Here is a 107,442-nt window from a genome sequence, read left to right on the forward strand (position 1 = left end):
GCATCCTCCATGGAAGCTCAGCAGCCTTCCACCTCCTAAGCTGCAGCCACTGGAGAAACACTTCATGGGAGCATGAGGATAGGAAAATGAGCACTCAAGGGCTTGAATAAGGGTGATGTGATTTTTTTTTGCTGACATGCTACGAGAATATTTGTTTGATAAATTTGGTTCTTGTTCTGGATTTGGCATTTTTTTCTATTCGTTCATGGGTTGTGGGCGTCAATGGCGAGGCCAGCATTTATTGCCCATCCGTAATTGCCCTCGAGAAGGTGGTGGTGAGCCGCCTTCTTGAACCGCTGCAGTCCGTGTGGTGAAGGTTCTCCCATAATGCTGTTAGGTAGGGAGTACCAGGATTTTGACCCAGCGACGATGAAGGAACGGCGATATATTTCCAAGTCGGGATGGTGTGTGACTTGGACGGGAACATGCAGGTGGCGGTGTTCCTATGTGCCTGCTGCTCTTGTCCTTCTAGGTGGTAGAGGTTGCATATTTGGGAGGTGTAGTCAAAGAAGCCTTGGCGAGTTGCTGCAGTGCATCCTGTGAATGGTACACACTGCAGCCACGGTGTGCCGGTGGTGAAGGGAGTGAATGTATAGGGTGGTGGATGGCGTGCCAATCAAGGGGGTTGCTTTGTCCTGTATGGTGTCGAACATCTTGAGTATTGTTGGAGCTGCACTCATCCAGGCAAGTGGAGAGTATTCCATCACACTCCTGACTTGTAGACAGTGGAAAGGCTTTGGGGAGTCAGGAGGTGAGTCATTCGCTGCAGAATACCCAGCCTCTGACCTGCTCTTGTAGCCACAGTATTTATATGGCTGGTCCAGTTAAGTTTCTGTTCAATGGTGATCCCCAGGATGTTGATGGTGGGGGATTCAGCGATGCTAATGCCATTGAATGTCAAGGGGAGGTGGTTAGACTCTCTCTTGTTGGAGATGGTCATTGCCTTGCACTTGTCTGGTGCGAATATTACTTGCCACTTATCAGCCTAAGCCTGGATGTTGTCCAGGTCTTGCTGCATGCGGGCATGTACTGCTTCATTATCTGAGGGGTTGCAAATGGAACTGAACACTGTGCAATCATCAGCGAACATCCCCATTTCTGACTTTATGATGGAGGGAAGGTCATTGATGAAGCAGCTGAAGATGGTTGGGCCGAGGGCACTGCCCTGAAGAATTCCTGCAGCAATGTCCTGGGGCTGAGATGATTGGCCTCCAAAAACCACTACCATCTTCCTTTGTGCTAATGCTGCCTTGATGTCAAGGGCAGTCACTCTCACCTCACCCATGGAATTCAGCTCTTTTGTCCATGTTTGGACCAAGGCTGGAGCCGAGTGGTCCTGGCGGAACCCAAACTGAGCATCGGTGAGCAGGTTATTGGTGAGTAGGTGCCGCTTGATTGCATTGTCGACGACACCTTCCATCACTTTACTCATGATTGAGAGTAGACTGATGGGGCGGTAATTGGCCGGATTGGATTTGTCCTGCTTTTTGTGGACAGGACATACCTGGGCAATTTTCCATGTTGTTGGGTAGATGCCAGTGTTGTAGCTGTACTGGAGCAGTTTGGCCAGAGGCGCGTCTCGTTCTGGATCACAAGTCTTCAGCACTACAGCCAGAATGTTGCCAGGGCCCGTGGCCTTTGTTGTATCCATTGCACTTATCCGTTTCTTGATAGCACGTGGTGTGAATTAAATAGCTGAAGACTGGCTTCTGTGATGGTGGGGATATTGGGAGGAGGCAGAGATGAATCATCCACTTGGCACTTCTGGCTGAAGATGGTTGCAAACACTTCAGCCTTGTCTTTTGCACTCATGTGTTGGACTCCGCCATCAATGAGGATGGGGATGTTTGCAGAGCCTCCTCCTCCTGTTAGTTGTTTAATTGTCCACCACTATTCACGACTGGATGTGGCAGGACTGAAGAGCTTTGATCTGATCTGTTGGTTGTGGAATCGCTTAGCTCTGCCTATAGCATGTTGCTTCCGCTATTTAGCATGCATGTAGTCCTGTGTTGTAGCTTCACCAGGTCAGCACCTCATTTTTAGGTACGCCTGGTGCTGCTCCTGGCATGCTCTTCTACACTCCTCATTGAACCAGGGTTGATCCCCATGGCTTGTAGGTAATGGTAGAGTGAGGAATATGCCGGGCCATGAGGTTACAGATTGTGCTGGAATACAATTCTGCTGCTGTTGATGGCCCACAGCGCCTCATGGATGCCCAGTTTTGAGCTGCTAGATCTGGCCTGAATCTATCCCATTTTGCACGGTGATAGTGCCAAGCAACACAATGGTGTCTTCAGTGTGAAGATTGGACTTCATCTCCACGAGGACTGTGCGGTGGTCATTCCTACCAATACTGTCACGGACAGATGCATCTGCGACAGGTAGATTGGTGAGAACGAGATCAAATAGTTTTTTCCTTTGTGTTGGTTCGCTCACCACTTGCTGCAGGCCCAGTCTGGCAGCTATGTCCTTCAGGACTCGGCCAGCTCGGTCAGTTGTAGTGCTACCGAGCCAATCTTGGTGACCGACATTGAAGTCCCCCACCCAGAGTACATTCTGTGCCCTTGCTACCCTCAGTGCTTCCTTCAAGTGGTGCTCAACATGGAGGAGGACTGATTCATCAGCTGAGGGAGGGCGGGCGGTAGGTGGTAATCAGCAGGAGGTTTCCTTGCCCATGTTTGACCTGATGCCACGAGATTTCATGGGATCCGGAGTCAATGTTGAGGACTCCCAGGGCCACTCCCTCCTGACAGTATATTACTGTACCGCCACCTCTGGTGGGTCTGTCCTGCCGGTGGGACAGGACATACCCAGGGATGATGATGGAATATTCTAGGACGTTGGCTGAAAGGTATGATTCTGCGAGTATGGTTGTGTCAGGCTGTTGTTTGACTAGTCTGTGGGACAGCTCTCCCAATTTTGGCACAAGTCCCCAGATGTTAGTGAGGAGGACTTTGCAGGGTCGACTGGGCGTGGTTTGCCTTTGTCATGTCCGGTGCCTAGTGGTCCAATGCCAGGTGGTCCGTCCGGTTTTATTCTTATGGCTTTTTGAAGCGAGATTGTACAACTGAGTGGCTTGCTGGGCCATTTCAGAGGGCAATTAAGAATCAACCACATTGCTGTGGGTCTGAAGTCACATAGGCCAGACTGGGTAAGGTCAGCAGGTTTCCTTCCCTAAAGGACATTAGTGAACCAGATGGGTTTTTACTACAATCCGGTAGTTTCATGGCCACCATTACTGATACTGTTTTTTTTTATTACTATTTATTTATTTGAATTTATATTCGCCAGCTGCCGTGGCAGGATTTGAACTCATGACTCCGGATTATTAGTCCAGTAACATAACACTATGCTACCGTACTCAGGTTATGATTTCATTAAATGGAACTGACACTATTTTTGACTAAATTATATTTCCTTTGCTTTCCAATTACATTTTATTTTAAGCCAAAAGATTTGGTCAGCAAAGACTCATTCAAGGTGAAGTCGGTTCCCTTCCTCAATGAATAAAAGCCAGGGGTCCTTTCTCGCATTGCATTACAATTGCAATTGTATAATCTCTCAAGGAATGTTTGTGATTTCAAAACTTCTTTTTATGAAAGAAACATTGCAGAGTGGAAAGTATTTTGTATCTTTGACATTAAATATATTTCATTTGTATTTACACCTTTCTTTCCTGTCCCTTCAAAAAATAATTACAAGACTACATTTACATTTAAGATAGAAAGGGGGGAGATCATTGATAAACTAATCAAACAGAGAAGATAAAACCCTTGGTCCAGATTCATTGCAAACATAGATATTAAAAGAAGTTAGGGAAGAGATAGCAGAGACACTATTACATATACATAAAAATTCATTAAAAAAGGGAATAGTGCCAATGGACTGGTGGACAGCTAATGTGATTCTTATATTTAAAAAGGGAGATAGAACAAGTCCAAGCAACTATAGACCAAATAGCTTAACTTATTTGGATTTTCAAAAGGCCTTCGATAAAGATATCGCATAATAGACTCATGACTAAGGTCAGAGCACGTGGAGGCAAAGGACATTTAGCAGAATGGACAGCAAGCAGGCTTCAAAACAGAAAACAAAAAGTAGGGGTTAAAGGTAGTTACTCAGGCTGGTAAAAGGTGGAAAGTGGTGTTCCACAAGGATCCGTGCTGGGACCACTGTTGTTCACCATTTACAAACTATTTAGACTTGAGAAGTGGACCATCAAAATTTACGAACATCATCAAATTGGGGTGCAGTATTAATACTGAGGAGGACTGTGACAAAATATGGGAAGATGTTAATAAACTTGCAGAATGGGCATGTAATTGGCAAATGAATGTAAATATAGACCTGAGGTGGTACATTTTGGTAGGAACAATAAGGAAGCCACATACTCCTTGGAAAATAAGAGTCTAAATGGGGTAGAGAAGCAGAGGGATCTGGGGGTACAGATACACAAATCACTAAAAGTAGCAAAGCAGGTTAGTGAGGCCATATAAAAGCAAAGCACTGGGGTTCATCTTAAGGGATAGAATTGAAAAGCTGGGAAATTATGTTAAACTTGTATAGAACCTTGGTTAGACGACACTTGGAGTACTGTGCACATTTCTGGTCTCCATATTATAAAAAAGGATATAGAGGTACTGGAGAAGGTGAAAATAAGATTTACAAGGATGATAGCAGAACTGAGAGGTTATACCTATCAGGAAAGGTTAAACAGGCTGGGGGTGTTTTCTCTAGAAAAAAGACTGAGGGGTGACCTGATAGAGGTCTTTAAGATTATGAAAGGGTTTGATAGAGTAGACGTGGGGAAGATGTTTCCACTTGTGTGGGAGACCAGAACTAGGGGCCATAAATATAGGATAGTCACTATTAGATCCAATTGGGAATTCAGGAGAAACTTCTTTACCCAGAGTGGTTAGAATGTGGAACTCACTACAAGAAGGAATAGTTGAGGCGACTAGCATAGATTCATTTAAGGGGAAGCTAGCTAAACATATGAGGGAGAAAGGTATAGAAGGATATGTTGATGGGTTTAGATGAAGTAGGGAGGAAGGAGGCTAGTGTGGAGTATAAACACCAGCATGGACCTGTTGGGCTGAATATTCTATGCAATTCTACTAATAAAACCAAGCCTATTCACTACTAAAAAGAATTGTACATAAAAATAATCTTCAGTAAGATTAGTCATAGTGGATCCCAGAAATCCATTGCTGGTTGCAGTCAGATCAACCAGCCCTTTAAGGTTTTCACTGAAATGGTATCTAATGTGGTTGCAAAGCATCCCAAAGGCTTGTTAAATCTATTTGAAGCTCTCCACATGCTGATCTACTGATCTCAGCCATGCTGGGGTGGAAGACACTAGGTGCAGGCTAGGCTAGAAGTTTTTCCCAAGGATGGAGAGAAAATCAAATTAACCAAGTTCCCACTCACACATGGTCTTGCATTTGATTACTGTTAGCAGAGGGCTAGGCACCAGCCATCTGCTTAGTCAGAAATGATGCACAATAAAGGGAGACTCAAGAAAATGGAAGCGAGGAAAAGGCCTTAACCCTTTTCAGTCAAGAAATGCTTTAAGACAACCAAGCAATATGAAAAACTTTCAACATAGTTAAATAGTTCAAGTTTTATTTACTGCTTTTTATTTACATACTGAATTACTTGTACATTTGTAAAACTGGATTACACAGCCTTTACGTATAATGTTCCTCATTCTTACCATAGGTGAGTCAGGCAATCACACAAGCAAAGCACAGGAGAGAGCCTGATCCTTTAAAAGAACTTTTCCTGGCAACACACAACCTCCACACATAAAAGTGGTCTGTCTTTGGTTGTGTTTATGAGTAGATTTAGTAAAATTATGAATGGAAATTTAAAGATGTAGCTTACTTGCAACTAGGAGATCAGATCTCTGTGGTAGAGGCAAATAACCAGGAAGGAGAATATCACAGCAATCCTTGCTTAGTTGATATAAAACGATTACAGTAAGCCCGACTCCCTGTTCTTTGAGGACCATTTGGATCAGAGAAAAAGGAGGAACTGTACAACCGATGCTTTCCTGAAAGGCATTCAGGTGTTGTTATCATGAACGCTATCATATTAAGTGCCTCCCAGCACACCACTAATCCACATTCTTCCTAACTGATGTAGATTTTGAAGAGTGTGGCAAAAATTAAAAATGCAAGGAAATGCAAAGTTAAATATACCAAAAATAATTCAAGTTCAGAGGCCAAAAATAAATGAAGTACTATCAGAAAGGAGAACATTTTTCACTTGTAGAAACACTACAAATGTAAGGGATGGTATTGATGAAAAAAAAAGATAGACTACGTAATGGGAACCATGCACAGAGTTTGGGAAGCACAAGTCATGGGATGCAAGGGCAAAAGTCTCTTAATAAGGACGGCTCTCCCTCAGTTTCTTCTGTGAAATTATTGGACAGACCCACAGTAGATAAAGGGCTACAAAGAAATAATCAAACATCAGTATTGTGTTTGGCACATGTTGTTAAACTATTAGGATGAGTATCATCCTCCAAGTAATCCAACTAAACTCTAAAATACTGAAGAAAGTAAAGGAATCATGCACAAGACAAATCATTCCCTCAAGTAGGATATAATGCAAAAAAAAGTGTCTCCCTAACCCCTGGTGGTTTGCAGAAAGAGATAATCAGAAACAGGACTTAGACAGGCATCCTGGTTTTGCTTAAATATCTTTTGTCTCTTGAATTCAGTTGTACACAAGGAGGTCCAGATTCAGTTCTACTTGTGCACGCTTTCAGTAACAATAAATTTTGCACATCGGAAATAAAATCTCTTCTGCAAGACATTGATAAAAATGTCCAGCCATGCACAGGGACATTCAAATACAGTCCTACCTGATGATGCCTTTAATTTGGACTCTAAACTATCCTCTGCATTCACTTGTGAACAATTTACAGTATTTCTAAAACTCAGACTGCTGGAACCCACAAGGGTTTGCAGAATACTTCAATTTATTTAAGCATCACATTGTTGACCATTTGAATAAAAACAATCTATATTTTCATAGTTCTTGAAAACATTTTAATTTTGGAAGCTGCAAATATTTAGCAGTGTCATTTTTAAAAAAAATCAATAAATCTGTTTAAAAATTGTTGGTCTCTTATGTGCTGTCTTCCAAGTTCCACAAAAAAAATTCCTTTCAAAGTTGCATCTTACAGGATTAGTGGTTGTTAAATGTGTAGAATTAACAGCTTTGATTGTCAATACATACATGTGTATTCTCTACACTGTCCAGAAAGTATCTATTGTTTGTCAGAAATAAGCCACAATTTCCCCTTTTTTGATGAACTCAATACATTTGCATTTAGTTGCCAATTTCCTTAGCAGCCAAAAGTACAGCTGGTTTCATACAATCCACTGGAATCTTATACAATAAAGTTGCAGGCAGAATCTTCTGCTAATACTTGCTCAAAAATTTCAATGTCAATTTCCATGGTTACCACAGCAATTTCTTGAATCAGAGATTTCAAGACTGATTAATTTTTTTCTTGATATTTTAAAGGGCAAATAAAAGGCTTGGAATTGTGGGACAAATATTTCTACATTTCTGACTCCAAAGATTTAAAAACCATGCTATATTTCCATATGTTAAAATGGAGAGCAATTTTAAAAGATTTTTTTTAAAGTTGGAGTACACAATCTTCCAAAATATAACCAGACACTTTGTGTATTAACTTGCATAAACAGCATTCAAACAATGAAGGACATCAACAAATGAACCTTTCTGAAGTAAAGAAGTGTCTGAATACATTTTGGAAGATGGTGAAGTTTCCTAATGTTTGTGCCTTAATCTATTTGCATTGCTCCTCCCCCAATTTAACCATCTACTGAACAGAAATATGCCATGGTTAAAATATTTTTCAGTCAGAAATAAAGTAAAAGTAGGAATATATGCAGTTTTTCAGCATCATCGGTTGAAACTGGCATTTCAGCAGAATTCAGACGTCATTAGCATGGTGCTGTATTTTTTTTTCCAGTCTCCTTCGGTGTCGCAAGCATTGTATACATGTCAACTGAAAAAAAAAGATATGCATTCAACAGAGTTAAGATCAGTGACACACAGTAGCACTTTTCAATCCAATTGGACGGGAAATTATGGCATCAATGTAAATCAATGTTACTGTCACATCTAAAAAAAATGACTTTGTAAATGGTACCACATTTGTTTAAAGCTCATTTGGCACTGTTCCGGCTGCAGTCCACGGTTTCAGTAAGCTACCAGATGGTGCAGCAGTGCAGGATAGATATGGGCTGTACCAAATGGCACCACAGTGGCAACACAAAAAGAAATTGTATTTTTTTTTAAAAAGTGGAACTACGCAATCTTCCCAAATGTAACCATACATTTCCTGTACTAACTTTCATAAACAGTATTCAAACATTGCAAATGAACCGCACTGATGTAAGGAACTGTGTGGAACGTTTTGGAAGGTTGTGTAGCTCCTTAATCCTTGTGTAGTACATCGGTTTTATAAAAGAAAATACACAGACATTTTTGGTAGACCTAATTTGGTCAACAAAAGAGATAGTCTTCCTATTTTGAAAATAGGAAGACAAACAGTATAACCTAGAAAACAAGTGGAACAAAACTATATTACACTACTTTGTAAGGATTACAGCAGAAGAACAAAAGCCTTAAAAGTACAAGACAATATTTTTTTCTATATGAACCTACTTTAATTTTTCATCTAACAAGATTTGTTAAATCATATTGGCACTTTCATAATTCTGGAGGACTAAATATTTTTTTAAATCACTTCATTATATATTTAAAAATATATTTAGAGGAATGAACCATACCTTTATTCAAGATATTTGGCATGTGTGCATTGGAGACAAACATTTAAAAATCACTGCTCATCCATTTTTACCCTACAATGTACAATTTTTAGAATATCTCCCAGACTATTTTTCTCAGTTTTATCACAGGATGACTGATTTTCTATTATCTAAGTACCTACTGATCTTTTAGCAACTGAAATAGAATGCTTGCATATCTTATAATTATTTATAGTTGCATGCTGGAATTTTGAGTGTCACTGCATTTTCACCAATCATACAAGGAAAACAGCTTTTATTCCTGTTTACTGACTCACTTCAGACAACTACAGCCTACAGTAATAAAGCAACAGTTTTTTTCCTTCAGGTAATGTTTGACTTTTACCTTAAATTCCAGCATAGAGATTGTTTGCATCCAAGGAACTTTCAAACAGATTCAATGTGTTGAAGTACAGATAAGTAACTATAACCAAAATGGCATACTAATATAAATATGGATCATAATTTTCCAACTTAAAGCACTGGCGTACTATCCCTAAAATTAAAAACATTTAGCATTAAAACATACTGCATTAACTTCTGTAGTCTTGATGGTACTGTAATATTTTCAATTATTGCCCTCATAAGCAGTCAATTATTTTACGTGCAACAGTTTTTTTTAAAAAAAGAGCTATCAATATGCCATTTAATGTACATACATGTTTACCATATATGCCCATAGCAAGGTACAACAATGCACATTAAATGTCTGGTCCTCATCTGCAGACTTTCACAATACAAATTTTATGTTTTCACACTCAGTTACATTTTATTAGAAACTGAATGGTTCAGGAATAAGCAATTTCTTAATCCCACCTTTACAACTGATCATTTTGGTGTCATTATTTCTTTTTCTTGGCATGGGGCAATCAGAAAGCTAAAGACACAGTCAACTGCTGCTATTTTTGTATAACATAATACATAGATTTGGATTTCAATTTTTAGGTAATATGGTGAGCTTTGTTAAAAGAAACTAGGAAAACTTCTAAATACACCCAACTTTAAACAAAGTAGCATAAAAATGCAAATATTAGGTGTTCACTGATTCTGTTTGACTCATATTCTTGATCAAGGCCAGATAAGGCAAATTCTATGTTCCTCAAACAATTTTTTCAGCATTATCTTCAACAATGTCACCAATTTACTTCAGAATGTAATATAATATTAGTAAAGACGTTAGCTTTTTCATTCAAAAATATTTGCAATTTAGTTATGCAACAAATTTCACGTCATAATAACCATAGAATTGAACAGAACTGCCCAAGATCTAGCTGCAACTTTGAATGACCTTGGCTGGTAGTCCGGCATAAATAAAAATCATCTGAATTTATTTTAAGTCAGTCATTGGCAAGCTTGTCTGGCTCAGTAATTGCATACATTACTGCTAGTGCATTTTGCCCAGCTGAATCTTCTTCCAGGCTTCAGATGCTGTAAAAATGCAAGAATCTATGATCCCAGCAACTGTAAATGTTCCTCCAATGATTGCACAGATCTGCGGGTTAAAAATGATATAATTAATCAAATGATTTTTTTTTTATTCGTTCATGGGATGTGGGCGTCGCTGGCAAGGCCAGCATTTATTGCCCATCCCCAATTACCCTAGAGAAGGTGGTGGTGAGCCACCTTCTTGAACTGCTGCAGTCCATGAGGTGAAGGTTCTCCCACTGTGCTATTAGGAAGGGAGTTCCACGATTTTGACCCAGCAACGATGAAGGAACAGCGATATATTTCCAAGTCGGCATGGTGTGTGACTGGGAGAGGAATGTGCAGGTGGTGTTGTTCCCATGTGCCTGCTGCCCTTGTCCTTCTAGGTGGTAGAGGTCGCAGGTTTGGGAGGTGCTGTCAAAGAAGCCTTGGCGAGTTGCTGCAGTGCATCCTGTGGATGGTACACTGCAGCCACGGTATGCCAGTGGTGAAGGGAATGAATGTTTAGGGTGGTGGATGGAGTGCCAATCAAGCAGGCTGCTTTGTCCTGGATGTTGTTGAGCGTTGTTGGAGCTGCACTCATCCAGGCAAGTGGAGAGTATTCCATCACACTCCTGGACTTGTGCCTTGTAGATGGTGGAAAGGCTTTGGGGAGTCAGGAGGTGAGTCACTCCCCGCAGAATACCCAGCCTCTGACCTGCTCTTGTAGCCACAGTATTTATGTGGCTGGTAGAGTTATGTTTCTGGTCAATGGTGACCCCCAGGATGTTGATGGTGGGGGATTCGGCGATGGTAATGCCGTTGAATGTCAAGGGGAGGTGGTTAGACTCTCTCTTTTGGAGATGGTCATTGCCTGGCATGAATGTTACTTCCCACTTATGAGCCCAAGCGGGAATGTTGTCCAGGTCTTGCTGCAGGCAGGCATGGACTGCTTCATTATCTGAGGGGTTGCGAATGGAACTGAACACTGTGCAATCACCAGCGAACATCCACATTTCTGAACTTATGATGGAGGGAAGGTCATTGACGAAGCAGCTGAAGATGGTGCGGCCTAGGACAATGCCCTGAGGAGCTCCTGCAGCAATGTCCTGGGGCTGAGATGATTGGCCTCCAACAACCACTACCATCTTCCTTTGTGCTAGGTATGACTCCAGCCACTGGAGAGCTTTCCCCCTGATTCCAATTGACTTCAATTTTACTAGGGCTCCTTGGTGCCACACTCGGTCAAATGCTGCCTTGATGTCAAGTGCAGTTACTCTCATCTCACCTCCAGAATTCAGCTCTTTTGTCCATGTTTGGACCAAAGCTGTATTGAGGTCTGGAGCCGAGTGGTCCTGGTGGAACCCAAACTGAGCATCGGTGAGCAGGTCATTGGTGAGTAATTGCCGCTTGATAACACTGTCGCCGACACCTTTCATCACTTTGCTGATGATTGAGAGTAGACTGATGGGACGGTAATTGGCCGGATTGGATTTGTCCTGCTTTTCGTGGACAGGACATACCTGTCAATTACCACCATTACTATGCACAACTTTTGCATATGTGATTAAAACATTTTTAAAAATCACCTGAAGCATTTGTTCCAGAACAAGACTTGCGAAATAACATTTCTTTCCCATATCAAAACTAGTTTTCTAAGATGAAGTGAATTTATACAACATTTATAATCAAACACAACTTTACAAAATCAATCACATAACCTAATTCAAAACTGTCACATGCATTAATTTGAACAATTAAATGTACTTTCTACAAACTTAGTCAATTACTAATTATCAGATAAAAATCTTCATGCTAAGTTTTAATCTTATCACTTAGCATGGAATAAGAAATCTCGGTTTCATCCATACCTTCGAAAAAATTAAAAGGTGTAAGTAATGTACATAAATACTTTTGCTACATATTTCAGGTGACCGCTAGCTATTCTCTAGGGTTCAGTATCATCAGTCTCTTCTGTAAGCCACTCTCGCATCCTATGTGAACAGGGGGTCACCTTTACTGCCCAATACCTTGACCTACAATAGCATAGAATCATAGAATGGTTATAGCACGGAAGGAGGCCATTTGGCCCATCAAGTCCATGCCGGCACTCTGCAAGAGCAATCCAACTAGTCCCACTCCCCCACCCTTTCCCTGTTGCCCAGCAAATTTTTTTGCCTTCAAGTACTTATCCAATTCCCTTTTGAAAGCAACAATTGAAGCTGCCCCCACCAGCCCCTAGGCAGTTGACAGATAAGTATACTGCACTAGCCAAGTAGAACTTTTACCTGCAAACAGATCCTTTTCCTCTTCTATCCATTGTAGACCATGACCAGCCTGGTGCCAATAGGCTGTTTTATTAGCAGGTTCCCTCCCGCTCAACCCTTTATACGCCTACTAATGACAGTGGTTTTCAAACTGTAGGGCAGGCGCGTCCCACCAAAGCAACACAGCGAGGACCCCAAATTACCATCACCTGACTCTCTGGTCAGCTCAAGTTTCAATTTAATTTTCACTACTACTCCAGCTTGGCTCAAAATGAAGCTAATCTTCTAAATATAATCTGGTAAAATAGATCTCATCTGTAGCGAACACACACTGCACTCATCAACTGTTCTTTTATCGTTTTACAATTGCCCAAAAGTTTCCTACATAATCATTTATAATGAAATATCTCTTACATTGACACTGAGGTGACCTGGGGTCGCAATAATGAAAACCCAATTATGGCAACTGGATACTATAATTCCAGATGTGCCACCGTGTGCATAGCACCTATTTTCTAAAAGGCAGACTGAAAACACTTCAGCAAGACAAGACCAATTATGAACAAACAGGCGGATTTATTTTGCAAAGAACACATGGAACAAGAGACCATGTTTACAGTGAATTTTGACCCATTCCGTAACTCTAACATAGAAAATAGCAAAGTATGCCACACTGTCCCTGCAGAAAAGATTTACTAGGATGCTACCGGGACTTGATGGTTTGACTTATAGGGAGAGGTTAGATAGACTGGGACTTTTTTTCCCTGGAGAGTAGGAGGTTAAGGGGTGATCTTATAGAAGTCTATAAAATAATGAGGGGCATAGATAAGATAGATAGTCAAAATCTTTTCCCAAAGGTAGGGGAGTCTATAACGAGGGGGCATAGATTTAAGGTGAGAGGGGAGAGATACAAAAGGGTCCAGAGGGGCAATTTTTTCATTCAAAGGGTGGTGAGTGTCTGGAACGAGCTGCCAGAGGCAGTAGTAGAGGCGGGTACAATTTTGTCTTTTAAAAAGCATTTGGACAGTTACATGGGTAAGATGGGTATAGAGGGATATGGGCCAAGTGCAGGCAATTGGGACTAGCTTAGTGGTATAAACTGGGCGACATGGACATGTTGGGCCGAAGGGCCTGTTTCCATGTTGTAAACTTCTATGATTCAATGGGCTAAATAAACTTCTGATCTATAATTTTTCAAACTAGTATGCACAAAGCTTAAGAGAATCCTCACTTCACCTGCTTGATTTCCTTATCAGATAATTCAACCTTTACATCACCAGCAATTCCAGATTCCCTGGGCTAATCAGTCTTTTTTTTTATTTGGAAGGGAAATAAAATCTCACGGCAGATTTTTATGATTCATAGGAACATGGGAAAGTACAGCACCAGAATAGACTGTAGTTTTTAGGACTGGTCACATAGATTAATGCCCTTCAATCACCAAATCCCCCAAATATTTATCCAATTCTCCCTTCAATTTGTTCACAATAACTGCCTACCCGGGCACTCTCTTCCATACATTCACCATCTAGGGGGTAAAAGTACAGATGACAGCTACACATTGTAATACCAGAATGTTGGTATGGATCCCAAAATTAATCTGCAGAGGAGCTGTTTGGACCAATGTAGAGGAGGCTGAGATTTTTTTTTTAAAATCGTGCACACATTTAAGTATATGAGAGCAATTTCCACTTTCGGTGGAGATGGAAAGTGTGCGGTAGCAGATCGGCCATCTTTTATACACCCCATCTGATTTTCCTTCCCATTGAAGTCAATGCAGGATATGTAACGGATGGGTGATCCCCTACCGCCAGTTTTCAGCCCCTCCGAAAATGAAAATTACCTCCGATGACTCTTAAGTTATAACCTTCGCTCTTGACTTAATTTTTTTTCATATAAAAATTATATTTTAAATTAAAATTCAGACACCAAGCCCCCTAAGTGCTACATTGACAAAAGTGGACAGGTTATTTATTATATATCATGATATAAATGGTTTGAATATAATACTATCAAAGGGGATCTGGTAGCTTTTGATACCACTATTTATCTTTACTGCATTTTAACAAAAGTTGAAGTAAGGTCACAAGTTTCAGACGAATGTGCATTATTTTTCCAATATCACAAATATGTGGACAGTTAACATAAGAACATAAGAACATAAGAAATTGGAGCAGGAGTAGGCCAATCTGCCCCTCGAGCCTGCTCCGCCATTCAATAAGATCATGGCTGATCTGATCCCAACCACAAATCTAAAGAACACAAGAAGTCGGAGCAGGACCCGGCCACATAGCCCCTGGGCCCTCTCCGCCACCCACAGGGCATTGACCGATCCGAACTCAGCTTCATGTCCAATTTCCTGCCCGCTCCCCATAACCCCTAATTACAAGTTCACATCGTGATGTTTTATGAAATCAGAATTGTGACCTATACTATTTGATGAATATGTATTTGCTGCGTATGTGTGAAAGCTGCTGCTTCATCCCAAATGCTTTCTCCATAAACAATGCACCATCTGCGATCCAGCAGATAATCACCCTAGAAACAGCCGTGGGTAGCTTTCAGTGAACCAAGATGATTCACATACTGCCATAGCAACAATGATGCAAATCCTCAGGATTAACTCTATTGGTCTCTAAATTTGGCCTATAAGAATGATGTCCTTCGATTACAGTCTCAGAGTCAGAAGTACAACACTATAAAGGAGTCTTAATCTTCAGTCAATATGGTCTTCTCATTCCATTGCTCCATTCTTAAATTTAGATCGAAAGCAGGACCAAAATCACAATTATACATTTCCTAAAACTTCACAAAATATCAGAAATATATCAGAAATATTGGTCATTCCCTTGCACATCATTCTTATAAGGATTTAACCTCAGTTTTTAGAAATCTCTTGCATGTGGTCAGTTTCAATATACACGAATGCTAATCTCTGTTCCTCTTAAATTCCAGCTTGGTAATTGGCAGAAACCCAGGGTGGAGAAGTGAAGTGAGCAGCATAAGCACATGACCCATACATTCCTCAAGTTGACCAGCTGTAAGAACTTGAATCACCACGAGGCAAGTGAGAGTCATTATGCAGGCTTTATCTGAAGTTGCTTTGGTAAATGTTTACTTTAAAAGGATCTCCAGGTTGATAATCGACTGGTACTGGAATAACAGAGCTAATTAAAATGTAGTTTTTCAAAGAGCACTTCAGCTCCAAGTGGTGCTCCACTGAATAGCTGTTTAAAACGTGGCCGCGATATGCAGACTGCATCTCCATGCTTCTGAGCATCAGCAGCATGACCCCATTTCTGCAATATTAGCAATTCCATCGTGTCTCTCAGGTACACTGTACAACAATGCAATAATGTACCTATTGCACCTCAAACTAAACTGAACCAAGAAACAGAGTGGTGAAGTGCAAGAGATTGGATTTGGAAATTGCTCATCCTAATTTTTTCAAAATAATTTAAATATTTTAAAAATAATAGTTTCACAGGGTCCAAGGCACATAAACTTTGAGTTAAACACACAGCTCTTTTAACTAGAGGTTTCTATTGTCAGGCTTCTATTGAAGTATTTCCTAATCCTCCAGAATCTGCTTAAGTATACATTACGTAAGTAATAAGAACATAAGAAATAGGAGCAGCAGTAGGCCATAAGGCCCCTCGAACCTGCTCTGCCATTCAGTAAGATCGTGGCTGATCTTCGACCTCAACTCCACTTTCCCACTGATCCCCATATCCCTTGATTCCCTTAGTGTCCAAAAATCTAGCGATCCCAGTCTTGAATATACTCAACGACTCAGCATCCACAGCCTCTGGGGTATAGAATTCCAAAGATTCACAACCCTCTGAGTGAAGAAATTTCTCCTCTTCTCAGTCTGAAATGGCTGATCCCTTATCCTAAAACTATGCCCCCTAGTTCTAGACTCTCCAAGCCAGGGGAAACAGCCTTTCAGCATCTACCCTGTAAAGCCCTCTTAGAATCTTATATGTTTCAATGAGATCACCTCATTCTTCTAAACTCCAGAGAATATCATAGAAAATTTACGGCACAGGAGGCAGCCATTCGGCCCATCGTGTCCACGCCGGCTGAGAAACGAGCCACCCAGCCTAATCCACTTTCCCACATTTGGTCCGTAGCCCGGCAGGTCACGGCTTTTCAGGTGCACATCCAGGTATTGTTTTAAATGAGTTGAGGGTTTCTGCCTCTACCACCCTCTCAAGCAGTGAGGTCCAGACCCCTACCACCCTCTGGGTGAAAATTTTTTTCCTCATTTCCGCTCTAATCCTTCTACCAATCACTTTAAATCTATGGCCCCTGGTTATTGACCCCTCCACTAAGGGAAATAGGCCCTTCCGATCCACCCTATCTAGGCCCCTCGTAATTTTGTACACCTCAATCAAATCACTTCTCAGCCTCCTCAGTTCCAAGGAAATCAACTCCAGCCTATCCAATCTGTTATCATAGCTAAAATTCTCCAAGTCCTGGCAACATCCTCGTAAATCTCCTCTGCACCCTCTCTAGTGCAATTACATCCTTCCTGTAATGTGGTGACCACAACTGTGCGCAGTACTCAAGCTGTGGCCTAACTAGTGTTTTATACAATTCCAGCATAACATCCCTGCTTTTATATTCTATGCCTTGGCTAATAAAGGAAAGCATTCCATATGCCTTCTTAACCACCTTATCTACCTGTCCTGCTATATTCAGGGATCTGTGGACATGCACTCCAAGGTCCCTCACTTCCTCGACACCTCTCAGTATTTTTTTTATTCGTTCATGGGATGTGGGCGTCGCTGGCGAGGTCAGCATTTATTGCCCATCCCTAATTTCCCTTGAGAAGGTGGTGGTGAGCCGCCTTCTTGAACCGCTGCAGTCCGTGTGGTGATGGTTCTCCCACAGTGCTGTTAGGAAGGGAGTTCCAGGATTTTGACCCAGCGACGATGGAGGAACGGCGATATATTTCCAAGTCGGAGTGGTGTGTGACTTGGAGGGGAACGTGCAGGTGGTGTTGTACCCATGTACCTGCTGCTCTTGTCCTTCTAGGTGGTAGAGGTCGCGGGTTTGGGAGGTGCTGTCGAAGAAGCCTTGGCGAGTTGCTGCAGTGCATCCTGTGGATGGTACACACTGCAGCCACTGTGCGCCGGTGGTGAAGGGAGTGAATGTTCAAGGTGCTGGATGGGTGCCAATCAAGCGGACTGCTTTGTCCTGGATGGTGTCAAGCTTCGCGTGTTGTTGGAGCTGCACTTATCCAGGCAAGTGGAGAGTATTCAATCACACTCCTGACTTGTGTCTTGTAGATGGTGGAAAGGCTTTGGGGAGTCAGGAGGTGAGTCACTCGCTGCAGAATACCCAGCCTCTGACCTGCTCTTGTAGCCACAGTAATTATATGGCTGGTCCAGTTAAGTTTCTGGTCAATGGTGACCCCCAGGATGTTGATGGTGGGGGGTTCAGCAATGGTAATGCCGTTGAATGTCAAGGGGAGGTGGTTAGACTCTCTTGGTCATTGCCTAGCACTTGTCTGGCGCGAATGTTACTTGCCACTTATCAACCCAAGCCTGGATGTTATCCAGGTCTTGCTGCATGCGGGCTCGGACTGCTTCATTATCTGATGTGTGCGAACGGAACTGAACACTGTGCAATCATCAGCGAACATCCCCATTTCTGACCTTATGATGGAGGGAAGGTCATTGATGAAGCAGCTGAAGATGGTTCGGCCTAGGACACTGCCCTGAGGAACTCCTGCAGCAATGTCATGGGGCTGAGATGATTGGCCTCCAACAACCACTACCATCTTCCTTTGTGCTAGGTATGACTCCAGCCACTGGAGAGTTTTCCCCCGGATTCCCATTGACTTCAATTTTACTCGGGCTCCTTGGTGCCACACTCAGTCAAATGCTGCTTTGATGCAGTCACTCTCACCTCACCTCTGGAATTCAGCTCTTTTGTCCATGTTTGGACCAAGGTTATAACGAGGTCTGGAGCAGAGTGGTCCTGGCGGAACCCAAACTGAGCATCGGTGAGCAGGTTATTGGTGAGTAAGTGCCGCTTGATAGCACTGTCGACGACATCTTCCATCACTTTGCTGATGATTGAGAGTAGACTGATGGGGCAGTAATTGGCCGGATTGGATTTGTCCTGCTTTTTGTGGACAGGACATACCTGGGCAATTTTCCACATTGTCGGGTATCCTCCCATTTATTGTGTATTCCCTTGCCTTGTTTGCCCTCCCCAAATGCATTACCTCACACTTCTCTGGATTGAACTCCATTTGTCACTTTTCTGCCCATCTGACCAGTCCTTGCCTTTCCAAGTGACAGTTTATCCTGTCCCTCAGAATTGATTCCAATAATTTGCCCTTCACCGAGGTTAGGCTGACTGGCCTGTAATTACTCGGTCTATCCTTTGCTCCCTATTTAAACAACGGTACAACGCTAGCAGTCCTCGAATCCTCTGGCACTATGCCTGTATCCAGTGAAGTTTGGAAAATGATTGTTAAAGCCTCCGCTATTTTCTCCCTGGCTTCTTTTAACAGCCTGGGATACATTTCATCCAGCCCTCGTGATTTATCCACTTTCAAAGATGCTAATCCCCTTAATACTTCCTCTCTCACTATGTTTATTCCATCCAATATTTCTCACTCCTCCTCAACTTCAATCCTTGCATCATCCCTCTCGTTTGTGAAGTCGGATGCAAAGTATTCATTTCGAACCATACCCATATCTTCCGCCTCCACACATAGTTTACCTTTTTGGTCTCTAATCGGTCCTACTCTTTCCTTAGTTATCCTCTTGCTCTTAATGTATTTATAAAACATCTCTGGGTTTTCCTTGATTTTTACCTGCTAATATTTTATTTCATGCCCTCCCTTTGCTTTCCTAATTTCCTTTTTAACTTCACCCCTGCAATTTATACTCCTCTAAACTTTCCTCAAGTAGTATTGAGGTCCTGGTGTCGATCTTAGGCTTTCTTTTTCTGCCTTATCTAACCCTGAATGCTTCTCGACATCCAGGGGGCTCTAGATTTGGCAGCCCCTCCCTTTTTCTTTGTGGGAACATGTTTACCCGTAACCACTTGAATCACCCCCTTGAATGTCTGCCACTACTCTGACACTGATTTACTTTCAAGTAGCTGTTTCCAGTTTACTTCTGCTAAATCACTTCTCAGTTTAATAAAATTGGCCTTTCCCCAATTGAAAACTTTAACTTGTGCTCTTTGTCCTTTTCCATAACTATGCTAAAACTAATTGTATTATGATCACTACCACCAAAATGCTCTCCCACTGCTACTTCTTCCACCTGCCCCTCTTCATTTCCTAGAACTAAATCCAGAACTGCTCCCCCTTTCATTGGGCTCGCTATATACTGGCTAAAAAAATTCTCCTGTATGCAATTTAAGAATTCTGGGCCCTCTATACTAGTCACACTTTTTGTATCCCAGTTAATATTAGGGTAGTTGAAATCCCCTACTATTACTGCCCTATTATTTTTGCACCAGAAATTTGCCTACATATTTGCTCCTCTATCTCCCTCTGACTGTTTGGGGGTCTATAGTACACTCCCAGTAGTGTGACTGCCCTTTTTTTGTTCTTTAGCTCAACCCATAAGGACTCATTTGATGCTCCTTCTAAAATATCATCCCTCCTCACAACTGTAATTGTTTCCTTAACCAAAATTGCCACCCCCCACTTTTTATCTCCCTCGCTATCGCGTCTGAAAACCCTGTAACCAGGGATGTGGAGCTGCTATTCCTGCCCCTCTTTAAACCATGTTTCAGTAATAGTTAGGATATCATACTGCCACGTGTCTCTCTGTGCCCTCATCTGCCTTTTTCACTATACTCCTTGCATTGAGTTAAATACATTTAAGGACTGCCAAACTCCTATGTTGTTTATTTTCTGATCTTCGTTCCCTCTGCCTTCCAGATTCACTCACTAATTTTCTGCCTTCCATTTCCAGTTCTGACTTTATCCCATCTGAATCCACACTCAGGTTCCCATTATATACCCATTCTACTCAATCTCCCCTCATAGGAAAACCCTCTCATCCCAGGAATCAACCTAGTGAATCTTTGGTGCACCACCTTCCTCAGGTAAGGAGACCAAAACTGTGCAATGTACTCCAGGTGTGGTCTCACCAAAACCCTGTACAATTGCAGCAAGACTTCCTTACTCTTATACTCCAACCCCCTTGCAATAAAGGCCAATATACCATTTGCCTTCCTAATTGTTTACTATACCTGCATGTTAACTTTCTGTGTTTCACGTACAAGGACACCCAAATCTCTCTGAATAACAACATTTAATAGTTTCGGCTAATCCCATGGGTCAGATGTGCTAATTAACTGCACTGAAGAATATGGTATAACATGGTACGCTGTCTGTGTAATATACACATGGAGTATCTAAGGTTTTAAAAAGTCTACTTTGTACAATCTAAATTCAAATTAACTCCAACAATATTTTCTCTCATGTGAGAAAGACAGTGCACAAGGAAACGCAAGGGAAGCGCATGGCCAAGTAGGTGGTCAAGGGCATGAATCTGCATTCCAGCACTGCTTGGTGTTGAGCATCTATGCTCTAATGCCACCACCGCTTTGTCATCATCAACAACTTGAATTTATATAGTAACTTTAACACAGCAAAACATCCCAAGGCATTAAACAAAGCCGTAATGAAAAAACAAACACCAAGCCAAAGGAGATATTAGGTGGTTCTGCTTAGAGTTCTGCTCTTCTCTCCGACAAAATTTCCGTCAGTCTCTTTTACCTTGTTCACCTTCATTGCTTTCTGTTTCCCTTCTCGTGTTTGATCAGGTATCTACTAAAACTCACTTTCACAGCTACTGCCCTGGTCTCTGACTTATTCCACGTGGATTCCAACTTAAATTCCACCTTTCATGTTTCAGATCCACCCATGATTACACATATCTCCATGATGTTCAGCGTTCCTCGAACCACTGCTCTCGCTTCCTCCCGAGATCCACGCTCGATGCCACGTGCCACCACATGCACGCTCTCAACCTCTCTCTTCAGCAGCACCGACTCTCTCTATTTCAGAGTTGTCCTGGACGGCAGTCCCATTTTATCCTTCGCCTCATCCGCCGCTTTAACAAAAGCCCTTTTTTCTTCATCCTACTATACCAGTCTGACGTGCTTTAACTTCTCACACCAGCCATCCTGTGGTCTCAGCCAATTTACTGCCAAACTAGGGTACAAATCTATGTTATGGCCCCATACCCAATAGCAACTGAATTGCCCAAACTCATTTCACATAGGACCTTTGTAGCCAATGGATAAAGACTTTTTTTCATCATTCTAGACTGGATTTAAACTCAAGACTCAGGGATGAAAGGCTAATGTAGATCCCACTGCACCGAGTTCCCTATAAAGGGACTTCAATTTTTAAAAATCAAGACATTAATTTAATTAAGATCTCTCGACCTAGCCTAACACTTGTATCCCCAGTACACTATATTCAATGTAAAATCTCAAAAATCAGGGCAGTTTTGTATACATAGATTATCAATGCAATTTATTTTCTTTAAGGGACTTTCTAAGGCAATCCATTCTTAAGTCAAGAGACAAACCTATATTAAGAACCTTTGAGTCATAGGAAATCCCATCTTAAAGTCCCTAAATGCAGCACTGGAAAACCATAAAGTTTTCTAAGGTTAACATAAGGTTAACCAACCCACAGAATAAACATCAGAACACTGATAACTTTGAAAAATTATTTCACAAATATGGTTCATCAAGTGAAAAGTGCAATTGGTTTGATTTTCCCAATCAAGAAAGATCTACACCAAGGATACTGGAACAAAACACACCATCAGAATATTGGATTTTAAATCAGCCACCTATTAATTGCTATTATATATATGGTGCTATATACTATGACCCATACTGTATAGTGCACCGTAGAGCACAGGCTCTTAACATTTGGAATGGATTCATAGCACCATGATTAATAAGTGTATACTCACTGTTGTAATAAACCTGTATAATGGTTGCCGCCGTTCAACATATTTTACAGTGATTGGGCTGAGGTCATATCGGAACCAGATGGCGGGGATAATGCGGCCCGTGTGGCTGTATGCCACATATTCCTGAAATATGCAAAAGCTAAACATTAACCAAATTTTGACAAAGGTTTTCGAAATTCAGTTCAACAGTGTTTTCATTTTACAGGATCTCTCATTTATTGCAAATCACTGATATGCAGAAGGGGCAAGGTCTAAGTAGCAGTTTATCACTTCTCTCTGAAGATCTCAATGGTGCTTCACATACAATAAATTACTTTGAAATAAAATTGACAGTTTGCAGGCAAATGCAGCATTCATTTTCCACACAGCAAGATCCCATAATCATTATTGAGATGAATAGGCAAGGAATCTGGTTTTGGTGATGTTGGTTGAGGGAGGTATGTTGGCCAAGAAAATTCCCTGCTTCTCTTCAAATAGTTCCATGGGATCTTTAATGTCAACCTAAACCTTTGAGACAGGAAGATATAACCTAGGTTTAATGTCTCATTCAAAGGATGGCACCTCTGACAATGCAGCACTCTCTCAGTACTGTATACTGGAGTGTAAGCCTAAATAATGACCTGGAAGTCCCAGGGTGGACTGATTCAGGCACTAAGTAAATAGACATCACTTTGTATTAAAAACAGACTGGTTATGTGAAATATGAATTTTAAAGACAAAAGAAAGTAGAACATGAAGGATAGAACAAAATAAGGGTGAAATGGTTTGTTTTGACTCCCCTCTTATTATGAGCAGTATTTATTCTGCATCAATTTTAATTAAATTTGTATGGGAGCACAATCCTGCATCCTCAAAGTCACATAATAAAAACTCATACTCTCCTTACCTTCTGTGCTACTGTATACTGATAGGAAAAGCGTTGCTTTTCTTTTAAATCTTCATACACAGTGGGGACTATCTTCAGTACATAGTCATGTGATGCAAGAGCTGTGTGAGAGCAAAGAGGGTCAAATGGTTACATTGCAATAATCTATATAGTAAGGACTTTTTCAATTGGAATCTGACTGGTATTACAATGTGTTATGTATATGTGACTATTTTAACATGTAATTCATGGAGCAAAACGATCAACAACTACTTAAACCTCTATTTGATTCTCTACATGAACCAAATTGTGGTCCTTAATTTTGGTTATACATCTATATTTTACAAGGCTATTTAAGAGTTTCAATTTTTTAAAAATACAATGGTGTGTCCAAAAGACAAGGAAGAGCAATCGCCAAGTAAATTACCATCATTAATATGCTGACAGCTCCAAAAAAGACCTTAGCAATGTGAGAAAACATTATAAATAACATTTTGTCAAAATGTATAGCTGTAGGTACAGGCAGCAGTAAATTTTCTTGTAATTATATTTCCCTGTGGCTGCCCCACCCAAAAAGTCAACAGCATTTCAGGTAAATGGTTTGCGTGATTACCTGATCATCGGTCATATTGCTATTAGGGTAACCAAACAATGGAATTTATCTTCATTTCATTTTTAAATAAAAGTGATTAGGAAGACTGAATCACCACTGATGCAATTAGGACACAGTTCAACAACCTGGTAATTTTGTGAAAATATAATTTTAAACATCAGTTCCTAGCAGCCAGGTAGCACAGTACTGTTCAACAGCAGTACAAGTGGTATTACACTAACTCCAGGCAATGCATGCCTGCCAGCCACATTTGGTGAGTTTTAATCTTCTCAAACAGACTATATACCCTGTAACATGTTAACCAGGCAGTGGGAAGCTTTACTATGGATCTGAAATATGTACACAGATGGCTCCATTTCTAGTCCTATTTGACTGGACAGTTTGAAAGTAAACGATTGAGTCAGATAACCTGATTTGTACAAACCTACTGCCAGGTTAAATTGGTGCAGGGTATGGGTGGGATGTGCTACCTTCAGGAAGCTGAACAGCCCACACCAGGGAAAATCTGGTATTCTGTTTCTTCCTGCGAAAAGCATCCCTCCTGTCGTCGCATGCTTCTTTTGCTGTCCTAGGCACAGAGGAGCCTGTGGCTCGTGCATGAATCTTTCATGCAGAAAGAGGGTACATGCAGGTCTAGAGGTCTTGGGGGTGGGGGCGGAGGAAAGAAAGGAGAAAAAGAATTGAAAAAGGAAAAAAAAGAGAAAAATAACCTGAGAAAATTTATAGTAATGACTATATTCAATTAACAGTGCTTATTGGAACAGAAATAGGTGAAGCCATCTGAAAGTATTTATAAATATAGACAACCTTAATTAAGTTTGGCCATTTAGGAAAGGCAGCATGAGAGCAAAATATATGGTTATTGTGTTCTAATTATACAACACAAATTGCAGGTTGTGTTGTTATACAATATATTTAAGAGTCACAAGAAATACATTAAGGAACCATGACACATTAGCTTGCCACCATTCCAGCTCGTAAAGCTACTTTCTCTCAAATAAATTTGAAATATAAAATGAACAAAAGGCTAACAAAGATTAAAATAAAAATATATATATTTAAATGCTCATTTAACCTCTGTGCTCTCAAAGTATAGTTTGCATTCAGGTGACAGTTAAATAGATTTTTTGTTAAATTAATTTTTATGGTTTTGTAATATTACTGCATTTCTAAAATCTTCTTATAACCTTAATAAATCAGCCCCCTCCTAATCCATACCCAACTAGCTTATATGTTAATTACAATTGCAACTTTCCTCCTCCCCCAAAACATTTCCAATCAAGGCTTACCACTCCCTGATAGAGATGCTACAATTATTGTAAGGAACCCATTTTTGTGATGCTGGTGAGACTCATAGAAAGTTTGTTCAAACCTAGCCTTAAAAATCAGGTTTTGTTCTTGTTAAATACTACATCTATAACTATTTTAAATAAAAATCACAACACATCTGACTAGACAGTTTCAAACATTGCACATTCTGCTATCTCTAGTTTGTTAATGGCTTTGTTTTATACCTGATGGAATGAAAAACCTTCCTGTATCTGCAGAATTTGCTCTGATATTCTCTCCCACCTGGGTAGTTGAACATATTTAGTTATCTTTTCAGAATAAAACTAGGTACCCTACTGCAAGTCCATTTTTCAGACATACACAAGTTGGCCCAGGAGTAAACAATAGTTTGTCGGACATTTTAAGTCTGATTTCCAACCAAACCCCTCCTTGCTACACTAATTATAGCAGCACGGAACTTTAACTGAATTTTCTTCACGATTCACAAATTACGAAAATTCACCAAACTGCACAATAGATGTTTCAAGTTACCTTGTCACAACCCAATTATTTCCTTTAATGTCATTTCCTTGCCACATTTTTCATGCAATTTAAAAGAGTAAATTAAAAGGTAATACTCAAACATCTAAACAGAATCTGCGAAAGTTAATTAATGTGGATACTTACGATTTGAACTAAGTTTATCTGCTCCGCCTAGGGCATTAAAAGCACCGTGAACATTTTTGACCTAAAGAAATAAAACAAGAGTAACTTTTATACAAAAACGTATTGACTTTGTAATTGATTTTCCCATGTTTAATATAACATTACATTTACTGTTAAGCAGCTGACAGCTCCCAGGGTATCTTTTCTCCTTTATTATGCCATTTCAACACACACTGAAAAACTTCCCTGTTGCAGTAATAACATGTCTGGCACAGCGTATGTTAAAATGCATAGTACAAAATATCTTTGTGAAGTTTTAAGAGCTAACTACAGATGAGCACAGCCATTTAGCTTATTCCTCCATAGAAACTGATGATCCCCACATCACAGTATCTTGCTGTCTCTTCAATGACTAGTTTTTTGTCTCCACTATCCCAGGTATTAATTACTCTTTGCATGAAAAATGAAGAAGTACATCTTGACATTACTCCTGAACACATCTCATCAGTTTATATCTTTTCCTGCAGGCGTGGTTTAACTTTAAATCGTGCTCTGGATTAACCTTTTCAGTTCCACTTGGTATCTTAAACCTTTCCTCATAACTCAGTCCTGGAAGGGATCAGTCTCTTCTCTGCAACGCTTCCAGGGCTTAAATGTTCCTCTTCTTTCCTCAATCAGAGTAGCACGCTGCATTCAAGGTGTTGCCTGACTAAACCTTTAGACAGCTTCAGCATAATGGCTTCAGACTTGTATTTTACTGATTTGGCAATACAGCTGAGCATTGTGTTTGTATTGTTGATAGTAAATTGAACACTGTTCATGTACAACCTCTGGCAGATCTCTTTCAGCTTCTCTCCGAGCTGGTTTAACACCATTGAGTATGTTCTTCATGTTTTCTTCCAACATGCAAGACCATGCACTTATCTGTATTGAATTTCATTTGCCACAATTCTGCCCACTTGCAAATACTGTCCTGGGCCTCAAGTAACTCTGGCTGCTTAATCATAGTCTTATTTGTTCTCAGCTTGTCCTTTCCCACATTCTATTTCCTCTATACTTCTTTTTCAAATTCGTTCATGGGACGTGGGCATCGCTGGCGAGGCCAGCATTTATTGCCCATCCCTAATTGCCCTCGAGAAGGTGGTGGTGAGCCGCCTTCTTGAACCGCTGCAGTCTGTGTGGTGAAGGTTCTTCCGCAGTGCTGTTAGGAAGGGAGTTCCAGGATTTTGACCCAACGACGATTAAGGAACGGCAATATATTTCCAAGTCGGGATGGTGTGTGACTTGGAGGGGAACGTGCAGGTGGTGTTGTTCCCATATGCCTACTGCTCTTGTCCTTCTAGGTGGTAGAGGTCGCGGGTTTGGGAGGTGCTGTCGAAGAAGGCTTGGCGAGTTGCTGCAGTGCATCCTGTGGATGGTACACACTGCAGCCACTGTGCACCGGTGGTGAAGGGAGTGAACGTTTAGGGTGGTGGATGGGGTGCCAATCAAGCGGGCTGCTTTGTCCTGGATGGTGTCGAGCTTCATGAGTGTTGTTGGAGCTGCACTTATCCAGGCAAATGGAGAGTATTCCATCACACTCCTGACTTGTGCCTTGTAGATGGTGGAAAGGCTTTGGGGAGTCAGGAGGTGAGTCACTCGCCGCAGAATACCCAGCCTCTGACCTGCTCTTGTAGCCACAGTATTTATATGGCTGGTCCACTTAAGTTTCTGGTCAATGGTGACCCCCAGGATGTTGATGAGGGGGGATTCGGCGATGGTAATGCCGTTGAATGTCATGGGGAGGTGGCTAGACTCTCTCTTGTTAGAGATGGTCATTGCCCGGCAAGAATGATACTTGCCACTTATGAGCCCAAGCCTGGAGGTTGTCTAGGCCTTGCTGCATGCGGGCTCGGACTGCTTCATTATTTGAGGGGTTGTGAATGGAACTGAACACTGTGCAATCATCAGCAAACATCCGCATTTCTGACCTTATGATGGAGGGAAGGTCATTGATGAAGCAGCTGAAGATGGTTGGGCCTAGGACACTGCCCTGAGGAACTCCTACAGAAATGTCCTGGGGTTGAGATGATTTGCCTCCAACAACCACTACCATCTTCCTTTGTGCTAGGTATGACTCCAGCCACTGCAGATTTATCCCCGATTCCCATTGACTTCAATTTTACTGGAGCTCCTTGGTGCCACACTCGGTCAAATGCTGCCTTGATGTCAAGGGCAGTCACTCTCTCACCTCATCTCTGGAATTCAGCTCTTTTGTCCATGTTTGGACCAAGCTGTAATGGTCTGGAGCCGAGTAGTCCTGGCGGAACCCAAACTGAGCATCGGTGAGCAGGTTATTGGTGAGTAAGTGCCGCTTGATAGCACTGTCGACGACACCTTCCATCACTTTGCTGATGATTGAGAGTAGACTGATGGGGCGGTAATTGGCCGGATTGGATTTGTCCTGCTTTTTGTGGACAGGACATACCTGGGCAATTTTCCACATTGTCGGGTAGATGCCAGTGTTGTAGCTGTACTGGAACAGCTTGACTAGAGGCGCAGCTAGTTCTGGAGCACAAATCTTCAGCACTACAGCCAGGATGTTGTCGGGGCCCATAGCCTTTGCTGTATCCAGTGCACTCAGCCATTTCTTGATATCATGTGGAGTGAAGAGAATTGGCTGAAGACTGGCTTCTGTGATGGTGGGGATATCGGGAGGAGGCCGAGATGGATCATCCACTCAGCACTTCTGGCTGAAGATGGTTGCAAACGCTTCAGCCTTGTCTTTTGCACTCACGTGCTGGACTCCGCCATCATTGAGGATGGGGATGTTTACAGAGCCTCCCCCTCCCGTTAGCTGTTTAATTGTCCACCACCATTCACGACTGGATGTGGCAGGACTGCAGAGCTTTGATCTGATCCGTTGGTTGTGGAATCGCTTAGCTCTGTCTATAGCCTGTTGCTTCCGTTGTTTAGAATGCATGTCGTCCTGAGTTGTAGCTTCACCAGGTTGGCACCTCATTTTTAGGTACACCTGGTGCTGCTCCTGGCATGCTCTTCTACACTCCTCATTGAACCAATGAACTTACTGTCATCACTTATATTATCAAAGTATTCAAAACAGTTAAATTTTTAAAAATTAATATCTATATCTATTTCTCCGTTATCCTTCTGTTCAAAGATCAACCTGGAAGCCAGTAACAGATTAGCTGAATCCGGTTCCAAATGTTTTTTTGATGCAAGTCTGAATAATGAAGTGGGAACTGCTCACGTCACTGGAGTAACCTGGAAAATACATGATGCAATTTTCAGGCAAGCATTCAACAGCCCAAACTGGCTTTAGTGCTCAACAGATCATCAGAATTCTGATGAATGGTCCTGCCCATATTTATTTCTACGTCACTTTTCTCTTTCAGTGGCTCGCTAACATGCTGTGAGCAGCAACACTTTCTTTTACTACACATGAAAATTTGGCCAACTTAACACTGGACAAACTCCACTGCTCTGCAATAATTCTAGGATAAATATTAATGAAGCAATTTTTACAGAGAAAATAACATGCGAGACCTTCCCCAGGGCATTTCTGATGCACTGGTGATGCAATGGCATTTAATTTCATGCAAAAGAGCAACATTTAATTTGCTAGATGCATAGTACATTAACAGACAAGATGGTGTTTACAGTCATTTCACTGTGGATCTAGTTCCTTTTCCCCCTGGACTCCAATATCATTCTATTTCAGTATCATCGGATTTAAGTTAAAGACAGAACTCACATTTATACAACACTTTATCCTATCTCTCAGAAATATCCCAAATCGCACCAATAAAATGAATTATTTTTAGAAGCATATTCATTGAAGTGTGCACAGCAGCATCCCACAAACAGCAACTGGATTAATGGCCGGCTAGTCAATTTTTGAAGGATGAATATTGACTAGGACACCAGGAGAACTACCTGCTCTTCCTTAAGTAATACAGTGCGATCTTTGACATCCAGCTAAACGACCAAATCAGCCAACAGCACCCAAAGAACAGTACCTCTGAGGGTGTGACACTCCCTCAGAACTGCACTGAAAAGTCTGTCTGGTTTCAAGATCTTTTGACCATTTTGCCACAGAAAGGATTTGGAAAAAAGAGTTGCTTTGACTGTGTTATGAAGCATGGTGTATTTATATATTTAAAAAGTGTGTGAGATGATAGGTAGTTATGCTGTTAATGAGCTAGCATTGATGTTATTTCTTCATAGGCTAAATTATAAGCAATTAATTAGCTTGGCTCTGTAATCGATAAACACATCACACCCATTGTTTCGTAAAGTCTTGGATCTGTTTTTGTGGCTGTGAACGGCGAGAGATCTAAGATAGAGGTAGGGACACAAGCAGGAAGGCTTTCGAATCAGGATGCTGCTCAGGCAGTATAATTTTTTTTTGAAACAGAAAGCTGTGAAGCAGCGAGGCCCAAAAAAAAAGCCGAGAGAAAGATATAATACGGGGACCTAGAAATTAGTTTTCAGTCCTGAAAGGTTCAATTTTTTAAAGTTATGCAAAAACAAGTTGTACAGATTGAACTATATGAATCTGATCATGATTGTTGCGCAGTGTATGTTCACTTGCCGTGACAAAAAACACTTTAATGATTCATATCAAGTCGCATCTCACCAAGTGTTTGCTTGATCCACCTTCAGAGTTTGAGACAGTGCACATGCAAAAGTAATGCATATGTGGTTCAGATCAATAGGATGTATTATTGTTACACCCTGGGTTACGCTATTGTACAAACAGATATAGACACTGAGAGTCAACTCCCACAAAAGATGCTCAGTGCACTTATAGGAACAACTACCAGCACAGATCCCAAGAAGCTATCTAAAGCAGACTCGAATTTGTAACAGTCAGCCTAGATTATGTCCTAAAGTAGAGCTTGAAACTACATGTTTCTGACTCAAAGGCAGGAGTGTTATTAACAGAGTCAAGATCCTGCTGTTACTACTATTCTATTGCTCCTTGCACTTATGTAGTCTAACAAACATAGAAAACATCCCAAGGCATTACACAAGAGGCACAAGGAAAAAATTAACACTGAGCCAAAGAAGATATTTTGGAATGGGTGAGAAAGAATAAGAAGGAGATAACAAGAGGATATAAAAGGATGGCAGGATGAGCACCAGTCATGTTTAAATGTATGCGTTTTAGATGGCTAGTAAGTTTTGAGCTTAATATTGGTCAGAAATAGTTCTAGGGTTTGCATAGCTTCATCACTAACAGTTCCATCTCCCCTCACCCCACCAGCATCAAAGTGTGAGAGTTAAAAACTTACAAAACTGATCTGCCCAGAGAAACAAGAGAGTTTAATTTATTTTTTAAAAAAAACAGCAGACTAAGGGTTTCTGTATCTTATTCATACTGGCCATAAATATGGCAAAGGCATAACTTTCACTTGCCACTTTGGGCAAGGTTTTAATCGGTCACTGAAAATTGCATTAATTTTAATGGAGAGGAATGCACTTACCTCTATTATTTCACCAAATGACAGTTTGTTAATTGTATGAGTCATATCTGGATTATCTGGTTGCGCAGTAGCACTGTGTGTGGATACATGGAAATTGCCTGGAACCTAATCAAAACATATTTATTTGTTTACACCATACAAACTAACCCCAGAATTCCACCAATACAAGCTAACCCCAGAATGATGTACAAATGCAAAATAAATTATTGAAGAGAAATACAGAATGCTTAACATAAGGGTGGGAGGAGATGTTGTATCTAAATCCAAATAAAGTTGTTATACTTCATATACAGTTTGATTAAAAATTATATAATTTTAAATAATGGACTCAGAGTATGTTTCAATCTTCATAGTTATGTTTCATTATTGAAAATGCTTCTTAAATATTGCTATATTAAGTCAGAAGAGGAAAGCATAGATCAAAAATAAATATGTTGCTAAAACAAAATACTGATTTTTAATCAATACAACTTATACTGCATTCAGTTTGATAACATGCAACTACTCAATGATGGTAGAAATTTCAAGCATTGCCTGACAAACTATTGACTCTATTCAGATTGGTTGCAAGCAAGCAATATACAGAAGTCAATTAACACGTCAGGCTTCAGATGTAAGGATTGGAACATATACACTCATCAGGACATCTATAGAATGAGACATCAAGATGTTGTTCTTTGTTTCAGCATAATGAGAGAATTATCAGTCTGATTCAATTGTGCCTGTGTTTGCAATAAAGTCGAGATTTTAATTTTTCCCCTCCTCTCCTGAAGGTACTGCTCCATAGGCATCAGCTGACATCTGGTGAAGTAACGATGGGTTAGACCATTGTCTTTTGGATAAACAGTAGACTGATATCAATGTAGGTACTGCAAGTTCCAATCCCAGATCTATATTTACTGGCTAATATTGCCTATACAAGCCCATTGTAAAAAAAACAATTCAGTGTTTAGTCAGAAGTTCCCACTCCCAAACAATAAGCAATTTTGTAATTCACACAATGTTATCTGAAGATTAAATAGTTTTTACCTTAGACTGTGCTGACTTGTTCAAGGCAACTAAAGGGATTACTACCCTTATGACTCAATATCCTTTACAAAAGTAATGCAAGTCACTACAAGGCAGTTACAGAAGAAATAAATTATATTCTGGAGGACCAGTATCTGGAACACTTGAAGGTGTCGAGGTATGACAAAGCAAAAGAATCCTGATTCACAGCATTATTGATGAGTCAAGATTGGTAAGCATATTGAGTAAAACTCCTTTACCTCACCCTAAGAGTATATATCGCAAATCATTCTGCCGACGGAAATGGTACAAATGATAGAGACCCTTTGCTGCAGTATAAAATCCTGTTTTTTTTTGGTTACAAAACTATTACTTTTTTGGTCTTGTTAAGTAAACAAAAGTAGACGTACCATTTCCAAATCAGCACACTTAACCTATTTAGATAAATATTCCAATAAACTTAGGTGACGGGTAAACCATACAAGTTTACAGCACAGAAGAAGCCCTTTCGACCCATTCATGCTTTTATGTGTAGATAACTTTTATATTTATGTGCCGCTTTTGTGTCTTGTAATCTTTACAGACTACATGAGCTAGCTAGTCCACCTTATCTTTTCCTGTGACAATTCCAATCAATTTGACTATTTTCTACAAACGCAGCATAATGAAAAGATCCAACCACTTAGAAACCCTTTCATTGGTTTCTGTGGCTTGTTGGATTTTCATAACTGACATTCTGATTCAAAAATAATTGGCCGTCATGCTGAACAAATCACATATCTGTGTTTGTACTTTGGTTCCTTCCTTAATGCCTACAGTTCAAAAATCAGATTGAACCATCCTCGCAACATTTGTATAGGATTGTGTGCTTTTTTAAAATTGGCTTCAATTGTAATCAGCTTCAAACGCCTCATGCATTGTGACTGTATTTAAAGGGACAGCCATTAAGCCAAACCTAGATACATAAAAATACGTTTGTCACAAGTTTATCTTCTTTTTCCTTTGCTGTATCATTCAGGAAAACGTTTGGACACAATCATAAAAATTCTTCACACTTGAACATCTTTCAGATGAGAATGGGCTTTTGTAAAATAGCTTGAAGACCCTGGGCTCCTTCCGAACTTACCTTGTTAATGCTGAACTGTCCCTCAAACCTACAGCCATGACCATTATTTAGAGGAAATTTCATGGAGTTATCAATATGGCCAACTTCATGTCTTCCCATTTCATCTTGGATGTCTAGCCCAACAACTGAAAAAGTTTTTAAAATTAATAATAAACTGCTAGTGTTTCAAAAACAAAACATTTTCAAAATAACTTTAACCATGTTCTCTACTTAAAATTTTGAAGTCAGTTTTTGATCTGACTGAAACAACTATTCAATGTGTAATTCCATTCATGATACATGGCTTCCATACAATCTAGCATTAAATTGTATTTATTAAGGATAAGCATAAAGTAATTACTATCAATCCTCAGGCATAAAGTATTAATGCTATAACCCTCATTGTACAAATAAACTTGTAGGAATTCTAGCTGTAAATTATTGACACAATAAAACACTGGCAAGATCATGCATGAAAGATTGCACGTACCTGAGGAAAATATTCAAAGAAAGGCAAAATTAAGTATATCAGGTCTTAAATCAATAATCTATTAACAGTCATATGTGCTAACCACAAAAGCTGATGAGCAGCCTCTAAAACACTGACGACGCAAAAACAGCACTGAATATAGGACTGTGATGATGGTCACTGGCTTAGGGTAACTGGATAAGTTAACAAGTGTTTTCAGGAAATTTTGCAATTTAGCCCATTTTCCTGTGAAAACGAAAACCCAAAGATCTTGCCAATAACTTCAAAAACAATCAGTTACACTGAAAGTGCATGAGCTTATCACAACTTAAACTTTAGGAATGTCCAATACTCCCTTCAGTGTAGTGCAGGGAAGTACACAAAAGGCCAATTTTTTGGTGGTGGATTTAGAAATTTCTTACAGGGACATGAACACTGAAGTTAGATTTATTTCCTAAGATAGTCTGAAGGCACATAGCCCACCCCCTACTGTAGTAAATGCATATTTGGTTGAAACATACCGGGGAAAAAAAACAAGCAGACTCCTGTTCCAACAAATAGCAGTGATACTTTTGAGGGAGGGTTTAAACTAATTTGGCAGGGGGGGTGGGCACCAAGGTGTAGCATTGGAAAGGAGAAACAAGGTGCACAAAGGACTGGAAGAGACAGATAGCACTAGAGTAAGAAATAGCACAGTATTAGGTGGGATCAGACTAAGAGAGAATACGAGAAGGTCTAAGATAGGTTTAAAGTGCATGTGTGTAAACGCACAAAGCGTGGCAAATAAGGTTGGTGAGCTGCAGGTGCAAATAGCCACATGGAAATATGATGTAGTGGTGATAATGGAGACTTGGCTCAAAAAAGGGCAGGATTGGGTACTAAATATTCCTGGATACAAGATGTTCAAGAAAGATAGGGAAGGAAAAAAAAAGGAGGTAGCAATATTGATTAAGGAGAATATTGCAGTGCTGTCAAGAGAGGATGCCCTTGAGGGGTCAAGGACAGAATCTATTTGGTCAGAGCCAAGAAACATTACAATACTGGGTGTATTCTACAGGCCACCAACTGGTGGGATATAGAGGAGCAAATTTGCAGGGAAATTACAGAGAGGTGCAGGGACTATAGAGTAGAGAGAAGGGGAGGGGACTTCAAACTATCCTAATATAGACTGGGATAGTAATAGTGTAAAGGCCAAAGAGGGGGGAAGAATTTCTGAAGTGTGTTCAGGAGAACTTTCTTAAATCGGTATGTTTCTGGCCCAACAATGAAAGAGGGATTGCTGGATCTAGTTCTGGAAAATTAAGTGGGTCAAGTGGAGCAAGTGTCAGCGGGGGAACATTTAGGGATCAGTGATCATAGTATCATAATGTTTAGATTAGTTATGAAAAAGGGCAAGGACCAATCTAGAGTAAAAATGCTTAATTGGAGGGGGGCCAATTTCAGTTGTTTGAGAACGGATGTGGCCAGGACAAATTGGAATCAAAGATTGGCAGGCAAAACTGAAATCGAACAATAGGTAGCCTTTAAAGAGGAGATGGTTCGGGTACAGTCTAGGTATGTTCCCACGTTGGGGAAAGGTAGGGCAACCTAAGCCAGAGCTCGCTGGATGATGAAAGCGATAAAGAGTAAGATGAAGCAGAAATAGATGTCAGGTTGATAATACAAGTGAGAACCTTGCTGAATATAGAAAGTACAGAGGAGAGGTGAAAAAGGAAATAAGAGGGGCAAAGAGAGAGTATGAGAATAGACTGGCGGCTAACATAAAAGGGAATGCAAAAGTCTTCTATAGGCATATAAATAGTAAACGAGTAGTAAGAGAAGGGTGGGGCCAATTAGGGACCAAAAAGGAGATCTATGCATGGAGGCAGAGGGCTTGGCTGAGGTACTAAATGAGTACTTTGCATTTGTCTTTACCAAGGAAGAAGGTGCTGCCAAAGTCACAGTAAAAGAGGAAGTAGTTGAGATACTGGATTGGCTAAAAATTTATAGAGGAGGTACTAGAAAGGCTGGCTGTACTTAAAGTAGATAAGTCACCCAATCAGGATAGGATGCATCCTAGGTTGCTGAGGGAAGTAAGGGTGGAAATTGCAGAGGTGCTGGCCATAATCTTCCAATACTCCTTAGATACGGGGGTGTGCCAGAGGACTGGAGAATTGACAATGTTACACCCTTGTTCAAAAAAGGGTGTAAGGATAAACCCCACAACTACAGCCCAGTCAGTTTAACCTCAGTGGTGAGGAAGTGGGGATCATTAATGGAAAGCTGGCACGGATGTTAAAGGCAAATCATGTTTAACTAACCTGATTGAGTTTTTTGATGAGGTAACAGAGAGGGTAGATGTTGTCTATGTGGACTTTCAAAAGGCGTTTGATAAAGTGCCACATAATAGGCTTGGTAGGCAAAATTGAAGCCCATGGAATAAAAGGGGCATTGGCAGCATGGATACAAAATTGGCTAAGTGACAGGAAACAGAGAGTAGTGGTGAACAGTTGTTTCTCGGACTGGAGGAAGGTATACAGTGGTGTTCCCCAGGGGTCGGTACTAGGACCACTGCTTTCTTTGATATATATTAATGACATGGACTTGGGTGTACAGGGCACAATTTCAAATTTGCAGAGGACACAAAGCTTGGACATGTAGTAAACAGTGAGGAGGATAGCGATAGACTTCAAGAGGACAGACTGGTGGAATGGGCGGACACATGGCAGATGAAATTTAACTTCAGAAACCAGTTCTGAAGGAAAACTGCAGTTTGGTCTTGGGGGCTTTACGTTTACAGACATAAATGAAAAGCTGAGCTAGACAGGTTAAATTACTTTCTCAATCTTTCCTGCTGTTTATCACTAATGATTACATATACTCACCATCGCATGAAAGGTTTGGTAAACTGATGTTTAGACTCACTTCAATTTTTCCTCCACTCTCTTTGTCAGGATCATCCACGTACAATTCATTCACTCTGTAATAAAATGGCAGCCGCTCATTCTGAGAAAATTTGGTGACGAGAAAAAGTTTTAAATGTTCTTGTAGTCATCGCCGAAGATAGAAAGAAATGTAGCATTTGCCTAACTAATCCTAGTGCAACCCAGGCAAGTTTACTCATCCGAGAGTGCCATCTCTCTGTGGAACTGCAGATTAATATATTTCTTTACAGCTCCCACTTTCAACTTGGTTGCATGAAATTCCATAATTCCGCTTCTGTTTGATCTGGTTGTTTGTGTGACATGACTGGGTCAAACTACCCTTCAGCTGCGCATTTTGTGCTGACTCTGCTTTGCTCTCAGTAAACAATGGGACACGAGAGATGTACACAAGGTGGTAGAGAAGCTACTGAAAACTCAGGATCAACAATTGAAATTACAGATTCTGTAAAAAGAACGCAGCAGTGCCCTGGAATCCAATGATGAGAAGACAGAAAAAAAGACGATATTTCAAGTAAAGGAAAAAAAAGTGATCAGTGAGCAAATGGATATCCATATGCAAGGCGTTGTGTGTGGTGTGCAGTGCACAGCATGCCTGAATTCAGAGCAGGTTACATTTTCATCAGCCTTCATTATTTACTCACCAGAAGCAAACTGAGGATTTCAGAAAAAATTGTCATGAAAAAAAATGTAATCTAAAGTTACAGGAACAAAACATAATTTTTTTTTTAAAAAGTGATTTTTTTTTCCTTCTTAAAAAAAGTGTTTGCATCACATTCCCATCAGCCTTTGCCCTGCTTCACACTGAAATTTACATGACAACTGCCATTATTTCAGTCATCACTCAGGTATTTTTTAACCTCTTCCCCTCCCTCTCTATATCCATCTATCCTGTTAGCCGGTCGTTGATTTTAAATCAACAGCAAGAGCCGGAACTGAAGTCTGAAGTCAGGAGAAAAAGCTATCATTTATATATCACAGGAATCTGTTCTGCTCCTCCAACTCTGTCAGCTGCTCTAATCCTCAAGAGATTACACTGATTGGTACTTTGAGACATTGAATGATCCAAGGATAAAGAGTGTGAAAAATTATGCAAAACTGGAAAGCATACTTTGTGGGGATGAAAAAAAAGAGACTGCAAGAAAGTTGCAGCACTAAATCCCTAAGATGTGAAGTGGCACAATAGCATGACATTTACACACTTACTATGATGCTTAACCAGACAACCCCAGCTGCTAAGGTTGACTGCAGGACTGGTGCTTCAACTACACACATAACATTATAACAGATGCATGAGAGGGGTGCATTTTGCAGCTTTATGTAAAAGATTTTCCACAAGAAAAAAAATCTGTAGCCTTGTATACTTTACATAGCAGAAATAGAATTAGCACAAAACATATCTATCCTTTGCAAAAATACATATGATGTAGGGACTTGTTCTGAGACGTGTTGCTATAGATGGTTCAACAGAAAAAAAAGGGGTAAATCTTATTTATTAACAATAAACAACCCAGGGAGAATAAAATACTGTAAGTCTGCTGACAGCTCAAGGGCCACCAATAATGAGCAATGGTCATTTTAATTGAGCCTTCAGCATTAAGCTTTCCTCTTCAAATGAATGTTCTAATCACGGCTACAGCAACATCATTGGTTAAGAGACACAGTGTTGTACTTACATTTCAGTGGCAATGAAGCCAGTCAGTTCTGACAAGAAAAGGAACAGCATGAACAAGCAGCAGCAGATGGAAACTGTAAAAATAACAAATGCATTTAGAAACAAACTCCGGTACTCATTTCATCCAAAGTGCAGGATATATAGTCACAATAAAGAGTGAGAAATTGCTACTGAATTATATCGGTACAGATCCTAATACAATGTTATCATCCCATCATTTATATACAGTGGTAAAGTTCTCACAGTGCTTTGATGTATTAATGCAGCTTGTGTGAAGATAGTGTTAGGTACAGAAACAAATAAAACATTAAAAAAATGTATTTATATCAGAATATTATGCAGACACATTTCTAAACTCTGTAAAGACAAAAACATTGACAAGAGTTTAATGATGCTGGATCCATTATGTGCTATAAATAATTCATCATCATAATGTTCTGTGAAGATGGGAGAATTAAACACACACAAAAACAAGAGACAGCACCACAGTTTTGATTTGGAGAAGCAACGTTCCATGTCATTCCACTTTGCGGATGTGAAATTGATTTTTTCATTCAGGTAGTGAACTATTACATAAAACAAATGCCAAAGGAATGTGCCACAGCATACTGTAGATGAGCTGCTAAAGCTCAGATACAAGAAGAAATCAGCAAAACAATAAAATCTTGCAGTATCAGACAAATAGATGTTACTTGGCACATGGTGGGCTGCTTGCTTTACAGATTGTCAGAGCTGGTAAGCAATCATCCTTTGGTCCCCTTCCCTATATTTCAACAGTGACTACAATTCAAAAAGTAGTTCATTAGCTGTAAAGTGCTTTGAGACGTTCTGAGATCGTGAAAGGCGTTATATAAATGCAAGTCTTTCTTTTATTTCTTTTAACCAACTTTTTTTTTTATTAGTTCATGGCCGGCACTTATTGCCCATTCCTAATTGCCCTTGAGAAGGTGATGGTGAGCCACTTTCTTGAACCGGGCAGTCCGTGTAGTGAAGGTTCTCCCACAGTGCTGTTAGGTAGGGAGTTCCAGGATTTTGACCCAGCGACGATGAAAGAACGGCGATATATTTCCAAGTCGGGATGGTGTGTGACTTAGAAGGGAACGTGCAGGTGGTGTGGTTCCCATGTGCCTGCTGCCCTTGTCCTTCTTGGTGGTAGAGGTCGCGGGTTTGGGAGGTGCTGTCGAAGAAGCCTTGGCGAGTTGCTGCAGTGCGTCCTGTGGATGGTACACACTGCAGCCACGGTGCACTAGTGGTGAAGGGAGTGAATGTTTAGGGTTGTGGATGGGGTGCCAATCAAGCAAGCTGCTTTGACCTGGATGGTGTTGAGCTTCGAGTGTTGTTGGAGCTGCACTCATCCAGGCAAGTGGAGAGTATTCCATCACACTCCTGACTTGTGCCTTGTAGATGGTGGAAAGGCTCTGGGGAGTCGGGAGTTGAGTCACTCGCCACAGAATACCCAGCCTCTGACCTGCTCTTGTAGCCACAGTATTTATATGGCTGGTCCAGTTGAGTTTCTGGTCAATGGTGACCCCCAGGATGTTGATGGTGGGGGATTCGGGAATGTTGAACTATACCGATGTCCTGTTTTGTACAGACTATTCATTGGTGATATTCAGCAAAACCAGAACATCTCTAAGTGCAACCTCCCACAAAATAAAAATCCAATGGCCTGTCTAAATAAATCGATAGTCAGTGTTTTCAAACAACTACACATTTAATACATTCAATTTTCTATAATGTTAATCAGTCATGGAAAGTTTTGAATGAACCAGTGGACACTTATTCACCAGGGCACATTCTAGAGTGCTAGACCTGGGCAAGCAGTCAGGGAGTCACAGTCCAGTGACCCATCTTATACGGACTTGTTTATGGCTGTATTTCATAAAGCCCAAAAACAGGCCCAGCACGAAATGTTTCTACCTGCTTGTCTTGTATACCAGGTACCCAAAAACGAAGCAAGGTTGGTCAGAAGTGTGGCTAAAAGTTAAGGAGCAGTCCTTTCAAATGGTGCAACAGTGGCTATCATCTTTGGTACTGCAAATGTGCATGGTGAATAGATTTTGCATTCTGGCTGCAAAATGTGCAGGTGCCAGTAATCTCCATGAAGAACTGCAATACTCATTGCATGCCACCACACCATGCAACACTCCAGCCCAGGGTCCCTTGGTGCCAGGAAGGGTCCCCAAATATAGAAGCTTCATGCACAACAGACTTCCCTTGGCAAACAATGTGAAGGGTTCACAGGCTGATTAACAGCCTAACAGGCCGCGATGTGAACGCTCCTTCCACGGCTGTAACTGTCTTTGTACCAGCCAATAGGGTGGATAGCCCCATACAGTGGGAGGGTTTAAATGGACTCCCACAACCCATACGATGAAGGACCGCTCACCAAACACAAGAATCCTGCTGGGTGTCAACCCAGAATTCAGAGCCGATGCTCCAGTCTCCACTCACTGAGACAGTCTGGAGCAAGGTTCCAATCCTGCACCTTCCAATTCTGAGGCGGGAATGCTACCACTAAGCCAAAAGCTCGCTCCAATAATTATGGTGTAGATTTAGGTGTCTGACATAAGGGGCCACAGCCAAGTATCTACTATTGCATTACAATTTACTGTTCCCTAAAAGCGGTACCAATAGAAGTAAATATCATGGTTACAGAAGTGTTCCATAGACTAAGGGGGGAAATTTAAAAGGAGGGTTAAATTGGTAAAAATGTGAAACCCGACCACAACCCGCCTACATCCGGTTTAACCGCAGGAGGTTTGGGGCATCCGAGTAACCCGGTCTGGAGAGGCGGGTCGGTGATTTTGGGAGCCATTTGAATTTAACAGCTGTGGGCCGGGTTTCCCATTGCTCAGGATACCAAGCAGCTGAAGGGAGGCGGGAGCTGCCAGATCCAGATCAGTGCTTTTTCACCACTGCTTGTGGGCCAAAAAGAGCAAGAGTGCTTCCCCCAGCCCCTCAAGCAAACCTGCCGCGATCACTCCCTCCCCATGATCGGCCGACCTCCACCCACCCACCCCCCCCCCCACCACCCTCCAGAGCCCCCCACGATATCGTCCCCCTCACCCCCCAATCTCTCCATCCCTCCCTCCTTGCTGCCACGCTTCGAGCATCCCCGCCTCCCAATCCCCTCCTATTGCTAGGGACCGTTCCCAGCAGTCCCCGACTGCGGCCTCCTACCGCAGGCTTCCCCACCTAGCAACCAGCCAGCCTCTCACTCTGGCCTGCTGCTGGGCATTCCAGCCACAGTGTCACTACTATGGCGTGAAAATCACCGAATACAAAGCAAACTGCAATTTAGATATTCTAAGCAACCAAATGACAATGAAGAAAAAACTTTCAGGCTGTGGACAGCAAGACCTGTATTATAGAATGATACAGCATTATCATTCGGCCCATCGTGCCTGTGCCAGCTCTTTTGAAAGAGCTATCCAATTAGTCCCACTCCCCTGCCCTTCAAATTTTTCCCCTTCAAGTATTCATGTAATTCCTTTTGAAAGTTATTATTGAATCTGCATCCACCGTCCTTTCAGGTAGTGCATTCCAGATCATAACAACTCGCTGCCTCCTACCGCAGGCTTCCCCACCTAGCAACCAGCCAGCCTCTCACTCTGGCCTGCTGCTGGGCAGGAAATAGAGTAAAAAAAATTGCTAACGAGGTCTTGCCTTTAAATTCGTTAGGACCCCTGCTTTCCCGGCCGCAGACATGCGTCCCCGCTCCCTCCCCGCCTCAGTGACGTGTTTTGTTCATTCCAGCCAGTGTCACCTCTTGCCTCTTTTTTTTTGCCAATTACTTTAAATCTGTGCCCGCCCTTCTGCCACTGGAAACAGTTTCTCCTTACTTACTCTATCACAACCCTTCATGATTTTGAACACCTCTATTAAATCTCCCCTTAACCTTCTCTGCTCCAAGGAGAACAACCCCAGCTTCTTCAGTCTCCCCACGTAGCAGTATGTAACTGTTCAGGAATCAGGTTACAGCTAGACATATTACTGCCTGCAAAGTCTGAAGTATTTTGTAAAAACCTTAAAAATGCGTTAGATATATGTGGATTTATTTTATATGTATGAAAACTTCAGAACTTGCGCAACAACTTAATAAATTTGAAAGAAACTGTATTCCACTCAATTGTCAAGTAATCCCAAGTGATATTGAAAGAAATACCTAGACACTTGGCAGAATCTCTGTCACCCCCTTATTATTTGTGCTTTATGCCTTGCAGCTGCTGATTCAGCACAGCCTGGGAACCAATACTTACTGTGGAACTCCCCCTGGTGTGGCTTCCTGAAATTCCCCTTCAGTGACATGAACCAGAACGGTGAGCTGTTGGGAAGCACTCCCTAGTCGTGAGATCACTGCAGTGGAATTTCAGAGCACAGCAGGAAGAATGTCTGCACAGAAAATGTCAGTTCCCACCCTTCCACGAATCCTCAGTTTTTAAAATGGTGAAAACCATGTCAAGAAATTGTGTGTCTGTTGGTGTAAGTATGTGTATGTGTAAGTGTATATCTGTGTTTCATAATCTGATGTGACGATCAAATACAAATTCCTATCAAGAAAAAGTACATAACGATAGAGATCAAATTAGTTACAAACATATAAAATATCTACATACAATTTCATAGAAATTACAACACAAACAGTCCGTTCAGCCCATCCTGTCCATACTGGTATTTATCCTCCATGTGAGGAGCAGTCCTAATCCCATCTGCCCACCCTGTTGCCATATCCCTTTATCCCTCTTTCCTTCAACCACCTATCTAACATATTCTTAAATGACATGGCCTCTGCTTCAATCACTAACTCCACAGCCTCACAACCCTCTGTGTGAAATAGTTTCTCCTGTTCACTGTCCAAAATCTTATTTAATTTTATATCAATTTCTCTTCATTCAACCACTGGAAACAGTGGCCCCGATATTTAATCAGGAGCTGGGAAGAGTTTGGCGGGAGGCGGGGGGGGGGGGGGGGGGGGATTGTCAGATGAGAAACCCAGAAGTAAGGGATTCAGGTACGTCGTGCCAATTTTGACGGTAGGATGTCTTTAAAAAATTTTCAACAGGTTTTGAACCCGACGCATTTGGTGGTGGGGGTGGGGTCTTCTGTGTTTGAATGGGGGGCCCATCATGAGGTTGTGGGTAGAGTCGGACATCATTGGGGGGGGGGGGGGGGGCCGTCGGCTGATACTGGGGCGTTTAAAAGTAAGCTTGGTGGACCGGCCAGGCGGGTTCGGGGGGGAGGGGGGCGGGGGGCAGGGAGCGGGAACACTCCTGCTCCTCCTGGCCCACAAGCAATGCAATACAGGCACTTAGCTCATGGATCTGGCCCTTCTCGCCTCCGTTTACCTGCCGGGATTCCCATGGCCCAGGAAACCCATACTTGAGGCATTAAATTCTAATGCCTGTTGAATTCAATTTAAAATTGCCTCATTAATATCTGCTAATGATCTCAATTGCTTTGATAATCACCGACCCGCCTAAACTAATTATCCACCCCTCTCCGGCATATAGGTTACTTCCACGCATCCAAATGCACCTCTGTTAAACCTGGAAGTGGGCACCTTGGAGCCGGTTTGTGGTCACACTTCAAATTTAGAACTTAAGAACATTAGAAATAGAAGCAGGAGTAGGCCACGTGTCTATGGCACTGGCGAAGTTGGAAGCACCAAAGCGAATGTTTCCAGTTACACCTCAGGTAGCAGGGCCACCTCAGCCCGCAGCGTTAACAGAAGTACACAGCCTTCACTGTTCCAGCTCGTATGTGAAGAATGGTCATTTGGATGAGGTACCGGAGGACAGCTAACACACTCAGCTGTGTCTCAATGTAAGTCACTAACTGAAGAAGAGTAAAGGGAGAAAGGGGAAAAAGTGGTAAATTCCACAAGCAGGGGAACAGTGCGCGTCTGCATGCTTAAGTAGTAAAGGTTTAGGTTTTTGCAATGGTGGTAGCAGTGGGTGTTTGCTTCCATCACTGTTAGGGGACATAATCACTGCTGAAACAATGGCATTTAAACGTATTGAAAAACATCAGTAACTTCTGTATTGTGGTCTCAATAGGCAGATTCTGAGGTCATTTGGAGGCTAATTATTGGGGGAAGTTTCTGTACATTAACAGAAAATCTCAGGCTCCTGCCCTTGGGAAGAGGCAAGGTAATGAAGGTCAGAAAAAGCAGGAGGAAATGACTTGCTTTTTTCTTATACTTTTGACATAGCAAATGTGATGTCCGAAGTGTGATATCTCAAGTGTGATGGACTCATGCTAATAGTCGTTTTAGCGGACAATTTCACCTTGTGCCTGAACAACCCCTGGCTCGATAAAGCCCTGATGTACTTGCACATTATTGCCTCATTATTTTTCAGAAGTTTTATTTGCCAGTTCTGCCCCATTTAGACTGAGCTGAACCATCAAACCATATAGCTGCTCCACATGACGCTAACGGAGACACAGCCTTGATTTACACTGTAAAAACATCTGAACCAGAGACAGTCACCGTCTTCTTCTCCATCATCTGGCCTGTCATCTACAGACTCTGGGTCTCAATCAGGATGCCCCCATTCCTCTGGTGGCAGTGTTCACTTCTGAAATTTCTATAATCAGTTTTGTTTAATTAAAAATCCTTGACAGCTCGCCTTGTTACAATTATCTATTATTTTGTACATTTGTTCTGTTTGTTACATACCCTAAAGATGTGCTATTCAAAGTTGTGATTTTTTTTTAAAACAGTGGCGCAAACAGCCTTTATAAATCAGTGCACAAACCCAAATTCATTCAGCAAAAAATTAGAGGGATTACTAGTGCAGTAACATAACCACTACGCTATTGTATTCAGCATAAGGGATTAAATGGACTGGGTTTCAATAAAGCAGCCATTTCAGCCTCAGTTTCCTTTCACCAGTAGTTTTTATTTACAGATTTTAAAACTTTTAACACTAGTTTCTCTGGTTCAAAAGTAAAGTACAGTGTACAAAAGACTATAAGCTTTTAATCTTTTTGATCAACAGCCTGACTCAAGAGGGTAGGGATAGAGATACTGCAAATGAAGAGGGGAAGGTCTCGCACTACACTGAACTTCATTACTCCACCAAGAGCTGACTGCGTTCCAAAGTTAAAGAATTAAAGAAGGAGAGAAAGAGAAAAAGAAAATCAAATGAAAAAGCCTCTCAATGAACCAGAGGCTATAGCATATCATACATTCACGGTAAACTACACTGTTTTTACTTCCTCTTATTTACGAGAAGTTCCTGAATGTATGACTCCTCTTCTCAGAATACTGTTGGTTTGTCATCACATTGATATTGTAGCATCAAATAGCTCAAGCAGTTATTCTTTTAAACAGAAGGTCCTGATTGTCACCTCCCATTATCAGAGCCACTTTTTTTTTTTTTTAAAAGTGGGTAAAATGTTAAATTATTTTTTGATTACATGGGATTATGTTTTGTGGAACCATATTCTGCAATTTTATCCATTTTCTGAGAAAATTGCAGATCAGGTGCCTTTTTAACCATTACTTTTGTCATTCTATCCTCTTTTTCAACGACGCGCTCTCTTATTTGAGCCTCAGATCTATGAAGAATATTTCTGCTCTCTACCTTAAATAGGAGAATGAATTATTTGTGTGGATAAGCACTGTACACTTTAGAAACCATATGCAATTTTGTTTGGTATTATTGATCTCAGGATTATTTTTTCTCAAAACTTTTAAAAAGTCGACATTTTTAGCAATACTGGCACTAATTGCAATTGTGCTCTTATACAGTTCATTTCCACTTTACATTCTTGTTTTGTGTTGTAAATCTACCCCATTTTCCTAATTAACTAAAATTTACATTTTAGAACTGTATACTTCACAGCACATAACCCTTTAAGGGTACCACTGCTTGCGTTTGAAAGTAAAGTAGTCACTGCATTGCAAGAATGATGTGGGTTATGACGTGCATCAAAAGGGAGGAAACGTGTTACAGCACTGGGAGATGTGCGATTTACAGTCACTAAATTCTGACTCATGAATACTAAACTGTCAAAAATGAGTAATCCCAATGTATCACCATTGTCCAGTTACAGATCATGTGATTTTTCTGAAATAAAGATCAGGAAAGCATAGTTACGTCATCCAACTGCAATAACCAAATATTGCATTTGTGCAACTGCACCACGAGTAGACGGAGGCACAAATATTTAGGGCAAACAAAGCAACATGTTTCTACTTCAAAACCACTCAAAAAATTAAGACTGTTCGTACAAAAAAAAACGTTATCTATTCTATTTTAGGTTATATAAATGGGGGTATAAAGTAAAGAGGTAATGATAAAATTGTACAAGGTAATGATTAGGCTATAGTTAGAGTACTGTGTGCAAGTTTCAGGCACCTCGTTATAGGAAGGACATTAAAGCCATAGAAAGAATGCACAACGCAGATTCAATAGCACGATGTCAGGGATGGGAAGCTATAGTTACCAAGAGAGACTCGTAATGCTTGACTATTTCCACAGGAGCAAAAAAAGCTAAAAGGAGGTTTTTAAAATTATGAATGGTTGTGTCAGGGACGAGTGTTTCCTCTGGTTCGGAAATCAGGGATGAGGGGGTGATCAATTTAGAACGGTCAACAGGAGAGTGAAGAAAGGAGTCAGGAGAAATGTCTTTATTCAGAGAGTTGTTGGAGCATGGAATGCTTTGCCACTGGGAAGTGTTTAAGGCAGAGACCATTGCATCTATTGAGGCAAACAGGATAAATATTTGAAGCAGAGGAATATACAGAGCTATAGGAAAGAACAAGGCAGGGAGATTTGTTTAGTTTAGATACAAGTCTATTTCCAGGGTAGCCCAGTAGGAACAGGTTAACTGGAAATGATTAGTTTTAACAAAAAGCTGGTACATCCCTGATGGGCAGAATGACCTCCTCTCCCATTCTGTAAAATTCTATGGTTCCACAATTGTCTCATCACTAGGCCACTCAATATGATCTTGGATCATTACTGTAGGCATTTGGATTTGGAATTAGCATTTGGTCCGAAACATGAAAAAGGGCATAGCGATAACAACAACTTGCATTTATATAGCGTCTTTAACATAGTAAAACGTCCCAGAGCTCTGTCGTACATTAAACAATATTAAAACATTTTAAGACAGTTGGACCAATGTGATTTAAAGGCTGACTTTGGGTAGCTGTATTCTTAAGAGTTTTTTTTAAACTTTGTGATTGCAGATTTGTAAATATAAACATCAGCTGTGGAGAAACATGATCTGCAAAAAGCAAAGCAAGATGATACTCCAATGAAGTCAAATATCTTGCTCTGGACAGGCAGCAATGGAAGAAATGGATTGCCTCGTGCCACAAGACACAGGAGACTAACAAACTAATTAAAACAAAAAGGAAAATACTGTGGATACTGGAAATCTGAAATAAAAATATAAAATGCTGGCAAACACTCAGGTCAGGCAGCATCTGTGGAGGGAGAAACAGAGTTAATGTTCCAGGTTGATGACATTTCATCATAACTAGAGATTAACAGGTTTTGAGCAAGTGCAGAGCCACGAAAAGAGGTCAGAAAATGAACAAAGGGGAAGGTCTGTGATAAGATGGAGGGCAAGATTTAATGATCAAAGAGATGATGGTGCAAAGCAAAAGTGGGTGATATCCAGCACAGGCACAAGGGGGTGAATGGCCTTCTTCTGTGCTCTATCATTCTATGATTCTAATGGGACAAGTAAAGAAACAAAAGATGGGTTCAGAGGACGTGTAATTAACTATCTAACTAAACCAAGCTATCACACTAATATGTTGAACTTATTATTTTGGGGAAAATTTTAGAAGTATTGTGTAAATATTGTATTGATTATTTACTGTCTTTTGTGCTTCTGTATTACTATAATTCCTATAAATAAATTGAATTGATAATTTTAGCCTCAATGATACAGCCAGGCAATGTGGGAATTTCCACCTATCAGAATGGATGGGAGTGCATGGTAGGCAGCCTGCACAACCTCTGGTATGAAAGGCCACAATAAAAGGATCACGGCTTGTCCTGTGGATCATGATTCACTTCATACATAAAATTGCAAGCTTCAGATTATTGGAGATTAAGGACTGCTTATGGAAGCTGTTGTTTTGCTGTGAACAGAGAGTTGGGAGAAAGCCCGAACTGTAGCAGTGAATTGACTATGCAGGCCAGCATCCCATCATACTATTCTCAAAATGGCAGGTGCGATTTGGTTTTAAATTTTGTTGTCAACATAGAGTTGCCAAATTATGGACACTGCTGAACACTACATTCTACAACCACTTGCACTTTTTTTTTTAAAACATAGAACCTTTAACATGCCAAACACCCCTAGTGCTTCACAGCTGGGGTCAGACAGGAGTAGGAGATTATTTACTTTATTAGCAGAATAGCAGTTGTAGTGTCTCGAAGACCCACACTGTTAATGAAGGGACTCTCTTTTGAACTGTTGTTATTTTTGTATGAATACTTGACAACACTTTTTTAAACTGACATGAGATTAAGTTGTAAAAGCAAGCAGAATGTTATACCACAATACTTACTGAAAGCTCCCGTGTACGTGGGCTGTGTAAGGTCTTTTGGTACTTTCCTGTAGATATCAAGTCTAGGAGAAAACATGAAAATATTTAAATCAATATTTTTCATCAACCATATGAGTGATGGATAGAATGTAGTGTTTGAAATTCAGCTCTGGATTGAACAGAATTCAATGGTTTTGCAAGGCCTGATTCAGCTTAAGAGAGGTGGAATCAGCAAGAGACTTTAGTTTATGCTGGGGGCCAAAAATGATGGTTTTGGCCTTCCAGATATTCAGATAGAAAAAAATTTCCACTCATCCACAACTTAATGTCAGACAGGCAGTCTGGCAGTACAGAGAGGTGAAGGGAAATGGTGGTGAGGTAGAGCAGGGGCAGGAACAGAAACCATTACTGGAAATGCACTGGTTGCTTTGGGACAGTTAGGAATAGAACCACGTAAGGTTCACTCCAACAAAGGTAGACAATAGAGGAGGAAGTTGTGATCAACTGCATCAAAGGCTATAGAGAAATTCAACAGGACAAGGAGGGATAAATGCATAGGCACAGAGGATGTCGTGTGTGACTTTGGTCAGGGTAGTCTCAATGCTGTGAGTAGGAAAGTTGCCAGGATTGAAGGAATTCGAACAGAGTTTTGGGTGAGATGGACATAAAGCTCAGAGGCATTGACATTTTCAAAGGACCTTAGAGAAGAAAGGGATATTAGAGATGGAGGGTAGTTGAACAGGTTCTTATGTTCTTCTTTTGAGGGTTGGCTTTTGAGGAGGGAAGTGATAATGATGATTTTAAAAGGGGGGAAAATCCAAAAGAAAAGGGAGCCTTTAACAATGTCTGCATACATGAGACCAGGAAGGTTAATTGAGTGGACTGGAACTGAGTTAAGATAGGGATTGTGGGAGCAGGAGATGGATCTCATGGAAGAGATAAGCATAGAGAGGACCAAGAATGGAGGAAGAGAAGGGAGACAAATTGCAGAACAACAGGAGTTTGAAGATAGGGAGGAAGGGAGGTAAACACAGATGCAGTTACATAAATGGTATCAGGGCCCATGAACTTTATGTGCTTTTTGCACTTAGTGTTGGAGGCAAGGGTGTAGAGGGCAGGGAAAAGAGGTTTGAGCAAGCAGTTCATAATAGAGAAAAGAAACCTTGAATTATCCTTATGGATAATCATGTAGTAGGAGGAGGATTGGCTGGGGACAGGGGCATAGTACTGCTTAACATGATCAAGCCAGATCTGACAAAGAATGACAAGACCAATCATGCACCAGTTGAGTGCGAGTTTGCAGCCCGCAGACTTGAGAGCAAAAAATGGAGGACTGTACCAGAGTGAACAGCAGGAGTGAGAGGCTACGAGTGATTTAGTGGGACGTCAAATCAAAATAACTTTAGGTAAAATGAAACATCTGATAACATTAGACTGGGAAAGGAAGAAAGACATCCTGAACTGTATTCATTAAATCCAACCATCAACATTCCAGTGGTACAGGGTATCACACATCACGGAAATGTGATTTAAATAACTGTAAGCAATCAAAGTCCTTTCAGCTGTTGTGTGTTCAGAAACAAAATGTTGATACTGTAGCATGCTCAAGGGACATTCACAGGAAGCAGCAGCAAGCTGATTACAGTTTACAAACACAAATGCATTACCAAAGAAGGAAATAAGATTCCTCCATTTCAGCAGTATAACATAAGAAAAAAGACACTCTAAAATACTATATAGCGGAAACCCAGAAGCAAGAGTCAAGGAACCAAACAAACTTTACTACTAGTTTAAGATAGCATCTGAAGCCTTCAATGAGATTTTGACAAAGTTGGGAGCAAATCTCAACAGATTTATAACCATTATCTGAATCCAAAACATTTTTTGAGATATAAGGATGAACTGTAAAACTTGAGGGAAGTTTTATTCTACTTGTCTTTTTTGGTCTCTTTTTTACCAGCAACAGTTGACCATCAACATGACTGCATGTATTACAAGAACATAAGAATTAGGAGCAGTAATAGGCCATATGGCCCCTTGAGCCTGCTCCGCCATTCAATAGAATCATGGATGATCTTCTACCTCAACTCCACTTTCCCGCCTGATCCCCATATCCCTTGATTCGCCTATAGTGACTATAGTGACTCACCTCCTGACTCCCCAAAGCCTTTCCACCATCTACAAGGCACAAGTCAGGAGTGTGATGGAATACTCTCCACTTGCCTGGATGAGTGCAGCTCCAACAACACTCAAGAAGCTCGACACCATCCAAGATAAAGCAGCCCGCTTGATTGGCACCCCATCCACCACCCTAAACATTCACTCCCTTCACCACCGGCGCACTGTGGCTGCAGTGTGCACCATCCACAGGATGCACTGCAGCAACTCGCCAAGGCTGCTTCGACAGCACCTCCCAAACCCGCGACGTCTACCACCTAGAAGGACAAGGGCAGCAGGCGCATGGGAACAACACCACCTGCATGTTCCCCTCCAAGTCACACACCATCCCGACTTGGAAATATATCGCCGTTCCTTCATTGTCGCTGGGTCAAAATCCTGGAACTCCCTTCCTAACAGCACTGTGGGAGAACCGTCACCACACGGACTGCAGCGGTTCAAGAAGGCGGCTCACCACCACCTTCTCGAGGGCAATTAGAGATGGGCAATAAATGCCGGCCTTGCCAGCGACGCCCACATCCCGTGAACGAATTTTTAAAAAGTCCAAAAATCTATCTATCTCAGCCTTGAATATATTCAAAGACTCAGCAACCACAGCCTTTTGGGGTAGAGAATTCCAAAGATTCACAACCCTCTTGAGTGAAGAAATTCCTCCTCATTTCAGTCTTAAATGGCTGACCCCTTATCCTGAGACTACACTCTCCAGACAAAGGAAACAACCTCTCAGCATCTACCCTGTCAAGCCCCCTCAGAACCTTACATGTTTCAATGAGATCACCTCTCATTCTTCTAAACTCCAGAGAGTATAGGCCCATTCTACTCAATCTTTCCTCATAGGACAACCCTCTCATCCCAGGAATTAATCTAGTGAACCTTCATTGCACCACCTCTAAGGCAAGTATATCCTTCCTTAGATAAGGAGACCAAAACTGTACGCAGTACTCCAGGTGTGGTCTCACCAAAGCCCTGTACAATTGTAGCAGGACTTCCTTACTCTTGTACTCCAACCCCCTTGCAATAAAGGCCAACATTCCATTTGCCTTCCTAATTGCTTGCTGTACCTGCACGCTAACTTGGTTTCTTGTACGAGGACACCCAGACCTCTTTGACCACCACCATTTAATAGTTTCTCACCATTTAAAAAAATATTCTACTTTTCTATTCTTCCTACCAAAGTGAATAATCTCACATTTCCCCACATTATACTCCAACTGTTACCTTCTTGTCCACTCACTTAACCTGTCGATATCCCTTTGCAGACTCGGCGCCCTCCTCACATCTTACTTTCCCACCTACGTTTGTATCGTCAGCAAACTTAGATACGATACATTACATGACTGTAATGTATCCAAGTCATTAATATAGATTGTAAATAGCTGAGGCCCAAGCACCGATCCTTGCGGCACCCCACTAGTTACAGCCTGCCAACCTGAAATGATCCTTTTACCCCTACTCTCTTTTATGTCCGTTAACCAATCCTCTATCCATGCGAATATATTACCCCCAACCCCATGAGCCCTATCTTGCGTAACAATCTTTTATGTGGCACCTTATCGAATGCCTTTTGCAGATACAAAATATTTGTTTAACATCTGTCATTTCCTTATTCCCCATTATAATTTCTCCTGTCTCAGCCTCTAAGGGACAAACGTTTACTTTTTTTTCTTTCCTTTTTACATAGTGTAGAAGCTCTTACAATCTGTTTTTATATTTCTTGTTAGTTTACTCTCATTCTATTTTGTCCCTTTTTATCAATTTTTTGGTCATCCTTTGCTGATTTCTAAAACTCTCCCAATCCTCAGGTTTACTATTCTTCACAATATTATAAACCTCTTCTTTTAATCTAATACTATGCTTAACTTCTTTAGTTAGCCACGGATGGATCGCCTTTCCTGGGGAGTTCATATTTCTCAATGGAATGTATATTCATTGAGAATTCTGAAATATTTCTTTAAATGTTTGCCATTGCTTATCTATTGTCATACCTTTTAATCTGATTTCCCAATCTATCTTAGCCAACACGTCCCTCATACCTATGTAATTGGCTTCATCTAAGTTTAAGACTCTAGTTTCGGACTTAAGTATGTCACTCTCAAATTCAATGTGAAATTCATATTATGATAACTCTTCCCCAGAGGATCCTTTACTATGAGATTACTAATTAACCCTGTCTCTACACAAGACCTAAAATAGCCTGTTCCCTGGTTGGTTCCACGACATATTGTACTATAAACATTAGCCAGTTACTCCGTGACATTTGATTGCCAAGGAATAAAGTTGGTATGCCACACCATTGATACAAATGGTGTAAATTCTGACAAGCCATTTTCTTTATTCCCCTCCCCACCCACCTAGTAGCCCCCCATTGTCAGATTGAAGTGTCAAGCCTGGACATTAACCTCCACCCCCTCCCCTCCCCAAAGACTGCAAGCCATTTCTTGGTTGACTGGTCAAGTGGTACAAAAAGGGTCACTTCCTTGACACAATTTCTACCCATAATCTAAAGAAGATTGATAAAATGTCACTGCGAGGAGAAGTCTGGTTGCAAATGTGAGCTGAAGCTGGAATATGAAGCCGTGTGCCCTAAACTGCAATGCAAAATAAAGGACATGTTTCGCTGATAATGGATTTAAATGTGTTCCATTTCCTTGGTAGAAATTAGAAAATGACCAAGCAACCAGAGTTCTACAATACTGGAAACACCAACTATTTCATCAACAATGCACACACTGGACAGGCTTAATGAATAAACAGCCTTTTGAGTTCAAGTGAAAACAATGCATCATGTGCACTAAGGATTATACATTGATATGGAGGAACTTAAAGGATAACAGGGTGAAAAGTAGAAATACATACCCTGAGAGAAGGCTAATCTGAAGATTAACAGAGAGCAACACTGACCAAATCCAAAAACGTTGATGGACAAAAATAACATTAGTCAGCAAGTTTAAATTAGAAAGGCAAAACAAGCACAAAACATTTAAAAAGTGGCATCCTGTATAATCCTGCTAAAAATCAAATATGCACCGTAGAACATCGACACACATGTCGCAATAGGTAAAAAAACTAAGATTATTTAAAATCAAAAATTATACTGATTTCATCAGTATTACTACTAGTGCAGCCATAATCCAAAACAGCAAACTCAAAAGGTGGTTGTTTCAAGTGGCTGCTAGCACAGCGAATTGGTTTCTAATTAAAGGGGGTGTGCTTGCCTCATTGGGGACTTCTCTGGCAGGATCAGTTCCTAAAAAATTAAAAAATAGAAGCAGACACAATGACATCATTGTGAACAAGGCAACGTGCTTCCAACCCATTTATCTCTTCATACATTTTTTTTTATTCATTCATGGGATGTGGGCGTCGCTGGCAAGGCCAGCATTTATTGCCCATCCCTAATTGCCCTTGAGAAGGTGGTGGTGAGCCACCTTTTTGAACCGCTACAGTGCTGTTAGGAAGGGAGGTCCAGGATTTTGACCCAGCAACGATGAAGGAATGGCAATATATTTCCAAGGCAGGATGGTGTGTGACTTGGAGAGGAACGTGCAGGTGGTGTTGTTCCCACGTGCCTGCTGTTCATGTCCCTCTAGATGGTAGAGATCGCGGGTTTGGGAGGTGCTGTCGAAGAAGCCTTGGCGAGTTGCTGCAGTGCATCCTGTGAACAGTACACACTGCAGTCACAGTGCGCCAGTGGTGAAGGAAGCGAATGATTAGGGTGGTGGATGGGGTGCCAATCAAGCGGGCTGCTTTGTCTTGGATGGTGTCGAGCTTCTTGAGTGTTGTTGGAGCTGCGCTCATCCAGGCAAGTGGAGAGTATTCCATCACACTCCTGACTTGTGCCTGTAGATGGTGGAAAGGCTTTGGGGAGTCAGGAGGTGAGTCACTCGCCGCAGAATACCCAGCCTCTGGCCTGCTCTTGTAGCCACAGTAATTATATGGCTGGTCCACTTAAGTTTCTGGTCAATGGTGACCCCCAGGATGTTGATGGTGGGGGATTCGGCGATGGTAATGCTGTTGAATGTCAAGGGGAGGTGGTTAGACACTCTCTGGTTGGAGATGGTCATTGCCTGGCAAGAATGTTACGTGCCACTTATCAGCCCAAGCCTGGACGTTGTCCCGGTCTTGCTGCATGTGGGCACGGACTGCTTCATTATCTGAGGGGTTGCGAATGGAACTGAACACTGTGCAATCATCAGCGAACATCCACATTTCTGACCTTATGATGGAGGGAAGGTCATTGATGAAGCAGCTGAAAATGGTTGGGCCTAGGACACTGCCCTGAGGAACGCCTGCAGCAATGTCCTGGAGCTGACATGATCGGCCTCAAACAACCACTACCATCTTCCTTTGTGCTCGGTATGACTCCAGCCACTGGAGAGTTTTCCCCGATTCCCATCGACTTCAATTTTACTCGGGCTCCTTGGTGCCACACTCGGTCAAATGCTGCCTTGATGTCAAGGGCAGTCATTCTCACCTCACCTCTGGAATTCAGCTCTTTTGTCCTGTAATGAGGTCTGGAGCCGAGTGGTTCTGGCAGAACCCAAACTGAGCATCAGTGAGCAGGTTATTGGTGAGTAAGTGCCGCTTGATAGCACTGTCAACGACACCTTCCATCACTTTGCTGATGATTGAGAGTAGACTGATGGGGCAGTAATTGGCCGGATTGGATTTGTCCTGCTTTTTGTGGACAGGACATACCTGGGCAATTTTCCACATTGTCGGGTAGATGCCAGTGTTGTATGTACTGGAACAGCTTGACTGGAGGCGCAGCTAGTTCTGGAGTACAAGTCTTCAGCACTACAGCCGGGATGTTGTCGGGGCCCATAGCCTTTGCTGTATCCAGTGCACTCAGCCGTTTCTTGATATCATGTGGAGTGAAGAGAATTGGCTGAAGACTGGCTTCTGTGATGGTGGGGACATCGGGAGGAGGCCGAGATGGATCATTCACTCGGCACTTCTGGCTGAAGATGGTTGCAAATGCTTCAGCCTTGTCTTTTGCACTCACGTGCTGGACTCTGCCATCATTGAGGATGGGGATGTTTACAGAGCCTCCTCCTCCCGTTAGTTGTTCAATTGTCCACCACCATTCACGACTGGATATGGCAGAACTGCAGAGCTTTGATCTGATCTGTTGGTTGTGGAATCGCTTAGCTCTGTCTATGGCACATTGCTTCCGCTGATAGCATGCATGTAGTCCTGAGTTGTAGCTTCACCAGGTTGGCACCTCATTTTTAGGTATGCCAGGTGCTGCTCCTGGCATGCTCTTCTACACTCCTCATTGAACCAGGGTTGATCCCCTGGCTTGTTGGTAATGGTAGAGTGAGGAATATGCCGGGCCATGAGGTTACAGATTGTGATGGAATACAATTCTGCTGCTGCTGATGGCCCACAGCGCCTCATGGATGCCCAGTTTTGAGCTGCTGGATCTGCTCTGAATCTATCCCATTTAGCACGGTGGTAGTGCCACACAACATGTTGGATGGTGTCCTCAGTGCGAAGACGGGACTGTGGGGTGGTCACTCCTACCAATACTGTCATGGACAAATGCATCTGCGACAGGTAGATTGGTGAGGACGAGGTCAAGTAAGTTTTTCCCTCGTGTTGTTTTGCTCACCACCTGCCACAGGCCCAGTCTGGCAGCTATGTCCTTCAGGACTCGGCCAGCTCGGTCAGTAGTGGTGCTACCGAGTCACTCTTGGTGGACATTGAAGTCCCCCACCCAGAGTACATTCTGTGCCCTTGCTACCCTCAGTGCTTCCTCCAAGTGGTGCTCGACATGGGGGAGGACTGATTCATCAGCTGAGGGAGGACAGTAGATGGTAATCAGCAGGAGGTTTCCTTACCCATGTTTGACCTGATGCCATTAGATTTCATGGGGTCCGGAGTCAATGTTAAGGACTCCCAGGGCCACTCCCTCCTGACTGTATATCACTGTACCGCCACCTCTGGTGGGTCTGTCCTGCCGGTGGGACAGGGCATAGGCAGGGATGGTGATGGAAGAGTCTGGGACGTTGGCTGAAAGGTATGATTCTGTGAGTATGGCTATGTCAGGCTGTTGCTTGACTAGTCTGTGGGACAGCTCTCCCAATTTTGGCACAAGTCCCCAGATGTTAGTGAGGAGGACTTTACAAGGGCGACTGGGCTTGGTTTGCCTTCGTCGTGTCCAGTGCCTAGTGGTCCGATGCTGGGTGGTCCGTCCGGTTTGATTCTTATGACTTTTTTTTTTTAAGCGAGATTGTACAACTGAGTGGCTTGCTAGGCCATTTCAGAGGGCAATTAAGAATCAACCACATTGCTGTGGGTCTGGAGTCACATAGGCCAGACCAGGTGAGGACGGCAGGTTTCCTTCCCTAAAGGCCATTAGTGAACCAGATGGGTTTTTACTACAATCCGGTAGTTTCATGGCCACCATTACTGATACTATTATTTTAATTCCAGATTTTATTTAATTAATTGAATTTAAATTCCCCAACTGCTGTGGTGGGCTTTGAACTCATGACTCCGGATTATTAGTCCAGGCCTCTAGATTACTAGTCCAGTAACATAACTATTATGCTACCGTACCCCTATCCTACATAATTGAACTGTAATTGTTTACACATCAAAAGGAGATAAATAAAACCAGTAGGGTTTTTTTTGAGGGGGAAAAAAACACTGGCCAATAATAAAATCATTTGAGATTTGTTTAAGTACTACATTGTAATTGAGTTAGTATCATTGTTTGTAGATACAAGGAGAGCAACATATATATTCCACCGGTCCCAATCTTTTCGATAGGTTTCATTTGTGTACAGTCATCATGTAACACTAAATTAATCAAAATAGATTTCCAATTGTATTTCATGGAATGTATAAGCCAACAATCTATAGGACACATTTTCATTAAAATTAATAGCTGTATGTTACTGACAAAGTAAATTGTTTTCTGTCGATGTGCACAATTAGCTCGAAACACAAGTTTATCGGTGAAAATCGAATAAAATTACCCAAAGGAACCATCTACAATATTTTCTAAAAAATATGCATTTATAAAAAGGACTTGATTGCATCTGTCAAACCACTTCATATACAATAAATTACTTTGAAATGCAGCGATTATGAAGGCAGACACAGTAGTCATTTTATGAACAGCATGATCCCACAAATAGCAGTGAAATGATTGACCAGTTAATTTGTTGTCCTTGTTGTTAGTTGAGAGAGACAAGTTAGCCAGATTCCCTGTTCTTCAAATAATGCCATGGAAATCCACCCTATGTTTTGTAAGTGGCAGATAGAGCCTTGCTTTATTGTCCGGGACATCTGACATTATAGCATTCTCCTCGGCGCTGTATTCGATTGTCAGCCTAGATTACGTACTTAAATCCCGGAATGGTGATTGAATCTCTGACTCAGGCGGGTATGCTGAGCAAGGTGACAAGATTGAACATGTAATGTTTCCCTTACCTCCCTTTTTCAAAGTACTCTGAAATAATTGTATCCATTAAGGCCATTTCCACTCAAAGTGTGCTTGTAAAAATTCTGATACAGTTTGCATCATTAACACAGACTTAGACCTACAATTTCCAGTACCAGTTTCAAAAGGAACAGTGGCTGGGAGGGGAATGTAATTGATGACAAGGGTGCCAAGTTTGTGGTGGACTTAAAGAAAATAACTTCAGTCTTACTCATTTTCAACTAGTGGAAATTGCAGCTTATCTAGGACTGGATGTCAGACAAGCAGGCTGACAACACAAAGGCAATGGAGGGGTCAACATAGGTGGTGGAGAAGGAGAGCTGTGTGTTGTCAGCATACATGTGAAGGCTGAATATAACACAACCATTGGAACATGAATGCAACAAAAGAAGCTGATGTTAGTATGGAATATTGTGGTCATTAAATGGTCTTTATGTCTTAGAACAAGATGTAACTAAGCACATTGTGTCTGAGCTTGGCTCCTTGGTAGCACTCTTGCCTCTGAGTCAGAAGGTTGTGAGTTTAAGCCCCACTCACAGATTTAAGCACTTAATCTAGGGTGAGCATTTCAGTGTACTGCATTGTTAGAGGTGCCATTAAACCAGGGCTCTGCCTGCTTAAGTGGATGTGAAAGATATCATGGCACTATTCAAAGAAGATCAGAATGTTTTCAGTCTTCTTGGGAACATTCATTGTACATCCAAGACCACCAAAACAAATCATCTTACCAGTAAATTATTGCAATGTGTTTAACTGACAACATTCAGCAGGTCGGTCAGTCTGTGGAGGGAACATCCAATTTACCATTTCAAGTGTAGTAGACCCTTCAATGTTACAGATGAACAGCACTCAAAAAAGGAGCAGAAAAGGGGGAAAGAGGAACACACACACACTTAAGTGGAAACAGGAGTTGGTTAAATGGCTTAAGTAACATTAACATCAAACAAGAGGAAGCATAATGAGAAATTAGCTGAGACATTTGGAAATAAGGGAGATAGAAATAGAAACATGAAAAGCTGGCAAAGCAGAGCAGGCTCCAGGAGCCTAGGAGAAGAAAAAAAGCAGTGCGACAACCTTGGTCAGCCTAGAATGGAACAGGGCAGATTTTACAAAGATGCGGAATTAGATAGCTAAGGTGAAATGGAAAGAGACATCGATACATATTGGACTATAGATCAATAGTGGGGTATTTAAAAAAGGAGATTGCAAACGTGCAGAATAAATATATACCATTAAAAAGAGACTATTTTAACTTACAGAATGCACTGGATAAATAAAGAGGTTAGAAACAAACTAAAATTGAAGAAAGGGATATATGGAGCCAGTAGGTATGATAAAAATTAGAGAATATAAAATAAAGAGATTAAGAGAAAGATAAGGAAAGAAGTGTTCAAAGCAATCTCAAAAAATATCAAACAGTACAGTATTCTACAAATATATCAGTAAAAATAGAATGGTTAAGTATGAGGTAGGATCCCAAGAGAAAATAGTGTGTTAATAAAGGATAAATGGAATTTGGCAGGGACACTCAAGTTCTTTGCATTAGTATTTATAAAAAAAGATTATTGGGGAAGAGGTTAATCTTGAATTGATTAAAAGCAAGTTGAGAAATATTGCAATAAACAAAAGGAAAGTATTAGAGAAGTTAGCTAAGTTAAAGGAGGACAATGTGCCAGGACCGGAAGGGATACATCCAAGAAGCCTGAGGGAAATAGGATTACAAATTATTTTTCAGGGTTCTATTAATAGTGGATATGTACCGCAGGACTGAAGAATGGCCAATGCAATAACCCTTTTCAAAAAGGGAGACGGACCTAACCTGGATAATTACAGGCCAGTTAATTTAATATTTTTGGTATGGAAAATTCTAGAATCTTTAAAGATGAAATTATTAAATATCTGGACAAAGAGAAAATAATTAGATGCAGCCAACATGGATTTCAAAAAAACGAAGATCGTGCTTGACAAACCTGATGAGCATTCTTTGAGAAGGCGACAGATAAGATGGATGACGGCAATACAGTGGATACGATACACATGGACTTTCAAAAAGTCTTTGACATGTTACCAAATGGGAGACAATTGGAGAAGATTAAGGGGTATGGAATTAGGGAAAGGGTAGCAAATTTGATTTTAAAATGGTTAGAAGTATTGTAGTTTGAACGGGGAAAGCTTGGATGATATGGAAGAGAAGTGATTTAGGCTCGCAAGACATTAAAAGCAGACCTCAAATGGATAAGATCAGAATACTGGGTTTTGTGGTAAGAGATAATAGTGAATCTATCAAAACGTTAAGACTACAGTTGGAGAACTGTTTGTCATTTTAGGGTCCACATAATAGGAAGGATGTTAAGGCAACAGAGGGAACAGTGCAGATTCACTAAGATGCTGCCCGGTCTGAGGAAATAGAAGTACATAGAAAGACTAGAAAAATTGGGGCATTAGGAGAGGGGAGATTATTGGTGATTTGACAGAGGTGTACAAAATTAGGACGGGATGGGACAAAATAGATAGAAACAGACCGTTTCCAATGGTTGACGGGTCTAGAGCAAGGGGACATAGAATTAAATTTAAGAGATTTAGCAAGAGAAACTCTTTTTTTATAACGCACAGAGGGTAATGAGACTGAGGAATGCACTACTTGAGTTAGTGATTGATGCAGAGGCCATGTCAACGTTTAAGAATCATAGAAATATAGAAAATAGGAGTGGGCCATTCGGCCCTTCGAGCCTGCTCCGCCATTCAATATGATCATGGCTGATCCTCTATCTCAGTTAGATAGGTGGTGAAGGACAAGGGGATAAAAGGGATATGGGAACAGGTTGGGCACATGGGATGCAGACCACTGCCCATGTGGAGAACAAACATCAACAATGGACTGTTTGGGCCAAATGGCCTGTTTCCATAATGTTCTGCTATGCCAACTTTTCCTTTTCCATTTCTGTTTTCATTACCTTCCACCATCTTAGCTATTCACATATTACGTGTCCCTTAAAAGTCTTTATAAGAACATAAGAACATAAGAAATAGGAGCAGGAGTAGGCCAATCGGCCCCTCGAGCCTGCTCCGCCATTCAATAAGATCATGGCTGATCTGATCCCAACCACAAATCTAAAGAACACAAGAAGTAGGAGCAGGACCCGGCCACTCAGCCCCTGGGCCCTCTCCGCCACCCACAGGGCATTGACCGATCCGAACTCAGCTTCATGTCCAATTTCCTGCCCGCTCCCCATAACCCCTAATTCCCTTTACTTCTAGAAAACTGTCTATTTCTGTTTTAAATTTATCTATTGAATGATCATATTGAATGGCGGAGCAGGCTCGAAGGGCCGAATGGCCCACTCCTCCTATTTTCTCCCATTATGACTCATCGTCTCTTGTTAATATCACTTCAGCCATGACAAGATGCTGAATATTTGGCATTTGCTGACTGTTTTACCTCATACACTTATTATGTAGGTATTCCCATCTGCACCAACTCATGCTTGTACAATGAATAGGTTCACTCAGAAGGTAGTGAATCTTTGGAATTCTCTACCCCAGAAGGTTGTGGAGGCTCAGTCATTGAGTACATTCAAAACAGAGATTGATAGATTTCAAGGCATCAAGGGATATGGGGATAGTGCAGGAAAATGGTGTTGAGGTAGATGATGAGCCATGATCTTGTTGAATGGCGGAGCAGGCTCGAGGGGACGGATGGCCGACTCCTGCTCCTATTTCTTAGTTTTCATTTTGAGCCAAATAGAACATAAGGTGAACTTGTGAAGTTTAAAATAAGTGGGTTAATGCATTCATTAAAACAGCCAACACAGCAATTTCATACAAAAGTTTTAAAGCATTCATTTGCTAATATTGCATAGCACAACTTCATTCTAGTGGTGCTTTTAAGGAATGAGCTTGTATGAAGCACAATTATCAAGCGATTACCCAAAGTGTCAGCCTCTATGGTACAGTGTACAATTCCTCCAGTTTGACCATTAAATTAACACATATACAGAAATTGTTTTCAAATGTCTGCTAGTTATGCTATGCAAAAGATTTTCCATAATCTATAACATTTTGACACTTTGCATTTCTTCCTGTCTGATAATAGGCATAAAAAAGGGCTTCCTTTTGTGAAATGGATTTGTGGCCAAAAAAGGTGGCTGTGGGGAAGACCGAGGCCTGTATCACAGAATGACCCAGGTTAAATTGATGAGCAAGCCTGGTGCACCATTGGACTTGGACACAGTTCTTCAGTAACTGCCCCTTAAAATGGACCAAATAGTTAGTTACAAGAAAGGACAATGCAACACACTGTACAAAAGTGGGTTAAAGAAAGAACTTAAATGTCTGTTTGAATGCATTATAATTTGTGGCACATTCCCAGTGCTGTCCCACTGTAATTAATGCCTTTGCACGTTAGCAGCACCACAGTTTATAACGTATGCCTTTAGCAGGTGATTTGAGCTTAGGCTTTAAAGCTCAAAAGGGATCATGTAATATAGTTAAGACATGCCTTACAGCACGTGGCGTTGAGTTTCTGAGCCTTCCCGTTCGTTAGAAATGAAGGTCAGACCTCAGTGGCAGTATGTACAGTACAGCACACTTAATGCAGCATAGCTGGCACTGTCAAAAGTGGTAAAGAATTAAGTAATTGCATCACTGCACTTACTTTGTGAAGGATGTACGGAAATGAAAAGGCCTGGAGAGAAAGAAGAACAACAAAAATAAAGCGCATTGTGAACATTATGCCATTGAGGTTCCCAACTATCTTTGTGATGTGACCTAATTTCTTCACTCTGCTGCAGGCTGTATTGGTCATTTGTTTTTTTCTTCAGAACAGAGAAAAGATGTAATACATCCATAAAAAGGTTTCATTTTAAAACATCAGATTTAAGCAAGGGATTGAGTGGTGCTGCGTGTTATTGTGCAATTCTTTCATCTGTAGGGCTGCTGTTCGAATATCAGACTACTGCATCAGTAGTTTACCTTTAAGAAACTGGTGCTTATTTCTCTTATAGCAATTTTCTAATTTAGCATCACTGTAGCCTTTCCCAGAAATGTTTGATTCAAGTCAAAACTCCACAGGGTGCCAAGATAGATGTAAATGGCAATAGTAAATTAACTCCAAGATCACTAAGCTAAAAATGTTAAATTTTGGTGTTGAATTAGAATACAAGAGTCACTTGAAAAAAATCAGTCACCAGAGAATTATTAGTTAAGTTTCAACATCTATTAGCTGCGATAATTAGGATCAATGGTAATTCACTAACATGAAATGTTGGTGAAATTTTGCTTATTTACAAGGATTGTACAGAACTCTTGAAATCCACACATCCTAGAGTTATGTATAATTGTACTCTTGCTAGAGTGACAAAGACTCTAGTGGGCCCAATAATCAACTACAGATCATCACTAGGTTGCGATGCAATCATAACCTTTATCTGTATTGAAAAGAAGACTTTAGAAGACTTGTTACTCTGCTATTAATTTCCATGTCACCCCACAACAGTATAACTAGCTGACTTTTAGCCAATGATATTTCCTTCAATCACTTGACTGACAGCTGGCCCATGGAAACAGCTATAGTCTCCACTGCTCTTTGGCCAATTGCTGAGGTTTTCAGCTGTTGCGTGGTAATACGGAAACCAAGTATTACAAGAAAAACACTGCTCAAATGGCTGCAGTGGCTTTATTACCATTATAGTAACTCTCAGCTACAAAAAACACCTAAAACACATTATAAAACCAAAAACACACATCAATCCCACTCACCTTGCTGTCCAGTCTACCCCTCTTACTCCAGGGATTTTACAACAGCAAATGTAGAAAAGATATTAAAATCGACTGATATGCTAATTTGAAACATCTGTTGTATAATGTCACCAGGATCACGAAAATAAATCCAGCACTTACCATCATTAACTATTGCAAGTACAAACATACTGGCATAGGCACGATGGGCTGAATGGCCTCCTTCTGTGCTGTATCATTCTATGATTCTACATCTCCACATCCATTCCTTCCTCCACCTTCCTTTTCATAATCCACTAACCGACAGGAAGGATACAGAGGGAAAAAAAGCCAGCACAATTCTAAGCTTATATTTAAAAGCTGACATGCTCAGATAGTATGAATGAACTACAGTATCACCTTGGGCCTTTGGCAGCTCATCTCTTTTTCTTAAATGAAACTTTCTATTTTTATTCTGGGTCTTTTGGCCATTTTTCCTACCTATTTTGGTTCTAATTTTCTCCTTTACCAACTCCCTCCTTTACTTCTCTTGCATTTTCTTCTTTCATTCTAGCTTTTTTTATTCTTCTCGTCTGCCATAGCTGTTTTAATTTCTCATTCTTTTCATTTTGCTTTGGTGCATTAATTCAACTATCCACTCTTTTATTGTTTCAATATGCACTCTATTCTGACTCAATGTAAATTCCCCATTTTTGTTTCTTTCATTTAACTACTTCCCCAGATACTTTAAAGCTGTATAACAACATCCACATCGCGAGTTTGAAAGTTTAGACATTTTCTTTATTCTTGAAAATTCTCTTCATTCTGCAAACAGACGATATCCCACTGGTCTTGGTGTGATGTGATACATAACACCAAGTCAAATTGAAAGAGTGTTGTTTCCGACAGGGCTTAAAAATAGCTTAAGAAGAATTTAACAGGAGAGAAGAATATTAGAACATGAGAACATAAGAAATAGGAGCAGGAATAGGCCTTAGGGCCCCTCGAGTCTGCTCCGTCATTCAATAAGATCATGGCTGATCTTCAACCTCAACTCCACTTCCCTGCCCTATTCCCATATCTTTTGATTCCCTTAGTGTCCAAAAATCTATCTATCTCAGTCTTGAATACACAATGACTGAGCATCCACAGCCCTCTGGATAGAGAATTCCAAAGATTCACAACCCTGAGTGAGGAAATTTTTCCTCATCTAGATCCTAAAGAGGTGACCCCTTATCTTGAGACTATGCCCCCTAGTTCTAGACTCTCCAGCCAGGGGAAAGCAGCTTCTCAGCATCGACCCCGTCAAACCCCCTCTGAATCTTGTATATTTCAATGATATCACCTCTCATTCTTCTAAACTCCAGAGACTATAGGCCCATTCTACTCAATCTCTCCTCATAAGACAACCCTCTCATTCCAGGAATCAATCTAGTGAACCTTCATTGCATCCCCTCTAAGGCAAGTATATCCTTCCTTAGGTAAGGAGACCAAAACTGTACACAGTAGACCAGGTGTAGTCTCACCAGAGCCCGACATAACTGCAGCAAGATCTCCTCACTCTTACAACCCCCTTACAATAAAGGCCAACATACTATTTGCCTTCCTAATTGCTTGCTGTACCTGCATGTTAACTTTCTATGATTCGTGTACAAGGACACCCAAATCCCTCTATCAACATTTCTTAGTCTCACCTTTTAAAAAAAATATTCTGCTTTTCTATTCTTCCTACCAAAGTGATAGCTTCACATTTCCCCACATTAACTCCATCTGCCACCTTCTCGTCCACTCACTTAACTTGTCTATATCCCTTTGCAGCCTCTTTGCGTCCTCCTCACTGCTTACTTTCTCATCTAGCTTTGTATCGTCAGCAAACTTGGATACATTACACGTGATCCCCTCATCTAAGTCATTGATATATATTGTAACATCTGAGGCCCCAGCACTGATCCTTGCGGCACCCCACTAGTTACAACCTGCCAACCTAAAAATGACCCATTTATTCCTACTCTGTTTTCTGTCCATTAACCAATCCTCAATCCATGCTAACATATTATCACCAATCCATGACCCCTAATCTTGTGTAACAACCTTGTGTGGCACGTTATCGAATGCACCAGCTTCCATGTGACTTAGCACACAACAGATGAAAATAGCCCTATGAAGATGTATCACGTTGCTTCAGAGGCAATGTCCATTGCACACTACTTCCTTCTTTGCTGCTTACACCACGTTCTCCAGTCAGCACAAACATATGTGCACAAAGTGACAAATGGCATTATAGATTTTGAAGTTTTCTCAAAATACATGTTCTCCAGTCATTCTAAAACTACTCAAAACGATTGAAAACATACACTCCTTATCATCACTCATTCATGCTTTTGCTCCTCCCACCTGTACTTCCTGCCCATCATGGGCTTTTCCACACTGTCAGAGTGGAGAGAAAGCGCAGGAATCCCTCCCAGTGGCCGAGTATAAAAGAGAGCGGAGAGAGCAGAGCAGAGAGAAAGCACGGGAATCCCTCCCAGTGGCCGAGTATAAAAGGAGCAGCGGAGAAAGCGCGAGAATCCCCCACAGTGGCCAGGTATAAAGGAGCAGCGGAGAAAGCGCGAGAATCCCCCACAGTGGCCAGGTATAAAGGAGCAGCGGAGAGAGCACGCGGGAATCCTCTACAGTAGCCGGGTATAAAGGAGCAGCGGAGAGAGCAGCGGGAATCCCCTACAGTAGCCGGGTATAAAGGAGCAGCGGAGAGAGCACGCAGGAATCCCCTACAGTAGCCGGGTATAAAGGAGCAGCGGAGAGAGCACGCAGGAATCCCCTACAGTAGCCGGGTATAAAGGAGCAGCGGAGAGAGCACGCGGGAATCCCCTACAGTAGCCGGGTATAAAGAGAGCGGAGAGAGCACGCGGGAATCCCCTACAATAGACGGATATCAAGAGAGCGGAGAGAGCACGCGGGAATCCCCTACAGTAGCCGGGTATAAAGGAGCAGCGGAGAGAGCACGCGGGAATCCCCTACAGTAGCCGGGTATAAAGGAGCAGCGGAGAGAGCACGCAGGAATCCCCTACAGTAGCCGGGTATAAAGGAGCAGCGGAGAGAGCACGCGGGAATCCCCTACAGTAGCCGGGTATAAAGGAGCAGCGGAGAGAGCACGCAGGAATCCCCTACAGTAGCCGGGTATAAAGGAGCAGCGGAGAGAGCACGCAGGAATCCCCTACAATAGACGGGTATAAAGGAGCAGCGGAGAGAGCACGCGGGAATCCCCTACAGTAGCCGGGTATAAAGGAGCAGCGGAGAGAGCACGCAGGAATCCCCTACAGTAGCCGGGTATAAAGGAGCAGCGGAGAGAGCACGCGGGAATCCCCTACAGTAGCCGGGTATAAAGGAGCAGCGGAGAGAGCACGCGGGAATCCCCTACAATAGACGGGTATAAAGAGAGCGGAGAGAGCACGCGGGAATCCCCTACAGTAGCCGGGTATAAAGAGAGCGGAGAGAGCACGCGGGAATCCCCTACAGTAGCCGGGTATAAAGGAGCAGCGGAGAGAGCACGCGGGAATCCCCTACAGTAGACGGGTATAAAGAGAGCGGAGAGAGCACGCGGGAATCCCCTACAGTAGCCGGTTATAAAGAGAGCAGAGAGAGGAGAATGGAGAGAGAGCAGCGGACAGAGCAGAGCAGAGAGAAAGAGAAAAAATAAATCAAGGAGTGACATCTCAGGACAACATGTAGGCGATTGTTTGGTGAGTATTACCGGTTTTTATTGTGCACTAAGCTGGAGCAGTGGTTTGAACTAAAGAGCTGGGAAACTATATTATTTTATCAATAACAAACTAGATAAACTAGTTAATAAAACTAAAAATATCGAATGAATAGAAACTTTAACTAATTAAACACATAAAACAAGGTTAAAGCGAGATGGCAGTGCAAGTGGTGTGTCGTAACTGCAGCATGTGGGACTTGGTGGAGACCATTGAGATCCCGAGCAATCACATCTGCAGTAAGTGTCTGCAACTAGGCTCATTGTTGTTGAGCTGGAGTCCGAGCTGCAGACATTACGATGCATCAGCGAGGAGAGTTATCTGAACACTTTGATCCAGGAGGCAGTCACACCCCTTAGGTTAGGTAGTTAGGTAGTAGTTTACATTTGTTCATTGGTAAGGGACAGGAGGATGTGACTGCGAGTCAGGTGGATATGGGGATCCAGGATGCAGTGGTGGAGGAGCCTCAGCTTTTGACATTGTCCAACAGGTATGAGGTACTTGCTACCTGTATGGATGCGAACAAAGACTGCAGGGAAGATGGGCAAACTGATCAGAGCACCATGGTACAGGAGGCCATTCAAGTGGGGAGAATAAAAAGGAATGTGGTAGTGTTGGGGAATAGTATAGTCAAGTCGGGTGGATAGTCATTGTTCTCTGCAGCCGTGACCGGGAGTCCCAAAGGCTGTTTTGCCTGTCCGATGCCAGGGTTAAGGATATCTCTTCACGGCTGGAAAAGAACTTGGAGCATGAGGCGGAGGATCCAGTTGGCGTGGTCCACGTAGGAACCAACGATATAGGTAGAACTAGGAATGAGATTCTGCTGAGGGAGTTTGAGCAGCTAGGGTCCAAATTAAAAAGCAAAACTTCAAAAGGTAATGATCTCTTTTTACTACCTGAGCCACGTGCAAATTGGCATGGGGAGAAACATTAGATGGTTAAATGCGTGACTGAAAGAGTGGTGTGGGAAGCAGGTGTTTCAATTCATGGGGCACTGGCACCAGTACTGGGGAAAAAAGAGGGAGCTGTTCCGTTGAGACGGGCTCCACTTAAACCAGGCTTTAAACGGGCAGTTGAAAAAACTGTCTGTAATCACCAAGCATTGTTCTGTGAATTATAAATGCGATTTCATTTCGAGGATTTCATTTCATTCACCCGAGGAAGGAGCAAGCCTCCGAAAGCTTGTGAATTTAAAATAAAATTGCTGGACTATAACTTGGTGTTGTAAAATTGTTTACAATTGTCAACCCCAGTCCATCACTGGCATCTCCACATCATGCCTATTTCTTATGTTCAAGAGAAAACAGTCTATAACAAGGAGGCACAGCTTCCAGGAAGTAAGCCAGTCTTTATAATGCCTCCGACACCCTTCAAGGAGGAAGCACTGGATCTATGGGGGTGGCCCACAGTTGAGAGCGTAAGAGATGGAGAAATCAGAGGAAGAATGCCATCTGTAGCTTCATGATAAAATTAGGAGCCTGTTCCTTGCTTGTTGCAGGAACACACCTAATCTGACGTTACTGCTTTCCATGCAAGTCAGAATGGCACACCTTTTCTCCCCCATCCAGTCTAACCACTCCTGTTCTTCTCTTACCATAGATGTCATAGTAATTGCAAAGCCCTTTCTTTAAGGGAATCTAGCATAAATTGGGTGTGTGATGTCGAGTGAGCTTAAATTTCCTGGCAAGGCAAATCTGGAGTCCTGGCAACTTTTGTGTACCAAACATGACTTGCAACATGAGCACCCAGAACCCTGATGCTTTTCAACCAACTGATCACATATGTCTGAGCATGCTACCTCATTTGTAAACAAAGTTAAAGCCAGGTTTCTGTTCCTGCTGGCACAGAAGTTCTAGTGCGAGCCACATATGCTTCCTTTATGCCAGTTCAATCCAATGGGCTCCATACTTCAACCACACTGCCTCTCAACCTCCCCTCCTCCTTTTAAACCCTTCTTAAAACCTACCTTCGACCATCTCCTCCTTTGGCTCAGTGTTCCTTTTCTCCTTGTGCCTCTGAAGCACCTTGGGATATTGTTTCTATCTTTTAACTTTGCTATGTAAACACAAGTTGTTCTTGTTAATGTATGCTTTCCGGGGAGCTTTCATGACTCCTTTATCTCGAGGCAATCGAGTGCGCCATTTATTTTCACAGACCAACGGCAAGTATCCAGTTGAGTCCTGGGAGATAAAGAATGGCCCCTTCAACCTTCGGCTCATGAATTTTGTGTGATTTCCCAGGATGCCAGCAGAGGAAAGATATAATTAGGTCCATCCTGCCATCAGAATGATATTAAAGCTTGTGATTGGAATGTTCAAGTCACATTTCGGATGCCTGGATAGATCATTTGCTGTATGCTCCATTTTACTATTGACTGAGATTTCTTCTTGCAGGAGCCAGGGGAAGAATGAATCATAAGGCAATAGGGTGAAGGGGAGATCTCTGGCAAGATCTCTGGCAAGGTAGACTGGTTAGTGCGGCATTCTCATCTTGAAAAATGTGATCATCTAGCTGTACATCTATCCCTCTAACTTTTAATCTTGTTATCAGGCTAGATAAATACCTGCTTGTTATCAGGCAGGTATTTATCTAGCTTCCTTTTGAAGTCAACAAAGCATCAATTGCTTTTGCTGTGATTCTGTTTTACATATCTACCACCCTGGGTTATAAATTTCACTAATCCATAGATTTGTTTGAGGTTTAATTATATATCTGTCCTTCCAAATCAAATATGCTGATTAAATTAACATCTTTCACCACTTTAAAGAACTGGATACTGTACTCGGACCACAACACTTTTTTTCTCCAATAAAAACAAACCCAGGCCTACTTGCTCTGGACCCAAGATGGAATTAATTTTAAGTTGGAAAATCTCTCTTTACAAGCTGGTTTGAGAGTTGTGTGTGATAGAAAAAAACCTAAGGAACATTTTAGATCTGCTGGGGTAGAGTTTCCGCTTTGGACACAATCAGGAAATTCCTACCAAAATGTGCTTGAAATTGCGCTGGTTAGGTTAGGGTTCAAGTTCCCGCTAAAATTCTTTTGCATAATCACGAACATAATAGGAGCAGGAGTAGGCCACACGGCCCCTCAAACCTGCTCCGCCATTCAATAAGATCATGGCTGATCTTCTACTTTCCTGCCCGATTCCCATATCCCTTGATTCCCCTACAGTCCAATAAATCTATCTATCTCAGCTTTGAATATACTCAACCACTGAGTACCCACAGCCCTCTGGGGTTGAGAATGCCAAAGATTCACAACCCTCTGAGTGAAGAAATGCCTCATCTCAGTCTTAAATGACCGACCCCTTATCCTGAGACTACGTCCTCTAGTTCTAGACTCTCCAGCCAGGAAACAACCTCTCAGCATCTACCCTGTCAAGCCCCCTCAAAACCTTACATGTTTCAATGAGATCACCTCTCTCACCATTCTAATAAACTCCAGAGAGTATAGGCCCATTCTACTCAATCTCTCCTCATAGGACAACCCACTCATCCCAGGAATTAGTGAACCTTCATTGCACGGCCTCTAAGGAAAGTATATCCTTCCTTAGATAAGGAGACCAAAACTGTATGCAGTACTCCAGGTGTGGTCTCACCAAAGCCATGTACAACTGTAGCAAGACTTCCTAACTCTTGTACTCCAACCCCCTTGCAATAAGGGCCAATATTCCATTTGCCTTCCTAATTGCATGCCAACTTTTTGTGTTTCTTGCACCAGGACATCTAAGTTTCTCACCATTTAAAAAATATTCTGTTTTTCTATTCTTCCGACCAAAGTGAATAGCCTCACACTTACCCACGTTATACTCCATCTGCCACCTTCTTGTCCAGTCACTTAATCTGTCTACATCCCTTTGCAAACTGTGTCCTCCTCATAGCTTACTTTCCCACCTAACTTTGTATCATCTGCAAACTTGGATACATTACACTCGGTCCCTTCATCCATGTCATTAACATAGATTGTAAATAGCGGAGGCCCGAGCACTGATCCTTGCAGCACCCCACTAGTTACAGCCTGCCAACCGAAAATGACCTGTTTATCCCTACTAAAATCTTCAATGAGCCAGCACAATCGGGCAGCATAACAGAACGTAAGTTTCTTTTTTTTTCTTTCCATTAAAAAGTATTCCTTGATGTGTTTAAGGGTGGTAACCTGGTGCAGTTCTTATAATACAGCTGAAAATGGGTTTATCACCAAAAATAATCATTTTAATACGTGTCCACTCCTCCACTTGTGAGTAACCAGATTTAAAATCACTGAAAATTACTTTAAAAATCTATACTGAACCATTTAATAGTTTCATTGATATACACTAGTTAATCTCTTAGTAAATGGAATACTTTTTGATACGAGAAGACTTTTAAAACATGCCTGTGCACCCAAGAAAATTAGCGCAATTTGAAGAGCCTTCCCAAATCAGCACAATCGGTGGAATCTCGCAATTTCAACCTGGGGGCATGGCCTAATCTGGACAAATTAAACCTTTAACCAGCATAAAAGATAGTGGAAAACAGGAATACAAGTGGTTTGGGGCGTAACTCACTTACATTTAAAATTCTCCGATCTTTTGCGCTGGTTCGGCCAATTTCGCCCAGATTGCGTTGATGATACTGGCGGAAACAAGCAGAAACTCGACCCCGCTGTTTCAATGGAAACAGGAGTCAGTAATAAAAGATGGTACATTCTTTGAAGTGGAGGGATATAAAAGTTCTATGATAGGAGTTGGTCAATTGCTGACAGGAACATTTAACCATAAATAAATAACAGGCATATGATTTAATACTTGATCTCTTCTCTAACTTTATTGTGATCAGATAGATACTAAAATTATGAAGCAAATATTCAACCAACTTCATTTGTTCATTAGAACAGAAAATAATTTTCACTTTTAAATCACACTTAAGCAATTCATATAAATAAATAAACAAACAAACCATAGAAAGAACTCATTAAATATTTTTCTTTCACTTACCCCTACTCTAAATTCCTCAAACAAAAAAACTATTTGTTTTAGAGATAATGTAATCACTTTTTACTTCTGGTCCATATATAACACTTACCAATTTGGCCCCAATATCACTATTAATATTATTCCTAGTCAGAATCTAACGGTTCTCCCATGAAGACTCAAGAATCTATACAGAATGCAGCTGCATTATCACAGGGTCCAGTTTCAGGCTAAACAGCTGGAAGTCTCCTGCTGTAATCATTGTCAAAGATGCAGGTTTTCTTCAGAAGTGGCTCAAAGCCTCTCTTCTGTCACAATCCAGCTGGAAGAAATATGCTAAGAAGGGTTTCATTTGCTATCCTCCACAAGAACGCTTGGTCATTTGAACTCTAAATGAGCAAACCAATGGCACCCGAGGTTGAAAGCTATTCATTCTTGACCGAGAGCTATAGAAAAGATCATATTGCACTTAGCCAATATCTGATGTGGCTAATGAACAAATGTTGGAGAACAAAGGCCAAGCCATATATATCTCTTGCGCACGTGTAACTGTTTCTGGGCTTTCTTCTTTCCAATGAAGCTCAAAACACTCATCTCATCCATTTACTGTATGGAATCTTGCTATGACCTGGTCAGATAGCCAATGTTATCACCTCCCACATGTACTTGGGATATACTATGCTTTATCCTTCACATCAATCCTGAACCACAATTCATGAGTAGACATCTGTGGAAAGAAGTAAATGCATAAGACAGCCATATCTGGTCCTGAAGAGTTGATCACCTCTCTGGGGGTGGGAGATGGGGGTTGTAGGCTTTATGCAAGAAGGAGCTAGATGGCCCAAGTGTCCTTCCTCGTCTGTACTTATCTTTGCAATGATCTTCAGATGTTTGGAGTCACTTGTGTAGCTGTAGACAGCCTGTCTTGCAGCCATGAGGGGGCAGATCTCATCCTCATATCTGCAAGACAGAATGTCAACAGCTACTTAAATTCCTCCAGAGACAGTTTTGGCCAAAAAGAGAGAAAGCCACCACCAATCACCAGTTGATGGGATAGAAAGGGCACTGATTTAAGTCTGTTACTCCACTGCTCTTAAAGATGTAAGATTTGCTTTGTTTTTGGATTATTGCTGTACTTTAATCCACTGCTTGTTCACTTATGTACATGACCTATATAATGTTTGTATATTTTCCATAAATGTTCTAAAAACTGAAAAATGAAATAAACAGGTTTGGTCCAATGACTTTTATGGATCTTTCTTGACCTGCATACACTGTCAAAAAGCTGGAAAAAAATTGCCTCCACAGAAACTTGGCCTGTGAGTGAAATGTATCCCTACTTCCCCAATTAAAAAGATTGATTTGCAAATGTATATCTGACAAAAATATTGAGGTGCAAGTTCTTACTGTCCAGACTCTTGGTAGTACAACAGGCTGAATATTGTTTCTTCCATATTTCTTGATCTACACCACCTATCGGTTTTTCTGTTAGGAGAATACTCTGATTTAATTTACTTAGCCATTTTTCACAAGTTGGGGCTCGAAGTTATAGTCCACGAGCTAAGTCCCAGAATAATCCTGGTCACTTTCTAAGAACCTTCAACATACCAAAGTCCTTCTTAAGTCTATTATTTGATTAATTGAGCAATTGAAAATATTAACAGGAACTATTTTCATAGGAAATAACATGTATATGATGCAATATGATTTATACTGCACAAGCATGACCAGTGCCACAGATGTGATATCATATTTTGTTTATAGCATCCATTAGACAAATAATCAAAACTTAAATATAAATTTCACACAAGCCCTGCACAGTTGAAATCTACCTTAATTTTCCAGCAAACAGTTTGCTACATAAGTGGGCTATTGAGTTTCCGTTTCCCTATGTTAAAGGCACTATATAAATGAAAGTGGTATCTTTTTCAGTAGAAGAGTGTTTGGAAAGCAGCTACAATGACATTACTGTTAAAACTCTTCTCACCATACTACGTGCTTTCAGTTGTGTCATCTTTGTGAAATACAAATATTATTTCATAAGAGATTAGATCATCAGATGCGGTACAGGTCCAACCACAAAGGCAGAATGCTTACATAACCCGACTTTCCCAGGTTTAGTGTCCTTGATTCATCACTTTTGGTTGTCAGTATTGTTCTGTTTCCCAGACAACAATGGTAACAATCACAAAACATACAATCAGCAGCAGACAACGGGGTTCAACCAGAACTTACCTGAATGTAAAAATCGCAACACTGGTAGTGGTGGTTGACACAGGCCCAACCATCTTCAGCTGCTTTATCAATGACCTTCCCTCCATCATAAGGTCAGAAGTGGGGATGTTCGCTGATGATTGCAGTGTTCAGTTCCATTCGCAACCCCTCAGATAATGAAGCAGTCTGTGCCCGCATGCAGCAAGACTGGGACAACATCCAGGCTTGGGCTGATAAGTGGCACGTAACATTCGCGCCAGACAAGTGCCAGGCAATGACCACCTCCCCTTGACATTCAACGGTATTACCACTGCCGAATCCCCCACCATCAACATCCTGGGGGTCACCATTGATCAGAAACTTAACTGGACCAGCCATATAAATACTGTGGCTACAAGAGCAGGTCAGAGACTGGGTATTCTGCGGCGAGTGACTCACCTCCTGACTCCCCAAAGCCTTTCCACCATCTACAAGGCACAAGTCAGGAGTGTGATGGAATACTCTCCACTTGCCTGGATGAGTACAGCTCCAACAACAATCAAGAAGCTCGACACCATCCAAGATAAAGCAGCCCGCTTGATTGGTACCCTATCCACCACCCTAAACATTCACTCCCTTCACCACCAGCGCACACTGGCTGCAGTGTGTACCATCCACAGGATGCACTGCAGCAACTCGCCAAGTCTTCTTTGACGGCACCTCCCAAACCCACGACCTCTACAATCAAGAAGGACAAGGGCAGCAGGCACACGGGAACAACACCACCTGCACATTCCCCTCCAAGTCACACACCATCCCGACTTGGAAATATATCGCCGTTCCTTCATCGTCGCTAGGTCAAAATCCTGGAACTCCCTACCTAACAGCATTGTGGGAGAACCTTCACCACACGGACTGCAGCGGTTCAAGGAGGCAGCTCACCACCTTCTCAAGGGCAATTAGGGATGGGCAATAAATGCCGGCCTTGCCAGCGACGCCCACATTCCATAAACAAATTTTTAAAAAAGGCACCTCAACTTTCCAATTGACCGTGTTCTATGAGAATGTACACATGGGGATTGATTAAGACAGAGATCGTTGCATCTTTTATTGGAAAAGTGGATAGATATTTAAAACAGAGGAAGATTTAGGGCTATAAGGAGAAAGCAGGGTAGTGGAATTAGTTTTGGATTGCTCTAGTATAGAGCCAGCACACAACATAATGGTCCAAATTGCTCCTTCTGTGCTGTAATAATTCATTTGGGGGGGGGAAAGACGGGAAGGGAAGGGGCGGAGAGAGCGCGCGAGGGGACGGGAAGGGAGGGGGTGGACAGGACAGGGGGGAAAGAGAGAGGGAGCAAGACACACACACACACACACACACACACAGCGAGGATAAAGCAAGAGAGAAAAAAAGAGAAATGAAGTGGGCAAGCTTGCAAAAGAAAGGGCAAGAGAAAGTGTAAGGAGGGTGAGCGTGAGCAAGCGAATGGAAAAGGCAAATGAGAGGAGGGAGGAGGCAGAACAAAGGAGAATGAGGAAGAGACAGAAAATTGAGTAGAAAGACAGGGGAGGGAAGAGAAAGAGAATGGGGAAAGAGAAAAGGGAGAGATAAAGAAGAACATTCCCTTTCTGAGCTCAGACACGAAAAATTACTATTTGATCAAGGTATCAGAATACAGCTGGCACCTGTGAAAACATTCATCATCATTGCCAGAAGGTGGGGATAATATTAGGAGACAGAAATCCTATTGTTTAGTACAATGGATATGGAATTCTCGGTCATGATTCATCTTATTAGAAATCATTGTGCCTTAATTATTATTGTGGGAAGCTGCTACATTGTGCTTATACTACTATAAAGTGCAGTTTTTCCTACATTCACTTATTCTTGTTCTTGTTAATGATGCTTTCTGTAATCTGTTTCCAATATTCAGAGAAAAATCGTAACTCGTAATTCTCAGCAACTTATTCGTAACATGAAAATGCAAAATCAGCAGTTGTTCTTATGTTCGCTTCAATTTCCAAGTAGTTCATTAAAATCACTCCCTCTGGCAAATAGAACAAAGAACCCAATTTTAACAGCATGCAACAAAAGTCCAATAAACTACAGGAACACTGCATTTAAGAAAGCTGCACCTTTCTGCGCACAAGAAAGGGTTCAATACAAATTCTCCTTGATCTGCCTTTCACTTTGTCCACTGATTAGTTGCTAATGTTGGCTTTATGCAGCAAAGCAGTTGCTTGATTAATAATCTATGGAATTTTTAAAAAAAAATTTTAACTTATATCTCTGGTAAGCAGCTGTGTTAACTTTTTAGAAATGTTCAAAACTTCAGAGTTCAATTTTAATTCTTCATAGATTGCAAAATGTTAGAAGTTGTAGCATCCTATCACCATTTACTATAGTGTTATTTTCTCTTCTTCTCACCTTTTTAATTCTCGTTCCCAGCAATTTTGTAATGAATGAGGTAGAAAGGGAACATTTTATTACCTCTTCCTGGTCAGCATTATTCATTCCTCATTAAGCTGCAGTATGCACCAGATGCACAGTAAAGTTGTCTCTACACTGTCTCAACAATGTGCTTTAACCCTGCCCTTGAGACAAGATGCCTTACTAACACAGTGAGAGATTTCTATTTCCCATACATTCTGTCCTTGTTGCTTCTGAATGTGTGCCAATTTAGCACGGAACTGTGGGCAATTTTTGCTGCAAAACTGACAATTAACTTTAGTCAAACGAATTCTACTTAGGTTCAACAGAGGCAGGAGACATTCACCCAATCTGGACTGAATTCAAACCCATGTCCCAAAGTTTAAAGGACACATTGCATCAACCTCTATTTTATGAGAATCCTGTGAGTTGATGATATTACAAAAATATTAACAGCAAGGCAAAAACTGCACAATATCACAATGCAATGGTTTCAGCAAGATTTTGAAAAAGGAGAGCATGAGGGGAAAATAGACCATGACTTGAAGATATGATCCTGAAAATGTGGAAAATTGCATCACATAATCTGCTTTGAAATTATGTCCAGTTTCTAATAAAAAGTAGGCATTTACCTTACTGCTTTAATAAAAAAAGCAAACAGGGGACATCTTGAATCTTTATAGTCATTAAGAAATGCATTGCATAACTGCCAAACCTATTGTATCGCAAAACTTTCCACACCACAGGACTCAAGGCTATAGCTTCTTATACTAATAATGTTCCAAGTGCCTCTGTGCAGACAGCCTCTATCAAATTTAAAACCTAGTTGGCCTACAAATATGTATGTTCTTGACAGCAACACAGCTCAGCTCAAAATAACCTTTTTGAAAATATGTTAAAACTTAATTTACATAATATGCCAGATGCAGATCCACCTCATATATCAAACTTAATAACATCCCCTCCCCCAATGTTGATTATTTTAAATGGAAATTAAAACATTACAGACCAGAAAAGTCAAGTACTACTGTTTACCTACCACATAAATTACAGCACAGCTTAGAAATCTGGATTTGAACAAATAAGGCACCAGGATATGCTTTAAGGTTTCCAATTGGAACATTTCTTCTTCCTTTCTCTTCTCTTCCCAAAGCAGCCAGGCATTGCTAAACAGTGCCCCCCTCGCTCCTACATAGAGTTTTATATCATTTTCGAAATCAGAATACTGATAACTGACCTCTAAATTCAGGGGCAATCCTTGCACCATTCTTTGCTGCAGGGGAAGCAGCTTGCTGGTTACCTTAAACCAGACTTTTGCATACCCATCAGCACATAGCACTGGTGCAAAAAAATACATACTGCACCTACAAAAAGATAGTCACTTCCCCACCAATAAGCTCTTTGTAAAATCTCACAAAAACACACATGAAAAAGATCACCATAATTTCAGTGAAGTGTAGTGGTGGGTGTGTGAAACTTTCTACTCATGTCCAAGTGAACGGTGAAAATCACCCAGCACTACAAGTAATCATTTTATCCCCTCCCATATCCTTCAGTCCTCCCGCTCTGTTCTTTTTGTGCACCCCACTGTCCCTATGCCCACCATTAGTAAGAGAATCTTCAGCTGCCTCGGACCACACTCCTGAACTCCGTCCCTGCTTCATTCTCCATCTTTAAAAACTTTTCCCAATCCATTGATTTAACCCAACTTTCAGTCACATCTCCTAACTCTCTCATCATGGCTCAGCACCGGTTCCTTCATCAGATTTATTTTCTCTCCCCACTCAGCAAAGCACCTTGCGACATTTTCTATGTTAGAGGTACTATATAAACACTAGTTGTTGCTGACTTCCAAATCTGGATGGTCTTTGGAGAAAACTGCATAACAGAGTGGAGTACTATATTACTGGGAGTAATTTGAAGTAGTGAATTCAGCACTGCACGGCTGTAATATTGCTGAATTTATTTTAACCATTTTGCCACAGAAAGGATTTGAAAGAAAATATTAACATTATTTTTTTTTTACTAAAGTGAATTTTCAATTTTTAAAAAAAGACATCGCGAGGAGGTGGGGGGGCGGCAGAGCGCGCAAGAGCAAGTGGAGGGGGGAGAAAGAAGCCAGAGGGGCTTTTTGGAACAAAGCTAAAAAGGGCAGTCAGATTTGTTAAAGGGAAAACTGTGTTTCACTGAGCTGAAGAGAATAAAAATGCTGGCTGATAGTTATAAGTCATTTTGTTTAAGATGAGCCACAGATGCGAACTAATATGATGTGCTCTTTATTTTGTATTATTACAAAGTTAAGTTGTATAGATTTAATTAATTGAGTCCAGTCATACCGGATCGGTACGTAGCTTCGGGCTTCAACTCACCAAATGTTTGCTTGTTCCACCCTTAGAAAGAAGGAAGAAACATTTGTGTGAAAGGCATGAATATCCAGTCCAGATGCTATTTGCTATATTCCTGGGTTGTGCTATTGTACAAGTAGATATAGGCAGTGTTAGTCAATTCCCATAAAAGTAAGTTATTCTCACTGCTAAAGGGAGCAACTGACACCACTGAACTAGGGAAGATATCTATGGCTACATAAAAGCCTTGAATGTGATTTTTTTTCCTTGTGACAACATTGCTGTGGGGTGCAATATACATCTCCCACTGGCATAATAACATTGTGACAAAAATCAATAAATTGGCCTCATTAGACATAAGAAAATTTAGCTGCAACAGAAAAAGTATCAAAGTAATAATTTATTGCAGTACACTTATTTACAGTTGAATTTTTGTTCTACATAGCAGGCTAAAATGGCACAGATGGCTTTTAACAATCTATCTACAAAGTAGCACTGTTCAAGCATGATAACTAACAAAACCAGTCTGACAATCTCTTAATACTTCCTTATAATGAAACCACCACACAATTGTTGCTGGAGCCCATTTCCTACACGCAGCTCAAACCCCATGCAAAGAAATAGTCCCTTCCACGCGCTGATGTACTATACAATATTAAAAAAATACTGCGATGTAATGGAATTAAGATCAATGCCATTTTAAAACAATGCCAAAATAATTCTGGCAGACTGATGCTGTTAAAACTAATATATAAAATATACCCACAGTGATTATAACCGATTTTTGCAATTTTAATAAAAAGTTAGCTTTGTTATTTCTTTAAAAAGTAGATGCCATGAAAAGGGCCCCTTGAAGTGTTAAATAGCATCTACTAAGCAAGCAGTCACCTTGGGGGGGGGGGGGGAAGAAGGGGGGCAGTGGTGGTGAGCTACTTGAGGCCGAGCAACAAAAAAAATAACCAGGGTCAAATATCACTAACTCCACAAAAGGGCATTTAATACCTATTGACTAGCACTGCCAAATCATAGGAACGGGAGCAGGCCATTCAGCCCGTTGAGCCTGTTCCGCCATTCAATAAGATCATGGCTGATCTATATCCTAACTCCATCCACCCGCCTTGGCTCCATATCCCTTAATACACTTGGCTAGTAAAAATCTATCGATCACAGATTTAAAATTAATTGAGCTTTTTGTGCGAGAGTCTTCCACAATTCTACCACCCTTTGTGTGAATATTTCCTAACTTCTCTCTTGAATGGCCTGGCTCTGATTTTAAAGTTATGGCCCCTTATCCTAGACTCCTCCACCAGTGGAAAAAGTTTCTCTCTATCTACCCTATCAATTCCTTTCAAAATCCTAAAAATGTCAATCTTAAATCTTAACCTTCTACCTTCCAGGGAATACAAGCCTAGTTTATGTTATCTCTCCTCATAATCTAACCCTTGGAGCCTAGGTAACATTCTGGTGAATTTGTGCTGCACTCCTTCCAAAGCCAATATATCCTTTCTAAGGTGTGGTGCCTAGAACTGTATACAGTACACCAGATGTGGTCAAACCTGTGCTTTGTGTAGCTGTAGCAAATCATGCAACCTAATAGGCCCCTCCAAGCACCTACTTGCATTCTTGGAAACTAGACCAAAAGGTGAAAAAGTGCATTAAAATGTAAACAGTATTCTTGTTTTAAACAAACCAAAAATCTAGCAGCTGACTGTAGAATATGCAAACTTTCCAGGATGAACCACTGCTTACTTGCAATTGTGACACAAAAGTTTTGTCATCAAGTTATCACAAAATATATTCATGATTCTATGGCTGCCCATTTATTTTTGAATTGTCTGGCAAATATAAACAATGTTCAACACACTGGAAGGGTTCTCAGGGAAGCTATGAAAGAGCTCAACTAATGTCTTGTGAAATTCAAACAAGTCTTGATAACTCCTCACATAACTCTCCAACAACAACACAATACTTAAAAGGCATTATCGATAATTATAATTTATTCAAAGCCTATTAAAAATAATATAAGAACATGAATAGTAGCACAATGGCAGACCCCATAATCAGGAAAATATTGTACATATTAAAAAAGTGCATAGGTTGCATATTAATGTAATAATTTGAAAGCTTAGAGTCATTTCATTGTGAAATTATTAAAACTCTACTGCAGTACAATGTGGACTTGAAACACAACCTGTAGTAACAGAACTCAGGATTGATATTTCATTTCCACTGAATGTGTAATTGCAGCAACCCTAATGTAGACTAAATCAATGTCAGACTGGCAAACAAATAACTACCCAGTTCTGAAACCCTGCATTAGAACTCCCTACTAAGAGTTACTGCATTTGGCTGACAACTTCAGTCACACACACACTTTTAATCCTTTCTTTGGATGACCATCTGGATTATGGAAGTCACATTTTTTGAAGGTGCAAGCAAGAAATATTCAATTCCAAAGAAGTTGACATTTTCAAACAAAAAGCTGTGCATATCAGTGACCATTTTACTTGCTGTGAATGCATGAACACATGAATGCTGACATTTTCAAAAATATAACATTTGGCTTGTCAGTGTGACATCTTTTTCATCCACAGGCTACTAAAACTTGTGCTACTAGTTGCAGCAATAGTCTCTGCTACCTTATCACGATTCCCAGTATCAGTATTAGACCCACCCACCATCTATGGTATTCTAAAAAAAAATTTTTAATATCACACTCCAGTAACATCTTTATTCTCCTTTATGGCTGTCTCATCACTTATCACAACATCCAAGGTACCAGCTGCAAATATCAGCTAAGAGTGGGTAGGAAGGGAGAACGAACACACACACACACAGATGATAAAACCACCTGATTAAATAGTTAAGTGCTGCACCACACAACAGAAAGTCCCAGATCTGTCTTGAATTTGTCTCTTTAAGCAGCAGTAAGGAGACTACCATTGGATTTAGCACCTCTGGGATAAGAATGGAAAAACAAACAACAACCAGGAATCATAGAGTCATAGAGTTATACAGCACGGATAGAGGCCCTTCGGCCCATCGTGTCCGCGCCGGCCATCAGCCCTGTCTACTCTAATCCCATATTCCAGCATTTGGTCCGTAGCCTTGTATGCTATGGCATTTCAAGTGCTCATCCAAATGCTTCTTGAATGTTGTGAGGGTTCCTGCCTCCACAACCCTTTCAGGCAGTGAGTTCCAGACTCCAACCACCCTCTGGGTGAAAAAGTTCTTTCTCAAATCCCCTCTAAACCTCCCGCCTTTTACCTTGAATCTATGTCCCCTTGTTATAGAACCCTCAACGAAGGGAAAAAGCTCCTTAGTATCCATCCTATCTGTGCCCCTCATAATTTTGTACACCTCAATCATGTCCCCCCTCAGCCTCCTCTGCTCCAAGGAAAACAAACCCAATCTTCCCAGTCTCTCTTCATAGCTGAAGCGCTCCAGCCCTGGTAACATCCTACTCCTGATCACTATCCAGGGACACCTGTTAGATGTCCATGTGTTCTAACATCTGTACAGTATGGAGTTTGACAATGATGTCTACCACAGCCCATCAACACACACCATCTAGGCTTACAAAAGGAAAAATGGCCACTGGGGCAAGGTATCAGAGAGCTCTAAGCACCTATGAAACTGTATCCCAGGAAGGAATCAGCACCTTCAAGAGAGAGAGGGTCAAGGATAAAACTAGAAGGTGAGGGAAAATCATTCATGTTGGCTCAGTGCTTTGGTGCATCAATGAGTTGTATTACAGAGCAGTAGGGCATGGGCTCACACATTTCCACTTGTTCTATGCACCATTAAATTCTGCTCTCTAATTCTCTTATCAGGAACCCAGGGCAAGGCATATAGGTTGGCAACAGTAGTTGACAAACCACAAGCCCTTAAATTCACCCAGATGTGAAAACCTGAACTACTTCAGGGTGTTTGATACCAGGATGACCATTTTAAAGGACACACTTCAGCTCCTATGGGATAATCATGTGAAACTACATCTTTAAATCTTTAACATTTTTAAAAATCATTATCACTTATAGCAATGGCTGGGGTAAGGAAGAGTATTACAAAACTGTGAATGTGCTTCTGAATGGTTAAACGCAGCTTCACTTCCAGGTGGTTACACACCTGTACTGTGCATTCAGTAACAGGCAACAATAACCCAATGTGAGTTTTAAGATTTCTATGCAAGATCAGCACAATGTGGGTAAAAGGGCTCAAACACAATGTGGATGGGGGGGGGGGGGGGCAATTCTAACTCCAATTCCCAAAAATAAATCTCCACATCAAAATATCCAAGTCAGAGGATTTTAATCAATAATTTAAAATTGTTAATTATGGGATACTTCTAAAATTGTTTCATTGCTTTAAAAAAAATTCTCGATCTCCTGTACTGAAATTACTGGCCATTTTCAGCACATTTGGTTTCTGAAGATGCAATTTAAAAGAGGAGAAAAAGCTTCCGGGTAGAGCCGGACCCAAGTTGGAACAAATCATTGTGCGCCACGTGTTAATAAATTAAAGCTACAACAGTACACCGGGAAGGAAAGAAAAATTAAATTCAATCAACCACAAAGATCAAATCACCGAACTGGAGATACAAGTTCTTTTCCAACACATTGAAATGACACTAGCCTGGGTATTTAGTTATTTTAATACTAGCTATAAAAAGACATGTGTACATATGTTTAAGTGCTCACATATGCTGGAGAGCTGTTCTACATCTGAGGTGGACCATATATTCCGTGGCAAGGCCATTAATCAAAGATTAAAGACAATCCTGAAAGGTGCATTCCTCAGCTCGAAAGAAGCAACCCAAATAAAACCGAAATTAGAATTGCAAACACACAAAAGCACAGCTAGTAACAGCTCCTGCGTTTCCCTGGTGGATTTTGCACTGTGTTCCAGAAATGGAACCTTTTGCAGCAGATACAAGGACCAATTGGCCCCGAATTCGAGGGTTTTTGCAGCAATTCTGAACTCTCTAATTCTCACCACGCTTCGCCTACACCAGTAATAAACATTGATGCACGGACACCAGCGCAACTCACCTCCTGACGTCGAAAGCCATCCCAGCGGCTTAAACTGCTACCAATTCAATAAACACAAATATAGTGTAATTATGAAAGGTAAAGTGTGGAACTTTCTCTGAAGCCCGCCGGTTACCGCCCGGATGTGCCGTCACTCTTGGACGCCTTGCACTTTGCTATTGGCTACTGACAAATAGGTCGCTAGTCTTTTTTCCGGTCTGATCAATGCAGTAAAGTTGGTGCCTTTGATGGGAGGCTGGGGTTTTTGTTCTGTTGAAGAAAGTGACCCCCCCCCCACTCTCCTCTCCTCCTCCAAAAAGAAAAGTTTATATCCCCCTTGTCGACATGAGCTTAGTGGTGAAAGAAGTGTATGCGCAGGCTTAAGAGTAAGAGACGAAAGATGAGGCAGAGGTCCAGATGAACTGCTTTTTTCCATGGATTCTGCTGCTGAAGATGCCGTGCTGAACAGACTTTGTTGAATCTCACATGGCAAACAGACATGGACACTTCTGTTTCTACGTGTTCAACTAGGACCAACAATTTATGGAGGCACTTCAGATGCTGGTCATGAGAAGATTTTGAACATTGAACTGTTCTAGTATCGTGCTTTGATGTATGGTAGTTATAAAATAAAATGTGAAAACTCGAAAAATATGTTGTCACAATTTGGTGACATTCGTTTTCTTACCAGTGAAACATGTATGTGGAGGTTAAAGTATATCTAAAAGTCAGCTGTCTAAAAACGTTGTCAGGTGTTTCAGTCTGACGAACAATTCGATTTGGTTGTCTCCAAATCATTTTGTACATCTATTGTCATTTGCAATAAATATTTATAGGGAAGAAATAAAGTTTATTGGAAAATAACATCTGATTTTAGAGATTTTTAGTTCTAGAGGACAGCTTGATGATAGTGATTATTGAAGGAACGTATACTGAATTTTACCACAGCAGTAATTACTTTGGCATAAGGAGAAGTGGAGTATTCAGATCACGGAGTAGTTTAAAAACTTAGCACCCAAATTCTTGAAATCAAATTTTGCTGATCGGGATGTCAATGCAATGATGTTGAATCATCACACTGGTATTCCTTGTTTCCTGGAAATATGGGTAATCGTGACATACCAATATCAGATCAAGACAACACAATACGTGTTTGATATAGAAGCAAACTCCGCCGTTATCCAACAAATCTGATGTACTCGGTCAGGAATTGTCGGCTAATATCAGGGATGGTGTCATCAACTAGCAAGTGGGGGGAAATGTTGTCATTGCTCTGATTGCTCTATAGTTGATTTACTTTCCAATGCAGCAGTTTTCCCCATATGAAATATTTTTTCTCTTTATGTTTGTTCCATGTATGATCCCATGCAGTAGCTAATATAGGTAAAGGGATAACCAAAGAAACATGCAATTGGCAACCATTTTTGAGGTACGTGGGATTTTGATATCAAGTCTTTGTGTTCCTTTTTATCTCATGTCTCTGAATCAGTCCAGTTTGAGACCTGAGTGAGTCCCAGGCTAATTTTTGGAAATTTTCATTAACTTTGCTACAAAATTATTGTCGGATTTATCCAAATTTATATTGCATAATTGTATTGGATGAAAAAACCCTTCAGTTTGTTTGATCTAATTCTTCCAAAATACCAACAATCTCCCATTACAGGATCTAATCATTTCTTAAAGGAATCCATGGTCCTGGCCACATCAACCCTTTCTAGCAACCAATTTCAGTTGATCGCTCTCCATGCAAAGGAATATTTCTGCCATCAATCTCTTCACTAAATTTGTGTCTTCTTGCCCTGGCGTATCTGAAAATATTATTTCGGGTTTACTTTATCCTGTTAAAGATTTAATGTACAAAGTCCCCTCAGACCCTTCTTTTCAAAGCTGAAGAGTACTAGCTTAGTAAATTATTTCTCATAGCTCTTCCCTCTGACACCAGGGATCAGCTGGTGTGAGAGAGACTGCCATTAAGGCCTTGATGACTCTTTTATGTCACAATAACCAGAACTGTACACAGTATTCAAGGTGTGGCCTGACTGGGGAACAGTACAGCTGCAGCAAAATTTCTGATGATTTGAACTCAATTGATTTGACAATATAACCCAGCATCTTATTTTATTTGTTTATTGTCAACTCACATTGTTTCAACATGGTGATTACAGAGCTGATATTGGCCCAGCAAAGCTGACAACTCAAAAATAATATGCAACTGGAAAACAGCTCTGAAAAAAGGCCAATAACTAAGGTCACTGCTTCAAGACAACTGAATAAGTTGGACTTCAGGATATTAATTAGTTCTTGATGGTCAAATTGTTTTGCTATTCAAGTTGTTTTTCTTGAAAACTGAGACCCAATGGCTTCATATATGACATACACAAAAAATGTAGTTTTATTGGGAGTGCACTGGCAGATGAACTTTTCATAACTTAAGCACAGCAATACCCCCACTACTTCACCAGCTGTATTATCGGGGGGAAACGGGTGCATTTTGAAGTGTGTGGTGATTCAGCATCTGAAGCCAAAAATAATGTATTCACTCTTGAGAGAGTTCTCACCTCCAGGATACAGAGGTGGCATTCAGGGCCATTGGTACTGGAAGTGCAAGAAGAGGAGGAGCAATAGCTGTCTGGCACGGTAGCCACTGTGCAGGACACTTGCATTGAGCAGGACAGGGGCGGGGGGAGTTCAAATTCCATTGACTTTGAGCCACAAGAGAGGATAGCACAAACAGGGATACCAATCACTGATATCCATGTAAAAAAGATGGTAGACATCCATGCTAAATAGGTATTTGGTGCCTTGGTTTAACATCCCATCTGAAGGATAGCACCTCCAATATTGCAGCACTCCCTCAGTACTGCACTGAAGAATCAGCCTAAATTATATGCCCACGTTCATAAGAGTTTGAACCCACAACTATCTGACTCAGGTAAAAGTGCTATATAACTGAGCAAAGCTGATACTTAGCTTCCATTGTTGCCGATGGCAGGCTTATTACTCAGTTACCCTTCTTTGCTAATATATGTGTACTCTGCATATAGAATTCTAAACATGATGCACTTTTCTTCCATGCTTTTCTCCTGTAACACTGCTATCTGTGCATCTACATGTCAAAACTTTAGACAACATTTTAAAATGGGAAAGCTAAATGTCACCTTTTCACTGTCATGGTTTGTTGATGAACCAATTGATCACTCAAACTGCTGATGGGAAAAAAAGTCTGCCTTTTTTCTCAGTAACTGAAATTTCTAATGTCAAAAATAAGATTTCAAACAAAATTAAAAACGGAATAAATTTACATATTTCACAATAACATGATTACATTTATCAATTGAATTGTCTTTGTGACTTTTAATATCTTCTAAAGTTCTGTTCTGAATTTTTTTATATATAAAAACTTAAAATTGTGTAAATGATGAACTTTTAGCATTTATGAGGTAGTTTTGGTTGTTTATGGAAATTTATGTTTAATAAAGACTATCTAAATTGATAAATTTGTTAATCGACTTCTGCACTCCTGGTGCACGCTGGAAGCACGTATCAGGAAATTGTACATCTGCAGCCATTAACACCATTAGTTTTAAAAGGCAGAAAATTTACTCAAGTGCTTTAAGGCAGAAACATAAATACAAGAACTGATTGATGATGTGGAATTTGGTGCATGAATACCTAAGGGTGCAAAAGGGGCAATGGCTGAGTTGAAGGAAAAGAAAGAGACTGACAAGGTGGGCAGTTGGGGCCTGGTGGTTCAAAACGACCCATTGGTACTTTGGATCTTATTCTCCTGCCCCCTTTCCCATAAAACAGCTAGACCTTGCCTCCGCCCGCCCCCGCCCCAATACTACTAGACCCCAGCAACCCTCAATGTTTCAAAATCCTTCCCCCGTCCTGCTGCATCCCAGGCTCCCCCACATCCCAGATCACAGGACCTATTCTTAGTGTGCACAAACTCCTAGATCCATTCCCAGTGCTCTCTGATCCCAGAACCATCCCTAATGCTCCTAGTATCTGAGATCGCCCTCCCCAATGGTCCTAAATACCCTATACACTTCTTGCTCCTCTGCCATTACTCGCATCCTCATCGTGAATTGCATTCTCTAGCTAGGTTTTGGACATGGCCTTTCATGATTTTGAATACCTCTATCAAATCTCCTTTTCTTTAGCTGGTCTTACTGTACAGCTCCCCATGTGAGTTCCTATCTCTGATTCAGCTGCCCTTCTCTTCCCTACTTCCTAGCACCAAGCTGGGAAACAGCATTTTTTTAAGGGACTTAAAGCACTTTCATTTGTTTATAGTCCTATAACCATTTTAAAATCAAAGTGCTGTTTTCCAGCTTCGTACTAGGAACTAGCTTTAAATTCTACTGTGAGCTGGAATGGGGCTATGAACCTCAGCCCCATCTTAATTCCACCCCACACCTTTCTAACACAGCTTCGCCCTTATCCTCCTCATTCACACAAAGCTCGGATTTTACCTGCTCCTCCACTATTTCCCAATGCTGTCTCCCACCCCATAACCCAATTAGTGCCTGCTCCTTGCCTTTCCCTCCAGCCCTTACCACCAGACCATCGATTCCCTTCCATCCCTCAACCTTTCCCTCGCCCACTTACCACCTCCCACCCCAGGCATCCATGCCTGATGTGTCCCTCTCTCTTCTACTGTCTCCTCCCTTAACTAGAACCCTCCCAAATCAGCATCCTACAATCTCAACTAAAAATGCATCTTGTGCCCTTAATCCCTCTTCACACTATTGTAGTTGCAGTCTGTTACATAGTAGCCTATTGTTTGGTTGAGAAATTATGAATCACTAAAGTGGCTTTAACAGTATTGTTATTTGAACCCTGCCATGTAAAACATCCTTGAAATGCATTCCACATTGTTACTCTTTATGATTGTACACACATGATGTTCATGGGGGTGATTTTATATTTTAGGTCATTTTTTCTTTGTCAGCATCCAGGAGGACTCTGAACAGCACCATCCTCCAAATGTACCAGGTGATTAGAAATGCAGTGATATTGGGTTTTATTTTGCTGCATAATAAACTAAATAGCACATCTTGTGAATTGTACAGCTTCATAACATTCCATATCATCTGCTATCTTCTATCTCTGCAATATTTATACCTAGATTTTTAATAAAAACAAAACTAAAATAATGGAATTTAACTCAATTTTCTTGTTTTATTTGTGAAACTGCCTCTATAGATTTCAGGAAATTGATAATAGATTTATAAGCCTTGCTCTCTCAAGACTGTTCATATATTTGCTGTCACTAATGTTTAAATCAATTCATACTTGAGTCAGGATGACCCAAATCAAATGAGTTCAGTATATGTTTAGCAAGAGTCAAATCACCTGAGTTTTTCTGATCAGCAGAAAAGGATAAGGAATGTGATTTAGCTTTTTATACAAGTCTGATCTTAATATCCCAGTTTATAGAACAAGCCAGGACCAGAGCAAGTACAAAATCAAAGTATAACCATGTTGAAGTAATTCAGGAGAGAATGCAATGAGACTACTCTATATACTGAAGTACAAAAGAACTATAATGAATGTATCTCTTTCTGCTTGATTAGATGTTGTGATTGAGTTCCAAATTCACATAAATAGGGCACCAGAATTTCTGTGGCTTTAAGATATTGTATGCAGATATTTATAGAAAGTCTTTGCAATGGATGTAATCAATCATAGAATCATAGAAATTTGCAGCACAGAAGGAGGCCATTCGGCCCATCGTGTCCGTAGCCCTGTAGGTTATGGCACTTCAAGTTCACATCCAAGTACTTTTTAAGTGAGTTGAGGGTTTCTGTCTCTACCACCCTTTCAGGCAGTGAGTTCCAGACCCCACCACCCTCTGGGTGAAAAAATTTCTCCTCCGCTCTCCTCTAATCCCTCCACCAATTACTTTAAATCTATGCCCCCGGTCACTAACACCTCTGCTAAAGGAAATAGGTCCTCCCTATCCAATCTATCTAGGCCCCTCATAATTTTATACACCTCAATTAAATCACCCCTCAGACTCCTCTGTTCCAATAAAAACAACCCCAGCCTATCCAAAGTTTCCTCATAGCTAAAATTCTGTAGTCCTGGCAACATGTTTGTAAATCTCCTCTGCACCCTCTCTCGTGCAATCACATCTTTCCTGTAATGTGGTGTCCAGAACTGTACGTGGTACTCATGCTGTGGCCTAACCAATGTTTTATCCAATTCCAGCACAACCTCCCTGCTCTTATATTCTATGCCTCGGCTAATAAAGGAAAGTATCCCGTACGCCTTCTTAACCACCTTATCTACCTAACCTGCTACCTTCAGGAATCTGTGGACATGCACTCCAAGGTCCCTCTGTTTCTCGACACCTCTCAGTATCCTCCCATTTATTGTGTATTCCATTGCCTTGTTTGCCCTCCCCAAGTGCATTATCTCACATTTCTCCGGATTGAATTCCATTTGCCACTTTTCTGGCCACCTGACCAGTCCATTGATATCTTCCTGCTGTCTACAGCTTTCCTCCTCACCATCAACCATCTTACCCACAATGTGGATTATGGTTTTAAAAGACCTACTTGTTAGCAATTGAAAATTGGTATTTTGTCTGTTTAACATTGAAGACCCTCTTCAGTATATAAAAGGTTGCCCTAATATCTATGCAATTTTAATTGAGTACAGGCAATTTAGCAGTCCAAATCATCTCTGTAACTAGACATCACATATTCTGTTTGCAAATCTGTATACAATGAAAACTATATCAGAGACAATTTTCCCTTACTAACAGCACTCACGGTATGTATTATAAGTGTAAGGAGAGCACACATGGTTTTTGATGTACACTAGTGCAAAATGACTTATACCGAGTGTGTAATGAGACTAGATGTTAGTTCTGGCCTCAGAATTTGAGATACATATTCTGTCTTTAGTGGAGTGGCCCTGTCAAATTATAAACTAAAAACAGAAAATGCTAGAAATACTCAGCAAGTCAGGCAGCATCTGTGGAGAGAGAAACAGAATTAATGGTTCAAGTCAATGACCTTTCGTTAGAACTGGAAGAAGTAAAGATTTAACTGTTTTTAAGCAAATACAGAGCCAGGCAAAGGCCGGGGGGTAGAAGAAGGGGTGGAGAGGAAAGGACAAAAGGGAAGGTCTGTGATAGGGTGGAGGGCAGGAGTGATTAAATAACAAAAGGGATGATGGTGCAAAGGGGTAGTAATGGGACAAGTAAAGAAACAAAATTCAGCAAAAAAGGACCAAGAGATTGATTAATAGGGGAAAAATAGAGTATGAGAGTAAACTTGCAAGGAATATAAAAGTGGACTGTAAAAGCTTCTACAACTATGTAAAAAGAAAAAGATTAGTGAAGACAAATGTAGGTCCCTTACAGTCAGAAACAGGAGAATTTATAATGCGGAACAAGGAAATGGCAGAGCAATTAAACAAATACTTTGGTTCTGTCTTCATGGAAGAGGACACAAATAACTTCCCAGAAATGCTAGGGAACCAAGGGACTAGTGAGAAGGAGGAATTAAAGGAAATTAGTATTAGTAAAAAAATAGTGCTGGAGAAATTAATGGGACTGAAAGCCAATAAATCCCCAGGGCCTGATAATCTGCATCCCAGGGTACTAAAAGAGGTAGCCATGGAAATAGTGGATGCATTAGTTGCAATCTTCCAAAATTCTATAGATTATGGAGCAGTTCCTGCAGATTGGAGGGTGGCAAATGTAACCCCACTATTTAAAAAAGGAGGGAGAGAGAAAACAGGGAACTATAGACCGGTTAGCCTAACATCAGTAGTCGGGAAAATGCTAGTGCCTGTTATAAAGGATGTGATAATAGGACATTTAGAAAATATCAATGGGATTAAGACAAAGTCAACATGGATTTATGAAAGGGAAATCATGTTTGACAAACCTACTGAAGTTTTTTGAGGATGTAACTGGTAGAATAGATAAGGGAGAACCAGCGGATGTGGTTTATTTGGATTTTCAGAAGGCCTTTGATAAAGTCCCACATAAGAGGTTAGTGTGCAAAATTAAAGCACATGGGATTGGGGGTAATATACTGACATGGGTTGAAAATTGGTTAACAGACAGGAAACAGAGATTAGGAATAAATGGGTCTTTTTCGGGGTGGCAGGCAGTGATTAGTGGGGTACCGTAGGGATCAGTGTTTGGGCCCCAGCTATTCACAATATACGTCAATGATTTGGATGAAGGAACCAAATGTAATATTTCCAAGTTTGCTGATGACACAAAACTAGGTGGAATCGTGAGTTGTGAGGAGGATGCAAAGAGGCTTCAGGGCGATTTAGACAAGTTGAATGAGTGGGCAAATACATGGCAGATGCAGTATAATGTTCATAAATGTGAAGTTATCCAATTCGGAAGGAAAAACAGAAAGGCAGAGTATTATTTAAATGGTGATGGATTGGGAAATGTTGATGTACAAAGGGACCTGGGTGTCCTTGTACACCAGTCACTGAAAGCAAACATGCAGGTGCAGCAAGCAGTTAGGAAGGCAAAAGGTATGTTGGCCTTCATTGCAAGAGGATTTGAGTACAGGAGCAACAATGTCTTACTACAGTTATACAGGGCCTTGGTGTGACCACACCTGGAGTCTTGTGTGTAGTTTTGGTCTCCTTACCTAAGAAAGGATATACTTGCCATAGAGGGAGTGCAGCGAAGGTTCACCAGACTGATTCCTGGAATGGCAGGACTGTCGTATGAGGAGAGACTGGTTCGACTCGGCCTGTATTCACTCGAGTTTAGAAGAATGAGAGGGGATCTCATTGCAACATATAAAATTCTGACAGGGCTAGAGAGATTGGATGCAGGGAGGATGTTTCCCCTGGCTGAGGGGTCCAGAATGAGGGGTCACATTCTCAGGATAAGGGGTAGGACATTTAGGACTGAGATGAGGAGAAATCTCTTCACTCAGAGGGTGGTGAACCTGTGGAATTCTCTATCACGGAAGGCTGTGGAGGCCAAGTCACTGAATATATGGGTACGGTAGCATAGTGGTTATGTTACTGGACTAGTTCAAATCCCGCCACGGCAGCTGGGGAAGTTAAATTCAATTAATTAAATAAAATCTGGAATTAAAATAATAGTATCAATAATGGTGGCCATGAAACTACCGGATTGTTGTAAAAACCCTTCTGGTTCACTAATGCCCTTTAGGGAAGGAAACTTGCTGTCCTTACCCGGTCTGGTCTATATGTGACTCCAGACCCACAGCAATGTGGTTGATTCTGAAATGGCCTAGCAAGCTGCTCAGTTGTACAATCTTGCTTAAAAAAAAGTCATGATAAGAAGAAAACCGGACGGACCACTAGGCACCGGACACGACAAAGGCAAACCAAGCCCAGTCGACCCTGCAAAGTCCTCCTCACTAACATCTGGGGACTTGTGCCAAAATTGGGAGAGCTGTCCCACAGACTAGTCAAGCAACAGCCTGACATAGCCATAGTCACAGAATCATATCTTTCAGCCAACGACCCAGACTCTTCCATCACCATTCCTGGGTATGTCCTGTCCCACCGGCAGGACAGACCAACCAGAAATGGTGGTACAGTGATGTACAGTCAGGAGGGAGTGGCCCTGGGAGTCCTCAACATTGACTCTGGACCCCATGAAATCTCATGGCATCAGATCAAACATGGGCAAGGAAACCTCCTGCTGATTACCACCTACCGTCCTCCCTCATCTGATGAATCAGTCCTCCTCCATCTTGAGCACCACTTGAAGGAAGCACTGAGGGTAGCAAGGGCACAAAATGTACTTTGGGTGGGGGACTTCAATGTCCATCACCAAGAGTGGCTCGGTAGCACCACTGCTGGCCGAGTCCTGAAGGACATAGTTGCCAGACTGGGCCTGCAGCAGGTGGTGAGGGAAAAACCTACCTGACCTCACCCTCACCAATCTACTTGTTGCAAATGCATTTGTCCATGACAGTATTGGTAGAAGTGATCACCGCACAGTCCTCGTGGAGAAGAAGTCCTGTCTTCGCACTGAGGACACCATCCAACATGTTGTATGGCACTACCACTGTGCTAAATGTGATAGATTCAGAACAGATCTAGCAGCTCAAAACTGGGCATCCATGAGGCGCTGTGGGCCATCAGCAGCAGCACAATCTGTAACCACATGGCCCGGCATATTCCTCACTCTACCATTACCAACAAGCCAGGGGATCAACCCTGGTTCAAAGAGGAGTGTAGAAGAGCATGCCAGGAGCAGCACCAGGTGTACCTAAAAATGAGGTGCCAACGTAGTGAAGCTACAACACAGGACTAAATGCATGCTAAACAGTGGACGCAACATGCTATAGACAGAGCTAAGCGACTCCACAACCAACGGATCAGATCAAAGCCCTGCAGTCCTGCCACATCCAGTCGTGAATGGTGGTGGACAATTAAACAACTAACAGGAAGGAGGAGGCTCTGTAAACATCCCCATCCTCAATGATGGCGGAGTCCGGCACGTGAGTGCCAAAGACAAGGCTGAAGTGTTTGCAACCATCTTCAGCCAGAAGCGCCGAGTGGATGATCCATCTCGGCCTCCTCCCGATATCCCCACCATCACAGAAGCTAGTAACTTACGCGCCAGGCGAGTGCCAGACAATGACTATTTCCAACAAGACAGAGTCTAACCACCCACCCTTGACATTCAGCGCATTATCATTGCCGAATCCCCCAACATCAACATCTGGGGGGTCACCATTGATCAGAAACTTAACTGGACCAGCCACATAAATAATGTGGCTACAAGAGCAGGTCAGAGGCTGGGTATTCTGCGGCGAGTGACTCACCTCCTGACTCCCCAAAACTTTTCCACCATCTACAAGGCACAAGTCAGGAGTGTAATGGAATACTCTCCACTTGCCTGGATGAGTGCAGCTCCAACAACACTCAAGAAGCTCGACATCATCCAGGATAAAGCAGCCCGTTTGATTGGCACCCCATCCACCACCCTAAACATTCACTCCCTTCACCACTGTGGCTATAGTGTGTACCATCCACAGGATGCACTGCAGCAACTCGCCAAGGCGTCTTCGACAGCACCTCCCAAACCCACGACCTCTACTACCTAGAAGGACAAGAGCAGCAGGTACATGGGAACAACACCACCTGCACGTTCCCCTCCAAGTCGCACACCATCCCGACTTGGAAATATATCGCCGTTCCTTCATTGTCGCTGGGTCAAAATCCTGGAACTCCCTTCCTAACAGCACTGTGGGAGAACCTTCACCACACGGACTGCAGCGGTTCAAAAAGGCGGCTCACCACCACCTTCTCAAGGGCAATTAGGGATGGGCAATAAATGGTGGCCTTGCCAGCGACGCCCACATCCCATGAACGAATAAAAAATATATATATTTAAGAAGGAGCTAGATAGATTTCTAGACACAAAAGGCATCAAGGAGTGTGGGGAGAGAGCAGAGCAGGAATATGTTATTGAGATAGAGGATCAGCCATGATCATATTGAATGGCGGAGCAGGCTCGAAGGGCCGAATGGCCTACTCCTGCTCCTATTTTCTATGTTTCTAAAAGATGGGTCTAGAGGAGCTGTAAATGGCAACAGCAGAACCATTACCAGCAACTGCTGTCCGAAAAAATGGGAGGAGTGGTTACAATCTGAAGTTATTGAAATCAACGTTGAGTCCGGAATGTTGTAATGTGCCTAAACGAAAGATGAGGTGCTGTTTCTCGAGCTTCCGTTGAACTTCATTGGAACAGTGTAAGAGGCCAAGGAAAGAGAGGTCAGAGTGGGAGTGTGACAGGGAATTAAAATGGCAAGCGACCAGCAGGTCAGGGTCACACTTGTGAACAGAGCGGAGTTGTTCAGCAAAGCGATCACTCAATCTGCGTTTGGTCTCCCCAATATAGAGGAGACCACATTGTGAACAATGTGGAATACAGTATACTAAATTGAAAGAAGTACAAGTAAACCGCTGTTTCACCTGAAAGGAGTGATTGGGGCCCTGGACGGTGGGAAGGGAGGAGGTTTAAGGTCAGGTGTCGCATCTCCTGCGCTTGCTCGGGAAGGTGGTGTGGGAAGGGGAGCGGGTGTTCAGGATGATGGAAGAGTGGACCAGGGTGTCGTGGAGGGAACGGTCCCTTCGGAATGCTGAAAGGGAAGGGGAGGGGAAGATTTGTTTGGTGGTGGCATCGTGCTGGAGGTGGCAGAAATAGCGGAGGATGTTCCATTGAATGTGGAGCCTGGTGAGGTGGAAGGTGAGGACAAGGGGGACCCAATTGTCATTCTGGGAGGGAGGGGAAGGGGTGAGGGCAGAAGTGCAGGATAGGGACAGACACATTCAAGGGCCCTCTCAACCACTGTGGAGGGGAATCAGAGGAAAAAGGAAGACATATCGGAAGCACTGGTATGGGAGGTGGCATTGTCAGGACAGATGCAACAGAGATGGAGAAACTGAGAATGGAATAGAGTCCTTATAGAAAGTGGGTGAGAGGACGTGTAATCGAGGTTGAATACCAGTGAGGGTGTTAACACCTCGGGGGAATGCAGTCAGGAGCAAATCCATGGCACCATGGGAGACTCGGCTGCACATGGGGGGCAAAAGAAATGCAGTTGTTATAGGGGATTCGATAGTCAGGGGGATAGACAGGCGTTTCTGCAACCGCAGATGTGAGTCCCACATGGTGTGTTGCCTCTCTGGTGCCAGGGTAAAGGACAGCACGGAGAGGATGCAGAACATTTTGAGGTGGGAATGGGAACAGCCAGAAGTCGTGGTCCATGTGGGAACCAATGACAGAGGATGGAAAAGTGTCGAGGTCCTGCAGTCAGAGTTTCAGGAGCTGGGGAGGAAGTTAAAAAGCAGGACCTCAAAGGTAATAATCTCTGGATTACTCCCAATGCCAGGTGCTAGTGTGTACAGTAATATTAGGATAAGACAAGTTAATGCATGGCTGGAGCAATGGTACAGGAGGGATGCTTCAAATTCCTGGGTTATTGGGACCAGTTCTGGGGCACAAGAGATCTGTTTAAGATGGACAGGTTGCACCTCAACAGAGCTGGGACCAATGTCCTCGCGGGGAGGTTAACTAATGCTGTAGGGTAGGGGTTTAAACTAATTTGGCAGTGACTGGGCACCAGGATGAAACATTAGAGAAGAGAAACAAGGTGCATGGAGGACTGGGAGGGACAAGTTACACTAGAGTAAAGAATAGTTCAGAAATATGAGGGATCAGACAGGGGGCAAATGCGAGACAGTCTAAAATGAGATTGGAGGGCATGTGCGTAAATGCACATGGCGTAATAAATAAGGTTGGTGAGCTGCAGGCTCAAGTCGCCACATGGGACTATGATATAGTGGAAATAGCAGAGACCTGACTCAAAGAAGGAGAGGATTGGGTACTTAACACTCCTGGCTACAGGGTATTCAGGAAAGATAGGGAAGGAAAGAAAGGGGGTGGGGGAGGTGGTGGCAGTATTGATCAAAGAAACTATGATAGCACTGGAAAGGGAGGATGTAGTTGAGGGGCTAAAGATAGAATCTATTTGGTTGGAATTAAGGAACAATGGATGAGCTATTACGCTACTGGGTGTATACTATAGGCCAGCAAATAGTGGGAAGGAGATAGAGGAGCAAATTTGCAGGCAAATTACAGAAAGACACAAGAACTATAGAGTAGTGATAATGGGGGGCTTCAATTTCCCCAATATAGACTGGGATAGTAACAGTGTAAAGGGCAAACAGGGGGAGGAATTCCTGAAATGTGTTCAAGAGAACTTTCTGGAACAGTGTGTTTCCAGCCCAAACAGGAAGGAAACAGTGCTCAATCTAGTACTGGGGAATGAAGTGAGGCAGGTGGAGCATGTTTCAGTGGAGAACAGGGATTAAAATATGATTAGGTTTAGAATAATTATGGAAAAGGACAAGGAACAATCAAATGTGAAAACATTCAACTGGAGGAGGGCAAATTTCATTGAGTTAAAAAGGGATCTTGTCCAGTTGGATTGGAACCAAAAATTGGTAGGCAAAACAGTAATTGAACAATGGGAGACCTGCAAGGAGGAGTTGGTTTGGGTACAGAGTAGACACATTCCTACAAGGGGGAAAGGAAGGGCCTCCAATGCTAGAGCTCCCTGGATGACTAAAGATATAGAGATTAAAATGAAATAGAAAAAGGAGGCTCATGACCAATGGTTCGTAATGCAGTAGAGAAACAGGCTGAATACAGAAAGTACAAAGGCAATCTAAAAAAGTGAATAAGAGGGGCAAAGAGAAAGTGTGAGAATAGATTAGTGGCTAACATAAAAGGGAACCAAAAGTCTTTTATAAACATATAAAACATGTAAATGGTTGGTCAAAGGAAGAGTGGGACCAACAAAAATGGAGATGACCTTGTGGAGGCAGAGGGCATGGCTGAGGTACTAAATGAATACTTTGCATCCGTCTTCACCAGAGAAGAGGATGCTGCCATTGTAGCAGTAAAGGAGGACGTAGTAGCGATATTGGATAGGATAAAAATAGACGAAGAGGAGGTACTTAAAAGATTGGCAGTAATCAAAGTAGAAAAATCACCCGGTCCAGGTGGGATCCATCCTCGGTTACTGAGGAAAATAAGGATGGAAATTGCAGAGGTACTGGCCACAATCTTCCAATCCTCCTTAGATATAAGGATGGTGCCAGAGGACTGGAGGATTGCAAATGTTACACCCCTGTTCAAAGAAGGGGAGGGATAAACCTGGCAATTACAGGCCAGACAGTCTAACATCAGTGGTGGGGAAACTTCTGGAGAAAATTAATCCAGAACAAAATTAATTGGCATTTGGAAAAGTATGGGCAAATACATGAAAGCCAGCAAGGGTTTGTTAAAGGAAAATCATGTTTGACTAACTTGATTGAGTTCTTTGATGAAGTAATGGAGAGGATTAATGAGGGTAATGTATGTGGACTTTCAAAAAGCATTTGATAATGTACCATATAATAAACTTGTTAGCAAAATTAAAGCCCATGGGATTAAAGGGACAGTGGCAGCATGGATATGAAATTGGCTAGGGGCCAGAAAGCAGATAGTAGTGGTGAACGGTTGTTTTTCAGACTGGAGGGAAGTATACAGTGGTCTTCCCCAAGGATTGGTATTAGGACCTGCTTTTTTGATATATATTAATGACCTGGACTTGGGTATAGAGGGTATAATTTCAAAGTTTGCAGATGACACGAAACTCAGAAATGTAGTAAACAATGTGAAGGATACTAACAGACTTCAGGAGGACGTGGACAGACTGGTGAAATGGGCAGACACATGGTAGATGAAATTTAATGCAGAGAAGTGTGAAGTGATGCATTTTGGAAGGAAGAATGAAGAGAGGCAATATAAACTAAATGGTACAATTTTAAAGAGGGTGCAGGAACAGAGAGACCTGGGGATGCACATACACAAATCTTTGAAGGTGGCAGGACAATTTGAGAAGGCTGACTTGGACTGCAACAAAGAATGTTCCACGTATCCCACGAAAAGGCAGGCATGGATGGGACCCATAGGAGTTCCCATAGTGACAACTTTTATTTGGAGGAAGTGAGTGGAATCAAAGGCAAAGTTGTTCAATGAAAGAGCAAGTTCAGCCAGGAGGGGGAGTGTGGTAGTGGATGGGGAGTAGTCGGGCATCCATTCATGGACAAAACGGAGGGCCCGAAGGCCGTCCTGGTGGGGGATGGAGGTGTAGTGGGATTGGATGTCCATGGTGAAAAGGAGACAGTTAGGGTCACGAAACTGGAAACTGTTAAAGTGGCGGATGTAGGTCGAAAGATACTGGACAAGGGGAGAAAAAAATAGAGTTGAGATAGAAAGAAATAAGTTCCATGAGACAAGATCAGGCTGAAACAATAGGTCAACTAGGGCAGTCCTGTTTGTAGATCTTGGAAAGGAGGTAGAAGCAGGCTGTGTACGGTTGGGGGACTATGACATTGGAGGCCATGAGGGTAAGATCTCCAGAGAAGATGAGGTCAAAGACGGTCGAAGGTGATGGAAGAAGAGCTTTGTATCGTGTCGAACTCGAAATTCATTGAGATAGGGGCGTAATGGGATGAAGCTGAAGCTTTTGCTGAGGACTGATCGTTCGGGGAAAGTCAGAGAGGGTAGTGAAAATATGACAAAGAGTGAGATTGGAAGGAGGGATGGGGTCAGAGGAAAGTGATGGGGAAGAAGGATCAAGAGGGGTGTTGGTATCTAAGAGTTTTGAAGCTATCGGTTCTTGGCAGTCAAAAGGGAGAACAAAAACGTATAGTCCTGTTCAGCGCATGGACGTTGTACTGAGAATACTTCTGTATACAGAATCAGCATGCTACTAACAGGACTGCAAAAAATAAACTGAACTTGCTGACATATATACTGTGTACAGTTCTGGTCACCCTAATATAGAAAGGATATTATTAAACTAGAAAGAGTGCAGAAAAGATTTACTAGGATGCTACCGGGACTTGATGGTTTGACTTATAGGGAGAGGTTGGATAGACTGAGACTTTTTCCCTGGAGAGTAGGAGGTTTAGGGGTGATCTTATAGAAGTCTATAAAATAATGAGGGGCATAGATAAGATAGATAGTCAAAATCTTTTCCCAAAGGTAGGGGAGTCTATAACGAGGGGGCATAGATTTAAGGTGAGAGGGGAGAGATACAAAAGGGTCCAGAGGGGCAATTTTTTCACTCAAAGGGTGGTGAGTGTCTGGACCGAGCTGCCAGAGGCAGTAGTAGAGGCGGGTACAATTTTGTCTTTTAAAAAGCATTTGGACAGTTACATGGGTAAGAATTGGGACTAGCTTAGTGGTATAAACTGGGCGACATGGACATGTTAGGCCGAAGGGCCTGTTTCCATGTTGTAAACTTCTATGATTCTATGATTCAACCTGCTATTATCATGGTGCTATTGGATTTTAAATTTTCCACAGAAAACGAACATTCAAATTCAGAATTGAAAAAGAATGCTTGAGTATCAGATAGATCCACAGGGTGTGATGCGCCAGAATCACTCTGCCTAAAATAAATGTGGGAATAGCTGCTGCTGGTGTAACTAACCTTGTACCAACAACGACAACAGTAAGCAATTGTTCAGAATTTCAGTGAGAGACACATACTGTCAGTGTTCTGCACTGATCTTTTTTTGCATATCTTTTTAAGTTCCAGATTGACCTACAGTAATAAATGGTGTTTTGTTAAATGTATGCTTAAAGACATTAAGTTTTACGTCTTAAATAAAAATATTCTGGACTTCATACCATGCTTCGCCACTTTTATTACATACAAAGCAAAATAATTAACAATTTTAAGGTATCATGAATACACACAAGCAATGACAATCTCCAACAAAGTGCGAGTCTAACCACCTCTCCTTGACATTCAACGACATTACCATCATCAAATCCCTCACCATCAACATCCTGGGGGTCAGCATTGACCAGAAACTTAACTAGAAAAGCCACATAAATAATGTGGCTACAAGAGCAGGTCAGAGGCTGGGTATTCTGCAGCGAGTGGCTCATTCCTGACTCCCCAAAACCTTTCCACCATCTACAAGGCACAAGTCAGGAATGTAATGGAATACTTTCCACTTGCCTGGATGAGTGCAGCTCCAACAACACTCAAGAAACTTGACACCATCCAGGACAAAGCAGCCCCCTTGATTGGCACCCCATCCACCACCCTAAACATTCACTCCCTTCACCACTGGCACACCGTGGCTGCAGTGTGTACCATCTACAGGAATGCGCTACAGCAACTCGCCAAGGCTTCTTCGACAGCACCTCCCAAACCCACAACCTCTACCACCTAGAAGGACAAGGACACCAGGCATATGGGAACAACACCACCTGCACGTTCCCCTCCAAGTCACACATCATCCTGACTTGGAAATATATCATCGTTCATTCATCGTCGCTGGGTCAAAATCCTGGAACTCCCTACCCAGCAGCACTGTGGGAGAACCTTCACCTCACGGACTGCAGTGGTTCAAGAAGGCGACTCATCACCACTATCTCAAGGGCAATTAGGGATGGGCAATAAATGCTGGTCTTGCCAGTGATGCCCACATCCCATGAATGAATGAAAAAAACTCAAGTTTTTAGGACAGTGTGTAACTAAATCACATATTCTCTGTTCCACAACGTAAAACTTTCCACTGATGAGGAATGATGATTCTTAAAGCATGTGATTGTGACTTGCTCCCTCATATGAACATAAGAAATAGGAGCAAGAGTAGACCATACGGCCCCTCGAGCCTGCTGCACCATTCAATAAGATCATGGCTCATCGTCTACTTCAACTCCACTTTCCTGCCCTATCCCCATATCCCTTGATTCCCTTAGTGTCCAAATATCCATCGATCTCAGTCTTGAATATACTCAACGACTGAGCATCCACAGTCCTCCGAGATTGAGAATTCCAAAGATTTACAATTTGCTGAGTGAAGAAACATTTCCTCATCTCAATCCTAAGTGGTGACCTTTTATCTTCAGACTATGACATCTAATTCCAGACTCTCCAGCCAGGGGAAACAGCCTCTCAGCATCTACCCTGTCAAGCCCTCTAAGAATTTTATACATTTCAATGAGATCATCTCTCATTCTTCTAAACTCCAAAGAATATAGGCCCATTCTACTCAATTTCTCCTCATTCTCCTGGGAATCAATCTTGTGAACCTTCATTGCAACCCCTCTAAGGCAAGTATATCCTTCCTTAGGTAAGGAGATCAAAATTGTACACAGTAAAAAACTATTTAGATCCAAGAGTTGGGGAACATATATACTTGAGTGATAACATTTATTATAGGAACAGCAAGAATTGCAAACAATTTTAATTCATGCCACTATATTTTATCAAAAAGCAGAAAGGTTGGATTTAAGAGCCTGAGCTACTATAGGGCCTTCTTAATACAATGGCTTAACTGAAGCAACAGGAAACTCAATAAGAAAAAAAATCAAGTTTTGTAGATTTCAGCTAATCGCTTAACAAGAGGTTCAGCTCCATTATTGACCCTTTGAATCCCCCCCTTCCCCTTCCCCTTCCCATAAAAGGGGGGCCTAAACACACACAAAAAAACTTAAAAAAAGCTCCATTATTGGACGTGTAATGCGATTGGCTGTTCCGTTTTGCATCAGTTATATCCTTTTCAAACTCCCATGAGTCCAAACTAGAACTTTATAACACGTGAGCTGTAACTCAGGGAAACCAAAAGTAACCCACTTTTTACTCAAATTTAATAGAGAGAAATTCTAGCCACGTTATCCATTAGCTATCAGGTCAGCCCAATGGCTATATACACCTTACAATTTTACAAATTACTTTATTTCTTGTTCCCCCATCACACACACACACACCTCTATTGTGACTTAATGGCTTTATTATTACACCTGTTGAGGCAATTGTCAGATCACATCGCATTTAAATGATTGTAAACGTGTAGAAGAGCTTTTTAAAAAAGTAACCAAAGTTCCTAAAGTAGTTATGTTTTAATGAATTGTTAATTAAACTACATTTTGTTGTGTGCAGACCTATTTAGAGTTCAGTTTTACTATAGTTTGACAAAACTAAATTGTACAAACAATGTAAAATGAAACGTTTTTTTACATTAAAATGTTTTTTAAAGTTTTTTTTTAGTACTTAACGTGTGTATTAAGTATTATAATTGAATGAAGCTCCTCTAATAAGATATTCACGTTCGTTGACATGTTACGTTATTGGCGATATTCATTTTGTAGCAGTGTTTCTTAGCTTATTTAGTTCTGAGCTCATGGATTTGCTTTCCTGATAGCAAAAGTATCTACAATGTGTGATTGGCTACATAGTTGCATAATATATTGTGAAAAGATATGACTTCACATATTTTAAGATTTAGCTAATTCACCGCATCAAAACATTTCTGTTCCAAAACAGCGATTTTGGGTTTGTTCTGTTTGTCAGAAAACCCCGTTCGTTTCTTGATCGAATTATCCACTCAGAACGAGTCGTACTTCTTTGAATATCAGCACGAAATATCAGTGTTTTAATCTAACCTTTATATCAAATTTATAAATTCGAAAAAAGATATCCTAGTTAGCTTTAAAGAAATTGAAACGGCACACACGACCCTTCCTTTGCATTGGCTCACTTGAGTTTTTTTTTAAAGTTGGATTTCTTTGAAATTGCGCGCATATACGGTCAGAATAATTTCACTGGAAAAGTTGGCAGGTAAATTCATACTGATATCGTGACTATTGCATTACCTCATTTGTTGTTTACAGTGCAATAAAATTACGTTGAAGAGTAGGTATTGTTGATCCTATGCCTCCTAATTTCAACTGAGGCTGAAGGTTAAGGCAGAGCATTCTCCGCGCATCAAAATTAGCGTGTAAACTAATTAGTAAACGAATAAATTGATGAGCAAACAGATCTATTACTCCAAGTGAATCAAAAGCAAAATACTGCAGATGCTGGAAATCTGAAATAAAAAAAAGAAAATGCTGGAGAAGCTCAGCAAGTCAGGCAGCATCTGTAGAGAAAGAAACAGAGTTAACGTTTCAGGTAGAAGACCTTTGGTCAGAACTGGAAGATGTTAAGAGTTAAGTTTTTAAGCAAGTGCAGAGCCAGGGAAAGGGGGGGAAAAAAGAGAACAAAAGGGAAGGTCAGTGATAGGGTGGAGGGCAGGAGTGATTAAATGACAAAAGGTGCAAGGCGAGGAAGGTGGTAATGGGACAGGTCAAGAAACAAAAGATTGGTCAGAAGTAGCTGTAAATAGCAGCAGCAGAACCATTACCAGCACTAGCTGACCGAAAAAAATGGGAGCAGTGGTTATGATCTGAAGTTATTGAAATCAATGTTGAGTCTGGAAGGTTGTAAAGTGCCTAAACGAAAGATGAGGTGCTGTTCCTCGAGCTTACTTTGAGCTTCATTGGAACAGAGTAAGGTGCCGAGGACAGAGAGGTAGGAGTGAGAAGGGGAATCAAAATGGCAAGCGACCAGCAGGTCAGGGTCACGCTTATGGACAGAGCTCTAAGTGATTGCGTAAATCAGATAACTTCAGTTTAATCATTACAGAAGTTTCAAGACGCATGAAGTTTACAGTATATGGGATAGTTAAGTTTAAACATGCAAAACTTCGTGAATAACATATCACCAACTGATAAACAAATTATCAGAATCAATAGACTGCTCCCCTGAATCATGCGTGATTTAATAGCTGAGCTGCAGGTCGACTGGTGTTTGAGGTTACGTCACACTTTTTTTCCTATTAGTAGTTAAACAGGCGTGACGTGTCTCCCTGGCACACGTCAAGGACAAGGCGTGTCAGTTCCACCAGGCGCCGAGTGCGTCACAATGGTATCACGTGATAAAAACGCGTCAATTTCATTCACAAAGTCGTCCATAAAAAGGCAGACGGAGCAGCAGGGGCCACAATAAGGGTAAAACCCAGCATTGAAGTGAAAGCGCAAAGATACTCCAAGCAGCGAGATTTAAACGCCAGAAGAAGCGGCGCTGGCTTCTTGGGAATCAACTGTGTAAATCAGCAATTATGGTGATGATGGAAATCTCAAGTATTAACAAAGAAACTCTTGGACGGCTTCTGAACGAGGATTCTTCTAAATGTTTGTTGTTGGACTGCCGATCTTTCTTCGCCTTTAACGCTTCGCATATAGTGAATTCACTTAATGTGCGTTTTAGTACCATTGTTAAACGAAGGGCTAAAGGGACAATGGGGCTTGAACATATTGTACCTAACGAAGAGTCTCGCAATAGTTTAGTGTCCGGTCTTTATTCTGTAGTTGTTGTATTTGATGAAACGACCTATGAGTTTGATATGCTCAAAAAGGACAGCACGGTACTCCTGGCAGTTAATACGTTATGCAGAGAATCCTATGGGGCAAGGATTGTTTTTCTTCGAGGTAAGCAAATTGAATGTCAAAAATTCTCGTTACTGGTGTGTATCAGTGTGTTTACAGTAGATGTACCCATTACCGTTCGTTACCTAGAACGAAACAAAACGTCGGATATATCGCTAAACCATGTATAACCTTTTTAAAGTATAACAAAAAAAATTTGCTTATCTGGTGATCTTGTAGTTCCGTATTAAAATACTGTATTTGCATCATTAAACGAAGTACAACTTTAAATTTGAATATATGCGATGGTATTATATATATTGTTGAACCTTGTACCTGTGTGTATCGTTCATCGTACTAGAATAAGTTTGAAACTGATGTCTAGGGTTACAGTGGATTAACCGAGTATGCATTCTGTTTCATTTCAGGTGGCTATGAGGCGTTTTCTCCTGAATATCCA

At 41.5% G+C, this 107,442-nt stretch overlaps 2 protein-coding genes across 4 annotated transcripts in view; one reads left to right on the top strand and one right to left on the bottom strand.

The window, feature by feature from the left end:
• Positions 1-5,608: 5,608 nt before the first annotated feature.
• Positions 5,609-85,343, bottom strand: ergic1 (endoplasmic reticulum-golgi intermediate compartment 1). Of its 3 annotated transcripts, none has more exons than XM_067996405.1 (11): positions 85,190-85,343; positions 49,130-49,191; positions 38,588-38,660; positions 36,855-36,949; positions 33,543-33,667; positions 31,409-31,513; positions 25,941-26,001; positions 23,393-23,493; positions 22,507-22,629; positions 10,236-10,350; positions 5,609-8,053 (listed from the first exon to the last, which is right to left on the bottom strand). In XM_067996405.1, the coding sequence occupies exons 1-10, from the start codon at positions 85,207-85,209 to the stop codon at positions 10,243-10,245; spliced, it is 873 nt and encodes a 290-aa protein (XP_067852506.1). In that variant the 5' UTR covers positions 85,210-85,343; the 3' UTR covers positions 5,609-8,053; positions 10,236-10,242. The 3 variants fall into 3 exon arrangements, with proteins under 3 accessions (XP_067852506.1, XP_067852507.1, XP_067852505.1); XM_067996406.1 differs by adding an exon at positions 80,163-80,183 and having other exon boundaries at positions 5,609-10,350; positions 85,190-85,342; XM_067996404.1 differs by having other exon boundaries at positions 5,609-10,350.
• Positions 85,344-106,549: 21,206 nt separating this feature from the next.
• The window catches only part of dusp1 (dual specificity phosphatase 1), a 2,784-nt gene continuing 1,891 nt past the window's right edge, over positions 106,550-107,442 (top strand). Inside the window, exons 1-2 of the mRNA XM_067996407.1 lie at positions 106,550-107,045; positions 107,411-107,442. The exon at positions 107,411-107,442 is cut by the window's right edge and continues 117 nt beyond it. Coding sequence (XP_067852508.1) covers positions 106,676-107,045; positions 107,411-107,442 — 402 coding nt within the window. The 5' untranslated portion in view covers positions 106,550-106,675. The remainder of the gene's footprint in view (positions 107,046-107,410) is intronic.

This window comes from Heptranchias perlo, chromosome 14 (genome assembly GCF_035084215.1).
Source record: "Heptranchias perlo isolate sHepPer1 chromosome 14, sHepPer1.hap1, whole genome shotgun sequence".
NCBI lineage: Eukaryota > Metazoa > Chordata > Chondrichthyes > Hexanchiformes > Hexanchidae > Heptranchias > Heptranchias perlo.

Excerpts from the sequence above, each read along its gene's own strand:
- ergic1 (XM_067996405.1), bottom strand. The coding sequence starts at position 85,209 with ATGGCTTTCGACGTCAGGAG. Across the intron at positions 49,192-85,189 it reads ATGGCTTTCGACGTCAGGAG|ACTTGATATCTACAGGAAAG; the intron begins GTGAGTTGCGCT and ends GTTTTCTCCTAG. Across the intron at positions 36,950-38,587 it reads GGCTTCATTGCCACTGAAAT|AGTGAATGAATTGTACGTGG; the intron begins GTAAGTACAACA and ends ATTTTATTACAG.